The sequence below is a fragment of the Arvicola amphibius genome, chromosome 10 (assembly GCF_903992535.2).
Source record: "Arvicola amphibius chromosome 10, mArvAmp1.2, whole genome shotgun sequence".
In the NCBI taxonomy this organism is placed as follows: domain Eukaryota; kingdom Metazoa; phylum Chordata; class Mammalia; order Rodentia; family Cricetidae; genus Arvicola; species Arvicola amphibius.
This window is the reverse complement of record NC_052056.1, coordinates 80,490,581-80,594,497: the sequence shown is the minus strand read 5'-3', so window position 1 is coordinate 80,594,497 and position 103,917 is coordinate 80,490,581. Positions and strand designations below refer to the sequence as shown.

Below are 103,917 nucleotides of genomic sequence, written 5' to 3'. Positions count from 1 at the left end.
CTGATGTCCTCTGGTTAATAAGCAGCTCAAATAAAGACACCAAGGACTGTTTGGAGATGCAGAGAAAGCGTGTGGTTCCCTGAGTGCAGGCCAGGAAGCCCTGGATTCAGCCCTGGATCTCGGGGGCCCTTTTGTGTTCTCTGCCCTTTCTTGCCTTCCTTGTGGGCTACAGAGGATCCCCACCCAAAAGCCGCGGAAGACAGCTAGGTGAGGCAGTGAGGTAGTTATTAATCACGGGAGGCATGCTCAAGCCTGAGATCCCTTCCTGGAAGAGCCTTAATTCTCCTTTCCGAGAGACCAGATCCGCGAGGTCCCTGCACTTCAAGCCCTAACCTCACTCCTTCCTCCTCCCCAGGCCCTGGAAACTGTCCTGGTAGCTGTCCTACCTCCTCCTTCTTCTTCTTCTTCTTCTTCTTCTTCTTCTTCTTCTTCTTCTTCTTCTTCTTCTTCTTCTTCTTCTTCTTCTTCTTCTTCTTCTTCTTCTTCTAGACAGGGGAACTAGCTCTTATAAACAAGGCTGGCCTCGAACTCACAGAAATCAGCCTGCCCCTGCCTCCCGAGTGCTGGGATTAAAGGCGTGCGCCACCACCGCCCGGCTCCAACCATCTTCTGCACTGGGTAACCCCAGGACTTTTAGATATGACCTTGAGATGTCCCTATAGAAGGAAACCCTGGGAAATGTGTGTCAGACAGCCTCCTCATTGCCACTTGGTCCAAATCCAAATCCAACCACGAGGGGAGCTGGAGCCCCTCCTAGGACTTGCCCAAGGTCTTGTTTACCTTTGACACCTCCTGCCAGCAGAACTGTTTTCTGTGGGTTTTTTTTTTTTTTCCCAGCAACATGACAGTTTGAACTTGAGATCACTGGACAAATGTTTCTCACTTAATCCTCCCTGAGTTGGCCTCAGGTTGCTTAGCCAAATTTATCAGACACCACTAGTGCCTGCAGGAAACATTGCCTTTGTTCCAGGCTTTGTGTTTGGAGGGGGATGTCCAGGGTAAACAAGGTAAAGTCCCTGTCCTTGAGGACTGACTGTTCGAGAAAGTGTGGGAAAGCACTCCTCTCCTCTGCCCTTTGCCCTGCTGCCCACCCCTCCTCTCACTCCACGGCGGTAACTCAGGCCTGGAAATCCAGCACTGTGGAGGTCGAGAAAGGAAGACCATGAGTTCAAGCCCAGCCTGAGAAGCATAGACAATGAATCCTTACTGCAAACGGAATAGAAAGAGGCTGGCGAGATGCTCCACAGGCAGACACTTGCTGCCAAGCCTGATGACCCGAGTTTGACTCCCCCAGCCCATGCTGGAAGGAGAGAACTGACTACCGAAAGCTGTCTTCTCATCTCCATCCACGCACTGTGTATATCCAAACACATCCACAAGAAAAACTGGGCTGGGGAGATGGCTCAGTGGTTAAGAGCACTGGCTGTTCTTCCAGAGGATCCAGGTTGGATTCCCAGCACCCACATGGTGGCTCACAACCATCTGTAACTTCAGTAACTAAGGGATCCAATGCCCTCTTCTGGCCTCTCCCAGCAGTGTGCACACATTTAGGCATGCAGAGCATCCATATACATAACATAAAAATAAGCTAAAAAAAAAAAAGGAAGGAAGGAAGGAAGAGAAAAGAAATGGGGCTGGAGAGATGGCTCAAAGTGGTACCTGCCACTAGGCATGATGGTCTGAGTTCAATACCAGGACCTGTACAGTGGGAGAAGAGAACCAACACCTGACATAAAGTTGTCTTTCAACCTCCACACATGCACATGGCACCTGCATGGACATAAACATGTGCCCAAGTGGAAGGAATAAGAAAAAACTTAAAAGCCTGGGTTTGAAACCCACACTGCATAAACTGGATGTGGTAGCCCATACCTATAATCCCAGCACTCAGAAGATAAAGGCAGGGAAATTGAGAGTTCAAGGTCATTCTCAGCTTCCTATCAAGGTGGAGGCCAACTTGGGATATTTAAGACACTGTCTATAAATAAGTAAATAAATAAAATGTTATGAGAATAAGGTTGTAGCTCAGTAGTAGAGCACTGACCTATACTGCATAAGGCTGGGAATCCCATTCCAGCACCACAGACAGACAGACAGACAGACAGACAGACAGATGAGTTGATAGCCATTAAAGCTCCCAGACTCAAAACAAGAGATCAGAATGTGCAGCCTACGGGAAGCCTTGAAGCCTGAAGACTCTGAAGCTCCCAGAAGGCAGAGAGAGCTGGGAAAGAGGCAGGCATGCCCTTTATTACTAAGGACCCCTGCTCTCTCAGTTAATCCTTGAAGCTTGACCTCCCTGGTTTGGTTCACATTCTCCTGGAGAAGAGCATACCCTGATAAAATGTTCCGTCCCTCGGTCCTCTGTGCCTCTTTATGGAGTGCCAGGAGGCACTGGTGCTGTCCACACTTAAGCCTCACCTGCCTGAGATGGGCATTCCGCTCCCTAATCACTGCACAGCTCAGCCACCCCATCCCGACCCCCTCCCACCTCCCCCATCTCGGGTTCTGTTCCCTCAGCTCCTTAATCAAATTAAGGGATAGGAGAGGGTTTAGATAGGGTTGCTAAATATATTTCTGTTTAGGGGATAGAAAAAGAGAAGAGCTGGGAGGAAGGAGAGTGTGAAATTCCTTAATGGAATGTGTCCTGAACCTCCTTTCCCTAGAGTGAGCCTGCCCGGATCACCTCTCCGTGGTAAAGAGCTTGGACATCGTTATCTCCTGAAGATAGGCTGGTGGCATTGCGCCCACCCAGGGAAAGGTCTGCTGAGGCCATCAGCCCCTGTGAGCTGGGCTGACCCTGTCTATATAGTTCACAGGACACTCTGGCCCCACAGGCTGAGTGGGCTTTCTGTAGAGTGTGACACAGCAGAGAGACTGTTCACAGCTGGAGGGCACAGGTCACTGGGAGCCCTCTCCCCACACCACATCTTCTGTAACCTTCTTTTCAAGGCTGGAACTTTACCTCTCTGTGAAATGCCTGTACATGCTTATGGACTGTGTATTTCTTTTATATTTCCCTATGACGTTAGTGTTTCAGTTCATCAACATTTCTTCAGAAATATCTCTTTCTAACTCTAATTTCTTTTTGCATTGATTTGGGGACGGGTGGGTACAGGAGTCTCAGTGAATGTGTAGACGTCAGGGGACAGTCTGAGGGAGTCAGTTCTCTCTTTCCACTGTGAGGGTCCAGGGTATCAGACTCAAGCTCGGTAGCAAGTGTCCTCACCTGCTGATCCGCTTTGCCAGGCCCCCAAAATCACTCTTTGTTTGTTTGTTGGTTGGTTTGTTTGTTTGTTTTATGTGCATTGGTGTTCTGCCATGGCTGTCAGGTCCCCTGGAACGGAGTTACAGACAGTTGTGAGCTGCCGTGTGAGTGCTGGAAATTGAACCTGGGTCCTTTGGAAGAGCAGTCAGTGCTCTCAACCATTTCTCCAGCCCCTGGAAATCATTTCTAAAATAACACATAACTTGGATTTATCGCTTATTTTAAAAGATGTATCCATACTGAGATAACTATTGCTCACACAATCTAGTCTCAGAAACCAGGAACTCTAAGAATGTCAGGTGTCATGTAATATTAAATCTTTTGTTGTTGTTGGTGGTGGTGGTGGTTTGGTTTGAGACAGGTTTCTCTGTAGCTTAGAGCCTGTCCTGGAACTCACTCTGTAGACCAGGCTGGCCTCGAGCCCACAGAGATCACCTGCCTCTGTCTCCTGAGTGCAGGGATTAAAAGCATGTGTCGTCACTGTCTGTTCTGTGACATTAATTCTTATAGTGACTCATGTTAAAGGTAAGGATGGTGAATTCCAGTGAGGTGAAAGAACTTTGTCCTCCGTCCCTAAGATCCTGCAACAGGGACACAAACATTTGTTTTGTTTTGCTTCCCCCACCCCCAATCCTGTGCTAGGAATGAAACTCATGCATGTCAGATAAGAATTGTACCATGGCTTTTGGTGGCCTTTTTTAACATCTAAGTAAAATTCTCCATGAATTTAATCATGATGAGTAACTCTTTTTTTTTTTTTTTTTTTTTTTTTTTTTTTTTTCGAGACAGGGTTTCTCTGTAGCTTTGGAGCCTGTCCTGGAACTAGCTCTTCTAGACCAGGCTGGTCTCGAACTCACAGAGATCCGCCGGCCTCTGCCTCCCAAGTGCTGGGATTAAAGGCGTGCGCCACCACCGCCCGGCTGATGAGTAACTCTTTTGTTGGCCATCCAAGGCCCACCTTCACATGCTCCTCCCACCGTTATGGTTATCTTCGCTCCGAGACACCTCAGTTCACATCTCTTGCTGTTACTTCAGAATCATTTCCTAGAAGGGAAATGACTGAATCATCCCTTCAACAGCCTTGTTACATATTACCAAGTGACTTTCCAGAATGCCAGCCTGCACTCCCACGCCTGCTTGCGGAGGAGAGGGCCCTCTTTCAAAGCAATCCCATTTGGTAGGTGGCAGTTCTCTCTCCTGATATGATTTGCATTTCCTTGATCCCTGGTGAAGCTGAGCTTAGTCAGTCTCTCATCCACTAGTCTGTGCCATAGGGCAGCTTTGCCACTCCTGGCCTGCCTCTCCCTCCTCTCAGCCGGCACCCAGTGGCTCCAGGGAGGCCTCTGGGAGGAGAATCTGTTTGCACGTGGGATATACCCTGCAGAACTTTGGTGGTAATGTGTCACTCTGTAGACTCCTGTTCCCCCCACTCCCCGCAGCCACACCTACCTCACTTGGGGCTCCTGCACACTGCCACACCTCAGAGACCGAAAGGTCAGAGTGCAGCTTTTCCCTTCAACCTAATCTACATCTCAGGCCATTCTAGAGGGAGGATCTCTCCACAGGAAGTAACCAGGCTAGAGCCAACAGGCCCATGCCCTTGGCTTTCTCTTCCCAGGAAACTTAAATTCCTCTTGCTCTCTGGGGAGGTGAGAGAGCAACGGGGCCAAGGAAAGGACCTCAGTTTCTCATGAGCCTATGGCCTCAGCTGCCCGGCATCCCTGCTGAGATTCTGATGGGCTCTCCTGATCTTTGAAGAAGCCTGTCATCGTTGGCACTTGAAGGGTATGGGCCCTCATCTCCCTTGGGTGTGCGAGCCCCTTCCTCTGGCTGGAGCACAGCGGGTATAGAAGATGCCATCCCGAGCTGGGTGAGGCAGGCACTGGCATTCTTGGGGTCCGGGGTCCAGAAGAACAGATGCAGGAATCCCCCCTCCAGGCTCCAGCTGCATGTCCCTGTGGGTATCACAGTCACCCAATTCTGCCTGCTGCACCTGGGATTGCTAGCTTCAATGTTGGACAACATGGCCTCCTCAACCTCTGTGGGCTACCTGATATATCATCCCCTCAGTTCCTCCTGAATTGCCCGAGTTCAGCAGCAATAGCCTCAAACATCTGAGTCTGTTCTCTAGCAAAGCAGCAGTTACACATTAAGGACACAAAGGCTTAGAAGCCACATTCTGACCTCAGAGAGCCACACAGGGCAAAGTCGGGATGAAGGGAAAACGAGAGGTCCCAGAGCACCATGGGATGCAGACCACAGACTCTGTCTGACCCAAGGTGGCCGAGAGGCTTCACAGAGGTGGCTACTGTCGCAGTAGTCTGCAGGCAGGGATGTAAGACAGGAAGGGAACTTACGGGATCAACTGTCCTCACGTGGCCGAGATCAGAGTCCCAAAGTTCGAAATGTGGCAGGGATTGCTGGACTATTTGAGTTACTAAAGGTGGTCACGTGTATAAGGGGGCAGAGATGGGCAGAAGCTGACAAGACAGAGGACCAGATGGAGATGGGAGGTCTAGAGTTCCAGCGTTCATTGGTTTTATGCAATCACGGCTGGGAAAGTCGAATCTACAGGCTAGCCTGGAAGCTCCCAGAAACTGTATCACAGGTGAAATCTCTTCCACAGGGAAGCCTCAGCTTGGTGTCAGATTATCTAGAATAAACTTAAAGTCAAGTGCTTCTAGACATTAATCACCTACAAAATAACTGCATAGATGGGATTCTGGGTATTTGTGATTTTTGACTCAACTAAAATTATGTGTAATTTCTCTAGGCAGTGGTGGTGCATGCCTCTAAACCCAGCACTTGGGAAGCAGAGTCAGGAGGATCTCTGTGAGTTAAGGCCAGCCTGGTCTACAAGAACTGGTTCCAGGACTGCCTCCAAAGCTACAGGAAAAAAAAAAAAAAAGGAAGGCACTTGGTAGTAGGACACAGCAGGTGGGAGAGCACAGTTCCAGCCAGAGGCAGGAGGACAGGACACAGTCGGTGGAAGAGAGCCACACAGGACAAAGCCACATAATAGTAAATGGAGGTCATTTTAGTATTTGTTCCCACTTTGGTTAAATGTGTTCTCACATTAATATTTAACCAAATGCTTCTATGACAGACACCGTTGTTGTTGTTGTTGTTGTTGTTGTTGTTGTGTTTTTAATATAGGTGAAGCTGGTAGGCTGTGACTAGGATAAATCAAAGGAAGAAACCCAGTCTGTGTGTTAGAACCACACAGTGTGGTCGCCCTCCTGGTATCTTCTGTATTCCTACAGTCCCCAGCTGGGGCTGGAGCTGGGGCCGTAACTCAGAGCAGTGGAGAGCTTGCCCACCTGGCATACACAGAGCCAGGTTTGATATTCCCACCCCCTTGCACACCGGCATATAACTGTCATCCCAACGATCTGGAGGTACAGGCTGGAGAATCGGAAGTTCAAGGTCATCCTGAGCACTGTAAGATGTGTCTTTAAAATATTAGAGTGCACCAAACTCTCCAACCAAATGTCTCTTTGTTTTAACCTTGGGGGAGCCAGGGAGGAAAATAGGTTTGTCATAAATTTCTTTTGGGGCAACATCTCATTTTCCCAAGACTGATTCAGGAGAGGTCAGTTCATTGACAGGTCCCTGCCTGCCCTGGTTTCCAGCAGACACAGCATCAACCAGCCTGAGAATTCTTGGGCTGAGAGAAAGGCTGGGATTTCTAGAACTTCTCTTCCCCTTCTCCTACCTAATTCTGTCTATCACTGAAACTACAAGGGAAAGTTCCAGAGGGAGAAGAATGGCTGATGGTCTCTGTGGCTCCTTCCATGTCTGCAACTATTCCAGTAAGGCCCAGTGGACCCCTGGATTAATGGGATGGACCTGGAAGAGACTGGAGAGGCTACAGGCGCTGGCCTGACCCTAGTAGAAGATGAGTCAGGAGCACCAGGTCAGGATAGCCATGAACCATCTGGCCTATCTGTGGGCACACTGGAAAGCAAAGGGTCTGATGGGACACAAAGGGAAGGCCTGACCCTTCCTGGGCCTTGGAGCCTTGTGTGACACTGCTTAGACCCTTCCTTGGAAGAGTGAGACACTGACCAACTAACTCAGAGTCACAGGCGACCCCAAGGCTAGAAAAGCAACAACAACAAAATACCAAGAGGAAGTTTCCACAGAAGATCTAGATTCTGCACACCTGCTCCCGGCGGAGCCAGTCTCATCCCTTCAGTGGCCCCAAGAACACAATGACAGAATGAGGTCGCTGACTCCTCCTGACAGTCAAATCTCCCTCTCCTCCTGAGGAGAAAGAGGAGGGAAAAAAGTGGCAATTGCTCAGTTTTAGGGAGTTGAAAACAGCCAGCTTAGGATTGGAGATGGTTCAAACAAAGAATTCCACCCCGAGCCTGAGCCTGACTCTATCCAGAACACCTGAGAAGGCTACAAGGGGATGAGCAGGGTGGGGCTGCCAGGCCCAGAATACCCTAAGGAGTTAGGGCTGAATTGCAGGAAAGATAGGCTCGCCCAGGTGATGCGGGTAAAGGTTGGGGGCAAGGGTCATAGCAAAGGGTGGAGTGTCATGGTAGAAATTAAGAAAGAAGTATTGGCCTGGTGGCTCAGGCATGTAATCCTAGCAACTTAGAGACTGGGATGGGAGGATCACAAGTTCAGGGTTAGCCTGGGCAACTTTGCAAAGCCCTGTCCCAAAACATTAAAAGACAGGGTTGGGCTATAGCTCAATAGTAGAGCACTTGTCTAACATGCATGAGAACTAAGGCTCAATATCCAGTAGTGAAAGTTAAAAAAATTAAATATATACACACATACATGGACCATCTGATCTAGCAACCCATTACCGCATGCCTGAACAGAGAACCCAAAAGAATTGTAAGCTCTCTTGGAGATGAGTCTGCACTACTACGTTCATTAGTAGTTCATCCGTGGTGAAGCAATATAAATGCCCAGCAACAGATGAACGGCCAAAGAATAAACCCAGGAGCTTCCCTTAGGCACCCCAGGAAAATGTGAAGCTGATTCTGTTAGCCACTTTTGGGAGAAAGGTGATGAGAGTGGAACCCAGAGTCATACTCACTGCTTTTCATTATCTTACGTTTTGATTTATGTGTGTGTATATATATATATATATATGTTTTTATTTTATTTTATTTATTTATTTATTTTGAGGCAGTGTCTCTCTACGTAGCACAGGCTGTCCTTGAACTCCCTGTATAGACCGGGCTAGCTCCAAAGCCATAAAGGCCCGCCTGCCTCTGCCTGCCTAGCACTGGAACTCAAGGTATGCGCCGCCATCCCTGGCTTACAAGATTTATTTTAATCCTTTGTTCTGTGTGTAGGCGTGACGCACGTGGAAGCCAGAGGCCAACTTCTCACGAGTCAGCTCTCCACACTGCTTGTGGGGCAGGATCTCCTGTTATTTCTGCTGTTAGACTGAATACTCCAGCTTTCTCATCCTCCTGTCTCTGTCTCCTAGCTCACTTTAGGAGTGTTGGTATTGCATGGGCTCTAAAGACACAAGGTACCTACCACAGCTGGCCCTTTGTGTGGACTCTGGGCCTGGCTCGAGCTCAGGTGCGCCCCAGAGTTGCTCCTCCCACAGGTGCTTTTGGCTGTTTTTTTTTAATCTGCTGATCTATCTTTTGACAAGGGAGTGTGAACATGGTTTAAGTAGCTTCCCTGGAGTTGGTACAGTCAAGATCCGACGGTTATAACTGTCTCACTTTGTGTCTCTAGTTCCCAAAAGGTGACAGCTTGACATTAGGCCACACAGCTGAGGAATAGACAAATCACAAGATCACACAGCCCTTTGTATATGGGGGTGGCCTCTTGTGAGGCTCTCCTTAGCCTGTTCTTGTTCTGATGCACAAAGCCTTTCCTGGCTTCACACTTGCCTTCTGGTTGACATATAGCTGTCTGCAGCTGTATTTCTTCTGATCCCTTATTCTTAGGGCCTGGAGGAGGTGGGGCTCTCCTTTCTTGGATTTTTACCAGTTTCTCATTAAGATATTGTTCCTAGGTACAATGGACCCCGCGATTACACCTTGATGTACTTTCCCTTTTCGTGTGCACACAGAGCTAGCTGGACATTCATCATGCCTCTTTTCCATTGTCCCTGGAGAGGGAGGTAATCAAATGCTCTACTCTAAACCCTGGGTGAGCCCAGGTCAGCAAGATATGTGGCATTGAGATGCCACCCCACGAAGGAAAAACGACTCCGTGGCGGCTCACCTTGTTTGGGGCCTTGTTTGCGTTGCTGTGCTGTTGCAATGGAAAATGAATAAAAATAAAAACCCCAGGGCCCTTTTTGGCCAGCACTTGGGAAGCTAATCCCATTGTCCTGGCCAAATGCCAGCTCAGGTCCCTGCATTCTGTTGGCTTCTTCTTGCAGTTCGCTGGGGATGTCACTTTGCCCCTTTCCCACCCCCACCTCAAGCTGTGACTGGAACAGCTGTCTCTGCCCCACCCTGCAAGAGGCTGCTGTGTTTCAGCAGGACTGGAAGGGGCCCTCTCTCCCTTGGCCAGCTCAGGGAGGAGCGATGGACCTGGGACCTGGGACCGGGAAATTGCTGTTTGCTGCAGAGATGTGTGCCAGCCTGTCTGAGCAACTTCCACACACCACAGAGTCACTGGCTTCTGTCGTGAAAATGGCTTTCAGAAATTGCTAATATCTTCCCAGAACTCGGCATAGAATCCTTCCATTTGTTTTAGGCAGATTTAAAATGTTTTTGTATCTAAAGTACTTCAAATTTATCTCCCTTCCACACCAGCATGCCGCTGTTGCTTCTTCTAATTGCTTCCCCTAAAGCTTCGCTCTCTTTCTGCTACGAGATTTAGTGTATTTGGTGATAAGAGGAATGGGTCTGTACAAATTCCATCCAAATAATCATCACGTGTTCCCAGCAATGGGACAGCCCTGGATGAATCGTGAATAGAGAAATATTTTCCTCTCTAAAACACATTTATTTATTTATTTTTTTTTTGTTTGATGTGTATGAGTTTTTGCTTGCACGTATGCCTGAGTACCAAACACTTGCTTGGTGCCTGCAGAGGCCAGAAGAGGGCATGGGATTCCCCTGTAACTGAATTAAAGGTGAACATAAGTCATCAAGTGGGTGCTGGGAAGGGAACCCAGATCCTTGGCAGGAGCAATAAGTGCTCTTAGCCACTGATCCATCTCTATAACACCAGCCCTCCTCCCAATTTTCAAACAGGCTCTCATTCTGTAGCCCAGGATGGCTCAGAGCTCAATGAGTAGCCTAGGCTGGCCTTAAGCTCATTCCAGCCATCCTGCCTCATCCTTTTGAATGCCGTGGTGTGTTCCACACCACCACCCAGGCTCTCGAATAGTAGTTTAAGTGTGTGACTTCATCAAAAGGCAACCTCTCTGAGAACTAGTTACAAGATTCCGGGGGAGGGGATGGGGGAGATTGAACTGAGAGTGACACCTGACAGATAGGCTTGTCCTAAGGATGGAAGGAGGTGACCCATGACCACCATGCATGCTCACTGCATGCATGGCAAATTTGTCAAAGACAGCTTCTGTCCTGTCTTCCATTTCTCCTTCTTCTTTTTGATCTGAATTAGCCTGATTTTGTGTGTGTGTGTGTGTGTGTGTGTGTGTGTGTGTGCATTGATGGTTTCCTGAACCGCGTTAGGTGCCATCGAAATCCTTGCTGAACTGCTCCCATGGTTCCCAGCTCAGGTTTTATGTTAAGATGCTGGTAACTTTAAAGGATGAGTTTGGGGTTGGGGATCCAGCTGAGGAAGTGCTTGTGGAGCATGGGAAGGCCTTGGCTCAGGTCCCAGTGCTGTATAAACTGGGCATGGTGGTGCATGCCTGTAATCCCATCACTGGGGAGATGGAAGCTGGGGGGACCAGAAGTTAAAGGTTATCCTCAACTACACAGCAAATTCAAGGCCAGCCTGGGCTACTTGAAATCTTGTCTCAAAAAAGGAAACAATAAATACACAAAGCCGGGCGGTGGTGGCGCACGCCTTTAATCCCAGCACTCGGGAGGCAGAGGCAGGCAGATCTCTGAGTTCGAGGCCAGCCTGGTCTACAAGAGCTAGTTCCAGGACAGGCTCTAGAAACTACAGGGAAACCCTGTCTCGAAAAACCAAAAAAAAAAATAAATAAATAAATAAATAAATAAATAAATACACAAATAAAATAGGGTTGGGGAAGAGAGAAGGGGAGCAATTATTTTTCTGGAAAACACATACTTGTGAATGCTTGGCTGTGCCTCCAGCCTCCTCTTGCCATTCCTTGGGTCAGAGAAGCCTCTTTCTGGCTGTCTGTGGCCTCGAAAACGTCCCCTCCCTTAGGCTGTCATGACTGATTTTGGGGTGATATCTGAGTCTTGAAGGGAAAGCTCTATGTGAGGGCTGTTTACTTTTTGGGGTGGAAGGGTTGTAGCTGGCTTTGCGCTTACTGCCTTCCAGGAAGAAGGAGGGACTCTGCTCTCTTCTGATGAGTCATGGGGAGAGAAACTTCCAATGTTTGCAAACATCTTAGGCCAAGTCTTAGCTTCCTGGGGCTCTGCCCAGCCCCTACCAGGGCTCGTGGGACCACCTGAGAAGACTTCCGGGGAGGGGAGGAAGGTCATCTGGATGAGAGGTTCTGCCACCACCTGGATGGAGAGCAGCCAAGAGAAGGACAGTTGTGTATCTTGGGACCCCAGCAAGTAAGGCACGGGAGAGAACCTTCTGCAGGGAGCTCTGCTTACAAACCAGGCCCTGCTCTGGTGATATAAAAAGGTCAGGGACAGGAAGTAGGCTTTTGAAGCTGCAAGGCAGCTCAGTTGGTGAAGTACCCGCTATGCTCCGAGTTGGATCCCCATCACCATAAATCAGAATCACAAATTACCTTGTACTTTCCCTAGAGGCCTGCCCTCTGAAGAGGGTCTCCCGTGAACCCGGTCCCAAGGTGGATGTCCAGACCCATGAGTGAAGGGTGTTATAGGAAAACAGGCAGGACCTAGGTGAGGAGAAGTTTGCAGGGGTCTTCCTGTCTAGAGGAGGTGAAGGAAGAGCGGGCTGGAGAGGGTTGGAGCTGGGGGTTTGCTGGGATCTGCAGCTCCTCAGCTCAGACTGCTGGAGCCAGATGGGACTCATGATGCTCCCAGATGGAACGGATCAGGCATGTCAGACACACTTCTCTCAGGATACACAGTGTTCCCCTCCTTCCCCCTCGCCAAAGTGAGGAATCACAAGGTGACTCAGGCGGGCAGCCAGACCCTGGGGATCTGTGGAGAGCTATCGGGTAGCTAGCACGGGATCACAATAGACATCTAACTGTGCTCACGGGTCTGCCAATCACCCCTTCCGCTATTGTGGAACATCAAGGGAGCGTTTCTGTTCTAGGAATTTGTCCACAGCAACCCTATCTGCTGCTTGCTCTGTCTGTCCTTGGATTCCTGCCAGCGTGAAACTCTACCTGTTCACTGCTGCTGCCCCTACTGGGGAGCAGGGCCTTGGCATTAGTGCGACCCTGAGCCTCTAGCCTGCTGGGGAGAGTCTCATCATTCACTAGTGAGCAAGAGTCTTCCATCTCTCACTTTTTGGTTGGGCTAGGAGACTGAGTCCTCTCTGCGCTTAGGAGAGTCACCGTTTAAGGTCTAACCACCTAGGGGAGCTGATGGGGAAGAACCGAGCAGAGAAATGTGTCCGCTGGAAGAGGGGGGGAATCACTGCTGTATTTAAAGTGCATTTTCCCCATCAGGAGGCCACAGCTTTGAAAGCCCCTATGATACTTTGTTTTGCACTGCTATATGGCTCGCTTGCTCTCTTTCCTTTTTTCTTGCTTCCTGAAGATGGTGGTTTCCCCACCCAGAGCAACAATGGCAGAGAAAGAAAAGGGTTTCCTTAATTAGTGTGTTTGATATGTGCTGGCGCCTGCAGCATGCTGGGCACTCAGCTGGGGGCACGGGGAGGGAGGGCTAAAGGGTCTCAGAGAAAATGATTATGACACATTTATCTGGTCACTTGTGATTTCCTGAAGATCCCCAAACTCCTGGGGCTTATACTTTGTTGTAAGAAGGTAGGCGACCGTGAGAGCTAGGCCATGTTGTTATCCCAGGTGAGTTTGCCCACCTGTCACTCCTTCCGCCCTGAGCCTGAACTGCTTGGCTCTGGGTAGGCTGTATTATTTATGGCTCCCTTCTCAAAAGGACAGGACCGCTCGCTGACCCTCCTCTTGTTACTCACACACAGGAACCCACGGCTTGGATGGGCGGGAGATGTGGGCTGGCGGCTGAGTTTGTTAGTCTGCTTGTGGAAATGTGTGTGTCATAAGTGTGTGGGCGGGGTTAAAGCAATGGGTGAAAGGAGAGATTGGAAATAGAGAAGAGTGGCAAGCCTTAGGACTCCCCAGATCCAGAGTTATGTAGAAAGAGGTGCATAGGAAGCTGTTTAAAAAGGAATAGAAGGGAGGCTGACAGAGTTCCTGTGGCAGCGTAAGGGCTTCTAGAGGCACCAAGCCACGGCACCTAGTACTGTAGGGGAGGACCTCTGTGAGTTCCAGGACAGCCAGGGATACCTAGGGAGACCCTGCCTCAAAAATCAGTAGATAAATAAATAAAACCAGCCTGCTAAACTGGTGAGTTACAGACGGGAGTGGCTAGGAACTGCGTCTGCCATCACCTGGGACAGTCGGGAGGCGGAGGTAACTTTGCTCAAGTAGCTGGTCAGCCATTGTTATTACGGAGCTCGCAGGTGTTGGAGTTTGACACAGTCAGCCATGAAGAGGACACTTGCTGATGCGGGGGGAGGGGGTGAGGAAGATTCTAGAAAAGATGCTCTGTTGAGCTGTTTGGGTTTCGAGGATGTTAGTTGTGAGGCACACAGAAACACCGATGGCGACAAAGTGCTAGTGTGTGCCCAGGCCACGAGTTCCGCCCAAGTGAACTTGTCTTCACACAAAGGCCGACAGCACAGAGATTTGGGGCCTGTTGTGGGCAAGGACTCCAGAACACAGCTCTCCCAAGAATATGTGGGGCACACCTATAATTTCTGGGGCAGAAGGATCTCGAATATGCGGCCAGCATTTCAATAGTGCGGCCCTTTCAGCCATCATTCCACTCAACAAGCACGTGTCCAGAGCAAGCAAAAGGCGGCAGATGGGATCTTGTCAGAGGTCTTGGCGCCTTCTGGCCTCTCAGTGTAAGCATTTCATGATGCCAGATCTGGTCCTGTTGCTTAAATGGGTGTTTCTCATGGTATATGACCTTCAAGTCAGCTGACTACACCCATCAAAGGAAGGGTGATTCCAACACCAAATGACAAACTGTAAGGGGTAAGTAGGTGGGAACACCTTTAGGAGCTTTACTATCTTTGGAACCTCTGGTCAAAAGATCTATAACAGGGGCTGGAGAGATGGCTCAGCAGTTATGATCTCTGGCTGCTCTTCCAGAGGACCTGAGTTCGATTCCCAGCAACCACATAGTAGCTCACAGCCATCTCTAGTGGGAGCTGAGGCCCTCTTCTGGCATAAAGGCATATGTGCAGATTGAGCATTCCTACATAAAATAAACAAATCTTGAAAAAAGAAAAGATTTATAACAACTGAGGAATGACATCCAGCCAATTAGTGTTTTAACCCAGATGAGTCGCTAGAAGGCCTGTTGGACAGCAACTTAAACTTTCTGCTTGTTAGACTGTGTGTCAGCCAGATCTGGAAGGGACCACTTAAGCACTCTTTGGGGACAGGGCTAGAGAGATGGCTCAGTGCTAAACAGCATTTGTTGCAGAGGATCTGGGTTCAGTTCCCAGCACCCACATGGCAGAACCATCTGTAACTCCAGTTCCAGGATGTCTGATGCCTTCTTTTGGCCTCCAAGGCACTAGGGACACATGTAGTGCACATACATGCAAGGCAGGACACTCCTACCCATAAATAAATCTACATTTTTTTCGCTTATTGAAAATAGAGTCTTTTCTCATACAATATCACTTGATTATAGTTTCTCCTCTCTCTTTGCAGTTCCCCCACCTCTTCTTCCCTCCAGATCCACTCCCTTTCTGTCTCTCAAGAATGGGCTTCTAAGAGATAACAACCAAAAATGACAAAATAAATTATAATAAGATGAAGCAAAAAAATGATCAGAATATAGAATGCTTCACATATTTATTTGCATATCATCTTTTCACAGGGGCAACCTAGTCTTCTCTGTATTGTTCCAGTTTTAGTATATTTAGTATATGTGCTGTCAAAGTGAGCACCATCCTAAATGTTTTTAAAGAGAGGAGAACTTAATGTTCTTGCAGAGGACTGAAGTTCTTTTCCCAGTACCCATGTTGGATAGCTCACAAGGAGCTATAACTCCAGCTTCAGGGGATCTGTGCCCTCTTCTGGCCTCCTCAGGCACCTGCACTCATGTGCACATACTCTCTCCACAGATACACACACAAATATACAGTTAAAATAAAATAACTCTGGGGTCTGAAGATAGCTCAGTGGTTAAGAGCACTGGCTGCTCTTCCAGAGGAGTCAGGCTCTATTCTCAGCAACTACATAGTGGCTCACAATTATTTGTCCCTCCAGTTCCAAGGGATCTGATGCCTTCTTCTGGCCTCCAAGGGCACCAGATACACAGTGGTGCATAGGCACACATGCAAGCAGAACACTCATTCACATAGAAAAAAATTTTAAAATGACTGCTTAAAGATGAAGACTCAAAAAGATCACAATAAGCCCAAAACCATTCCATTACAGGCAGGCTCGATGCCTGGGATACACATAATTCAACAAGCTAAGTATACCATAAATAGATTTAACAGGACTGTGGTTTGCATGGAAAGCATTTGGTTTGAGTTCGCTAATACTACAACGTGAAGTGGAAGGATTCAGGGCAGAGGTGGGCCATGCTCAGCGTGGTGTGCTCAGGACTGGGCGTGTCCAGAGATGCTGAGGGGCTGAGACCTGCACTATAGGAAGACAGTGCCGGTGCCCCGCTACTCTTTATAGTTAGGAAAGGAGACATTAATGCACAAAAGATCTTGACATACTTAAAAGGATCACGTACTCGAGGGATTAAGCTTGCTCAGGGTGGTTTTGGAGAGCTAAATAAGAGTGGATGTAGCTAAGAGAAGGTGGATTCTTCCCAGAATGGGGCTGCTTTAGTGATTAGAGCTGTCCAAATACGGAGCAGACTGCCTCTTGTGGCCTCCACCACTTCACAGGAGGCCTGCCGAGGGCTGAGAACTGGCCTTTTGCAAGTCTTCTCTTGGCTTTTCTATCCGAACAGCTTTTTAAACTAATCTGCCTTTTATTAGCTAATGTCCTCTTTTATTGATGCTTCTGAAGGTCTTTGGTCACACTGCATCGGTCTGCATCGCAGTCTCTTCTCTCTGCTTTCTTCTCTGTCCTCAAGTGGTGGCGTGTGTGGCTGCGAGCCGTGCTGGAAGACAGTGTAACCTTTCTTACTTTGCAAGCAACCTTGCAAACAAGAAGAGAATACAGAACTGTGCATGAAACAAACTGACCCCCAAATTTTTATTAAAAAAAAAAAAGGCAGGTTCTTGGCTGACCTGGAATTCACTGTGTGGACCACCTGCCTCTGCCGCCTGAGTGCTGAAGTCACGCCCTTTCTATTCCTTCTTTTTGACTGAGATAAATCCTTTAATTATTTATGTTTCTCCCAATCTTATTTCTAAATAAGAGTAAAGAGGGATTCTGCCTTTGGGAGTCTGGGTTCCTGATCAATTTTGCCAACCTCTAAACTAGGGGTCTCAGAGATAACAATAGGCAGGGGAAACAAAGGCCTATTGGATATGATAAACCGCCTGGGGCCCAAGCTGAGATAAAACAAAATTCAAACTGTTAGTTTAAGGGAGCATTCCAGCCTTCAATGAAAACAAACAAACAAAACCTTGCAAAGAACATTCCAGTAGAGCACTGCGGATTGTGGTAGCAGTGCCTATGAGAATATAGACCATTCTCATCTCTGACAGCCCTATACTGTAGTTTTGCCTTCTTTTTGTTTTAAACCTGTTTCAATGCCATTCTCATAAGGCAAGTTGTTTAGAGGTCTTGCTCATGAATGGAAAGCAATGACCTAGAGTCCTGCAGACATTTGCTGAGGCCTTCACGCTGGCACAGCCCTCTGCAGGCTACTAATGGGTTGAGAAAGGTGGGACTCTCATTCACTTAAACTGTAGGTTCTCAATAAATGATGAGGGGATGCCGAAGACTGACAAGACAGACAAGCTGTGTTCTCATGGAGCTCATGTCTGGGGGGTCCCACTTAGGAGAAAAGCAGTAAACAGCTAAACAAAAAAATTCGGGGTTCTGGGGGAAGGGGGACTCTGAATAATGTGGTAGAGGGTGCACTGGGGAGGGGAGCTGCTTTAGACAAGGAAAGCATTTTTCAGGAGGGGGCAAAAATGAAGAAGATGGCCTGAGGGAAGTACCAGGGACGGAGCGATCGGCTCAGACAACTCCCAAACACTACCTTCCCGCCCTCAGTGCCTCCTGCTGTTGGTGTGAAACAACACGAAGCCAGGCAGAACTGGAACACAGGTAGGCCAAAGACCCACCAGCTCTCCTCACCACACCCCCACCTTGCCGGCTGTCACCTAATCCTCCTGAAGAGGCTGTGACCTAACCAGTTTCCATCTTGCTTCTAGGGAGTGCATTGCTATACACTAGAATTTTTATTTGTTTGTTTCGTGTAGGGCTCTGTTGGTCGTTTTCCAAGTATCAATCAGAACTGCATGCCAGCCTCCACTCCTTGGAAATAATTAAATGAAATGACGTACTTCGTTTTTTTCAGTCGGGTAAAGCACTGTGATTTGCATCTGTTGAAGGAATCTATCTTAAGTCTTGAGGCGGAGCCCTGTGGGACGACTCAAGTGATGGGGTGGGAGCGAGCGTTGCTAAAATACTTGAGTGGACAAAATGCTTTATTTTGCAACCGATTCCCTTCAGGAAGCTGCTTTGTGAAAATATTCGTGAATTCAATGCAAAGGTTCCCTTCCCCCTTGTTTAGTATGGCTTCCCACCTTCCTCTGCTTTTTAAATTTATTTTTTATTTATTTTTTTTTTTTTTTTTTTTTTTTTTTTGGTTTTTCGAGACAGGGTTTCTCTGTAGCTTTGAAGCCTATCCTGGAACTAGCTCTTGTAGACCAGGCTGGTCTCGAACTCACAGAGATCCGCCTGCCTCTGCCTCCCGAGTGCTGGGATTAAAGGCTATTTTTTATTTTTTTAGAAACAGTCCAACACTGCCGGCTGGTTCTAAACTCAAGTGTCCGAGAATGACCTTGAACTCTTGATCCTATTGCTTCTTCCACCTCTGCGTGCTGAAACCGCAGGCTGGACGCCACACTTGACTCAGTACGATCTCTTTATATTTGCAAAATTACATTTCATGCTAGGCTCTGAACAGACCTCATCGACAGAGCAGATGATTTGTGGTTTAAGAATAGGTTTGAGATTGAAGACTCCTACTCTCTCATTGGGGAAAGTGGAAGTCTATATAGCAACCTTCATTTTAAAGCCAAAGCCAAGCACCTAGCAAACGCGTAGCTGCTACAGCATAACCTGTGACTTCTATGCAGACGTATGTCAAAGGCTGTGTGGGTTACTAAAACGAAATAAAACTTCCTCCTTCCTCCCTCAAGAGTGGGATTCCCTGTCGGGGTACAGAACCCGCAGGGGAAGGAAGGGCTGGTGTTGGCGTGCGATGGAGATGGGGCTCTCGGCTGGGGGTGTGGGATGCGGTGTTCCCGAGGCGACAGATGAGCCACTTTGGCTGTGTGGGAAGGGAACTGCGGAATTCCTCCCCTTGGTGGCTGATGGGGGTGGGGGTGGGGTGCGCTCTGAAGGAGACATTAGGATGCAGAGCACGGCTCGGGCTGTCCAGGGCGCGGAGTCGAGCCAAGGACACCCGTCCGAGCGCGCCTGGTCGCCCGCGTTCCGGCACCTCCCTGCCACCGCGCGCCCCAGACAGTCCCCCAGCGGCGGGGCAGCTAGCGCTGAGCGCCCACCCGTGAGATCCGCGCCCTACTCCCTCGCTCGGACGACACGAGAAAGCCACGGCCGAGAAAAGCCGAGCTCGCCCTCCGCTCGCCCTGGCCGCAGCCAGCAAAGCCCTGCTGCGAAGGCGGCCTGCGCGCACACGCGCGCACGCGCGCGGTCTCGATCCGGGTTACTGGGGGCGGCGCGCGGGAGGGGGCGGGGCCTGCCGGCGGCGTGGGCGCGCGGCGCGCGCGCGGGAGGGCGCCGGGGGAGGGGGCGGGGCTGCGCCGCCCGCGCCGCGCTGGGCGCTCTCGGCCAATGAGCGGCGTCCACATGCCGCGGCGGCGGCGAGAGGGGAGGCAGCGGCGGATAAATGCTATTAGAGCAGCCGCCGCGGAGCCGTCCCCGACGCCACCTCCCGTCTCCTCCGCCGCAGTTTCCTCCGCCGCTGTCGGGGGTGCAGAGCTGAGGGGCTCGTGCAGGCGCGCCGCGCAGCTCCTCTCCGGCCGCCCGCCTTGCTCTCCTCCGCGCCGAGGGCTCGGCCGGGCGCCCCTCCTCAGCCGCACCGGGTCTCCTTGCCGCGGCCTGTGCTGCCCGCGGCCGGCTGGCAGCTGAGGCGGCGCACGGTCGCGGCGCGGCGGGAGACTCGCAGCCCCTCGGGTGGGCTCGGCGAGGCCGGGCCGCGTGCGGCGGTTTCTGGGGGAGGGGGCTCGGGTGATTCAGCGCCCGGTCAGGCGGAAGCGGCCGCAGCCGCGGAGGACGAGAAAGAGGAGGGGACAGCTGTCTGCGCCCGGGCGCCTGCGGTGGCACGAGCCCGCGGCCCGAGTGCGAGGCGGAGGCGAGGAGGCCGCGGGGACGCGAGGCGAGGCCGGCCGGGGCCCCCGCAGCCATGGAGAACGCTCACACAAAGACGGTGGAGGAGGTGCTGGGCCACTTTGGCGTCAACGAGAGCACGGGGCTGAGCCTGGAGCAGGTCAAGAAGCTCAAGGAGAGATGGGGCTCCAACGGTAGGTGCGGGGCGCTGCAGCGGGCGGCGCGGGCCCGAGCGCCAAGGAAGATGGCTGACCCGGCTCCACCTCGTGGGGCTCGGCTCGGCGCCCGACGGCTGCGAGAGGCCGGGCTGTCCGCACGCGGGTCCGGGCCTCTCCCGACCTCCAGGGGTCTCGAGCCGGTGACCTTCCCGGACTGAGCGCAGCGGGGTGGGGAGGGGGGCGCTCCTGCGGCTGGCCCGAGTCCCCGGGGATTTATGAGGCGTCGATGTAGTTGAGAAAGCCTCCGACCGTTTCTTGTACTCCCCAAAGTTACACATCTGGCAGAAGTGATGACCCAGCTGAAACGACTGCATGGTCCTGGAGGCCCGAGTGAGCTGACGGGCAGGACCGTGACCATTGATTCCAGGGACCGTGTAGTTTTCTCGGGGTATCAGAGTGGAGAGAGAGAGGTTAAATGTTCATAGACCCATATCTGCCTTTCAGACAACGATGGTGATGTATTTAGCAGTTTTTATAAAAGCGCTAATCAGATGTCTGTATTTTTTCTTTCCTCCCTTGACACGTTGGCTGGCGAATTTCGGCATTCTAGAATTACCGGCTGAAGAAGGTAAATCTTAATGTTACTTTGGAGAGACGGTCTGTGTGCGGTCACGGATTGATTGATGTGGACAATTGTAACAAATACTTTTTTTCCTTAACAGGAAAAACCTTGCTGGAACTTGTGATTGAGCAGTTTGAAGACTTACTAGTTAGGATTTTATTGCTGGCAGCATGTATATCTTTCGTAAGTACTAAAAAAATATTTTATCTGCCCGTACAAGCAGAAAGTATTTCACTGATACATCAGAAAAAAAAAATAATAGCCTTCGAGTTTCTGTGTTTAAAAAAAAAAAACGGGGAGGAGGAGGGGAGGAGATGGCAATTTTTAATAAAAAATAAATAAACTGGAAAAAAAACACTCCAAGTGTTAGAGATAAAAAAAAGTGCTAGAAGGTGTTTTGTTCAGAATATAGATGTCTAGCTTTTACAGTGGAGTGAGAGATGGCTCCTGACTGCAGGGTCTTACCAGTTTTTAGTACCAGTCAGTTTCTTGCTGCGAGGCCTTTTCTGTTAGGTTCCTCCATTTGTTGTCATGCTGTAAGGTCATACGAAGATGGTGTTGGGCACTTTGTAAATAGAATGGACAAAGGGAATATTGCAGTTGCTTTGCCTTCCTGGTAGTGGCAAGGTGACAGTTGTTTCTGACAGTGACAAGAATGATGACAGCAGTGATGGCACCACTGTTGACCAAATTTGGTCACTGACCTTTAGGATGGCATCTAACCTGGACCCCTGTCTTGAGTGATTCCTAGATTGAGAGAACAAAGTTCAGTACTCTTGGTTCTAAATATTAGAAGAGAGAATGAAGGTAGACGTGATCTTTTTTTTTTTTTTTTGCCCCCCCTTCTGTGTGTGCTTTTGAGCCCTGTGTGGTTGCTAAGAAACTAGTGAAATGCAGAGACCCATCTAAGAAAAACTAAGAAGTGGCAAGGTTATTTCTAGGTTATTATCATTTTTCTCTGGCCAATGGATTTCTTTACAGTTTCTTAAAATAGTGGTAGTGGTGCACACTGGTCTTAATTAGCCATAGCGCACACTGCTCTTTGTTCTTCCAACCTTGTATTCATACACTGTAATAGGAAGTGAGAATCGTATACTTGTTTCAGGTCTCACAAAGCTGACAGCTGCAAGGTTTCAACTATGTATATTCACATATAAATCTGACCTAGGGGTCAAGTGGTAATGGCCTCTATGAAAACACTAGCATAGAGGATTGTTTAGGGAACTTAGAGTTCAGGTAAAGGAAAGGGTTTTTTTTAAGCTATTTTTAAAATAAATTTTGGTGGCAGAGTTGGCCTTTAGGAGCAGTTGTGCACATGGATTTTGCTGTGAAACTTTAGTATGCCATGTTTGTTAAGTGTTGTGTGGCCATTGCTAGTTCAGTTCTCAAGAATCTCATCTGTGGTTTTCATTGAATAAAATTTAGACACCAATATCAAGCCATTCAGCATACTACCGAGTCACTCACTCTATACCACTTTTATATCTTGTGACTAGTTTTTAAACATTTTGCCCTATAAATGGTTGCGTCATTGGTAAACAAGATAAATGAATAGAGTTGTTTGATTATAGTTTAAGCATGTTGACATGAGGTAAAATAAATTATACATTTGGGGAGTTGGTCAGGGTTTGTATTAATGCAGGCTACATAATTCTGAGTCTCTGCTGTGGCAGTTAAATGCTGGCCTTCATTAAGGTCATCAGGGACTTAGGAATTAACTAACTGATGTGTACTAGCTGTAGGCAAAATGCATTCCTGCTGGTTCCTTCTGTGTTATAATTTGAAGAAATCTCGGAAACAGTGCCCCTTGTCAGTGAACAAGTTACTGGCTATTGGATCTCAGGGTTTTAAAATCGTGTCAGTTTGGTGTTTTAGAAAGTAAGATTAATGATTGTAGATGTATTTTATGATGGAATAATTAGGAATTTATTTGTAATCATTTTCAAATTTTAAGTGCTTAACTTTGTAATAGAGGATGTTGCTTATTAGTGTTTGTAGTTGAAATGTGAATTCATTTTCAATAACTATTTGGAATTCTTGTTCAGGAAATGAACTGTTATATTTTTATGTTATGGTTTGTTAAATAACTAGAGAATAAGTGTTCAGGAAGTGCTTTTTAGAGTTCACTCAGTTTGCTTTGGTTTATTTGGTCAGGACTGTGGATAGATTACGATAGTCTTCAGAGGCTGCTCTAAGTCTGTACCCACTCTAGAATGTTACTTACTGTTAGTGTCCATGCTTAAGTGTGTGTTCATACTTTTAAAAATGATCTGCAAGGTTGCTTTATTTCAGAAGGAAAGGTTCAGGAAGCTGAGGCATCAGGACAGCCTGGACTAGAGTAAGACCCTTTCTCAAAAGCTATAAAAATGGAAAAAAGAAATTGTGGTTTGTTGATGGTGCTGTGTGCTCCTTGATCCTTATTTCTTTTTATTTCTGTTCCTGCTTATGTATGTGTGTACAGTGTAGGTATGTGTGTGCTTGTTCAGGTATGTGGGTATACTTGTGTGAATGTGTGTGCAATGGCCATTGGGTGTCTTGCTTAATGACTTTCTTTACATACTGAGGCAGGGTTTCTGGATTAAACCCAGAGCTCACTGATTCAGCTAGTTTAGCTAGCCAGCTTGCCCTAGCCTCCCAAGTGTTGCAAATACGGGCAAGCTATGCGGCGGTGGTGGCACACATCCTTAATCCTAGCACTCGGGAGGCAGAGGCAGGCAGATCTCTGTGAGTTCGAGGCCAGCCTGGTCTACAAGAGCTAGTTCCAGGACAGGCTCCAAAGCTACAGAGAAACCCTGTTTCAAAAACCAATAAATAATATGTGAATGCCTGTGGTCTGAATTCAGGTCCTTAAGCTTAATGTGGTAAGAGGGCCTGCTCAGCCATCTTTCAGGCCCTTTTGATTTGGTTTTGTATGTTTTTGTTTTTTTTGAGACAGGTCTTACTGTATCTTAGACAGTCTCAAACTCACTCTGAATAGCCCAGTCTTATGAGATCCTCTTGCCTTACTTAGCCTCTTAGGTGCCAGGGTTACAGGCTTGTGACACGAACTTCAGCTTTTATTTATTTTCATAGTTTCCAAATAATAGCACTGACTTACTTGTGGTAGTCAGTATATTCTTACTGGCTTAACAGGAAAAACATAGGTCTCTGAATATTCATTCTCCTGCAGAAGTGAATAGGCAGTTGTCATAAATCATCAGATTTCTTCTTGGGTTAGAAAGATACTAGTGATTTATTTCAAATATTAGACTAGTAAAATGTTAACTACAGTTAATATTTTCTCTGGCAGAAAATAGGAAGCTGCATTAATGTTTTACACTGGCTAGTGGGGACAGTTTAATCTGTAGTGTTTTCTGGAGTTGTTTCTTTTAAAAAGATCAAATGTGCATGCCTGTAATGTTAGTTTTTGGTAGCTGACTAGGTTAGGAATCCAGGCCATCCTTGGCTCTACAGTGAGTTTGATAAGGTTAGCCTGAGATATGTAAGACTGTCTCAGCAAAATGCATCTCCCTTTGCATGTGGACATCAAATTTCTTTAATATGACATCATTTACTGTTTTTTATTTGGGTTGTTCCCATTCTGTTAGGTTACTAACTTTACCCTAAGTATCCTGCATCATTTGGTTGCCTAACTGAAATGCCTGCCCATTCTTCCCCTCTCCCAAGCGAGCACTTGACACAGACACAAAGGATATAATAGGGAATATGGTACCTGTTAACTTGAATAGTCCTGTTGAGAAAGTAAAGGGGCTGAGATAAGGGGGTTTGTCCATAGGGAAGAGGCGCACAGGCTTTTTAAAAGGGAACCTTTGAGTAATCTGAAGGAGAGATGAGTATATTTAGGGCTTTAATGGCATTAGCTGATCTGTCCAGATCATGGGTGGTACTGAGATGGAGATCAGCATAGGTCATAACTCTTTGCCCCGTTTCCTGTTTTACACTAAAATACTGTTTTGTTGTTTTGTGCACACGCGCGTTGTGTGTGTGGTATTTGTTTTTATTTGTTTTTGAGACGGAGTCTCCTTGTAGTCCTGGTTATCCTGGAGACCAGGATTATGCAGACCATAGAACTCATTAAGATCTTCTTGCCACCATGCTGGGCCCCTATTTTTTTTTTCAGTGTCTCAATATAGGACTAAGTTTGTTTCTAGCATTTTGAGACATTGATAAAATGTGATTTGTTTTTGCTTTGCTTGTTTCAATGATGATTAAGAAGCATTTAATAGTGCATTTTATGGTGGTTTAAATTTTTTGTTTGATTTATTTCTTAAAATACAATTTAAAAGTTGATTTGAAGGGAAACATTAATTGTCTTTATCTCCTTTCCCTACTGTGGGGATAGAATCCAGGGCCTTGAGCACACTGGGGAAGTGTTCTGCTACTGATTTTTATCTTCAGTCATACTGTGTATTTTTGTTGTTGTCGTTATTATTTTGTGTGTGGGGTGATTGGTTTTGTTTGTTTGCTTGTTTATGGGGGAGACAATCTCACTGTTTAGCCTTGACTAGCCTGGACCTACTGGTGTGGACTTGAGAGCTACCGGCTTCTACCTTTGAGTGCTAACATTAAAGATATGTTGGTTTTTAAGGCATTGTGTTACTATATGGCCAAGACTGCCCTTGAACTCTTATTAATTTCTTGCCCCAGCCTCATGTGTCCTGTAATTACAGATGTATAGTATTGCCATTCCTACTTCTGGTATAAGGGTTTTTTTAGTTTTTTTTTTTTTTTTAAGTTTTGGTTTTTGGTGTTTCAAGACAGGATTTCTCTGTGTAACATTCCTGGCTGTCCTGTAACTCTATAGACCAGTCTGACCTCAGTTCATCCTGCCTCTACTTCTTGATTGCTGCCATTAAAGGTGTGTGCCGCTGCTGCCACCGCCACCTTTTACTGGAGAGAATGAATTCTGATGCATATTAGGTTTGCTTTTCTGACTGAAGGAATTTTTGTTTGCCACCCAAGATATTTAGCATATCATTTACTGATAATCTTGGGTTGTTTTGGATGAGTGCTTAATTTCCTTTTTTTTTTAGAATTCTTAATGTAAATTTTGTTTATTGATCTAGTGTTTAAATGTCAAAGGCACAGTGTAAGTTTCTGATGATACAAGGAAGATGAAAATAGCACTCATGATCTTTTTTCTTTTTTTTTTTTTTTGTTTTTTCAGGACAGGTTTTCTCTGTGCAACAGCCCTAGCTGTCCTGGAGCTTGAGTTGTAGGCCAGACTGGCCTTGAACTCAGAGATCCTCTTGCCTCTGCCTCCCGAATTCTGACCTTTTTTTTTTTTTTAACCTCTATTGGGCAGATGGTCCTGGCATTGAATCTGGGCCCCTCACATGCTATGTAGTTACTCTCCCTCTATACTTTAACTTTCTTGCTTTCTGAATGGTCTTGAGAGTTCAGTCCTCTGGGTATAGTGGCACACAACTTTAATCCCAAAACTCAGAAGGCAGAGGTAGATGGATCTCTGTGAGTTCACGGCCAACCTGGTCTATATAGGGAATACCAGGCCAACTAGCCAGGGATACATAGTGAAACTCTGGGGGTGGGGAGCAAGCAAGCTAGAGCTCAGCCCAAAATCCCAATGCCATAATATGACAACCCTCCCTTCCAGTGTATAGCAGAACATGCCTTTTTGCCTAAGAGCAAATTTTTGCTTTATTCGTTATTCCTGTTAGAAGTTAATAGTGCCAGATTAAGTGTGGGGTATACACCTGTAATACCAGCCATGAGAAGACTTAAGGCAGGAAAACTGCTACGAGTTGGAGGTCAGCCTGGCCAGAGTAAGACCCAGGAAAAGCAGGAAAGTTAGGGGACTGAAGAGATGGCTCGATGGTTTACTTGCTACACTTGCAGAAGACCTGGATTTGGTTCTCAGCACCTGTATCAGGAGGCTCAAGAGATCTGTAACTCCAATTCTGGGGTCTCCAACACCCTTTTCTGGATTCCGTGGGCACTAACATGCATGATTTTAATATACATACTCTCGGGCACATACAGAAATTTTTTTTTAAATTTCTTTAAGGGTATTAGCAGTGCTGTAATGCCATTTCTTGTGCATTTGGATCAAATCCCAGAGCTTTATACCCTTTTAGTTAAGTGCTCTACCTCTGAGTTCCACCCTAATCCAGAGATTAATCCTTTGACTATCAATAGAAAGATCCCTGTCCTACACTACTTCATCTTAAAATTTAGTGAATGGTGACTTGGAACAGGGTTGGCAAATTTGAAACTTTGAACTTTGAATAATTGCAGTTGTAGTGGAAGGGGTGCTGTTATTGTAACAGTACAGAGTTTAGAGGAAAGAAGAAACGCTTTGCCTGAAATTACATTGCAGCTAACCTTTCCTCCTTTTCCTCCAGTTCCGATGGAGCCGATGGAATGCTGTACTTCCTTGTAGAACTTTTACTCCTTGATTCTCACTTGGCTTCATTTGAGCACTTGTTTCTTTCTTCCTCTGCTTGTCCAGTAGTAAATACTGAGTACCATCCTTGTACCAGAGCCCCTTCTGAGCTCCCCTAGGGATGCAGCTGTAAACAAAGGCAATACAAAGAGAATCAACCTAGTTGATCAAGATTGTTTTTACAGACATATTTCTCCTTTTGAATAGATAGATTTTGTGTAAGTTAGGAAAAACCGTAATTAGTAACTAAACTGACCATGTACCCTGAGACAGTATCTGTCCAGTTTCTTCTTAGGCTTTCTTACCGTGAGTCATTTGTCAGCAGTTTTCCCATTTGTATAACCTAATAGGATTTCTTACCAATAGAACAAACCGTGAAGAACCATAAAACACAAATCTGAGCATAGATTGGTTTTTATCAGTTAATATGATTCTTCAATTTGAGGTATAGGATTTGAGTCTTTGGGTTATTTATTGTTTTGAGGTAGATTTTATCTTTATTTTAAAACTTTTTAGATTATTTTATGTGTATATAGGTGTGTGTGTGACTGTATACCACATGTGTGTGGGTACCACTAGAGGCAAGAAGGGGGTGTCTGACCCCCTGAAACTAAAGTTACAGGCTATTGTAAGCTGTCAGATATGGCTGCTGGGAACTGAACTCCAGTCCTAGAAGAGCAGCAGTTGGCTCTTAGCCTAATAAGAACTGTCTCCTTAGTCTCAGACTTTTTTAAAAAAAAAAATATATATATATATATATATATTTATTTATTTATTTATTTATTATGTATACAGTATTCTGTCTGTGTGTATGCCTATAGGCCAGAAGAGGGTACCAGACCCCATTACAAATGGTTGTGAGCAACCATGTGGTTGCTGGGAATTGAACTCAGAACCTTTGGAAGAGCAGGCAGTGCTCTTAACCTCTGAGCCATCTCTCCAGCCCTCAGACTTTTTTTTTTTTTTTTTTTTTTTTTTTTTTTTTTTTTTTTTTTTTTTAAGTACTCAAAAAACTGCTGTGGAATTTCCCCTCACTCCATGTACTGAGAAATGAGTCCAGGGTCTGGCTGGCATATGCTAAGCAAGGGCTGTAGCCACTGAACTGTCTTCCAGCCCTAACTGGGTGGTTCCTAAATTTTAGATAGGTGTGGATGCCATTCTCCATCTTAGTAAATTTGTCCAATAGTTGCTCATTCCATAGTAATTAGTGCATCTGTAGAACTTTCAAGTGTTGGTAGCCTGTGTTTTCTATCCAACGGGTCTCATGGAAGGCAAACTTAGTATACTGGTCAAATAAGAATTCTTACATTTGATAAATAGTAGTCATGAGAACAATGTGTATCTCTTGACCAGTAGAGATGTGTTTTACTCTAGTAATTCTGACACTGCTCACCCTTCCCTTTGCTCCATCTGTTGAGGGATGTTGCCCTAAGTTGTCTCCAGGCTTGACTGCCAAGAAGGAAATTCATACCCACTTAAACAAGGTGTGAAGCTTATCTTAGAGTCGCTAATGCCTCACTGACCTTTTGAAAAGGTCTCTGGTCACTTGTGAAGTCGAGCAATTTTTCTTCTTTAAGAGCTAATTAAATTTCTTATTTCTGATATGTTCTCCTTGCTAAGTATTTGGAAGGCTGTATCAGCAGTTGCGATCCTGCATCTATCAAAATTTAACTTCGTAGAGAAGTTTTTTCATTCTGGCTGAGATCCTGGCCTTAGTACTAGGAATGCCCTGTGGAAAGCTTGCTGTCATATTTATTCACATTTATTCTGGTTTTCTCCTGCCCTGCTTGTCAGTGTTAATTGGCATGCTTCAGAGCCTGGGCACTTTCTGTTTGGCTTTTCTTTGATCTGATTCTTTGCTAATTCAATGCTAATCTTCTTTTAGAGTTTCATATTGCCTAATTATCGTCTGGTCATTGGCTGTGTTTAAAAAACAAAACCAAAAAGAATCTCATGTGGGTTCATTATTTTTAACTATATTAATTTTACTTATAAAATTGTGTATGTGACCGGGCGATGGTGGCGCACGCCTTTAATCCCAGCACTCGGGAGGCAGAGGCAGGCGGATCTCTGTGAGTTCGAGACCAGCCTGGTCTACAAGAGCTAGTTCCAGGACAGGCTCTAAAGCCACCGAGAAACCCTGTCTCGAAAAACCAAAAAAAAAAAAAAATTGTGTATGTGTATACACGCATGTATTCATGATTGTTTTGAGACAGGGTCTCTATGTAGCTCTAACTGTTGTGGAACTAATCATGTAGACCAGGCTAACTCACAGAGATCCACCTGCCTCTGCTTCCTGGAAGCTAGGCGCGCGTGCACGCACACTCACACACACACACACACACACACACACACACACACACACACACACACACGGGGGAGGAGGGAGATCAGATAACTCTTTGGGTTGGTTCTCTCGTTTTTATATGGATTCCAGGGATTAAATTCAGGTTGTCAGGCTCGTAGGGTAGTGTCTTTACATAAGCCATCTTGCTAACTCCTAGATAATCTTTTAAAGTAAAGGTCTTTGTTGTGAAATGTGTTCATTTCATTTTATTTTATTTTATTTTATTTTATTTATTTATTTATTTATTTATTTTTTGGTTTTTTGAGACAGGGTTTCTCTGTGGCTTTGGAGCCTGTCCTGGAACTAGCTCTTGTAGACCAGGCTGGTCTCGAACTCACAGAGATCCGCCTGCCTCTGCCTCCCGAGTGCTGGGATTAAAGGCGTGCGCCACCACCGCCCGGCCGAAATGTGTTCATTTTAAGCAACATCGCAAAACACCTACCCACCCACACATGAAGCAAAGCCCACTTCCTGGACCCAATCATTCAGGTTGGCAGGTTTCTGGTAAAATTGGCACTGACATTTGTCAGGACCTGGCCCTGGATAGTGGGGGGGAGCTTGTGTGCATATGTGACTTGGACCGTGCATGGAGGTCAGAGGACAACTTTGAGGAGTCAGTTGTCAGTCCTTCCACGATGAGTTCAGAATTGTACTAAGGTCAGCAAGCTTGCACAGCAAGAGCTTTTACCCACTCGCCCATCTCACGTGTCCTCCTGGTTAACTTCTAACTGCTTAGATCACCAGTTCTCAACCTGTGGGTCGCAGCCCTTTTCGGGGTGAATGACCCTTTCACAGGGTCACATTGCCTAGAACCATCAAAAAAACACAGATATTTGAGCCGGGCGGTGGTGGCGCACGCCTTTAATCCCAGCACTCAGGAGGCAGAGGCAGGCGGATCTCTGTGAGTTCGAGGCCAGCCTGGTCTACAAGAGCTAGTTCCAGGACAGGCTCTAAAAAAAGAAAAGCTGCAGAGAAACCCTGTCTCGAAAAACCAAAAAAAGAAAAAAAGAAAAAAAAAACACAGATATTTACATTACAACTCATAAAAGTAGCAAAATTACAGTTATGAAGTAGAAACAAATAAATTTATGGTTGGGTCACCACAACATGAGAATTGTATTAGGGTCACAGCATTAGGAAGATGAGAACCACTGCTTTTAATGCTCTTTTTTATTAACTCACTATCTTTTTGTCACTTTCATAGTATCTTGGCTGTTAACTTGTAGTTGATTGGAATCAGGGCCATGTTGTCTCAAACTGGCAGTCATCCTGCCTTACCCTCCTAGCATAGATTAGGTCAGGTTTTTGGGGTTTTTTTATGATTACATTTTGATGTAATACACATTACATCTGTGGGGTGTGTGTATCCATGCATGTGCCCTTTGAGTGTAGTTTCTTTCCTTAGACTGTGATTGAATTTAGATTATCAGGTTTGGCAGCAGGCATTTTTACCATATATGCCATCTCCTTGGCCCACTTTATTTCATTTATCTGGAGGGGGAATTTTGTGATTTTTGAAGTGCTATATTGCAGTACTAAGTGCCATGTGGTGGAATTCTGAGGTGACTCCACTACCTCTGAGAAGTCAGGGAGCTTAACTTGGTCTGCCTTGAATTTGAGTGAATGGTCAATTTTTTACCTTCAAATATTTTTTGTTTGTGTTTTGGTGTTTTGTTTGGTTGTTTTTAGTTTTTTTGTTTCTTGTTTTCAGTTTTGTAAGCTGTAAATTCAGGCCATGTATGTCTATGGCATGATGTGAATTTTTAAGAAATTATTTGGTGTGTAGGGGTGGTCTGCCCGCATGTGTGTCTGGATATCACGTGTGTTTAGGGCCCTGGACGCTGGAAAAAAAGGCATCAATCCCAACTGCTACTGGAGTTAGAGATGATTAAAAGCCAATGTGTGGGTGTTGGATGGAACCTGGTCCTCTGGACTACCAACCAGTGTCTTAAACCTGAGTCATATCCCCAGGCCTGATGTGAACATCAATGTGCCTATTCATGTTTACCTGTTCATCTTTACTATAATAAAATCAGGAATTTTAAGCTTTTTTATTATCTGACATATATACATACAAATTGAATGAGACTACTTTTTTCTACCCCAAAAAACAAAAAAAAACAAAACAAAACAAAAAAATCCCACTTTATTTGAGCTCCAGGGTGGTATTAAAAATAAAATAGTTTAGCCCCAAGACAGCCAGAGCTGTTACACAGAGAAACCCTATCTCGAAAAACCTGAAAGAAGGAAAAGAAAAGAAAGAACAGAACATAAGACAGTTGTTTCTGTAACTACATTTTTGTCTGTTTCTGGAGATGTAAGAAAAGGTTACTGTAATGTGAGCCCCTTTTGTTAGAAAATGTAGGTAAGTTTAAAAGTACATTAGGAAGTCTAACATGTGCCATTTTTCTTTTAGGTTTTGGCTTGGTTTGAAGAAGGTGAAGAAACGATTACAGCCTTTGTAGAACCTTTTGTAATTCTGCTTATATTAGTAGCCAATGCAATTGTGGGTGTATGGCAGGTAAGCAGAAAAATTTGTGCAGCAGTTAACATTTTAGTAGTTTATGTGATTTTAAAATATCAGTCTGTGGTGGTGTTTTTTTGTTTTTTGGTGTTTTTTTGTTTGTTTGTTTGTTTTGTTTTAAAGACAGGGTCTCCTTACATAGCCTTGACTGAAACTGAAGTTTGAATTTCTAGTCTAGAAATATTAGGAGGCAGGCAGAGTAGTTTATAATGCTTGGTTTTCCTTCATACAGGAAAGGAATGCTGAAAATGCAATAGAAGCCCTTAAGGAGTATGAGCCTGAAATGGGAAAAGTGTACCGACAGGACAGAAAGAGTGTGCAACGAATTAAAGCTAAGGACATCGTTCCCGGGGATATTGTGGAAATTGCTGGTGAGTTGAGATTTTTGTTTTTGTTTTATTTTCTTTTTTCCTAGATTTTTATTTCTAAGGGAGGTCCTTTTCTCTAGATTCAGAATTATATTTAGCTGTTTAAAGTTTTTTGTTTGCTTTTTTAAATTTTATGCATGTGGGTGATTTGCCTATACATGTTCATACACTTGCACATGTGCCTGGTGCCTACAGAGTCCAAGAGGGAATGGGATTTCTTGGAACTAGAGTAAGCCTATATGTGAGTGCTGGGAATTGAACCCAGATCTTCCTGAAGATCAGCTAGTGCTCTTAACCATTAACCACCGAGCCATCTCTCCAGCCCTAGTTTTTTTTTTTCTCATAATTAAAACTATTTATCAGTTATTACACCATTTCAGTGCATGTTTGGAATTGCAATGTCCCTTCATGTTGTCAGTAAGGTATATTTTGAGGTTTGTTTTTTGATGGAGTTTCACTATGTTGCTGAATCTGAGCTCAAATTCCCAGATTGAAGTGATCTTCCTGCCTCAGCCTCCTGAAAGGATCTTGTGTTTTGGCCAAGGTGTTTGATGTTTGTAGTTACCAACTGTAGAACACTACTGCTGAGTGCACTAAAGTTAGCTGTAGTGATTAATTGGTTATAGCTTCTAAGTAGCTGCCTGTTGTTTATTTGGTTTGGTTTGGTTTTTGAAGACTGGGTTTCCCTAGCTTTGGAGCCTATCCTGGAACTCGCTCTGTAGACCAGGCTGGCCTTGAATTCACAGAGGTGCCTCTGCCTCCTGAGTGCTAGGATTAAAGGCGTGTGCCACCACTGCCCAGCTAGCTGCCTGCTTTTTTTAGTGGGTTCTTAACTCATGTCTTCATGCCAGTATAGTGCATGCTCCACTGGCTAACCTATCTCTCCATTTTCCCTTTTCTTTTTCCTGTTTGATTCTGAATTATTTTGTTTGTTTATTTGCTTTGAATATTTGAGTCTCACTGTGTATCCCTGGCTGGCCTGCAGTGTGCTGTGTTTGACCAGGCTGGCCTCAAACTCAGAGATTCTCTTGCCTCTGCCTTTTTTGGTTGCTGGGGTAAAGGCATGCAATACCACCACCCAGCTTAAATGATTTATTTTTATTTGCATTGGTGTTTTGCCTGCGTGTATGTCTATGTGAGGTTGTAAGATCTTGGAGTACAGATAGTTGTTAGTTGCCATGTATGTGCTGGGAATTAACATGGGTCCTCTGGAAAGAGCAGTCACTGTAATCCTAACCTCTGAGCTATCTCTCCAGCTCCTTAAACAAGGTTTTATGTAGCCTGGTTGGCATTTAACTCACTACATAGCCCAGACTCTCTTCAATTCCTGACCCTCCTCCTTCACCTCTTAGGTCCTCGGTGTCACTGTCCTGGTTTTGGCATAAATGAAGTCATCCTGTAACTGTCACTCTGGGTTATTTCATGTTTGGTTGTTCATTGGTAGAGTGAATGGAGAGGAATTACTGCAGAGGATTATTCAGATTGTGGCTTATTACACTGTTTTGAGTCTAGGTTAGATTTGTTTGCTTTCATATAGTGACTCATAATTAATCCTTCTACTGGACTTTATCATTGCCTTATTAATTAAAGTGATTGTTTGTTTGTTCCTGAGATAGTTTTTCTATAACAACCCTGGCTGTCCTTGAACTTATTTTGTAGACCAGGCTAGCTTCAAACTCACAGATCGATTTACCCGCCTCTGCCTCCCGAGAGCTGGGATTAAAGGTGTGCACCACCACACCTAGCTTAATTAAAACAATTTTTAAAACTTTATCTTCCTATTTAAAAAATAGCAAGTTAAATACTCAATTTGGGTTGAATATTCAATAAAAGAAAAAAGATAGTTAAATTTATTCAGTCTTAATTGAATAATTAGTCAGTAGGCAGAATATACATTCAAGTCTATGTCTGTTTGACCTGTTTGTGAATTCTTCCTGGGCAATGCTGACACCCTGCTAGTTGGTCATATCTGCATGTTCATTATGGAAAGCTTAGGCAGTGCTCTGACCTTGTGCTAATTCTTGCTTCCTGGTGTTTGATCATTCTGAGAGGCACAGAACACAGGTAAGGAATAGGTCTTACATAGATACTTTGTTAAAGGCTCTTCTACTCCTTTCTTTCTAAGCATATCCTGAGTGCTCTAATGCTGACCAAACATGAAATCACAAGTATAGGACAGATGCAGCTAATAAATACCCTTATCATAAAATTTGCAGAACAGACTGTGAAACTGTGAAATGTGTTCAGGAGTAGGTACTTAGAATGAGTGGATATTTTGACAACTTTACAAATACTTGGTTAATTGCCACCACCCACTCTAAATATGTGGTTACTTTCACTAGTTGAGGAAAATGAATCACTGTCTTTTCTAGACATATGTACATGATAAACATACATGGTATGTATAGAAGTCATTTCAATTTGTTGATGGCTCAAATCACCACTTTTTAGCATCTTACTGATACATAGTTCACATGCCATATAACCTCTTCCAAATTATAGTTTTAGCCTGTTCATAGACTTGAATGACCATTATTAATTCCAGACTCAGAGAAACCCATCTCCATTAGCAAGTGTTCCTTGTCTGTCGCTATTCTCTAACAGCAGCTTACTTAGATCTTTATGAATTTACTTTAGACATTGCACACCATATGTGATGCTTTGATATCGAGACACATACATACACAAAGTAAAAATTTTTTTAAAAGAAAATAAAATTTTAAGAGAGATTATGTGAACATTACAGATGCTTACGTGAACCTTTGAACTGTCTAGAACACTAGAGTCATGTAAAGTTGCTTGGCAGAAAGAAAGATCTAATAACTCATATTCATCTTCTAAATCCAGAGCAATTTTACATTATTTTTTTATGCCAGGAGTATATTTGTGGATGACTGGAAAGAAAATGTGCATTTTTGAATGCACATTGGTGTTTTGCCTGCATGTCTGTGTGAGGGTGCCAGATCCCCTGGAGCTGCCATGTGGGTCCTTGGAATTGAACCTGGGTCTTCTGGAACAGCAATAAGTGCTCTTAACTGCTGAGCCATCTCTCCAGCCCCTGATTGTGTATACTCTTACAGTAAGGGATTATCGGTGGTTTTGACTTTTCTGTGTTATCTGTTAATCTTACAAATGTGAATTAAACTATAATAGGAAAAAGGTTTCTGCTTTTAGAATTTGGCAGTGGATTTGGTGTATGTCTTGGGACACTATTTTCATTACTGCTTTAAATAGATGTTGTATATCTTGGTAACAGGGTTGATGATAGCACAGGACATAAATATGTTCCTATCCTGTAGCATTCTCTGGATTGAGTCCTATTCTAAGGTTATGCAAGTGATAAAAATGACATGATTCTAACATAAAATTGCTTTATACCTTCTGTAAGGAATAAATTTTATATTTCCTAAAATAAAGACTATTGCTTTATACCTTCTGTAAGGAATAAATTTTATATTTCCTAAAATAAAGACTAACTGTTCAGCAGTAGACAGCATTTTTTATATTTAGTCAATAATAGAGTATAATTCTTAAACTTGATGGCTGTTTAAAGGAAGAATTTATAGTAATGAGATTTAGTAATAGAAAGTTAACCTGGGGTAAGGTGGCACATACCCTTATTTAATCCCAGCACTTGGGAAGCAGGAGTTTACGGCTTTACGGCCAACCTGGTCTAAATAAGTGAGTTCCAGGACAGCCAGAACTATGTAGTAAGGCCCTGTCCTGACCCCCCACCCCCAAATGTATGCACATGCGCGCGCGCGCGCGAGAGAGAGAGAGAGAGAGAGAGAGAGAGAGAGAGAGAGAGACTTTGCCAGGCAGTTTACAAGGCAAGACTGAAATAGGTGACCCAGTTTATTTAAGAACACCAACCTTATTTTCTCTGCCTAAGATTGAACAGAGAAAATTCACCTCTACAGATTTGGGGAGTTAGAGTGAGCTTATTTCTTTGAGATAGTTTTCTGTAGCCCAGGTTAGTAATGGTCTTGCTATATCCAAGGCAGACTTTGAACTTCTTATCTTCCTGCTCATGTGCTAAAATAGAAGTATGCACTACCATTCCCATCTGAGTGTATTCTAAGGAACTTTCTAAATCTAAAATACAGGTATATTGAATTAATTGTGACCATGAGACTTGGCTTTTTATTTTAGAAAGCTGTCAAAGTTGAGTGTCCTAGCTCTGTATAACAAACACCTAATGCTATACCTAATTAGCTTACCAGCTGAAAGAGCAGAGACTAAGGAATTTTTTGGCTTTGGTTTTTGTTTTAGAATAGGTCCTGACTGTGTAGTCCGGGTTGGGCTTGAACTAAAAATCTTCTGCCTGTTCTATCTTCCTGCATGCTAGAATTACATATGTGTATGATTCTGCCAAGTTGGCAGGCATTTTTCTTTTGGTATAAAACCAGGTAGCATCAGTATTCTGGGCTTTGTCATGCACAGCAAAATCTATCATTCCTTTTTAAAGCAGTCATTTACAAAGTGTAAAAATACCATGGAGGCTCAGCTATGTAATCTAGGCGTGCAGAACACTAGAGTTCCTCTCACAACTCAAGTTCAATGGGCTCCTCTTGCCTTCGTGGATACCTGCACGTACATAGTGCATATAAATTCAGACACACATGGGAACACATTTAGAAAAACAGAACTATATTTCTTCAGGATAAGCTCTCAGTGTTTAACCCTGATTGGCCTAGAATACACAGATCACCTGCCTCTTCCAGAGTGCTGGGATTAAAGGTGTGTACTACCATGCAGATTAAATTAAAACTTGAAGTATGCTTAAAATAGTAATTACTGTCTAGTTTAAGCAGTTTACAGAGATTAGGTTTTTATGTGTTCGTAAAATGTCAAACTAGGTTGGGGAGATGTGCAGAAACAGTGAGGACAGAAGTGAAGGTCTCCTGTACCCACACAGAAAGGCAGTACATGGCCACTCACCTCTAATTCCATCACCTTGGGAGGAAGACAAAGAAATCCTTGTGTCACGTTGGCTAGCTACACTAGTTGAGGTGAGCTCTGGGTTCAGCACGGGATTCTCTCTCAGTTAATATAGTGTAGAATAATTGAGGAGACACCTGATGTGTACAACAGGTCTCTACACACGGAAACGTACATAGACAGTTCTCTAAATTTTTTTAAAGTCAAACTTATATTAAGGAAAAAGAAGCAAGAGATATGACCAAATATAGAGTTGTGTGTGTTCAGCTTTCCCCTCTGTCAAGTTGTTTCTCGGGGAGGGATGTGAGAGAACAGGGCTAGCTAGAGATAAGGGCTGGCATCTATATCCAGATAGCACTAGAAATAATTTTGGCTGTTCCTGCAAATCAAGTCAAATTCTTCATGTTAACTTGTATATTAAGCAAGAACTAGAGATTAGTTCAACAGTTAGGAGTGAATACTAACTAGTCTTGCAAAAGACCCAAGTCCATTCCCAGTACCTAGGTTAGGCACCTCACAACTGTTTGTAAGTAACTTCTCCAGGGAGACCCCATATCTATGGCCTCAGTCACCTGTTCCCAACATATACATACAGTTAAAAATCTTACTTAAAAAAAAAGCCACAAAAAACAGAGGGACTCTCCCGGTATTGACTACTCTTACAGAGGACCTAGGTTCACTTCCCGGCAAGTACACAATGACTCGGCAAAGTCGGTAACACCAGTTCCAGGGGATCTGACATCCTCTTGGCCTCTGCAGACAGCAGACAAAAACACCTCTACACACAAAATAAATGCTAATCTCTTAAAAGAGCGAAATATATCTTCATAATGAGTGTAGATGTAACAATGAGTTAAGCAGAGTTTTGAGATCAGGACCCGTTAGCACTCTGAGGATCACTCATAAGACACTGAGAGGTGAGTACTCCGGGAGGTCTCCCCCACCTTCAGACCATGACAGACCAGTTGATCTTGAAGCTTGACCTAGTTACTAGGGCTGGTGTTTCCTGATTTCCTGTAATCACCCCTCCCATGCATGGCTCAGTGGTAGTCGCAGTGTCAGTCTTCCCATTCTTGTCACTGAGATTAAGACTCAAGAGAGACCACTGGAAGGGGGTCACTGTTCTTAAGATACTGCGACTTTTGTAAATTACAGTGTTCAGCTTTGCTTGTGCTGGAATTTTTGGGAAAATGGCAGGGATATAAATGAGAGTAAAATGATAATCCCTGCTTCCATGATTTTGCCTTCCAGAAGTTAAAGATATTTATAGATGTATTTTACTCTGTAACATTATAGTAGAAAAACTAAAAACACCGACATTAATGGGCAGAAAAATGGAGACTGCCTCAGTCTCTTTTTGGTGTTGTTTTTTTTTCTTGAGACAGGGTTTCTCTGCAGCTTTAGAGCCTGTCCTGGAGCTAGCTCTTGTAGACCAGGCTGGCCTCGAACTCACAGAGCCTGCCTCTGCCTCCCGAGTGCTAGGGTTAAAGGCATGTGCCACCATCACCTCCCGGCTTGCCTCAGTCTCTTTATGACTGTGAAGTACTGTGACCTTGAAAAGCACCTCATTTATAAACAGGGAATGAGTGATAATAGCTTGTTCCTTGTGAAGAGTTACAGAGGATAACCTGTAGAGTCCTTGCAACAGTGCCTGGTGTAAAAGCCTTCTTGGGTAGGAAATATGACTCAGCAAATAAAAGACCTTGCTTCCAACTCTGACAACCTGAGTTCTGTTCCTAGGACCACATTGTGAAAGGAGAGACTTCTACAATTCCAGGACAGGCTCCAAAGCTACAGAGAAGCCCTGTCTAGAAAACCCACAGGAAGAGAGAGAGAGAGAGAGAGAGAGAGAGAGAGAGAGAGAGAGAGAGAGAGGAGAGAGGGGATACTCCCCAAAAGTCATAGTGGGAACAAATATATAATGCTATAGTACTTTATAATGTTTCTTCCTGCCCACCCTGAGATCTAGAATAGTTTTAATTAAAGCAAATAGGGTTTTCAAGTAAAGAATTCCATTCAGACTTCATAACCACAAAATTTAATAGATACATTTAAACTCAAACAATAATATGGAGACAGTTTCTGATCTTATTTTTCTTTCTCTGAAAAGACTTGTTAAAGTTAATTTTCTTTAAATGAACATAAACAAAGGCTTAGTGCTTGAGTTAGCTCTTTTGGTGACGGTTCCTGCTGCCAAGCCTGGCGACGACCTAGTTGGATCCCTGGGGCATGATAGAAGGAGAGATCTGATTTCTGCAAGTTGTCCTCTGACCTTCATTCAAGGACTGTGGCATGGCATGAAACTAAATAAAAATGTAATTAAAGTAAAAAAAAAATTATTTTTTGAGACAGGGTTTCTCTGTGTATCTCTGACTATGGTTACCTTGGAACTCACAGGCCAAGCTGTCCTCAAACTCAGAGATCTACCTGTCTCAGCCTCTTGAGTGCTGGAATTACAGGCCTGCACCACCACGCCTGGGGAAAATAAAAAGAATTTTAATTCACGCACATGCACACATTTAAAAAAAACTTTTCTCTTGCATATATTAGTATTTATATTTAACTTAAATAGAAAAAGGTGCTTTAAGTATCATAACTTAAATGTTCCTTCTAAGTTTAAAAAATTTGCATTCAGTTTTAAGATGGCAAAGTAATAATATTTTTTAACTCACTTATAAAATGTATTTTTGGTAGCCTAACTTTTAAATTGTATTTCTGTTCAGAGTGAAAATCAATATTGTGGTGGAAAGGAAAGAGCTAAGAATTGAAGACACCCAGAACTACATGTGAGCCTTGTCAGGTGTTAGGCAGATGGAAGGTGGTTAATAACAGATACTTCCTGCCCCAACCCAAAGAAACAGAAAAAAAATATGCGAAGGAAAAAGTTGCATAGCACTCCCTTGGCAAAAACAAGAACTTTCCACTACCACTTGCCCTCGGGCTCTGACGAGCTCATCCGGAAATAGGACTGGATGTGAACAGCAGTGCCCTTGCCTGCTTCCCAGGCACAGCCCTGTCTGACACCCATAGATGCCTGTGGTGTGAAGGAAGTTGTCATTATGCCTTTGAAAAATTCTAGACAGGTCTTTACGTTCATTTTTTATTTTTTTGTTTATTTATTTTTAGCTCCTTAATAGATCTACTTTTTGATGTGCCCATCAAATAGATTCTTAGGAAAAGAAGTGAAGCACTCAGTCATAGCAAGTTAAAGGAAGTCTTTCATTAATTGAGCTTCCTGAAGCAAAACTCCTTTTACTTCCTGGCCTTTAGTCTGTAAAACAAGGACATTGATTAACTTATGATTTAAAGGTTCTCCTAAGAGAAGGCTACAACATGCTGGGTTATAAAAGCTAACTTGGGTAGGCTTCCTTCATGGCTTTCTAGAAAGAGGTGATCTTGTAATGGGAGCAGAATCATATAACTTTAAGATAGCCACTTCCTAAGTGCTAAACATTTAGGCTTTCATTCTGGAGCTAGTATTTCTGATATGCAAGAAATGTAATAGAAGCTGTCCTAAACATGCCCTTTGTAGAATCTCTGAACTATGATTATGAGTAGTTTCCTAATAGTTTCTTAAAATGTATTTATTTACTGTGTGTGTGTGTGTGTGTGTGTGTGTGTGTGTGTGTGTGTGTTCATACACAAAGGTTAGAAACAAGTTAAAGGAATTCATTGTCTCCTGCAGTGTGGGTCCTGGGGATTTGACTTTGTCAGGCTTGGTGGCAAGTGTGTTTAGCTGCTGAGTCATCTTGGTAGCCTGCCTTGTATTAACTTTTTACACTTGATCTTAGCCAAAAAGACTGAGAAATGAAGTAAGAAATAAGTCAGTAGAGGAAGCTGAAAGAATAGTCAGCCTCAAAACAAGAGTGGACTTTATTAGTCAAGAGGTTGGTACCCCCAAACCCGAGTGAAGGAGTAGGGTCTGAGAATCAGGTTTTGTTGTTTACCACAAGACAGATTCTCTTTGTAGTCCTGGCGTGGCTGTTCTGGAACTAACTCTGCAGACCAGGCTGGCCTTGAACTCAGAGAAATCCACCTGCCTCTGCTTCTTTAAAGGTGTGTGCCACCATTCCTGGCATCAGATGTTCCCTGTGTCTTTGGAGCCTGTCCTGGAACTCACTCTATAGACCAGGTTTACCTCAAACTCAAAAATCACCTGCCTCTGCCTTCCAAGTGTTGGTATTAAAGGTGTGCACCACCACTGCCCAACTCTGATGTATGCTCTTAAACTATTGACAGAAGTTCCTTATGAATCAAATCACTGTCATCACTTGATCCACCACACAACAATACTCCTTTCCTAGTGTGGCGCATACTTTTAATTCCAGCATTGAGAGGCAGAGACAGGCAAATTTTTGTGAGTTCAAAGACAGCCTGGCCTGCATAGTGATACCTAGGATAGCCAGAGCTCATAGAGACCTTGCTTCAAAAACAGCAACAGTGTTCCTCTTAGAGTTACTTCAGACCCCAAATCTTTGAACAATATTCCCTTGCCAGCAGGAAGTAGCCAGACAGAAAACAATATCCCATATCCTTTATATATAAAGGATCTGGGACTAAAGGAAGCCTCTTACCCAAAAACCAGGTCTATAAAACCTGCCCAGGGGTTCAAAATTCCACTGCCCATGGAATTCCAGAAAGTAGCCAACCAATCCCCATCATACACTCTGGAGTCTAGAGTCCAAAACCAGCCAATCTGACTTATTGCCCACATAGCAGCTTACAAAACAGAACAGTTTCTTGGCTTGGTAAAGCCAGCCCCCACACTCCCCACTACAAAAACTAATTCTTGTTGGGCAGCAATGGTGTGTGCCTTTAATTAATCCAAGCACTTGGGAGGCAGAGGCAGGTGGATCTCGGTGAGTTTGAGGCCAACCTGGTCTACAGAGCAAGTTCCATACTACATAGAGAGACCCTGTCTCAAGGAGAGAGTGTGACTATCTAGAAGCTTTTAAGAGGAATCAGTTCATGTCAGCATCTATTGACAGTTTGAAAAAGAACAACCTATTGGATCCTTTTTTATAGCACTGTCTAGCAATGTCCCAAAGATATTTGGGTATTCTGAATAATTTTTCCAAACCTGTAAGTTGGAGGAAGGTATCAGGTAGCTTCCTGTAAATTAGGGAACATGGGTGATTAAGCATATTGGTATTTCAGAAGATAGAATTTTTTTTTTTCAGCTTCAGGTAGTCAATTGAGCCAAAGCTATTTCCTATCTCTCTGTATCTTTCCCTTCCCTTCTCCCTGCCTCCATGCCTTCCTCCCTCCCTCCCTCCCTTCGTGTGCGTGTGTGTGTGTGTGTGTGTGTGTGTGTGTACAACTTTAAAAAACCAAGAAGTGAGAAAAGTTTGTAGAAATAATTTGGTTAAATATAATGTCTGAGGACTGGTCACTAAACATATTTACTGTTTCATTCCCGGGGCTGTTTAAGACCATAGAGGTGAACAAAATTAATCATTTTTTTTTTAAAAAACTGTCAAGGCCAGTTGAAAATGTGGTCCTTGGAATTATTTGGGCCTCAGGAACTTCTGGCTCCTTCAGTCTTTTACCAGGTAGTCCATCTCTGAGAAAAAGTCAAAAGCTTTGGTTGACAACTGTTTCCAGTTGTTGCATAAAGAAGTGTGTAGATTTTCCTGTTGTTGACGCTCTCTTTTTGTAGGCTGGACATTGATTAGAATTCACCATATGAGGTCTCCCTGAACACAATAGGAGACTCCATATGATTACAGAATATTTCAAGGGATGCTCCACAGTACCCTGGGACCTAACTGACTTTGGAGAGCAAGGGTGAAAATACCCTTTTCATCCATCTGACCACATTAGTATAGACCTCCAAAGAGGATTGTTGAACATCCAGAAGGTCAGTTATGCCAGTCTGCTACTAAAACCAGACACTAAACTTATTAGACATTTTAGAGAGTTCTTATAAGTGTTGATCTTTGACGTTAGAAACTTTGATACCATCCATAGTACACCATCATCTCAGTCTCATCCTTATGTACCTTAAATAACTTCTCAGAGTTTCATAACTTGGATAAGCTTTCTAGTCTTCTCTTCCATTCTTGAAACATCCAGCTAAGCTATGTATTGGGGTGACTGCTAAGTGATATCTATTTCTTCCTTACAAGATTCCAGCAACAAACCAGAGTTTGAATTCATCAGAGTTCACTCTGGGGAGCCGATGAATTTATTAGGCTTACTTACAGAGAATTGATAAGGGATGCCTAAGAGGAGTGTAGCTGACTCAAAGTAGTCACACTGAAAAGTCTTTACCCAGTATATATCAGGGCTTTCCCATAGCCACATAGGTCTCCCTTTCTCTGTCTTACCCAACCTAGTATCCTAGATCCTCCATAAGATCTTGAGGCCTCATGTAATTGAGGTCTAATTATAAAATCATCTGGGATGGACCTGTCCATCTCCCATTTCTGTGAAACATTTAACCTGTCCCACTGTAATCATGAACAGGAAGATGGAAGTTGTTTAACTTAGAGCAGAACCCTTGCATTCTAAGAAATAGACATCATTTTGCCTTAACCTTATCTGTAGGACATGTAAAGGTGAGAAGCACCCTAATGGTTTAGGATTGCATTGTTTGACAGTAATGCAAATCAAAGTAACCTCATCTCCTGAAGGAGGGTAGTAGGTGCTCAGTGCATCCCAAATAGTACCTGAAAGGGTGGTACCTAATGAGAAAGTACCGTTGGCCTAAGAGATGTTCTGAAAGTACCCTGCAGGTTGAGGGGTGGGCCTAAGGAGGAGACACAGTGCTCCCGGTGAAAGTTGCTGGGTGGTGGTGTTGCACACCTTTAATCCCAGCACTTGGGTGGTAGAGGCAGGCAGATTTCTGTGAGTTCCAGGACATCCAGGATTACACAGAGAAACCCTGTCTCAAACAAAAAGAGTTAAAGATGTGTACTGTCATATTTAGTTTGGTTGTGATATGTGTATAATAAGTGTGCATGTGGTGGTTCAGTATGCTACAGAGTATGGAGGTTCGTTCTCTCTTTCTACCATGAGATCCAGGGATTAAACTCGGGTTCTCAGGCTTGCTCAGAGAGCCTTACCCAGTAAACTGTCTTGCTAGCATTAGACAAAATAATTATCTGTATGGGTGTTTGAGCTCTCTCTCCAACTCCCCAGGGAGTAAATACAATTGTGTCCTCTACCAGTTATAGTGCAGGAGCCTGACAGCAGTCGTAGATTGCAAGCACCTCTGTGCCACATTGGACAGAATCCTGTCTGAAGCTCCCGTAGGGTCATTATTACATAAGTAATCTCAAATATCAAAGGAGCATTTGAAATTTTCCATTTAGAGTTAACAACGCTTCCCCTTGACCTTGTACTCATTTCACAATGTTGAAAAGCACAGGGAACCAGATTAATTTATAGCATGCAGAAATAATACAGTTAAGACAGTGCAGTGTGGTGGATTGTCACAAGTTCAATGCTAGTGAAAACCTTTTTTAAAAATCTGGCAGGCCACAGTCCCATCCCACTGTCACCACCCGCTGGTCTCGAACTCCCAGCGATCCATCCGCCTGGCCTGCCTCTGCCTCCCGAGTGCTGGGATTAAAGGCAGGCAGAGCCCTGTGAGTTCGAGGCTAGCCTGGTCTACAGGAGCTAGTTCCAGGACAGGCTCCAAGGCTACAAAGAAACCCTGTCTTGAAAAAAACAAAACAAAACAAAAAAAGTCTGTGCCACCATCACCCGGCTTTCATGGGATTTTTAAATTTCATTTTGTTTTCTTTGGGTATTTTTTTTTTATCTTTTGCTTTTGTTTTTATTTTGTGAGGAAGTTTATTTTTGTTTTTTGAAAAACAAAAGTTGGGTGGGTAGGGAGCTGAGGAGGCTCTGGGAGAAGAAAGCATTATCAAAATGTGTGAAAAAATTGTTTAATCAAAAATTTAATCAAAAAACAAAATTAGGACCACCAAGAACTCTGCTGCCAGTCCTGATGACCTGAATTCAATACCTGGGACCCACATGATAGGAGACAACGGACTTCCCAATAGATAACCTCTGACCTTCATTCACACTGATGTGTCCACACATACACAAATAAGCAAAAATAGAATAAAAATTTTTAAATCTAAAACAATAGTGCAGTTAAATTTTTATTAGTTTTTTTAATTTATTTATTTTTTTAAATTTTTTTGAGACAGGGTTTCACTACTTAGCCCTAACCTAACTGAAAATCAGTGGTCTTGTTTCTGCCTCCAGAATGATTTGGATATATTCCCTTAGGTATACTGTTAACAGTTAAAGTGGAAGGTTCATTTTATTCAGTTGGAATATTGCTGTTGGTTGCATAAGCATTTCCAGCAGGAATTCTACCTTCATGTATGTGTCCCTTTAGTCAAATACAAAGATGATCTTTGTCCCTAAAGATTTTGGACCTTCTACCTCTTTCTGTGTCGCTCTTCTTTCTTAGGTGTAAGCTTGTTTTGTGCACTAAAGCAGCGGTTCTCAGCCTGTGGTTCAAAACCCCTCCATAAGGGATATCAGATATTCTGCTTATCGGATATTTACATTATGATTCATAGCAGCAAAATTACAGCTATGAAGTAGCAACGAAAATAATTTTATGGTTGGGGGGGGTCACCACAACATGAGGAAGTCTATTAAAGGGTCATAGTATTAGGGAGGTTGAAGACCACTGTACTAAACTGTTCTTGTTGTTGTTGTTATTGTTGTTTTTGTTTTGTTTTAAAGTTAGAGGGCCCAGAGATGGTGGTGCAAGCCTTTAATTCCAGCACTTACTTGGGAAGCAGAGGCAGGTGGTTCTCTGTGAGTTCGAGGCCAGCATGGTCCACAGAGTAAGTTCCAGGACAGGCTCCAAAGCTACACAGAGAAACCCTGTCTCAAAACACTAGTAAAAAAGAGTAAACTACATTCTCTTTGAGTAAAACTCTGGGAAATAGAGAAGTGAACTAAATTGAAGGATTAACAAGTACAGGGTTTACTTCTTGGGTAGGATGGTTAGTTTGCCATTTTCTTTTCCAAACCACTTTGGTTGCCTTTGAGAACATCATGATTTCACACTTTGAGGCTGGAGGCAGTCCCAGGCGCTGCTAAGCAAGCTGTCTGCTGAGCACACCCAGTTCCCATCCTCTTTAAAGGTCTAATTCTAATGCAGATGTGCATTTTGGACAGTATTTGAAGACTACAATGTTCTGGGTACTGCTCTCAGGAAGTACATTTACTTTTCTTTTGTCTGTTACTGGGTTATATCGTTTTGCATTTTACACACCAAGGGCTCATCCTGGAGCCCTTTAGGGTTATTAAAGAAGCTTTACCCAGGAAAGAAAACTGTTGACTGAAGATCTTCAGGTTATGAAAGAGATTGTTTTTCACTTACTTGATCATTTAAAAGACCAGCGGTTATAAGGTAAAATGTCTCCCCGCTGACCTGGAAAGCCATCGATGCTCGTTTGTTAAACCTCATACCACTATCGGGTCTGTGTATGTGGTTGATACCATGTGACATCCCATGTAATACACAGGTATCTTTGGAAATCTCATCGTAGTATAAAGTTGTCACAGCTTTCGTTGTTTGCAAAATGTTTGAGCAAAGTCATAAAAATAAACTCTGTAAAGTCTATATAAAATAAGAGTTGGTGGATCAGAGCAGTGTATGCTGCAGCTTCTAGACAATAGAAGTCCTGTCCCTGTGTGACTCTCCTGTGTCTTGTATTTTACAGTATCTGGACAGACAGGTGAACTATGATAGTGAATAAGCTAGCCATACATGCAGAGAATATTGGGTAACATTTTATGCATCTTGTTCTTTTCTTCCATTGTGGGGATCCCAGGAAGCAAACTCAAGGTCCCCAGTTTTGGCTTCACATGCCTTTACCCACTGAACAATCTCCCAGGCCCACTTCTTGTTTTTTTACTTAATTTTTTAAGGTTTATGTTGTTACTGTGTATGTGTCTGTGTGAAGGGGAACAACCTTGTGGAGTTGATTCTTTTCATCTTTTCATAGGTTCTGAGAACTGAATTTAGGTTTCTAGGCTTGCATGGCAAGCTTTAACAACCTGTCTCTCCTTTTGGGGGGGTAGAGGGTTCGAGACAGGTTTCTCTGTAACTTTGGAGTCTTTCCTAGAACTTGCTCTGTAAACCAAGCTGTCCTCCAACTCACAGACGTTTGGGAGGCAGAGGTAGGTGGATCTCTGTGAGTTTAAGGCCAGCCTGGTCTACAGACCTCGTTCCAGGACAGGCTCCAAAGCTACAGAAAAACCCTATCTCGAAAAATAAATAAAAAGGTATACTTTTAATTGTATGCAAGGTATTTGTTTTTAAAAATTGTTTGATTTGGAAGCAATTTCATCTTTCTGTAACTGCAAAAGTTATTTACGTTAGCTGCCTTTTTCCTTTTTTAAACCTGTTAGTTGGTGATAAAGTTCCTGCCGATATAAGATTAACTTCCATCAAATCTACAACTCTAAGAGTCGACCAGTCAATTCTCACAGGTAAGTAGTACATGTTGGAAAATCAAGTTTTGAAGCCTTTTATCTCCCACTGTATGGCACCCTACCATAACCCTCTCAAAGATAATTAATTTCTTAGAGAAGTTTTAAAATTAGTTTTGGGCTGGAGCAATGCCTTAATAGGTAAAGGTACTTGCTGTTCTTACAGAGCACACAAGTTTCCCCTGAACCCACGTGGTGGCATGCAGCTGTCCATGTCCTGCCTCAACTTCCTATGTGTTGGGACTATAGTTGTGTGCCACCACAACTGCCCACATTGGCATTGGTAAAAAGTGGGAATGTGTTGGTGTGGGTAAGTTACCAAAATTGGGTATGCTTCAAACAGCTGACCATCCTGTCTCATAACCTGCTTAGGTGAATCTGTTTCCGTCATCAAGCACACTGATCCTGTCCCTGACCCACGAGCTGTCAATCAAGATAAAAAGAACATGCTCTTTTCTGTGAGTGTTATCAGATGTTGGGGGTAGGGATGATGGGAGTTGAACCCAGGGTCTCACACTTGATAGGTCCTAGTTTGTCTAAACTTTTACCAAGCTTCTCAATCTAAGAATGTTCTTTTGTTTGGAAACAGTCCTTGTCTCAGCATGGAGGGACGTGGAGGCATGCAGGCAGACATGGTGCTGGAGAAGGAGTTCTGCATCTGGATCCCCAGGCAGCAGGAATAGACAGTGAGCTAGTAGGCCTGGCCTAAGCTTCTGAAACCTCAATGCCATGTCTCCAATAATTGCCACTCCCTGGGTCTATGGGGGCTGTTTTTATTCAGACCACCATAGTCCCAGTGTGGCCGGCCATCTTCAGTGGTCAGACTTCAGAAGATAATTGGTTATTCTAAAAGATAATTACTCTTTACTGTGTGTCTCAGCTGTCAAGATCTAAGATAGCTGGGGATGAAGCAGTGACCCTACCTGGTTCAGTCTTTAGCAGTAAAGCAAAGAAACAAGAATAGAGACCATGTACGATAGTGACATATGCGACGTAAGTGGCTTTGTTTTGGTTGCCAGCTAATGAAAAGACTAGGGTAGAAGTGTTTAGAGTCTGTAACAGCTGAAAAGGTAACCTTGTCAAGGAAAGTCTTCAAGCCTAGAAAGGATCCTTTCAAATACGTGGACATTGCTGCTATGCCTGTGATAAAAAGTATGTATTTGGAAAGAGCAAACATGGCACACCATTTGGTGAGCCTAGGTGAAAAATAAATACATGTTTGTTGTTGTTGTTTCAAGTACTACAGAAATGCCTATGTTTGTATTTAGAAACTAGAGTAGTATTTCAAGGGACGGACTTCCCTACTGATGGCAGGTGCAGTGCAGTGAGAAGGCTGTGGCCCTGTCACTCCAACACTCAGGCCACATGAGTTCACCTGACACTGGTGCTGGGGTGGAGATTCTGAAACAGCCCACGGGGCTGACTACTCATCTTAATAGATGAGGTCAACTTTTGGAGCCAGAAACAAAGATAAAAGAATGTATAGTGCTGAGAGCTGCATGGAGCTTGAGATTATAGACGTTGGAGTACTGCTAAACCCAGAGTGGGTCTGTAGACCAGGTTCCATGTTGCGGAGAGCTGTCTTGTCCCATTGGGTGAACAGGTACTATGTGGAATTCAGTCAGTATACTAGTCAGTATTTAAGTTGGTGTTAATCTTAGGACCAGTTTTCCTCTGCTTCTCCCTAGGGTACAAACATCGCTGCTGGGAAAGCTATGGGAGTGGTGGTGGCAACTGGAGTTAATACTGAAATTGGCAAGATCCGAGATGAAATGGTTGCAACTGAACAAGAGAGAACACCCCTGCAGCAGAAACTGGATGAGTTTGGGGAGCAGCTTTCCAAAGTTATCTCCCTCATCTGCATTGCAGTCTGGATCATAAACATTGGGCATTTCAATGACCCAGTTCACGGGGGCTCCTGGATCAGAGGTGCCATCTACTACTTTAAGATTGCCGTAGCCCTGGCTGTTGCTGCCATCCCCGAGGGTCTGCCTGCTGTCATCACCACCTGCTTGGCTCTTGGAACTCGTAGGATGGCAAAGAAAAATGCTATTGTTCGAAGTTTGCCTTCTGTGGAAACCCTTGGTTGTACTTCTGTTATCTGCTCAGACAAGACAGGCACGCTTACCACAAACCAGATGTCAGTCTGCAGGGTAAGTAAGGAGTGTCCTTTATGACTCTTGGGTGTTTCTAGGCTCCTCATTAGACTGTGCTTTTATGGTCTGTCAGCCCCTGGATGGGGAAGGAGCACTGATTCATTCTTCCCACAGCTTATTTTGCTCAAGTATTTATTTGACTCTAAAATAATTAGTCTCTTTTACTTGAGCTTTTCTGCCTGGTTCTAAAGCAAGACTGTGTAATGGAAAAAGTAACCAGAGTCTTTAGCCTAATCTTTTACTGACTTCTGAGTCCCTGTATCTTTCGTTGGGTTGTCTTAGACTGCATCACTGATGGTTATGTTGAAAGTCATCTGAGCAATAAGGAAAGAGTAGTGCTGGGGGACTGGGCCTTGGCGAGCATCACTAAAAGTGCCAATTTAAATGACAGGGTTGTCACTCTAGACAGGAGTGGTTGTTGAGATATATATATATATATATATATATATATATATATATATATATATATATATAATCTTGTAAGGAATTGTATTCTGTATTTCTTTATAGATGTTCATTCTGGACAAAGTTGAAGGAGACACTTGTTCCCTTAATGAGTTTACCATAACTGGATCAACATACGCACCGATTGGGGAAGTGTGAGTAACCGTATCCTCTGCGCACTGCGCTGTGTCACTGTAGCCATTGGTTGTTTCGGTCCATCACAAAGGATGGGTCTAGAAAATCTCGATGTGGGCAGGCCTGCGACTTAGTGGTAGAGCCAACGTTTGCCCAGCATACCTGGAGCCTTGCTTTGACCCTTTGGAGCATGGTGATGAACACTGTAGCAGAACAGAAGATAACAGCCAGCCTGGGCTACATGCACACAAAAGGAACTATAGCTAAGATGGCTGACTGTGGCTCAGATTTTTATGAGCAGAGTACTTTTTGAAGCCTGTTTTCTGGTGAGGGCTCTGTTTTGTTCTTCACTTACTCATGGTGGAGTTCCAGTAAGAATTTCTGGTCTCATTGAATTTCAAAAGAACTGTCATTCAAATTCTTTTGAATCTCTCCCAATCTGTTCTCCCTCAACCTTACATACTTTTCGTCATTGGGAGGCTGGGTCAGTGCTGTTACGTGCCTGTCATCCCATCAATTGTGGGTTCAGGCAGGAGAAACAGAAATTCTATCCTGGAACATGAAGGTTGAGATCTTGTTTCATATGGGAGGCAGAGTATAAAAGCCTGTAGGTATGGCAGTGGGGATTCCATCTCAGGAACCAACATGGAGGAAGGAGAAAATCTTCCACTATTTGTCCTCTTATCTTCTCTACACACACACACACACACAACCACAGCCCCACACACAAAGAAGTGCTTTGGGATTTTTGTTATCTTAAGTTGAAGCAAGCTGTGATCCAGAAATGTTTTCTTTTTTGATAGGCATAAAGATGATAAGCCAGTGAAATGCCATCAGTATGACGGACTTGTAGAGTTAGCAACTATCTGTGCTCTGTGTAATGATTCTGCTTTGGATTATAATGAGGTAAGACTCCTAGTGGGAAAGTGGCCTGTCCCTAGCTCAAGAGAAGGGTGAGTGGAATAAAAAAGGCCATCTTCTTTCCTCCCTTTGAAAAACAAGTTCCTGATTTTATTTCCCATTTCTATTCAGTGTGGCCTAGCTGAAAAAAACCCAGTGTCTTTCCTAGATCTGAGGCTGGGCACTGCAGTTATTTTATAAGATAAATAGTTGTCGTGATGTTCTGACCACAGATGCACCCTTACTTTAAAGGACCAGAGCTCAGAAGTCTTTCTGACAGTGGGGGTAATGATTGTACTTTAAATATGGATTACCAAACAACCTTGAGGACCGCATGAAGCTTATGGGGATATTTTGGTGGTGAAAGAATTGTAACCAAGAGAAAACTTAAATAATGGGGTTAATCATTTGCTTTCTTTCTCAAAGGTTAGGCCTTCCCTATCAGGGGATATGAACTCATCAGACAATGGCCTGAAATGACCTAATACTTTAAATGAGAAAGCACATGGTAGTGTCTCATGGTTGTACCTTGAGTGTCTTTTCTCACATGGAACAGGCTGTCCTACTGACAGTGACTTCTTTCAACACTGTAGGCAAAGGGTGTGTATGAGAAAGTTGGAGAAGCTACAGAGACTGCTCTCACTTGCCTGGTAGAGAAGATGAATGTATTTGATACCGAACTGAAGGGACTATCTAAAATAGAGCGTGCAAATGCCTGCAACTCGGTCAGTATTTGAGCTTGGTGTACTATTTCTTACTCAGCCTTACCATATACATTCACTTTTCTTTCCTTTCCTGCCTCCTTGACCTTTGCGCTTCTGTTTATACCTTTGGTTTTTCCCGTTTATTTCCTGACAGTTATAGTCAGGTAAAGTACTCTCAAGCCTATAATCCTAGCTCTTAGGAATCTATAATAAGTCCAGGAGGATTGCCATAGATTGTAGAGTAAGACTCTCATTAGACAAACATATTCAAATCACACCAAAACAAAAATCAAATCCCAGCAAATATTAGTAAATTGTCACAGGTATGTCACAAGGGTTACCTTCTCCAAGGAAGCTATGAGCAAGCTATCCTTGGTCCTGGCAAAACCCAGCCTCTCCTGCCTGCATTTCAGTTTCTGTCTCTGCTAGCTCCTCATCAGTGTAGAGAAAATAATTGTATGCTTTTCAAACTTAGAACTGTCCTTTGCCCTAAGTTTTCATTTGACATCACACTTGTTTACCTCGATGAAAAGAACTGTTGTTATGTGCCATCCTTTTCACTCCTGTGTTCTCAAACCCATCCCAATCAAGCTCTTACTCTATCTGTCCAGCAAAACCTCCTTTGAGTCCCTTATAACCTTGTGCTAAATCCAGGGGTTACGTTGTTTATATTTGTTAAATGTAATAAACAAGTCAACAATTACAGGTGTGGATTTTCAAGCTGAAGAGATAGCTCCTTGGTTAAGAGTACTGTCCGATCTTTTAGAGGGCCTGGATTTGATTCCCATCACCCACAGAGCAACTAAGGACTGTTTGTACCTCCTGTTCCAGAGGATCAGAGGTCCTCTTCTGGTCTGCATACACACGTGTGGTACACAGACATACATATAGGCAAAGCACTCACATATAAAATTAAATTGGGGGTAGGGGGATGTTGGAGAGATGTGGTTTAAGAGATCACTGACTTTTTCCAGAGGACCTGGGTTCAGTCAGTACCCAGCACCCATGCGGTAGCTCACAGCTACTGTAACTCCATTTCCAGGGCATCCATCCTTTTCTTTCATACAGACATGCATGGAGGCAAAACACCAATGTACATAAAATCATTTTTATTTTTATTTTTTTTTCAAAATATTTATTTATTTATTATGTATACAATATTCTGTCTGTGTGTATGCCTGCAGGTCAGAAGAGAGCACCAGACCCCATTACAGATGGTTGTGAGCCACCATGTGGTTGCTGGGAATTGAACTCAGGACCTTTGGAAGAACAGGCAATGCTCTTAACCTCTGAGCCATCTCTCCAGCCCATAAAATCATTTTTAAAAATTAAAAAACTAGAAATGTAGATTTCAACACATTATCGACCTAATGACTACTCAGATGGAAAAAATCAGTAATGATTTGAAACATATTTGTTGCTACTTGTTATCTTTCTTTTTTCTATTTTTTTTTTTTGTAGTTGTTTTGTTTTGTGAGGCATTGTTTGTCTATGTAGCCCTGTTGTCCTGAAAGTAGACCTGCCTGCTTCCACTTTTCTGCTGAGATTAAAGGCATGTGCTACCATTCAAGAATAGAAAATACTGCTGGTCTATGAAGCAGGGCTCAATAACTTAAATATAAACCCTCGAAATCATGAAGACTACAAAAAAAAAATCTTGTCAACTAACTCTGAGATTAAAATGGGCATTGGCAGCTATCGAGACCTCCCAGTATTATTTAGAATATTTAATTCATGGGTGGAAAAAAATAGCATGCCTGTTGTGGTTAACTTTACATGATATAACCTGCAGTCACTTGGTAAGGTGTTGTCAATGCAGAGTTGTCTAGATTAGCATTTAGGAGATCCTTAAGATAGGGTTTCTCTGTGTAACACCCCTGACTGTCCTAGAACTCACTCTGTAGACCAGGCTGGAACTCACTCTGCAGACCAGACTGGCCTCGAACTCATAGAAATCCATCTGCCTGCCTCTGCCTTCTGAGTGCTGGAATTAAAGGTGTGTGCCACCACCGCCCAGCATTCAGACAGTTCTTAATAGCCAGGGTTTAGCGCCCAACAGTGTCTTCCTGCACAGTTTTCTCTGTGGCATTCAGTATATAGTAGTGTTATGTTCTGCTCTGTTCCCATTTTATGAGGGTACGGACTTGCAGTTTTGTTCACTACTGTTTGTTCTGCCACAATCCCAAAGACCCACCACGATAAAGATATTTAAACAGGACTAGAGTTGTCATATGATGAGTGCCTAACGGGTGGAATGTCTAGAAATAGTGATCCAACAGTGATCCATCTCTGATCTTCTGCAGGTCATAAAACAGCTGATGAAGAAGGAATTTACTCTAGAGTTTTCACGTGATAGAAAATCAATGTCTGTCTATTGTACACCAAATAAACCAAGCCGGACATCCATGAGCAAGATGTTTGTGAAGGCAAGTACCATACAGACTGAGGCTTTCTCACCAGGTAAACAGGCAGATGCAGTTACTTACCTGAATCTCATATTCTCAGGGTGCTCCTGAAGGTGTCATTGACAGATGTACCCACATCCGAGTTGGAAGTACCAAGGTCCCCATGACTCCTGGTGTCAAACAGAAGATTATGTCTGTCGTTCGGGAGTGGGGCAGTGGCAGCGACACGCTGCGGTGCCTGGCTCTAGCCACTCATGACAACCCACTGAGGAGAGAGGAGATGCACCTGGAAGACTCAGCCAACTTCATCAAGTATGAGGTACCTGCACCAGCACAGTCACTGCCTAGCCTGTGCTGCCTCCAGGGGCAGATGTCCTGGGGAGGCTGTCTTTAGATTGTTGCTTCAGACAGAAAAAGGACTTATTTATTTATCTGCTTTCAGAGTAGACTAGTCAAGACAAGTTCAGGACAAGCCTATAAAGCTTAGTATCCATTAACAACTTATTTTACATTTTAAAAATATTTGTTAGGTATTGGTAAAAATACACAGGCTGAGATTTATTTCCACTTCCTCCATAGATCATAATTTTTGTCAGGGTTTGTAACAGTGAGAGTTTTGCTATGGCCCTGACACTGCCACTTCAACATATTGTTTTGGGTTTTTTTCCCTGGATACATTTCTTACAGAATGTGAGAGTTTAGACTAGAATAATTTGGTGACAAGGGTGAACTCTCTCAAAAATAATCGAGTGATGGTGTGTGTGGCTCAGTGGTAGAACACTGCTGAGCATGAGCAAACCCATGTTCAGTCCCGAGTTCTATCATGGAGGCGAACAGGTGGCAGACTGAGGTAGGAAGACTGCTGCAAGTGTCTATAGCACTAGATAGAGTGAGGCCTTGCTTCAGTCAAGGGCAAGCAGAAAGTTGTAGCAAGGGCAGCCAGGACTCTAAAGGTGGGATAAGCTGTTTGAACTCACAGTGTCTCTCTCACTTTAGACCAATCTGACTTTTGTTGGCTGTGTGGGCATGCTGGACCCTCCCAGGATCGAAGTGGCCTCTTCTGTGAAGCTGTGCCGGCAAGCAGGCATCCGTGTCATCATGATCACTGGGGACAACAAGGGCACTGCTGTGGCCATCTGTCGCCGCATTGGTATCTTTGGGCAGGATGAGGATGTGACATCAAAGGCTTTTACAGGACGGGAGTTTGATGAGCTCAGCCCCTCAGCCCAGAGAGATGCCTGCTTGAATGCCCGCTGTTTTGCTCGAGTTGAACCTTCCCACAAGTCTAAGATTGTTGAGTTCCTTCAGTCCTTTGATGAGATCACAGCTATGGTAAGATTTCAGACACGAGCAGTGGTTCACATGGCACAGAGAGAGTAGATCCATCTAGTGATGGTGCCTGTAATTCTGGCGCTAGGAGACTGAAACAAGCTAGGCTACCGAATGAAATCCAGTCTCTAAAAATAGAAGGTGTTTTGGGGTTTTTTGTTTGTTTGTGGGTTGGTTTTTTTTTTTGGTTTTTCAAGACAGGGTTTCTCTGCAGCTTTTTTTTTTTTTTATTTTTAAGATCCTGTCCTGGAACTAGCTCTTGTAGACCAGGCTGGCCTTGAACTCACAGAGATCCGCCTGCCTCTGCCTCCCGAGTGCTGGGATTAAAGGCACGCACCACCACCGCCCGGCTTGTTTGTTTGTGGTTTTAATCTATAAACAATATTTAGTATTTGAGTATGTTTCTGAAGTGTGTAAATGACCTTAAATTATGCGGCCATACCACAGATAGCTCTTGGGTTTTGAGTGTTGGTGTAAGACATTCCAAGCAGATATGCAATCCTCTTGGTTCTGCCTCTCTGGTGAGCTTACTGAACTGCTTTTACGTGTTCCTAGTAAAGGGTTTCGACACCAGCTACTGCTCTGTCCCATTTCCTTTTGCTGTCTGCCTCTGCCCAGCGGTGTGCCACATGGTGATGTCTGAATCAGTTGTGGCTTCCCTTTCAGACTGGTGATGGTGTGAATGACGCCCCTGCTCTGAAGAAATCTGAAATTGGCATTGCCATGGGTTCGGGTACTGCAGTGGCCAAGACTGCCTCTGAGATGGTCCTGGCAGATGACAACTTCTCCACCATCGTGGCTGCTGTAGAGGAGGGTCGCGCCATCTACAACAACATGAAGCAGTTCATCCGCTACCTCATCTCCTCCAACGTTGGGGAAGTGGTCTGGTGGGTGCCTGACTGGGACTGTGCTGTCTTTGAAGGCCAGGGCTGGGGTGTTGGGCTTTCTCAGTTTGCTGCTTCTGTTGTGGCAACTTTGGTTGTTAGCCTTAAGTGGAGAAAGGTCTCATGGTGCTTGTCTACAGCTGCTCAGTGTCTAGAGAATATTCCTTAACACAGGTATTAATCTGGGCATGGTGGCACACGCACTCTGGAGGCAGAGACGAGAAATAGAATTCCAGGCCAGCCTAGTCTACACAGAGAAACCCTGTCTTGCGGCGGGGGTGGGGTGGGTGGACTTAGTTTACCTCGGTAGTTTACAATCACAAAAGTCTTGGTCCTCTTTAGGTTTTAGAGTGAATGTTGATACATATGTTATATGTGTTGTTTGTGGTTTGGGGAGAGAGGAGGCTTCCATCGTTTCCCCCACGTCACTGAGTTCCTTCTCTTCTTCCCTTGGATGGAAATAGTATTTTCCTGACTGCGGCCCTTGGGTTTCCCGAGGCTTTGATTCCTGTCCAGCTCCTCTGGGTCAATCTGGTGACAGATGGTCTGCCTGCCACTGCGCTGGGGTTCAACCCTCCAGACCTAGACATCATGAACAAGCCACCCCGGAACCCAAAAGAACCGTTGATCAGTGGGTGGCTCTTTTTCCGTTACCTGGCTATTGGCTGTAAGTATAGTTGTTTGTTGTTCCTGTTGGGGGTGCCCTTTGGCAGTGCAGGTCACTGCAAAGCCTCCTCAGTCCTTTTTGAGCATCAAGACAGGTCAGGGCCCTTCCCTCTTTAGAGCTCCAGTCTGATATGAATGGATAATTACCACCAAGGGAACAAGTGGAGTCCACTAGCAGAGGCTAGTTCTGTGTTCAGTCACAGGGAAGCCAAGCTAGAGAAGTGAAACCACTGCCCTGGGATCCACAGGAAGACATTTTGTTTGCATAATGCATACACTGCTTTCGATTCAAAGAACACAGTGGTCTTGAGCAGCTTGTTTGCCAGTCTTCTGGCCTTGGTCTCATGAACCAGGTGACCTTTGGAGATCAGTTAGATTTTGGCTTTTGCAAAAACCTTCCTCCGTAGCTGGGTGGTGGCCCATGTCTGTAATCCCAGCACTCAGAAGACAGAGACAGGAGGATCGCTGAGTTTGAGGACAACGAGAGCTATTACACAGAGAAGTCCTGTCTTGAAAAAGCCAACACTACCCCAACCCCTGTCTGTAAAGGAGTTCCCCATCTATTGTCTTTTAACCAGCGCCCTGGGCACCCTTGTAATTTCCAGGTTAGCAAATATGTGTCTACAATTGGGTGATTGTGATCACAGGAGGTGGACACATTCTCACCTTTGCAATAGACTTTCTGAATTATAGTCTATGAGAAATGGCCTCTGCCTTAGACCAGTAGTTCCTTTGAAGGGTTCTGCTAGGCCAGGAATGAAACAAAGCAGCTACATAGGATCCAACAAGATCACATCAATTTACCTACAAATAGTGGTGTGTCCCCTCATGCTGAGTGTCCTAATAGGGAGTACCTGTACACCTGTGTCTTGGAGCTTGCTTTTTAGCTCTTGACATACTGTGCAGAGCCTGGCTTGAATTCAGCTTGAACTTTCCTTCACAAGCTCCAGAGATGCCTGGTTGCTTTAGAGCAGAAACACCCTGTCTGTGGTCAGCTGCTCTGGCCTCTGTGTTAACCTGCAGTGTACAGTGCTGTCCACAGCCTCTCGTGTGTAAGCACCGTCATGTTTCTTTCCAGGTTATGTAGGCGCTGCAACTGTAGGTGCTGCTGCATGGTGGTTCATCGCCGCTGATGGTGGTCCAAGAGTGTCCTTCTACCAGCTGGTATTAGCCAAATTTCTTTTTTTTTTTCTTTTCTGTGTAGTAGAGTGAATTCTTATAAGCCTTTGGTCTTTCTGTGGTGTGGGACCATCTTAGGGCTAAACAGGTAAACAGTTACCTCAGGCGGCTCTGAGACCCAGGCCTTTGCTGAGCTGTCCTCATGTTGGTGCTGGGGTATAGAACTGGGTATCTGGGTTAGGGAAGTTTATTGGCTGATGGAATGTGTTTGAACTTCTGTTTGCAGAGTCATTTTCTACAGTGTAAAGAGGACAACCCAGACTTCGATGGAGTGGATTGTGCAATCTTTGAGTCCCCATACCCAATGACAATGGCACTTTCTGTTCTAGTAACCATAGAGATGTGTAATGCCCTCAACAGGTCAGTAAGTCTTGTAGGCTGAGGGTTTATGGGTGGTCATGGCTGGTAAAGCTCTTCCTCCCAGAAAAGGATGGGGTTTTTTGTTTGTTTGTTTAATTTCTATTTTATGTGCATTGGTGTTTTGCCATGGGTGTCAGGACCCCTGGAACTGGAGTTACACACAGTTGTTACTTGCCATGTGGCTACTGGGAATTTACCCTGGTCTCTGGAAGAGCAGCCAGTGCTTGTAACCCCTCAGCCATCTGTAGCCCGAAAAGGACAGCTTTAAGCAAGTTCTTGCCACCACAAGCTCCTGCTATGGCAGGGTCTAAGAAAGGGACCAGTAGTCTCCGCTGTGCCTGTACCTCTGAGAAAACAAGAGGTTCCATCCAGCTGAGCCCACTGACAAAGTTTCCAAATGACTGTCTTTGACCATTGCTAGCAGCTTTGAGCCAGCTGAGATAGACCTGCTGCACTGAAGCCTACAGTTCTCCCCACTGCGGGGAATCCAGGTCTTAGAGTTCGGTTAGCGTGAGTTGCCAAAGCTGCCGTACTAACGAGCCCCCTTTGTGTCCCTGACATGAGCCTTGCATCTGGTAAAGTCATCTGTCTCCTGTCTTGTAGCTTGTCTGAAAACCAGTCCTTGCTGAGGATGCCCCCCTGGGAGAACATTTGGCTCGTGGGCTCCATCTGCTTGTCCATGTCACTTCACTTCCTGATCCTCTACGTGGAGCCTTTGCCAGTGAGTCGTCGTGGGCCCCAGGCTGGGTCTGGGCGGCTCCTCTGGCTCCAGAGACCTGACAGGCCTTCTTTGTCTCAGCTCATCTTCCAGATCACACCGCTGAACCTGACCCAGTGGCTGATGGTGCTGAAAATCTCCTTGCCTGTGATCCTCATGGACGAGACTCTCAAGTTTGTGGCCCGAAACTACCTGGAACCCGGTAAAGAGTGTGTGCAGCCTGCCACCAAATCCTCCTGCTCGCTGTCGGCATGCACCGATGGCATTTCGTGGCCGTTTGTGCTGCTCATTATGCCCCTGGTGGTCTGGGTCTACAGCACAGACACTAACTTTAGTGATATGTTCTGGTCTTGACTGACAGCGCTACATACAGAAGATGTTTAACTTAATCAATTAATTTTTTTTTATTGTTTAAAGCAACTGTCTATTTCTGCTGAATTTTCACATGAACATATTGGCTGGTGAAGGAGGTTTCATATTCTAGATTTTGTTTTGCTTTTTCTGACTCCAGTGGGACAAGATTTTCCTTTTTTTATACACATAATTAAAGTGTCCATTGACATGTACAGAGAACTAACACTATTTTATGCAGATATTTTTTTGTAGATGAAAAAGCATGTACAGTGTTGTGTTTAATACTCATACTTGTACAAAGACAGTTGAGCCAGCAGACATTGTCAGCAAATTAATTGGCAGCAGACTCTAGGAAATGAATGTGTGTGGTTTTTAAAAGAAAAAAAAAACTAAATAGCATGTATTGTGTCTTTTGCATGATTCTCTGGATTTAATTTGATATCACAGTCTAATTTTTATTCATAAGCCAATTTTTCTGCACTGAGCAGAGTCCTGCTACCTCAGTCAGTATTTTTGGTTTGCCACTTCCTGCACCCTCAGCCTCTGTCACCCCCAGCCCACCCCAGCCCGCTCGGCTTCTTCTGTAGGTCTGATGGTTCTGTTTACATCCGTCTTCACGAGAGGTTTGCCTGTTCTCGCTTGTGCAGAAAACATTGCTCCAGATTCAATCGACTGGGTTTCTGTCCTTTTGCCTAGTTTTTAAGGTTATTTATTTAAATGTCTAATGTATTTTATTGTAACAGACATTGTTTTTGCCAACATTGCCTATTCAGTGGCACTTCACAATCTAGTTTAAAAGAAAAATAAAACATTTTAAATGGACAGAGAAAAATAACTGTCTTGTTCTTAATGGCCTGCCTTGAACTATCTATAATCAGTTCAAATTTCTCAGCTTAGAGCCTTAGTTTTCCTGTTCCTGAGGGGAAGGATCCTGTTCTGCTGCATAGTAGGATTTTATTTATAATGTATAGGCACGATCTGTCATGTGATATACATTTATGCAAGTTTCTGCTGGCCTGTTGTATGTAGCCTGGTGTAAGGGCAAGTGTGTGTGTGTGTGTGTGTGTGTGTGTGTATGTTTTGTAAAAATCTGTAAATAGCACATGACCAAATGAACATATTGTATAGAACTATTTTTATTTGAATGTGGCACTAACCACCACCACGACTCTGATGAACGTTTGCGCATGTTCAAGGTCAGTCTTAACGGCAGTGTGAGTCATTAACAGTCCTAACTGTGGTGTTTTCCTCCAATGCCTTCCAACATCCATCAACTAACGTGAGTATCTTCTCTATGGGATTGGGGTGCTGTGGCCTGTGTACAGGTGATGCCACTGAATGAGATGGCCCCTGTTGCTAGTGGGCTGCATGGCTCCTGTGCCCACCAGGCAGCCACTTCGTAAGGAAATAGGGATGCTAGCTGCTCACTACACAGACTCCAGCATAAACACTACCCAGGACAATGATTTTTGTGAGTTGTGGGTAAGAGGCTCTTGTGACTGGGCTGACCTCAAGCTGAAGGAGCTGTGCCACCTCTAGTGCCAAACAGACCTTACACAAAAATGTCCCAAAGCTTTGGATTTTCACTGGTTGCAGATAGATAACTGATTATATAGGAAATTTTGTCACCTTTATAGGATATGTCTTAGTGAGAGTGGCCATTAAAACAGCCTCCTGGTATGAACTAGCTCTTAGTTGCACGTGGCAGAGAGGCAAGCAAGAGAAAGTGCCTGGCTCTAAAGGAACACAGCAACTGACCCTTGAGTTCAAGTGATACCTCTGGGTGCTGCAGGAAGTAATGATTCTCAGGAAAAAGGCAACTTTTTTTTTTTTTTTTGCCATTTTTGGATGTCATAAGTGTTATAATGATTGAGTGGATCAAACACAGAAGTGCAGCTGAGCAGGACAGATGGTTAGAGCCCTGAGAGACCGAGTCAGTCAGCTCATCCTCCCGTGGTTCCTTGGATCCTCGGTTAGATGACGTCTACAAATATGTTCGCGTCCTTGATGGTACTGTGGGTCCTTAACATCCACAGAGACTATTTGGGCAACCAGTTCATCACTAACAGATGAACAGTTTAGATCACTGCTGCCCTGAGTCAGGAATACTTGGTACCAGGGCCAACAGCATAGTCCCAGCCCACAGACAGCCTTACTCTCAGCCAGCACCTTCAAGAAGGGACAGCAGTACGTGGATGGGCAATGCTGCCCTCAACCCAACAGAACAGTCTAGCATGGAACTCAGCTTTGAGGTTTTCTTGAGTAACCTCTTGGTACAGCTGTATCAAAGGTTCAGCCCTGCAGCCCACTCAGCAAAATGCAGGTGATGCATTCCCCAGAAGCTAGGGCGCTGCCAGGGCTGGGGAAGGCCCGCCACCTCACAGCAACTGTACCATAGATAGATAGCATCCTTAAACTCGGGTCTCAGCCCACAGTGTCACAGACCTCAGGAACATCTAAGACCAGCACTGGCTCAGTGCCTACAGTGCCCATAAGCCAAGAGGCAGAGGCATGGTTGCCCTTTGCCATGCATGAGCTCCCAAAATTCCTCAAGAGCAACCTTTGCAGTTGAAAAAGCCTTCCAACCTTTCAACTGAGCCTGCAGCCCAGGACTGCTGTCCTGGAGAACAGGGAGGGAGCAGGAAGGCCTTCCCCCACCTGGTGCCATGCACTCACTCTGCTCCACCTGCCTCACTCTGCATGGCTACTGAGATCTCCGCTCCCACTGCCCTCATACCTGACACGCCTTACAGTTTCTGCCTTGTGGGGCTTTGTTAGGAGCTGGCGGCAGCAGGAAGCACAAGGGCAGTCACCAAGCCACTGCTAGATATGGCGGGCAGCACCTCAGGACACTTAGTTAGAAATGCTGGTCTTGCATCTAGACCAAATGCAGTGTTCTTTCTGTCTGTCCCTGTTGGTGTGTCTTGGGAAGTTGTTCTAACATTGCTCTATATTTTAAGAAGCTGATTTCCTCTCTCTTTCCTTTTCAGCAATACTGGAGTAACCGCTTCCTAAACCATTTGCAGAAATGTAAGGGTGTTCGGGTGCGTGCATGTGCGTTGTTAGCAACACATCTACCAGCCCTCTGCATGACTGATGTTGGGGAAAAGAAAACTAGAAACAGTTCCCAACTCACTGTGTGATGTGGAGGAAATGTGTATTACCAGTGGGGTTTTAGCTGTTTAATCAAAATAATAACGTGTACAATTTAGCATAAAGAATCAGAGAGCCTCTCCAGAGAAGTTTGGTTTCTTTGCTGAAAGAAGAATGAGGTTCTGAAACCTTATCCAAGAATAGAAGCCATCAGCCAAGTCTCCATATTTCTCTACAGAATGTCATAGCCTCTATAGCTGTATGATAATTGTAATGCATGCCTTCAGTTGTAAGCAGCCAGATTGCTCTACAGTGACATTGAAACATGCTTTCTAATTGGCCCTGTACAGTTTGCTTATTTATAAATTCAATTAAAACACTACCGCTGTTGAATGGTTACAAACATAGGCCTCCGGTCCTAACTTCAGTTGTTTTTTGGGTGTGCAGCCAGCTGTTTCACACTGTATTAATGTAATTTATTTAATGAACTCAGAAGCAGTAGACAGATGTTGGTGCGATACAAGTATTGTGTGCATTTATTGTAATAAAGTGCTCAGCGTCAGCTCACAGCTTCTCACGGCGCATGTTTGACTGTAGACTGGAAATAGAGTTCAGTTTCTCTCTGTGCTAGTAACAGACATGATTTCAGGTAAATAAATCTATTCTACGATAAACCCTCAGCGCAGCAGTGGCTGTTTTTATAGGAGGGTGGGGATGGGCGCCAAGGTCCCTCCTGTCAGACTAGTACTCAACCAGGAGGGAAGCAGAGTGTATGTCACTCAGCAGAAAACGGGCCTCATTGTTTCTCAGAGTAGGAAGAGGAGACTGCACACATGACCAGCCTCACCTGCCTGACTGCAAAGCAACCATGCAGTCACCTTCTGAGACAGCAGTCAAGTAGACCTGAACGGATCCAGAATTCATCCCTTTTTTAAAAGCTTGGAGTGAGCCCATTCCCTAAAATGGTCTTTACTCATTCCTTGATGTCACCTAGCAGAAAACTTAGCTCCTGAAACACAGGAGAACCCCTTGACAACAATGAATACCAAAGGCCAGCAAGATGGTTCAGCAGGTAAAGCATTTGCCACGTAAGCCTGAAGTTTGATTCCCAGAACCAGTGGTAGAAAGAACTGACTCCATCACGAAGTTGTCCCCTAATCTCCACACATGCCCACATTCAGGATAATGAACCTGGAAGTATTTGTGACTAAAGCTTCAGAACAACAATATTACTGTCACCACCAAATAAGACTCAAGAAATTTCTCCAAATGAGCAAAGACAGTCTTGCTATGCAGTCTAAGGTGACTTGGAACTCTACCTGCCTCTGCCTCCTGAGTGCTAGGTGTGTGCATCATGGCTGCCAGCACAAACAGCCATCCTGTTCTAGTAACATTTAATAACTTCAAATTACAGATGTTGAGGATAATGAGTTTTGTTTGTTTTTCGAGACCGGGTGAGGATAATGGTTTTTATTCTAATAGGTTCATTCTAACATGGGAGCAAATGAGGAAGTGTGTCAATAAGTTAGTGTACTGTCTTGTGGGGCCACTTAAGCTCAGTGTGTTGTTGGCCAAAAGAAACTCTCATATCCTTAGACTCAATCTAGTGCAAATGTATTGGAAGATTGTAAAGCCCAAACTACATTCTGGGAGAAAAATGCTATACCCATACCCTTTTAACTGTTCCCTGTCAGATCTGTCCGCTGTGTACCTCCATAGTTTGTGGAAAGCAGTGTCCCTTGGAGAAGAACTGGACCCAGCAGGTACACTCTAGGCCCCCAGGAAAGCCTCACAGAAAGAGCTACAACACTGTCTGTAGGACAGAAGTAAAGCTGCAAGAAGCTTGGAGCAGACAAACCAGATTGAGTCAGAGCTCAGGGTCAACCCAGACCCAATGCCCAAAGCTCTAGGGCTCGACACAAAGCCTCTCACCACCTTAAAGTTTTCTAAATACAAAGAGGAAACTTGGCCTTTCTTGGCATGACCTGGACCCCTGGGAGAGAGACAAAATCTGTACATTTCATCCTAGATTAGATTAGAATCTACACTCCAGAGTCAAGAAAACAGGTTTCTCATACACTGAACAGAGAACCAGCCTCTATACTGGTGTAACAAGTATGTGCCACATCTGACCAATCTTTTGGGGGTTTCTCTTTATCTCTGCACCCCAGTTCTTTTGTTTCATTTTGTTTTTCAGTCTCAGACTGTGGCTCAGGTTAGCCTGGAACTCTATAGAATCCAGGCTGCCCCTGCCTGGATTCAGAACTCAGATCTGTCTGCCCATCACCTGGCCCCAGTTTTCTCTTTTTTAATCTTTATGTATGTATGTATGTATGTATGTATGTATGTATGTATGTATGTATACAGTGTTCTGCCTGCACATGTCTCTGCAGGCCAGAAGAGGGCACCAGATCTCATTATAGATGGTTGTGAGCCACCGTGTGGGTCCTGGGAATTGAACTCAGGTCCTCTGAGCCATCTCTCCAGGCCTCTCAGACCACTTTCCATGGCAGGTTCCAAACAGGAAGCTGCCTACAGTAAGGCAGTGCTCAGCGCCATACAGACAGGTATATCAAAGGACACGGGACCAACCGCACTGTAGAGTGCTGAAGCCTCAGGTTGGCATTGGTGTGAACAAAGGGCTAAAGGGGGCAGGGTCTGAGAGCTGCAGAGCTCAGGTCCTCCCCTCAACAGGCTCAGCAGTGAAGACTGTCCCTCCCAAAGGAGACTGGACAGTGTGGATGGAGCACACACCAGGCAAGCAGGTTGAACACAGTGCTGGTGGCATCCTGAGGCAGGCACCTTTGATCCCCTAGAATGCTTCACACCTCAGACCAGTTACTAGAAGCACACCTGACAAGACTCGAGAATCCTGATGAGCACCCTGGAACTTTGGATGAACTTTGAATGTCCAAAATTCAACGAATGTGTAATAGAAAGGTGGTCACCCAAACCACAGACTTGACAGTGGGGGTGACATCAGAGACAGATCAGCAACAAATCAACCAGGATGCAGCAGGGGCCACAGGGACAGATGGGTGCATGTGGAGATGTGTCCTTTGAAGAAACTCAGTGCTGAGACTCAATAAACTGCAGAGTACAGGGAATCTGGGTTACATATGGCTGGGAGGGCGTTTTGCAGGAATGACAGTGAAGCCGCCAGGGAAGACTGCACAGAGCTTATAAAGAATTGAGGTGACAAGGCATTTCACACAGACCTGAAATGGGTAACTCCATTTGGGACAGGACGAGATGGACTTGAGGTAGACCTGACACCTGTCATCCAGGTCAGTCCTGGACATACGAGTGTGTTGCTGTCCTAAGGAGCTGCTGAGATCAGAAGCAGCTGCAGCAAGGGATGAAACAGCAGGAAAGATGTAGTGGAAATTTGCCTCTGAACTCCCGGACAAGCCAGGTGTCACTAAAACCTACCTGCCCACTGTTTCTGTGCAGAGCCCCCAGCACTGCTTCCAGAAAGGCCAACCATGCTCCAGAGGAGAAGAATGATTGTTTCTCCATGATAATTAGAACCAGCTATAACGTGTAAGAGGAAACATGCTCAACTTCTCAATCTGTAGCCACTATTAGTCCAGCTAAGTGTAGTGGACTTAGGTAGAGGTGGTACGGCTCTACCACTATACTTCTTTTCTACGTACAAATGACAGTTAGGGATCGATGTTGGCAGCCAGGCATAGTGGCTCACACCTTTAATCCCACCACTCAAGAGGCACAGGCAGGAGGATCTCAGTGAGTAAGGCCAGCCTAATCTACATGGTAAGTTCCAGAACAACCAAGGCTATGTAGAAAGACCTGAGAACACGAGTGTTCCCAGCCAGAGTCACAGAAGATACCCAAGTGGGTCTCGGGGTTTTTGTATTCCAGGTTGGCCTCAAATTTGCTATATAACTGACGATGATCTCGAACTTCTCCTTCCCAAATGCTGAGAATCACAGGACTCACCCAACAACATTTTCACTTCACTGCTTGTGTGGGCGGTGGTGGCGCAGCCTTTAACCCCAGCACTCAGGAGGCAGAGGCGACTCTACAGAGTGAGATCCTGTATCTAAAAATAAATCAACTGGAGGACCAAGAAGGCTGAGTCTGATGAAGCAAGACTTTGCTGATACACTCCTCCTAGACAAAAGGGTGGAGAGAACAGCCCTTACTGGAGAAAACCACAGGCTGACAGTACTACCCAACATTAAAAAAATAAATAAATAAAAATAAATCAAGAGAGAAAGAAAACACTGTGAACTCCCCAGGAAGTGCTAGGCCTGGACTCACTGGCAGGGTGCTCTATGGCCTTGACCTGGGAAGTAGCAGGTCCATTGTGCCCTCTGATGATATAAGAGCAATGGGTCAGGGAGATGGCTCAGAGGTTAAGAGCACTGACTGCTCTTCCAGAGGACCTGGGTTCAATTCCCAGCACCCACATGGCCGTTCACAACCATCTATAACTTCAGTTTCATGAGACCCAACATCCATGGCAAAACACCAAAGTAAATAAAAATAAATTTAAAAAGGAGTGATGCCCACTGTCTGGCACCATCCTCTCGACTCCATCAGGGCGGATTCTTGCTCTCTGGTTCCCAGCTAGCTCCTGAGGTAAATCCAAGCTGTCTGTGGGATGACAGAGGCAGTACTTTGTGCTGAGAGATTGGTGGAGTAGATGGAAACTCGGTTTCTACAGGCCTTGGTCTGGCTAAACCAGACAGCACCAATCATACAAGAGAAATCTGAGCCTGTCTGAAAGCAGGAGGGTAATCATGTCCGCCGGAGCCTGAGCCTCAAAGGACCAGCCACAATGCTCTAGCTGGGGGCTCCAGGATGTACTGACTGGGATGTCTGGGACAGGCCAAGGCCCTGAAGCCTCATCCCACATGCAGAGTCAGTCCAGGAGTCACCCCTCAACCTTCAACAAAGTGGTCTATTTAGCAAAGGGAAGGAGCTCCCCCAAGGCAGAGCTGGGCACAAGGAATTTTCCTGAGCCCCCAGGCCTGAGAGAACAGTTGTCACTCCCAGCTGGCATTTAAGGCTGGGTCCTGGTTCACCCCTAATCTAATGCTCAAGAACGAGTATTAGAGAATGAGGGGACAGCTGGGAGGGGGCACGAATGGGAAAGGGCCAGCCTGGGCTACAGATTATTACAGTCTGAACAGTTGGCCAGCCTCCCTGGAAAGTTCCAAGGATTACTCCACTCCACTCTGCGACATCCTGCTAGGAATTTACCCAAAGAAGGAAAAGCTGGGAGCTAAGAGAAGCCGCCAGAGGGGTGTTTATAGACAGACTCGGAAGACCTAAGTGGCAGGAGCACCAGTCTCAGGATGACAGCCCCATGGCCAGGAGGGCTGGCAGCCTGAATGCAGCAAGACTGAGCATGAGGGCTGCTCAGAGGACAGGGCTAGAGCACCTGGGGGTGGGGGGAGCTGCATCAGCTGGAGGATGGCAGCCATGAGCCAGTGAACATTCTACTCAGGGAGTCACAGCATGTGACCTCAGGGTTGAACAGCAATGTGATGCCAAAGGGAGCTGAACCAGTGCCAGGCCAGAAGCCTACAGAGTTATAGGGCTAACATGACATGGTAGATATGGCCAGACATTGAATGCCTTGTGAACCCCAGGTCAGGGAAGGTTCTAGTCTATCACCTGAGAGCGGATGCCAACATCCACGATGCCCTCATGGCACACTGCAGTCCACAAGAATGTGACCTTCTTGTGCCCTGGGACTATTGGGTCGGGTCAGAAACAGTGTCTGACATCTCAGACACAGACTAGACTCAAGAAAAGCATCCACCAACAGCTAAGGGCATGCAGGGGCTCTGCACACCATGTGATGAATGTGTCCAGCCTATGAGACCCAGGCCCAGCAGAGCCTGAGTTTTCATTTCATACAAAGTGTGCCATACACAGACGGTTCATTTCATAGACTGTGAATAGCTTATACCCATTTTTCAAAGCATTTCACTGGCAGGAACTACATTCTTGTGTACCAGCTATGCATCCCTAGCTGCAGCTCTCGCCCACTCAGCCATGCATTCCCTGCTGCAGCAGTTCTACCCTGCCTAGTGTGAGGAACTTGACTCTTCCAGGTGCTTGAGATGAGTAGAAGCAACTGTCTGCCCTGTGACTGGCGGCTTCTTTCATCTAGCAGAACATTCTTAAAGTGCATTCATGTTTTCAGTTTTGTGGTTGCATGACAATCTTAGCTGGACCACATTCTATGTATGCATTCTTCACTGGAAGCCTGGGTTGTTCCCACCTCTTGTCAATTGTGAACACAGACGTGCAGTCCCTGTCTGGGTGCCCCTTTCATCCTTTGGACATCTCCCAAAAGTAGAATGGTGGAGCAAGGGGCTGCCACAACTCTGGATCTACCAGAACTTTCCACATGGCCACACTTTTTTCTTTTTTAATGATTTATTTTCTTTGTATGTGCATTGGAGTTTTGCCTGCATGTATGCCTGTGTGAGGTTGTCAGATCCTGGAGGTACAGGTTGGAAGTTGTCATGTACATGCTGGGAATTGATCCGGATCCTTAGAGCAGCCAGTGCTCTTAACCTCTGAGCCAACTCTCAGCATGCCCACACTTCTTACATCCCAACAGACTGATACACTTTCTATTGATGGTCACTAAGGCAGGCAATCGGTAGGGTTCTGGAATCTTCCTGGCTTTGTTGATGTGTGCTTTGTAACATAAACTCTCTCCCCTGCTAATGACAAACATTTCCTGTAGTCTAGGAAAACCCCATGCCCTTGCCCTGTCTACTGCTGGTCAGGCCTGGAGGGAGCTTGACAGAAGCCAGCCTTTGTGCCCTTCCTCCTCCCCGAGAGAGGTGGCAGCTGATGCCTCACCTTCTGCCTCAGGGGAGGGAGGCCTCCCTCTGTGTAATGTGGAAAGCCTGAGCAAGGTGCTTACCTCAGCAGCTTCCCCAGAGGCCATGGTGAGCTGTCTGTCCAGTCTGGCCTCAGTATCTGACATCAGCAGCTGATGTGGCCCTTGAGAACTGGTCTCGGCAGTCCTCACAATGAGCACGTTGAGTCTGTGCTGGCAGGAGCAGTGTGATGCTACTGGCCCGGGCCTGTCTTAGGTGAGCCAGGTTTAGGCTGTAAGACCCAGATGCCACAGGTAAGGCCAGTTAAGGCCCATTCTTCCCACTCACAGGTGTCTACAGGGTGGAGCTCCAGGACCTCTCTGAAGTCAGCCTCAAGTCCAACAAGCCTGCCAAAACCAAGAAGTTGGGCAGAACAAAGATGACCACGCCCCAGGTCAGGGTTCCAGATCCCAGTCTACAGCAGAGAACCATGCCCAAGCGTGAGGCTGGCTAGATGGCTGGTTTTGTGTGCCAGAGGAAGGTTCAGAAACAGGTGTGTGGCTGCCATGGGTTCTGTGGGTGGACCACATGTACCAGGCCACTGGGTTCAGCAGGGACTTGGCAATAGAGAGGCCCATGGGCAGGGCAGGGCTACAGTCCCCACCAGGAAGGACTAGTGGCTGACAGCTCCTCAGCACCTGCGGTTTTAATAAGGACCCTCATAGGATCATAGGTTTGAGTGCTCAGTCACCAGGAAGAGGCACCATTTGAAAGGGTCAGAAGGATTAGGAGGTGTGTGGCCTTGGAAGTAGAGTTTCAGAATGGGCAGTGGGTTCTGAGGCTTCAAAAACCCATGCTAGGCCCAAGCTTGCTCTATGGATCAGGATGTTGTTCTCCAGAACTGCTGGTTACACAGCAAGATCTGTCTCAAAAGACACAAGATAATAAAACAGGCCAAGTCTCCTCAAAGTCTCCATGACCTCAGCCTGTGCGTACTACCTGCCCTGAGCCATTTCTGAGGCACAACAGGCTCAGTGCCTGCCTACACGCTACCATGTTCCCCATGATGAGAGTGAACTAAACATCTGAAACTCTAAGCGAGCCCTCAATTAAATGTTTTCTTTCAATAAGAGTTGCCAGTGGTGGCGCATGTCTTTAATTCCAGCACTTGGGAGGCAGAGGTAGGTGGATCTCTGTGCGTTTGATGTCTACAAGAGTTAGTTCCAGGACAGGCTCCAAAGCTACAGAGAAACCCTGTCTCAAAAAAAAAAAAAAAGCAAACAAAAAGAGTTGCTGTAGTCATGGTGTCTCTTCACAGCCAGAAGATAAGATAGCGTTATGCCGGGGTCTCCTGCTTGCTGAATCCTAAGCCTGGGAAGCTGCAGAGGTAAGCACCCAGAGCAACTGCCCCCACACTTGGATGAGGAGTAACAAGAGTTTAGCATAAACACTTCACCCCAGCTATGACATGCTGATGCCACAAGGTCCCTGTGGGGAACCGTGTGTGTTTAAGGCTCATTGCCACTCAGGTTGCTTGGATTCCCAGCAAGCAGTTCAAGTGGACAGTCACAGGGCTCCCAATCCTGATGTTCTGTAGTGAAAGTGTCAGAGTCAACACTCCATCCTTTGAAAGGGCCAAATGTCTTTGTTCCTAGAAGTGCTTCCAAACCATGTGGTGGCTACACTCCTTCCACATCAGCCCAAGGTTGGACCTGAGATGGAGAGTCACACTGGCCCGGAGGCTCCCTGCAGCATGGGAGGCATGTAAGAAGGGAAGAGTTCCAGGACACTGAAGGGAGCTGGAGAACTATCTGACCTGTGCGAATCCAGCCTGACATGAAGACAGGAGGGGGACCGGGCTCAAGTTATGATCAAAGGGTTTTGTCTTCTCTTTCAGCACTGACTGGCCACGCCAGGAAAAGCACCACTCACAGCTGCCTATGAAATGGCTCAGGGCAGGGAGTGAGCACAGGCTGAGGCTCACACTGAGACATTTTCATGAGACTTGGTCCATTTCACTTGCCATGTATCTTGAGTCATGTATCTTGTTGTGTAGGCCAGCATGTGTAGAACTGTCATGCCTCTGCCTCCTAAATGCAAGACTCCAGTATATGTCACCACCAGGCTGCTCTGGCTGCTTTCCACTACTGATGGATGCTCTGAATTTGACTACTGTACATTTACAATGAATCTTCTACTTGGTTTTGTGAGCCAGGGTTTTTCTGTGTAACAGCCCTAGTTGTCCTAGAACTAGCTCTTGTAGACCAGGCTGGCCTGGAATCACAGAGATCCGCCTGCCCCGCTTCCCGAGTGCTGGGATTAAAGGCGTGCGCCACCACTGGCACAATGAATCTTTCATGTGCTCATGCACCTTGGTCTGCACCTTGAAAGGCATCCACCTGCAGAACCAGGAGGGAGGATGAGGCAACTTCTTCCCAGTAGCTGAGTGGCACTTTCGGCTGCTCCAGGACAGATGCTGAAATCAGACCCTGACCTCGGGCCTCTGAGAGCCAGGTGACCCTGTGTGAAGGGTTCAGGGTTCTGGCTCCAAACGCATAGGAGAAGGGGGTGTATTTATGGCAAACTGTTGCAGGGTCTCAGGGCTGACTAGGAGACGGAAGGAGAGTCTGTGAAAGGGTGTCCACTGTGACGCCACTCAACAGTTTTATTAGGTGGACCAGCCCAGTGTGCGGCCACACTCCCATCACGTGGCTTCTCATACCTGCCCAAGCTGAGGCCAAGTGCCGCTCTGCAATCAGTGAAGAACACAGTTACTGAACTGCCAGAGCGCCATTACTAGCAGGGGGTGGGGCGAGCCCAGGACCAGAGCACCTCTGACCATGCATGTGCGTGTCCTGTGAACCCATTCACGGAGAGAAAAAAGCGTCCTCCACCAGCACATCAGAACCACTCAGAGCCTGGTGAGTCTGCAGCTTGGGGCGCTCTCAGTCCTCAGCAAAGCAGGGCAGAGTGAAGTCCTTCTGACAGACTAAAGTCCCGACTACAAGGCGAGGAAATGGGCAAGGACTCCTGTCACAAACACACTCCTCCCACAGCATCCGCCTGTCCAAGAATCCCCAGAAGCTGCCGCTGGGCCTTCACTGCATGCCGAACCACTGCTCCTGGTCAGCCCACTGGGCTGCCTCACTGTCGCTGCCCTCCAGGTCCCCTTCTTCCCCACTCCCTTCCATGTCATCCACATCTTCCTCCTGGGTAGCATCCGTGGGACTCTCCTCCTTCTCCATCTTCTGCATGCCCTCTAGAGACTTCTGGTCATTGGGGTCCAAACTAAGGAACAACAAAACAAAGGAGAAGCCTGAGTCTCTCTCTGTCTTGCTCCATTGGACTGCTCTGTCACCAAGCTGGCCCAGCAGTGAAACACTAGGGTCAGAGATGATGCAAATGATTGTGTCTTCCAAGGCTGGACCCAGGGAGTCCATCAGAAGTGAAAAGGGGCATTGTCCTAAGTTTTAGAAATTTTAACTTGAGGGGGCTAGAGAGGTGGCTCAGCAGTGAAGAGCACTTATTCATTCAGAGGACCTGGGTTCAGTTCCCAGCACCCACATGGTGACTCACGACCACCTGTGACCCAGTACCCAGGTATCTGACGCCCTCTTCTGACCTCTGTGGGAACCAGGCACACATGGCACACAGACATATATGCAGCCAAAGCAACCACACACCACACATAGAGTAAAAATAAATTAATAAACAATAAAATGACTAAAATTGCAATTAAAAATTCTTAATTAGTCAGTGGTGGTGCACAGCTTTAATCCCAGCTCTTGGGAGTGAGTTCTAGGACAGGCTCCAAAGCTACACAGAGAAAAGCCTGTCTCAAAAAAATCAAAACAACAATAAACAAACAAACAAACAAAAGTTTTCTTTTTAAAAAAAAATATGTATTATGTATACAACGTTGTGTGTGTGTGTCTGCCTGCACGCCAGAAGAGGGCACCAGACCCCACAGATGGTTGTGAGCCACCACGTGGTTGCCGGGAATTGAACTCAGGACCTCTGGAAGAGCAGGCAATGCTCTTAACCACTGAGCCATCTCTCCAGCCCCTCCATAAAGTTCTTAAACCATTTCACAACTACCAAGCTCTAGCACTGTGCTAGCAGGAGCAGCCAGACACAGGGAAGCATGCCAGTAATCCCAGCACTTGGGGGAGGAAGAAGAATCAGCCTTAGGTACATAGTGAGTTCATGTGACCTGCCTCTTCTGTGTGTCACTTATGTCCATGTTATCACGTGGAGTGATTTTAAGTCCTGAGAATAGGAACGAGGACCAAGGCATTTTCATTAGTAGCAACCCCACAAAGATGCGAGACCCAGAATCCTCATTTATTTGGTTCCTTAAGCAAGCACTCTCCCTCTGAAGCAAGTCCCCAGCCACAGCAGCCTTTCTCCAGTGATGACCGCCCACGGCAGTTAGTGGGTTGGCAAATACCTTGGTGCTTGACTTTGTTCCAGGCCGTGTTCACAGACACAGGGTAGTTTGTTATATCTCCTCCTTACCCAAACCTTACACCAAACTCTTGTCTACCCAGAGGCTCACACACTTTGGCCCACCCTACATACTGCAGCAAAGAGTTCTGTGTACTGTGAGTGTCACTGAGTGCTCAGAAGTGCTGCCTCAGCTACCTCTGGGACAAGTGAACAGATGAATGTGAGACTTGATGAGGACACCTCCTTGCTATACCTAACACATACTCTCAAGCCAAAAAACAAAACAAAACAAACAAACAAACAAAAAAACCCACTTCTGCACTAATCAGTAAAAATGCCTGCATTTATTATTTACTTCATACTAGGTAAAGTGCTAAGCACTTTTTATTGAATACTCTGAATCCTCATTCAGCCATTTATTTTCAAAAATTAAGTTTATTATTGTTATTAGTGTTATTAACTAGTGTGTGTGTGTGTGTGTGTGTGTGTGTGTGCAATGTAGACATTTATCTGTGCATCATGTATAAGTCACGGCAAGCATGCAGAGGTCAAAGGACAAACTTTGAGGTGGTTCTCTCCTTCCACCTTTATGTGTGGGTTCCAAGAACCGAACTCAGGTCTCCAGGGTTGTGTGGCAAGCACCAATAATGGCTGATCCATCTTGATAGCCCTTAACTCAGTCATTTAATAACCAATGAAGTAAATATAACAAGGAAAATGGTTAGTATTTTGATCAAGATGTCAGGTAAAAGCTGTATTTAAACTTAAGAATTTAAGGTTTTAGTTATTATAGAAGGTAGAAATACAGGAAAACACTTAACACTACTTTGATTTTAAAAAGATACACTAGGTAAAGCCCTATAAAGTCGTGGCGTGGAGCATCTGTACAAACCAGTCTAATGTGATAATGGGGCTGGAGAAGAGGGAAGCATCTCTAACTCTGTTACTATGCTTTCGGAAAACTATGTCAGAAGTCGAGTATTCAAAAAATCTTCTCATTACTATTCTTAGCCTGCCTTCAACTGTGGGCAAAGCAGGTGTCTGCCTCCTCTCCCTTCCTCCCTCCCCATGGGAGGCTGAGCACCCACCTCAGTGCTATACTGTACTGGTCCATTGCTTCCTGGTATTCGTTCACAGCTACTAGGAAGTCCCCCAGGATCCGATGCAGGACACAGTCGCTCTGATTGGCCAGGGCATTCCTCAACAGAGCAATTCCATCTTCATATTTCTGTTCCCTGCCTACAGAGAAAGACAATTTTCACTGCTCAGCCAGTGCACAGTCACACCCACCACAATATGACAACTTCCCCAGAGACATCCTTAAAGGGCACTGCAGTGTGCCTTTTCACTCATGTGCGTGTGGTCTTTATTTCATTGGGAAAATGGTAAAATGAGTACTGAGTCTTTAAAATAACATTTTATTACATCAATTTATGTGAAAGGAGGTGAGCATATCATAGCACGTGCGTGAAGGTCAGAGGACAATTGTGGAGGTTGGTTCTGTCCTATCAAGTGGGTCCTGAGGCCTGAACTGAAGTTGTCAGCCTTGGTGGCATCTTTACCTGAGCCACTGAACCTGTGTTCTGAATCTTTAGATACACTCTTAAACTTAAAAAAAAAAAAAAAAATGAGCACACTAGTGCACACCAGCACTAGGGAGGCAGAGGCAGGAGGATCTCTGTAAGTACGAGGCCAGCCAGTCTACAGAGCAAGTTCCAGGACAGTCAGAGCTGATACACAGAAAAACACTATCTTGAAAACTAAACAAAACAGTCAAATTCAATTTTACTTCCCAAACCAGGAGTTTATCATGAGTCAGAACAAATGGTGTCCTTACTCATGTGATGTCTGTGCTGTCTTTAGAATGTAGATGCCAGCAAGAAGGCCAGCACCAGACCTGCAGAACCACGAGCCAAAACAGCTTCCTCCCAGCATCATGTAAACATGCGGTTATGCCAGAAGCAAGAAGAACAAAGCCCAGAGAACCCAGACAGCTCAAAACAGCTCAAACTGACTAAAACCAGCTGCATTCAGACTAAAGTAGTTCAAAACTAGACCAGAGATGAGCTGAGTGGCTACCAAGTGATTTTAGCTGGTTCACATCAATCTAAGTAGGCCTGAGCCCGTCTGGTTGTTGATATATGTAAAGCATTTCAGGCAGACTCAGACCTGCTCTGTCATCATAAGCTTCAGGGACTGCAGCACCCCCCGGAGATGTGGGTCCCAACAACCAACAAACAACACAGAAGGGTGGTGCACTCACTGAGCAGCTCTGCCTTTTTCACAACAGCCTTGACATAGTCCGGCCTCTGGGCCAGTGCTTTATCTAACAAAGTTTTGGCTTTCTCCTGCGTCACTGGATCTTCCAGACACACGGTGGCTAACAGGGTAAGAGTCTGCGCATTTGCACCTAGAGTTTTGTAAACATTGTTGGCCATCACCATTGCTTCTCGAATGCTATTCGAAGCTAAGTAACATTCTATGAGACCTGAAAAACAAAGCAGAGATGTTGTATCGCAAGCCAGCCCCATCACGCCACTCACCAAGCTCTGCTGCACCCGCCCTTTTGTGCCTTCCCCCATTTTAATGACCCAACGGGACTGCAAATGACCCAGCATAGCCTCTGACTATATAAGCACATTTTTCTTCTTTCCAACTTCAAATTTGAACTCATCTTCCCATTACAAGACAGACTACTGAGCTTATTTTTAAATTCTTATAAAAATGTTTTAGAGGAACAGAATCTTGTAAGAACTATTTTAGTATCGGTGACTCAGTCACCAAATGTTGTTAAACCTGGCACAGCTCTGCTGGGCTACAGCAACATCCTGTCTCAAAAAATATTAATAATAAATTTTTTTAAAAAAATTAATCAATCAATCAATGCTGAAGAGACTCTGTCTGGATTTTAAAGCTGCTCCTCCCCAGCCGCCATGACTCTAACATACAACAGAGCTCTGACCTAACAAAACCTTCCATGTAGTGCAGCTGTCACGTCAGTCACACTGGCAGACTCCTATCTTACCTTCATAACAGTCTAGGCGACAAGGTGCGAGCCTTATGGCCTCCCGAAAATGTATGATAGCTTCCTGGACTCTGCCCATGTTCCTAAGTGCTGCTCCTTTGAGGAGCAGAGCTTGGACACTGTTGCTGTTCAGCTGAATGGCCTTGGCACCCAGGTACAGGGCCCGAGAGTAGCGTTTGCTATAGAAGCTATGGCATCTAGGGAAAAGAACAAGTTATTTGAGAAAAGCCTCAATGCCAGGCTGGGGGTGCAAATTCCTTTAACCTTAGCACTTGAGAAGCTGACAGACTATCTTTAAAAACAAAACAAAAACCAAAAAAGTTGTCCAAATGGCTCACAGGATTAAGGTGCTTACAGCCGAGTCTGAGGACTTGAATTCAGTTCCTGAGACCTACACAGGGAAGGAGAGAACCGCTCTTGCTGTCTTGTGACTTCCACACACATGTTGCAGGTGTTGACACATTCACACACAATAAATAAAATGTAATAAAAATCTTTTGAGGAAGCTTCATCCACAATCAGAGAAATTACAAATTATGCATGCAGCTACAACCCAGATATCAGTAAAGAAGCTAAACAAAACAAATACAAACCAACTAAGTATCACTCCGAGGGCATCGCACACAGGCACAGTCAGGCACTCCAGTAACCCCAGCATGTGGATGGTGGAGTAAAGAGGCTCAGAAGCTGAATTGCAGTGAGTAAGTAACAGAGTGCTCACCCACAAATGGGGTAACTATGTCACCTCCCCTTTCGGAGAGGCCATTGTAGTAGAAGAGGGCAGGGCAGAAAGAGTCTAAGAGGCAGAAGTCTGGGAGTATTGGTGCAGTATCATCAGAACATTACAGTACGCATGTGTTCCTGAATCCACGGAGCTGCGGTGCCCACAAAATCAACAGTCCAGCTTGGAAGTGAACAGGGTCTATGACACCCCGCCCATAAATGAGGACCTATGGATAGTTGGTGGCTCTGGGGAAAGGAGAGTCCATTTTTCTTTAAGTCTGGCTCCTGTGGGTCAACTACACTCCACTGTATTGCCCTATACCCAAAAGAAAATGGAGAGCACAAAATGGTGTTAAAGGTTTATTAAATAAAAAAGAGAATAGCAGGTTGGGGAAGGGGTAGGGAGGATGGATCTGATGGAATTAAGAGGAGGAGTCTGGAGTGAATATGATCAAAATACTGATGTGGGATTCCCCTCTGTATGCTGTGAATACCATGGTTAATAAAGGGACTGCTTTGGGCCCATAGCAGTGCTATAGGGGAACAGAGCTAGGCAGGGAAAACTAAACTGAATGCTGGGAGAAAGGAGGCAAAGTCAGAGAGAAGACAATTTGAAACTTTGCTGGTAGGCCACAACCTTGTGGTGATGCACAGATCATTGGGTTAAATTAAGAGGTAAGAGTTGGCAAATAAGAAGCTAGCACTAATAGGCCAAGCAGTGACTTAAATAATATAGTTTCTGTGTGATTATTTTAGGGCTGAGCAGCCAGGAACAAACTAGCGACCTCCCTACAACTAATTACAATGTACAAAGTTCTCTAGGAATTAAAAAAAAAAAAGGATCAGAAGTCTAAGGCCAGCCTCAGCTACATGGTAGGCCCAGTCTTAGGGTACATGAGAATGAGACTCTCTCAAAAAACAAAGGATAGCCTAGCATGGTGACACAGAAGGAGGATCTCTTTTGAGTTCCAGGCCAGCCTGGTCTACATACTAAGTTATAGGACAGTCAGGATTAAATAGAGAGACTTAGTTTCAAAACAACAGCAGCTCTTTGGTCTCCAGAGCAGAAACAAGATGAGGAAAGATGCCAAACATCATCCTTTGGAAAGTTTTGCAATAAGATGCACAGGTTATATAGCTAACAACATCGTAGCAACATGTTGTGTAGTAACAGCACTGCTGTAGCTCTAAGGCCAACACCTTCAGAAGTCTACCTATGGCAATACCAAGAGAAAGCATAACTAGAGTGCCAAGGCTAAAAGAACACTGCTGAGATTGGGCCAGTGAGGTTACTTAAAAAGTATTTACCACAGATTAGGACATGGGTTCTGTACCAGGCAGTGGTGGTGGGGCACACCTTTAATCCCAGCACTGAGGAGGCAGAACAGACAGATCTCTGTGAGTTCGAGGCCATCCTGGTCTACAGAGCAAGTTCCAGGGCAGCCAGGACTACACAGGAAAACCCCGTCTCGGCATAAAACAAAACAAAACAAAACAAAAAGGCATGGCTTCTGTGAAGGAACAACACCTAACCCCAAGAGGGCGGCTCTTGTAGCATCCAGTTCATCTTGAAGATTAATAGTCAGAAAATAAAATGTCCTGGTTTAAAAACAAAAACAAACAACAAACAAAAAGGTCAAAAAAGACACAAAATGATCCAAAAAAACCTAAAAATAAAAATAAAAAAAAGGACTAAAGAGAAGGCTCAACAGTTTGGTTCCCAATAGCCACACGAGCAGTTCACAACTGTCTATAACTCCAGCTCTAGGAGATTCAACATCCTTTTATGACCTCCACAGGCACCTGCTCATACGTGGCACATACTCACACATTCAGGTTAAGTTTTTTTTAAAAAAAAAAAAAAAAAAAAAAAAACACTACCCTTAAGAAAAAAAAATCTTGCAGTGGTGGTGCACACCTTTAATCCCAGCACTTGGGAGACTGAGGCAAGAGGATCTCTGTGAGTTCAAAACCAGCCTGGTCTACAGAGTGAGTTCCAGGACAGCCAGGGCTACACAGAGAAACTCTATCTTGAAAATAAATAAACGAACAAACAAACAAACAAACGAAAAGAGCTCAAGGGACTGGAGAGATGGCTCAGTACTTCAGAGCACTTGCTGCTCCTGCAGAGAACCAGGGTTTAATCTCCGGCACCATCTGTAACGCCAGTTCCAGGGAATCTGACCACTGCAAGCACCAGCCACTCATGTGGCATACAGAAATACATGTAGGCAAAAACATCCAGATACATAAAATTAAAAAAAAAATTAAAAGACTAGAAGGACATCTAGATATTGTCCTTATAAAAGCCATGTGGTGTAGGAGGTCCTTCTGTTTATGTGTTGCTTTCATTGGTTGAATAAAGAAACTGTCTTGGCCTTTTGATAGGGCAGAACTTAGGTAGGCGGAGTAGACAGAACTAAATGCTGGGAAGAAGGGCAGACAGAGAGCCACCATGGAGCTGCCAGAGACAGACATGCCAAGTCTTTCCCGGTAGGCCACTTCCACGTGGTAATACACAGATTATTAAAAATGGGTTAAATCAAGATGTGAGAGTTAGCCAATAAGAGGCCAGGCAGTGATTTAATTAATACAGTTTTTGTGTGGTTATTTCGGGTGTAAGATAGCAGGCAGCTGGAACGATAAGCAGCCCACTCCTCCTGTTACAGCCACGTTGTCATTACGGTTTTATCTCCGTCAGTGTGAGTGAGGCCGACTACACAACACATCATCTCTGTTCATAATCCTTGAAGTAGGGATCATTATCCTGGTCTCCAAATAAGAAAACATACTCAGAAGAATTAATAAATGCCTGCCCAAAGTCACAGGCACATCCTGGTTTGATTCAGGTTTCAATGACTGTGATTTCAACTTTTTGTTTAAAGACACGGACTTAACTATGGGGCCCTGACTGACTAGAACTTGCTATACAGACCAGGCTAGCCCTGAACGCACAGAGAACAAATACCTGCACCGCTGGCACCGCTATATCTGGTTCAACTCATATTCTCTTAAAGAGAAAAAAGGATCTTTTTTTAAAAATCGACTGAAAATTGAAGAGAAAAGAAAATAAGCCAGCATAGCATACCCAGAGACCACCCAGGGCTCCGCGTGCTGATCTGAAATGTTGAAAAGGCGGCAGCCAAGGTTCTCCACATCCTCCAGCCGCCCTTCTCGTGCCAGGAGGTAGCCATAAACATCCATTCCTGAAAGAAAGAACATAGTAATAAAAGGTTCTTCTACCACAGAGGGAAAGGTCCTCAGAAAAGGCAAAGGAGGCAGGAGAAATGGCTCAGCAGTCAAGAATACTCCTTGCAAAGGCTCGGGTTCAGTTCCCAGCACCAACATAGAGGCTCACAACCACATGTAACTTCAGTTTCCGGGAATCTGACCTCTGAGGGAAACAGGGACGTACATAGTACACATGCATACATGAAGGGAAAACACACAGAGAAATTTTAAAAAGTGAGAAGAACCTGTGAAATGGGTAAAGGAAACTGCCACCGAGCCTGAGAATCAAAGCTCAATCTCCAGGACCCACATGGTAGAGAGCCACTTCCAAAAAGTTGCCCTTAGACCTTCTATGTACGCACATACCATACACACACATACACAAATGATTTAACTTTAAAAATTAAATAAGCCGGGGTGGGAGTGGCATATGCCTTTAGTTCCAGCACCCAGTTCGAGGCAGTCTGGCATACAGAGGGAATTCTAGGATACCAAGGGCTATTTTCCAGAGAAACCCTGTCTCGAGAAAAAAAACAAAACAAAACAAACCCTCTGGAGATGCTGCTCAGTTGGGAGAGAAGTTGTGAGCATGCAAGGGTTCAATCTCCAGCACCACATAAATATGATGGTGGTACAGGTCAATAATCTCAGCATTCGGGAAGCAGGAAAAGCAGATGTTCAAGGTCAACTACAGTTATAAGAAACCTCCTCCTCTCTAAGTGACTGGATGAACGAACAGCAAACTATCCAAAACAAAAAAGGCCCTCTCTTCTGGCCTCTGTGGGCTCCTGCACACACATGCTCAACATAAACTTGCAGGCAAACACCACACACATGAAAGAACAAAAGACAGAGACAGGAAGGCACAGAAGCAACAGATCCTACTTCACAACTTGAAAGCCGTTCATGTCAAGAACTGTCTGTCCCTAAATCTGTAGTGTGGTGAACAACTGCCCAGAAAAAAACCCCAAAAAGGCATCTCATAATTGCTGTTACTCAAGAGCCCTCAGCCATCACCACATGCTTAGTATGCTGAAAAACACCCAGTCTCAAACAAACAAACAAACAAACAAACAAACAAAAACAGCCTCTGGCCTATGCCCCCCAAAGCTGTAGTTTTGTTCTGGAATGTAGTTCACTAGGGAACCCACCTCTCTCATTCTTAACCCTGCCAAGTCCCTTCACTCCTCCCTCATGGTTTATAAAGGCCGTGCTGACTCTCACGAACCTCTTCCTACTGTTCTCCTTCTTTATCATCCCTTCAAATTCCCACTCCTCACAGCAAGATCAAAGCCACACTTCTGCTAGCCTGGGTTTTGAGTGTAAGTATCCAACTCCAAGCTACCAATGCCACCAGGCTCGTATTTCTAAACACTGTATTTTTTTCTCTCTCTCTTTACTTTTTTGTTTTTGTTGGTGTTTTTTTTTTTTTGTTTGTTTTTGTTTTGTTTTGTTCTGTGGTTTTTGCTTTTTCCAGACAGAAGTATCTCTGTGTAGCTCTGGCTGTCCTGGAACTCACTCTGTAGACCATGCTGACCTCAAATTCAGAGATCTGCCTGCCTCTGCCTCCCAAGTGTGTGCACCACTACTGCTGGCTTCTATTCAAGTAGCCCAGAATGGCCAATGAACTTGAACTGCTGACCCTTCTTTTTCTACCTCTCAAGTGCTGGGATTACTAATGTGGTGTAGGTAGATTGAAGAGGAATAAACACCAGACAGGGAAAGATCTTGCATGAACACACTTTCTAGACTGTTCCCACATCTCGATACTTGGGAAGGCCCCTTCATACTCAGTCATCTTTTTTGTTTGGTTGAGTCAGGGTCTCACTGTATAGCTAGCCTTGATCTCACAATCCTGCCTCAGCGTCCTGAGTGTTAGAATTACCGTCCAGTCATTCTTTACTCATCTAAAAGCCTGCTTGCTGTCCCGAGGCAACAGTCTTCTGTTAGCCTCTGTTGAGTCTTTATGATCTCATTTCCCTCTACCCCTGAGCATTCAATTTTTCAAACTGCTGGTCCCTTACCTGCCTCTCAGGCCTCTGTGCCTTGTTCCTTTACCTGAAACTGCTTCTAGACCAACAGCTGCTCTGCCTGCTCTGATGACACTTTAACCACTCTGTCCCTTTCCTAATATCCGTTCCCTACTTCTCCATAACTATACAAAGGACAGAGTAAAACCAAAGTCCCTAAAAGGACATTAGGGTTCTGCAGATGCCATCAGTCAGCCACATCATAAATTTATAATTCACGGGGACGAATGCCATGATACCCCTTAAAAGAAAAAGCTAAGCAATGGTCTGTGAGGAGAAAACACTTATATTCAAGTCAAAACAACCACTCAGAATAGAATTAGCTAAGTGTTAGAGACATACGCCAGGACAAGGGAAAGAACTGCTCCAGTAAGCGAGCCTCACAAAAGCTGTCTTGAAAAACGACAGTAGCAGAGCTGGGCACCATGGCAGCACATGCCTCCTCAGAAGGTAGAAGCAGGAGAATCAAGAATTCAAAGCCAGGTTCAAGGCTAGCCTGGCTACATGAGACCCTCTCTTCAAACAATAAAAACAAGGGGCTGGAGAGATGGCTCAGCAATAAAGAGCATGTACTGCTCTTCATATGACCTGAGTGGATTCTCACATCCAGTCACATGGGTCATAACTCCAACTCCTGGGGAATCCAATACCTCTGGCCTCCAAGGGCACCGTACTCACGTGTACATGCCCCCACACAGACACAGTTACACACAATTAAAATAAGCCTAAAAGCAACAACAACAAAAACCAAGAAACACAAGGTGCCAACGCCACATTCTTTCTGCCTTTTCTCTTAGCTGCCTTTTACAGACACTCTACAGCCCCAGAATTCACCTTTTATCAGATAAGGATCCAACATCTGCGCCTGTTCAAACTTGAGGACGGAGTTCTTACTGTCTCCTGCTCTGAAGTACAGGTCTGCCAAGCTCCCAAGCAGGTCCACGTTGTCTCGCAGTAAGGATTTTTTCTCCAGTGAACTTAAAAGATATTAAATACTAACCCTTAGAATCTGTCATAGAGCTTTAATCACTGCATTTGGGGGGTGGGCATATAGATGACATACTTTTCTGTATGTACAATAGTTTCATAAAAAGGTTTTTGGGGGTTTTGAGGTAGGGTTTACTACTTTATCCAAGTTGGCCTTGAACTCATGATCCTCCATCTCCCAAGTTCTGGTATTTATACACAGGCACAATAACTCCTAGCTATAATATAATTAAGCCAGCAGGATGGCTCAACAAGTAAGGGCAGCACTAAGCCTAATGATCTACGTTTGATCCTTGGGACCTACACAGTGGAAGGAGAGAACGGACTCCTCCAAGTTGTGCCCATGAACAATAAATAAATACAAACGTAATTTTAAAAACTTTTGAAAAGACCTAGGTACAATGGTCATTTTTTTTGCCTAAGGTTCTTTCAAAGATACATAGGGGGCTGGAGTGATGCTTCTGCAGAATACCCATGTTCAATCCCAGCCCTAGCACAGCAGCTTACAACTACCTGTAAGTTCACTCCCAGGGAATCCAATGGCCTCTGTGCACTTAGCACACACATGGGATACAAACATACATGCAGACAGAACAACCATATACATAAAATTAACTAAATAAAATGGTTTAAAGTTATACAATGAAATGGTGTGTGTGTGTGTGTGTGTGTGTGTGTGTGTGTATCAAATATAAACCCTTAAATCTACAAAGAACTTTCTGGTTATGATTTTCCTTAATTTTATTTTTTGAGACAGGGTATCACGATGGAGCATTGGCAAGCCTACCTATGCCTCTTGAGTGTTGAGATTAAAGGTGTGTACCACCACACCTAGCAAGGTTATAGTTTAAAAAAAATACATAATTTTTATATGTCATTCACAAGTGACAACTACTCATGACTGAAAAAGATATATAGCTTTTTGTCCTAGGACTATGAATAGAAAGAAATGCCAATTACAAAGAAGCACCTTATGTAAGGTGTTACAATAAATATATACCAAAAAAAAAAAAAAAGATGAAAACATATGACATCCACAGCACTTTGCTCCCTAAGGGTGGCCATCTTCACATGAACAGAACTCAGTTCAGCTTTTCATTTTTACAGGTTCCAACAGTTTACTACATTTGCAACCATTTAGTGCATTAGAAAACACTGCCTAAAGACTATAATGCCAAGCAGTAAGCATCTACTCTTTCTGTTTTACCAGAAATACATCAGACTGCCAGACAAGCAAAGGGCCTTAAAATCCTTGAATTAAGCCAGGCTTGGTGGCTCATGCCTATAATACCAGCAATAGGGACGCAGAGGCTGGGAGACTGAGGCCAATTCAAGGAAAACCCAGGCCATGTAGTAAGATCTTACATATCTCAGACCGTGCCTCCCACCAAAACAATCTCAGAGTTTATATCCTGGCTCTCACCAGATGGTGTTGATTGCTCTTGAGTTGTCCCCAGTGTGCACAAAAGCATATGCTTTAATCCACACAGACAGCCAATCCAGGTTGGGCACAGTCTGGATCACATTCATCGTCATTGATGCCACTTCTGCGCCTTTTACAGAAAGGGATAACAAACCTAATCCCCCCAAAAGCAAGAGAAAGGTGAGGTATAACATCTTCCTCCCACAGTGCAGCAAACAGCAGGCTGCATAGCTGCCTTTCCTAGTCTAAGCAATGCATACAACACCAAGAGGTCAGAGCCTCAAGGATGGTAAGCACATGCTGCCACTGTGCTATTCCCCTAACCCTAAAAGACAGGCATTACTCTTTATTTCAAAATGACAGTATTTAGAAAGTTTTAGACCTACTCTAGGGGCTGGAAAAATGGCTCAATGGTTAAAAGCACTTGCTGTTCTTGCAAAGGATCTGGGTTTGATTTCCAGAACCCACATGAATTAAAACTATCCACAACTCCAGTTCTTGGAGTTTCAATGTCCTCTTCTATCCTCTACGGGCACCAGGCACACACATGGTTCACATATATACATACGGGCAAAAACTTCATTCATACAAAATAAAATTAAAGTCTAAAAAATGCCCTACTCTATCTAATGCATACTCATAACTGAGACCTATCATCTTTGACTGCAAATACCCCCAGGCAACAGGAAGAAAACTTTCTATACCTAGAATGGCGTCAAGAGCCAAGGGGCACTGCCGCAGGACCTCTTTATAGCTGGTGACTGACGGGCGTTCCTGACCAGCCTTCTTGTACAGGTTTGCCAACATCATGTTTATCTACACACAAAAAACAAAGTACAGTAAAGCAAGTGTATCTGCAAAGGAAGTACTTCACCATGAGCAAGTTCTGATTTTTATTCTCAATTACTAATCTGCTTTCTATTACAAAAAATCTACCCACAGTCCTGTGCAAATATTGATTCCGTTCCTCAAAACAAAGAACAATTATCCTTATTTTTCCTAGTTCTGTAATCCTTCCAAATAAACTATATCTAGCCAAAGATGCTGCCTCTGGGATTAACACAGACTCAAGAAATGCACCAGAATTTTAGTTACTTTGATTTTTGCTGTTAAGATGAATGGCTCCAGAAGTGCTCAAGATGATATATTTTAAAGATTTTTGTTGTTGTTGTTCGTTTTTGTTTTGAGACAGAGTATCACTGTGTAGCCCTGGTTGGCCTGGATCACATAAAAGATCTACCTGCCTCTTTTAAATGCATGCGCCTCCCACTGTGCTTCTGTGTAAGAGTACAGGTGCCCACAGAGGCTGAAGGAGTTAATTACCCTGGAGCTAGAGTTACAGGTGGCTCTGAACCACCCGACATGAGTGCTGAGAACTGAACTTGAGTCCTCTGAAGAGCCGTACACACTCGTAACTGCTGAAGCCACCTTTCCAGCCTAAACTCGTATTTTAAATTTAGTACTAAAGCATAAGAAAGTGAAGAAGCCAGGCATGGTGGCACGTATCTTTAATCCCAGCACTTGGGAGGCAGAGGTAGGCGGATCTCTGTTCCAGGACAGCCAGGGTTGTTACACAGAGAAACCCTGTCTTCCAAGCCAGCTACCACCCAGACCCAGATCTATGAGTTAACCCACCCCAACATCCACAGCATCTATGAACTTGAAGCATGTGAAGGGGACAAACCAACAGGATCTCCAAGGGGAGCCCCAGAAAGAGCCCATTATCAGAGGTATAGCAGAAGCCAGAGGCCTCAAACCAGACAAATGACCCACAGAAGTGAACATCTACAAGATGAATGGACTAAAGGGTGAACTGTGTGACTCAGCAACACACTACTGCTTCCATTAAGAGATTCTTTTTTCTTTTGTTGTTTTTTGTTGTTTTGTTTTTCTTTTAACTTTTGTTTTGTTTTGAGGGGAGGTTGCACGGGCAGAAGGGGGAAGCAAGGGGACAGGGAGATCAGTGCAATCTGGATGCATGATGTGAAACCCACAGAGAATCAGTAAAAGTTGAGAAAAAACTTTATTCAAAAAAGAAAAAAAGTGAAGAAATCTTAATTTTTTTTTCCCTTTAAGACAGGGTTTCTCCATGTAGCCTGTCCTGGAACTTGCTTTGTAGACCAGGCTGGCCTCAAACTCGCAGATATCTGCTGGCTACTACTTGCCAAGTGCTGGGATTAAAGGTGTGCTGTGAGCTACCACCGCATCTTCCCAATTTCTAAAAAGACTTTATTTTTATTTACGTGCACAAATGTGACTGTGTCTGTGAGCATAAGAGTGTGTGGGTGTTGGAGGGGCTTTGGAGATCAGCAGAGGTAGAGCATCCCCTGGAGCTGGAGTTACAGCTGGTTACGAGCTACTGATGTGGGTGCTGGGAAACTAACTCTGGCCCCAGGAAGAACAGCAAACACTTTTAACTGATGAGCCATCCTGAGCTTCAATCTCATTGTGTACCTAAGGAGGACCTTGAATTCCTGATCCTTATGCCTCACCTCCTAAGCACAGGATGACAGACAGGTACCACAACTGGCTGCTAGTTTTTTTTTAAAGTTTCTTATTTAGTAGTTCAGCTTGGCTATTCCACAAATTTACGGCAATCCTCCAGCCTCAGTTTCCTAAATGCTAATTACAGGCATGAGCCACAACACCGAGCTTACAACATTTGACACAGATGTTAAAGAAGGATTAGATAACCACCCCACCCCAAATAAAATAAATGACATAGACCAAGGAAAACAGACAAACAAACTTGGCTTCTGGCAGACCAGTGGCTAGAATATGGTCTAATACTTAATCTAGAACTGTCTATTCACCATATTGAGACAAAAAACAAAACAAAACCTCAAAGTGATCTCCAAAGGTGACATGACTCAAAGACTAACCACATTATTTAAATCCAGTGAGATAAGACATCTACATTTCAGAAAAATTTAAATATGGTACTTAATAAAGCTATTTCAAAAGAATCCTTCATTAAAAACCCTATAATCCTATACCTATAATCCCCAGCACTAGGGAGGCAGATGCAGATGATCACTACAAGTTCAAGGCTAACTTGGGATACATACTGAAAACTTCTCAAAAAAAAAAAAAAAAAAGACCCAAACATGAGAGCTGGAGAGATTGCTCAGTGGTTAAGCACACTTGTTGCTCTTACAGAGGACCCAGGTTTGTTTCCCAGTGCTCACATGGTACTTCACATCCATCTGTAACTCCATTTCCGGGTTGTTTGTTCATTTATTAGGTTGAATGAGTTTTTTTGGTTTTTCAATACAGGGTTTCTCTCTGTAGACCTGGTTGTCCTGGAACTCACTCTGTACATAGGGTGGCCTCCAGCTCAGAGATTTGCCTGCCTATGCCTCCTAAGTACTGGAATTAAAGGCATGTGCCACCACCACCTGGCAATTTCCAGGGGGTCTGCTACCCTCTTCTGACATCCACAGGTACCAAGCACACATATGCTGCACATACATATATGCATGCAAATACATACACAAAATAATGAAGCCGGACGGTGGTGGCACACACCTTTAATCTCAGCACTCGGGAGGCAGAGGCAGCTGGATCTCTGTGAGTTCGAGGCCAGACTGGTCTACAGAATGAGTTCTAAGACAGGCTCCAAAGCTACACAGAGAAACCCTGTCCCGAAAACCCAAAAAGAAATGAATAAACTTATTACAAAAAAACCTAACCAGGGCAACAAGAAGGCTCAGTAGGTGAAAGCACTTGCTGCACATGCCTGGCAACCTGAGTCCAATCCCTGTGGAAGTAGAGAATGGACTCTTTTTAAAGTTGCTCTCTGACCTCCAATGCAGTGCTGTCATACACAAATAATAGTGAAGTAAAAGTAAATAAATAAATAAATCATGAAACCCAAAACAAAACACTCTCACTCCTACCACTACAATTTTAAGAAAAACTAAAAGTACCAAAGAATGTACAAATTACAAAGATGAAGGTTGGGGAGATGGCTCAGTGGGCACAGTGCAGGCAACCACAAGAATCTTGAATTCAAATCCCCAGGATTCTTGTAACAGTTTGGTACTGCAGCTTGCAACTGCAACCTTAGGACTGACAACTCACTGGCCAGCTATTCTAGCCAAAAACATGGATCACTAAGTTCAGTGAGAGACCCTGTCTCAAAAAAAAAAAAAAAAAAAAAAAAAAGATGGAAAGACTAAAAGAAACATTCCAACATTCCAACATTAGTCTCTGGCCTCCTTATAGACCCACAGAGGCAAGTACACTAACACACACACACACACACACACACACACACACACACACACAAACATACAGTGCACATGCTAACATATAAGTGTACACCACATACTAACATACGCGTGCACAGGACACACTTTAACAAAGAGTATACAGCATATTCACTAACGTACAAGTAAACCTCACACAATAACATACAAGTATATACAAACAGACACAGAAATTAAAAGACAGATAATCTTTATGGTACAAAAGAAAACGACCATGCCCCAATTTAAGTTCTAAACAAGATGGTATTTGGTAGATTGTTAACCCGAGTAAAGCAGCGGCTATGAGAGCACAAAAGTTAAAGAATCTTTAAAATTTTCAGTTATCTACAACTTGACATACCAGATATTATGTATACACTCAACACAGTGGCTCTGAAAAGAACATCTGTTCCAATTATAAACCTCAGTATATAAGTCTTATACAAAACTTAATTCACACTGATGCCTACACTGAAATAATAAAATGCTATAAATTAAACTATTTTCTTTGGCTTTAGGTAGTGCATTTTAGAGGTCATTTTGAAAATGCAAAGAGAAGGGGCTGGAAAGATGGCATGGATGTTAAGAGCACTGGCTGCTGGCTGCTCTTCCAGAGGTCCTGAGTTTAATTCCCAGCAACCACGTGGTGGCTCACAACCATCTATAATGAGATCTGGTTCATACATGTAGACAGAACACTGTAAACACAATAATTTAAAAAAATGCAAAGAGAAGGCTAGAGAGAGAGCTCAGCAGTTAAGAGCACTGCTGCTGATCCAGAGGACCTATGTTCAATTCCTAGCACCTACATGACATCTTGCAACCATCAGAACTCCGCTTGCAAGTAATCCAATAGCCTACTTTGACCTCACTGGGCACCAAGCAAGCATGTGATGCATATACATACATACAGGCAAAACATTCACACACATAAAATAATTAAATCTTTAAAAGTTACAAAAAAAAAAAAAGGCATGCAGTGATGGCTTAAGGCTTTAATTCCAGCAGAGGCAAGCACATCTCTACGAGTTCAAGGCCAGCCTGGTCCACAGAGGAAGTTCCAAGACAGAACTTGCTACACAGAGAAACCCTGTTTCAAACAAACAAAAAGCCCCCGACACACACACACACAAGAAAAAGATAGACACCTAAAACACTGTTTACAGCACTTTATTTATTTTTATAGAATAGTATTTTAAAAAGTAATTTTATACCTAGGGGTATTGCTCAGTGGTAACATGCAAACACAGAGCTGTAAGCCCAATTCGCAGTTCAGAAAAAAGAATCAAAGAAAGAAAAAGGTTATTTTTACATTCATGAATTTAATAAGCTTTCAAAAAGATTCACAAAAATACAAAAATGCTATTAGCTATTAAAAAAAATAAAATATTTACAGATTACTAAGTTGTCCTCCCTGCCAGGGCATACATAGTTCAGATGTCTAACCAGTTCCAGTCAAAACACTCTTTTAATACACTGCCAAATTAAACACAAATATATATTTTGCCAGTATGTACCAAGGGATAATGTAGTCTTTTTGTGTATGTGCTCATGTGTAGATGCATGCAAGTGTGTTTGGGTACATACATACACGTATGTGGAGTCCAGAATCAATGCTGTATGTCTACTGAGATACCATTTCCCATTGACATTGGAACTCGGAAATCTACTACACTGGTTGGCCAGCCTGTTGTCACCCCAGCTCTAGGGCTATAGACATGTGTTGCTACAGAGGGCCTTTTACATTGGCGCTGAGCATCCAAATGCTGGTCCTCATGTTTACATAGCAAGCATTCAACCCACTGAGCCACCTCCTCAGTTCAAAGAGTAGCTTGTAGTTTTGATTTTACAAAGGGAAAGATTAATACAATATTCCTGTTATCAAATGACCATACCATTAAATATAAAAAAGAAAGAAGCTTTTTAAAAGTGCTTTTGCACCTGCAGTACTCTTCAGATTCCTGAGATGAAGAAATGTCAAAGAGGGACAGGAGGGAGCACTCAGTGTTAAGAACATGTATCTATTACTCTTCCAGAGGACCTGAATTCAGTTCCCAGCACCCACATCAGGTAGCTTATACAACTGCCTGTAACTCCAGCTCCAGGGGGATCTCACACCCCTAGCCTCTGCAGGTACACACACACACACACACACACACACACACACACTTAAAAATAATAAAAACAGGGGCTGGAGAGGTGGCTCAGTGGTTAAGAGCATTACTGCTCTTCCAGAGGTTCCAGAGAACTTAAATTTGGTTCTCAACACATCAGATGGCTCAAAACTAACGTTAATTCCAGCTCCAGGAGATTCAATGTCTCTGTGAGCATCTGTACTAATATATACATAACCACACATAGACACAAAATAAATCTTTTAAAAAAAAAAAGAGAAAGAGAAAGGAAAAAAAAGAAAGGACAAAAGGAAGGAAGGAAAGAAGGAAGGAAGAAAGGCAGGCAGGCAGGCAGGCAGGCAGGCAGGCTGGCTGGCTAAGGAATAGCTGAGTCTGGTGGTGCAAGCCTGTGATCCCAACTACAAGGCTGGATGGGGTAGGAACAGTGAAAGTCCAAGCCAGTCCTGGTTATACAGTTTAAGGACAGCCTGAGTAACTTAGACTTTGTTTCCAGATTAAAATTTTAGATAAAAAGAAAAGGGTTATGGCTGCAGCTTAGTGATGGGTGCTTGTTGAGCATGCCTGAAACCCTGGGTTGGATCTCCAGGACCTCAAAACCAAGCCAAACATTTTTTCTGTTATTTATTTGTTTTGGAATAGCCTTGAACACCTGGTTTTCCTCTTCCTACATCTCAAGTGCTAGGATTATAGGTGAATGCCACTATACCTAACCGAATTCTCAGGGCTCTTTAACAAAGTCAACCTTCTATCTGTCTGAACCCCAACTCCACTACTACGGAGAAAGTGTAAGAATGAGAGTGATTGCTGGGCTGTGGTGGAACACGCCTTTAATCCTAGCACTTGGGAGGTAGGTGGATCTCTGTGAGTTAGAGGCCGTCTGGCCAGAGCTGTTTCAAAGAGAAACTCTGTCTAGGGAAAAAAAAATGAGAGAGCCATGAGAAGAATGATCAGACAGACTTCCTGAAACATGGAGAACATCCAGGATGAGGCACGGTGAACAGAACTGGGGAAGAGGAAACTTCAGCTTACTTTAGGAGTTCTCTGTCTTGAAGGAATCCCATCGAGCACAGCGATGGCATCTTTGTCTAGTTTCAGCATTGTATAGCACTCAGCCATTTTGTATTTCACTTCAATCTCAGAAGGAAGACACTTCAAGATAACAAAAACATCTCTTCAAAATATGATCTCAACAGTGTGACAGTTCTTCAAAATATTAAACAGAGTAAGCCATTTTATAACCTAGCAATCTGCTCCTAGTATGTAATCATGAAATAAAAACAAGCTCACCCAAAAACCTGGGCACAAACCTTTACAGCCGCATTACTCATGTAGACAGGAATAAGCAACCCAATGTTCATCAATAAATAGATAAACAAAATGCAGCATGCTTGTACCACGGAATATTACATGATAACAAAATGAATGGTTTCAACCCTGTCTCTCAAAAAAAAAACAACAAAACAAACAAACAAAAACAAACAAAAAACACCAGAAAACAATTTGTGTGTGTGTGTGTGTGTGTGTGTGTGTGCGCGCGCACGCGCGCGCACCAAAGACTGGGCAATGGTGGTGCATACATCTTTAATCTCAGCTCTCAGGAAGGAGACGCAGGAGGATCTCTGTGAGTTTGAGACCAATATGGTCTACAGAGTGGGTTCCTATACATTCAAGGCTACCTACACAGAGAAACCCTGTCTTAAAAACCCCAAATAAATAAACAAATCAATTCTTTTAATCACCTGGCTCTGTGGAGTAGACGCAGAATTTCCAGTTGAAGGTCTCACTTTTGAAGTTTTACTCAAGGCTTTCTTCTGCTGTAAAGCCATGGTATACTTACTCACAGCATTACGGTACTCCTTATCGTGAAAGAGAGAATCTGCATGATACACCAAAAGCTGGTACTTTTGAGAGGGGGAAAACAGCTCACTAGAAAACAAAAGAAGCAAATCCAACATAGGTTATTTTGAAGATTAGAAAGAATGCCTGCTGTGGCATATTAGTTTAATGTTACTCTGTCTAAAACACCTGATCGGTTAATAAAAAGCTGAACGGCTGGGGCTAGAGAGATGGCTCAGAGGTTAAGTACGCTGGTTGCTATTCCAGAGTTCAATTGCTCTTCCTGAGTTCAACTCCCAGAAACCACATGGTGGCTCACAGCCATCTGTAATGAGGTCTGGTGCCCTCTTCTGGCCTGAAGGGATACACGCAGGCAGAATACTGTATACATGATAAATAAACAAACCCTTTTTTAAGGAAAAAAAAAAGCTGAATGGCCAATAGTTGCACAGGAGAGCAATAGGTGGGGTTGCCAGGGAGAGAGAATAAATAGGAGAAACCTAGGTTCCAGAGATAAAAGAGCAAGAGCAAGAAAAGGAGGAGAGCAGAAAGCCAGGGACCAGCCTCCCAGCCACACAGCCAGCCATGAAGAAAGAATGGAAGACAAAAAGTCCAGAAGTAAAACATTGTTAAAAAGAAATAGGATAATTTAAGTTAGAAAAGTTGGCTAGAACAAGCCAAGCAAAGACTGGGCATTCATAAGTAAGAATAAGACTCCATGTATTTATTTGGGAGTTGGGTGGTAGGCCCACAAAGTGTTAAAAAAAAAATCACCTACAAACACCTTGGTGTTTACTTAAGTCTAACAAAAAGTATTGTATGTTAGTTTTGAAAAGTTAGTATACTTTAACTGAAAGTAGCTAAATAAGAAGCACAACATTTGAACACCATGCAAATACGGCCCACACATCAAGTACGGTATCTTACTGTATTCTGATCTTGTGCAACTTAGTGTTTTCTTAATACTGAAGCTGAATGATACCTATAAATCAAATCCAATAAAATGATGAAGAAAACATGCTTTCCTTCTCTTTTTAAGGCCCTTCCACCCTCTTCCTGCATTTTGAGACAATGCCTCCCTCTGTAGCCCAGGCAACCTTGAATTTATGGCTGTCCTCCTGCTTCTGCCATGGAAGTGATGGGATTATAAAATGGCCCCCTATGCCTACTCAATAAGGCCTCTCAATTTAGCACTTTTTTTTATATACACCTATGTTACCTTAGGTTAACATCAAATTTTAAGGATAATATTGGCCAAGGATATCAATCTCAACAACTTGACTATTACCAAAGGGCAGAGACTCCAGAAAGAAGAAAATTTACCACTATGAATTCTTTTTAGAAAAACACTGAAAAAGCAAGCACCTGAACTGGGCATGGAGGCATAAGCCTTTAATCACAGCATTAGGGAGGCAGAGATAGGTGGATCTCTGTGAGTTCAAGACTAGCCTACTCTACAGAGTTCCAGGACAACAGAGAAACCCTGACTGGAAAAAACAAAACAAACAAAACAAACACCCAAAAATTTGAAAGCCAGTGTGAGAACAGAATAGGAAAGTCAAAGTGGCAGGATGAAAAGGGATTAGCCTTAAGAAGTCTTTTTAGAAAGTCATTACTATTACTTATATGTATATGTGCACATGAATACACTGTTGCCCATGAAGTCAGAAGAGAATGTTGGATTCCCTGGTAAGTACCTGATATGGGTTCTGGGAACCAAACTCAAGTCCTCTGCAAGAACAGCAACAATTCTTAAAACTATGGAGCCAGATCTCCAGGATCTGAAAGTTTCTTTTTAATTTTACATACAAAAAGCAAACTTTTCAACACTAGAAGCACTATATCATCTTGACTCTCAAGTGTTTAAAAATAATGTAAGGGAATCCATATTTCTCAAATGTTGTTTTTTCAGTTATTTCAGATCAAGCCCAAGGTCTCACAAATGCCAGGCAAGCCTCTATCACAGAACTTCATCCTTTACTCTCAAAAAGAAACCATTTTAACTAGTCCTTCTCAGCAAGGTTAAATGCCTGGACACTGCTTTACTTTTTGTCCTGCATGGGGTATCCATCCAAGGTCTCTGCATGCTAGGCAAGCATTCTATTCACAGCTCTATCTGCAACCCTGGTCAGATAATTCCAGTCCTACTCCTTACAAACTAATTGGGGATTATGCATTTCTAACAGGTAAAGAAGAGACGGAGACAAAGAATTCTATAAGCAGGCATGCATATTAAAAATAGTGGAAGCCATAAGTGATGGCACAGGTCTTTAATTCACTGACACTCAGGAGGCAGAAGCAGGTAGATCTCTATGAGTTTAAGGTCAGCCTGGTCTACATAGCCAGTTCCAGGACAGCCAGAACTACATTTCAAGGAGTAGAAAATGGCTCAGTGGTTAAGAGCACTGGCTGCTCTTCCATAGGTCCTGAGTTAAATTTCCAGCAGCTGGTGCCCTTTTCCAGTGTTTAAGCATATATGCAGACAAAATGTGTACACATAATAAATAAATCTTTTTTTTAATAAAAAAGACCTACGCATTGAGACCATGTCTTAAACAAACAAATGTGATAAGGGAGAGGGGTATTTTAAAACCCCAACAACTAGGTACCACTACCAGGTACGGTCATAATCTCCTGTAGTCCTAGCATTTATTTGGAAGCAGAGGCAGGATGACAAGGCATTCTAAGAACTAACCTTGGCTATATATATAATCAATTCAAAATCAGCCTCGGCTATGACCCTTTCAAAAAGTGGAGTGGGGGTGACTCCACAGTTAAGAGCATCTGGGATTTTGGGGTTTTTTGTTTGTTTGTTTTGGTTTTTCAAGACAAGGTTTCTCTGTAGTTTTGGAGCCTGTCCTGGAACTAGTTCTTGTAGACCAGTCTGGCCTCGAACTCACAGAGATCCACCAGTCTCTGCCTCCTGAGTGCTGGGATTAAAGGTGTGTGCCACTGCCACCTGCGAGCATCTGGGTTTTTATAGAGGATCCAAGTCTAGCTCCCAACACACCTACCAGGCAGCTTACAACTACCTGCAACTCCAGTTCTGACCTCCAAGGAATCTGATGCCCTCTTCTGGTCTCTGAAGGCACCAGGCGCACACATGGGACACGCACATATATGCAGATGCATATACATAAAAAACAAAGAAATTCCAAGTCTATTAGCAATCATTTCCTAATCCTATTTCCCTTGGCAGGCACTAATCTATGGTACCTTCTTAAAAATATATTTTATTATTATTTATGTGTACTCGTATGCTTGTGTACATGCACACACACATACCACAAAACCAAAAATCATTAAAAAAATCAAATGCAATAGAACACATCTATAATCTCAGAACTTGGATGTGGAGGCAGGAGGATGAAGAGTTCAAGGTCAGTCTGAGCTTCACCAAGACCCTGTCTCAAAAAGTAAAACAAAGCTGGGCATAGTGACTCAAGTCTAATCCCAGCATTCTGGAGGCAGAGACAGGTGGATCTGAGTTCAAGCCTAGCCTACTTTATAGTTCCAGGGCAGCCAGAGCTATGCAGAGAAACTAGGTGGGGGGTGGTGTGGTGTGAAACAACCTGCTCTTATACACTGTAAAGATTTGTCACTCACACTGGTTTAACAAACCAGTAGCCAGCAGCCAGACTAAGAGAATTCTGGGAAGAGGAAGGAAGTTGCAAACTAGACACAGAGTAAGCAAGATGAGAATGCCTTACTGAGAAAAAGTACCAAGCAACATGGCTAAACATAGATAAGAATTATGGGTTAAGTTGTAAGAGCTAGTTAATAATAAGCCTGAGCTTACAGGCCAAACAGTTTATAATTAATTTAAGCCTCTGTCTTTCTTTGGGACTGAATGGCTGCAGGACCAGACAGGACAGAAACTTACTTCTACAACAACCAACCAGAGAGCAGAGAATGAATAAATAGATGGGCTGCTTGCTCAGTTTTGAACCTTATTCATCCATCTTCCTTCTCCAAAGGAAACAGGTTTTTCATGTATTATTCCAGAGATACATTATAGACATATTACAACGCAAGTGTGTTACAGCATATACTGACCACTTTGGGGGTAGAGCAGTATCTTAGGTATCAAATGCGTATTTTTCAGTATATACAGGCATTTCAAGAGTCTGCTTGCTTTCAGTGGTACCAGGAAGGCAAATCTGAGTCTTACACATGCTAAGTGGGCTCTCCATGTCTGAGCTACATCTCCAGCCTTAAGAAAGCTATGACAAACCAGACCAACCTTTGATTCCTTAAGTTTATAAACTTAACTTTATATAAAGTATTTAGCCAACTTGACCTCTTTTTTTTTAAATGTATTTTAGGTAGTGCTAATGATGAAACCTAGGGCCTCAAACATTCTACTTAAGTATTGTACCACTTAACTATGTCACCAGTACTGCTTTTTATTATTTTCTTTCTTAATTTATTTATATTTTATGTATGAGTATTCTGTATTATACCTGCATGGCAGAAGAGGGCATCACATCCTATTATAGATACGTGCTACCACCATGTGGTTGCTGGGAATTGAACTCAGGACCTCTCGAAGAGTAGCCAGTGCTCTTAACCCCTAAGCAATCTCTCCAGCCAGCTCCACTAGTCCCATTTTAACTGTTTTTAGTTTGTTTTTTAACAGGTGTACACTGTCTATTAAAAATACTTCAAAATATAAAGGATAAATGTAGGAACTTAAATGCTTCCATAGCTAAAAAAAAACTGCCAATCTAACCTAATGAGAAAAAGCACAGATTAGCTATGTTTAGTCTAGCTAGAGAAGCAAACTGCTTCAAACAATGCTATAACATCAAGACCCAAGAATAAAGATTAGGGCAGCTGGGCAGTGATGGCACACACCTTTAATCTCAGTACTCAGGAGGCAGAGGCAGGTGGATTTCTGTGAGTTCAAAGCCAGCCTGGCTTACAAAGCAGGGCAACACAAAGAAACCTTGTCTAGAAACCCCTCCCCCTAAAAAAGATTAGAGCATTAATCCCCCAAAAAGGAAACTTTCCTACGACCAATCATGCTGATCCAGGAGGAAAGGCTCCTGAATGAACACAGGTTGACAGAGACCAGTGCTCCCCATCTCACTAAGATGACTAAGATGATGATAAAATGATGGATGTGACTGGTAAGGTCCACAGCACACCAATAAGTGAAATGGGGGATACAGGTCCTTCAAAGTCTTTGGCTGTCTGACCTAGACCAGCTTCAGCTAAGCCAAAAGCAAACAGCTGCACAGAGTAGAAGATTCCACTGTAACATCATCTGGAGGCCCTAGTGGTGGATTATAATAAAAATGATCCCCAATCAGAGACAGCTAGAATTCAAATACCCTAGCTCCTCTATGTTCTCTATGACATCGCCTGACACACAGGACCTCCTGCGGTCTGCACAGCTCCTCAGCACTTTCAGGAAGTTGAGGAGTGCTTCTCACAAATGGGAACTGGGCTTTTTCAACAGACAGCAAGGGTGAAGCAGAAAATTTAAAAAGGTCAATTCTGGTGGCGGGCGATGTTTAGGAAGTGACTTGCGCTGAAAGCTGAACCAGGAGGCAGTTCTAAAGTGAAGACTGAGCAGGAGCCGCAGGTGTCAATCAGCGTGTGCACTACAGCAGCTGAAAACACAACCAGGAGGCCGGCCCGCAGGGAGAACGGGAGAAAAGGAAGAGTCGCTTGGCTCGGGGAGCCACGCGGAAGAGTGAGCATGATGGGGAATTTTGAAGCAGGGTCCAACAAGCACCCAAGGAAGGCTTCATCTGAGACTCAGTAAACCCGGCCAGAAATGTCACTCAGTTGGCATTGTTTGCATAACCTTCATGAAGTGCCGAGATCGAGCCCCAGCACCAAAAGAACACGGAGCATGGTGGTGCAAACCCCTGCGACCCCAGCTTCTGGGAGGCGGAGGCAGAAGCGTAGTAAGTTCAAGCCCATCCTCGGCTAGACAAGCCCGTTGCAGGCTAGCCTGGTCTACAAGAGGCCCTGTTTACAAACAAAACCAAATGAGTCGCTACACGGCGGCTGCCTCGGGCCGTACAAAAGGCTGCAGGTAAACTTTTAAAACAGGCGCCACTCGGCGCGCCAAGGATGCGCTCGGCGCCGAGTGCTGCGGCCCCGGTCCTACGCCGCGGCGGGACCTCCAGGTCTGACACTCGGGGGACGGGGTCTCTGGGTGGCCGCCGCCGGCGCCGGAAGAGGCCTCGCCGCCCGCGCAGCCTCGGCGGGGCCACACGGTTTCCTCCACCACCTCAGCCCCGGCTCCCAGACCGCCGCTCCCCGCCTCCACTCACGGGTTGTTATTACTCATGGTCAGCAGCAAGCTGCTGAGGAGCCGCACGTTGGAGTGCAGCCCCGCGGCCGCCATGTCGCGCACATGGTCTATCACGCTCATCCTGCCCGGCGACAGCGCGGCCCAGCAGCAGCTGACAGAACGCCCGAGAGCGGAGCCGAGCCGAGCCTCGGGGAAGGTTCCAAAATGGCGGCGGCACTGGGGTCCTTCGGGTCCAGACGCGGCTCCACCCCCGAGGATATAGGTAGCTATTGAGGTGCCTGAGTAAAAAGAAGCGCCCGTGGAGCGGAAGGGTTTTGCCAACGCTGCTTCACCATCTTAAGGGGTAAACTTTATTGAGGGCTGACATCGCAATAGAAGGTAGCCCAGTAGGAATACCGACTATGTTTGAAATAAAGTCAGCCCGAGGAATGGATGCATCTTCAAGGCTAGTAACATTGTACAGGCAAAGAAGGTAAATATAGCAGAGGTGGAAAACTGACAGTTAAAATTGAATTTTTGAATCAGGCGCCCAAGGGCCGACTTTTTTACAACTACGCGTGCGCACCAGGTGTAGGTGCCACGCCCCCTCCTCCGGTGGCTTGTAACCTGTCACCCTAAGATTCCTTGGTGCAAGGCATGGTTTACCAGGTAAAGTGACCCGGTAGATCGGGGGGCGGGGAGAGGACGTAATAAAGGATAGATACAGGAATGAGCAAGGGTCGCTGATAACGCCGCAGTTAACATCTCGAGCCTTTACGAACTCGTTATTAGGTTGCGTGTTCAGAGAAACCATAACGCTTAAGCCATTCCCTTAAGGCTATGAGAGCCGACTCAGCGGTTTAAAAACAAAACAAAAACCTGCTTGTTCCTTTTGCAAAGGACACGAATTCGGTTCCCAGTACTTTCCTGGCGGTCCACAACCGTCGTGTCTAAGACATCCGACTTCTTTCCCCCTGATTCCATGGTCACCTACATGCATGTGCTACGCAGGCACTCAGGTATGCACGACACTCATAAAAATAAGCTTTAAAAATTTAAAAATTTTAATTCCCTCTTTGCCAACGAAGAAGCCAAAATTTTAAAATGTTGAAACCGAAGTGGGGCGGCCTGAGAGTAAGTAAGGCACTTACTGCCTTTAAGCCTGGCCATGCGAGTTCAATCCCCCGTGTCCAACATGGTGGAAGGAGAGAAGTGACGCCTTCAAATTGTCCTCTGACCTCCACACGGGCACAACAGCCATATGCCTCTCACCCCACAAAGGAAATAAGTAAATGCAAATAACAAAATTTTAAACTGAAGCTGTTTGCTTAAATTTGAGACTCAAGGTCTTTTTAAAAAGGTTTATTTTTGTTATTTTATTTAGGGTTGTGTGTGCTCATGTTCATGCACATGTCTCTACCTTCCCAATGCTGGGATCACAAGCCTGAGCCATTATTCCTTGCTTACTTACATGGATGCGGGGTTAGAACTCACATTCTCAAGCTTGCATGGTGTGGTGGTTTGAACTGGCATGGCCCCACAGACTCCCATATTTGAATGTTTAGTTCCCAGTGAGTGGACTGTTAAAGAATGATTAGGAACTGCGGCCATACTGGAGAAGGTGTGGGGTGGACTTGGAGTTTTCAAGAGCCCACATCAGGTCCAGTCTCACTTGCTGTCTGCCTCCATCTTTCAGATCAGGTGGAAGCGCTCAGCCATGCCTGCCGTGACCCTGCTTCCCATCAGGATGATCATGGACTAATCCTCTGAAACTGTAAGCAAACTCCCAATTAAATGCTTTATTTTAGAAGTTGCCTTGGTCCATGGTTCCCCTCACAGCCATAGAGCAGTAACTAAGACACAGCAAGCTCTTTACCAGCTGCTGAGTCCTGGTCACTTTTGTTTTTTGGTTTTTTTTCTTCAGTTTTTCGAGACAGGGTTTCTCTGTGAAACTTACCAGGCTGGCCTCGAGCTCACAGAGAGCCACCTCCCTCTGCCTCCCAAGTGCAGGGGATTAAAGGTGTGCACCACCACCACCTGGCATATAACACATTCAACAGTAACCAGAGAATGGAAATGAGTATTGAGCAATTCATGAAGAATCAGATGGATATACTCATACAGCGTAATGCTGCTGAGGAAAAAGGACGGGAAAAAAACTGATCATGAAATAAGAAAAACAGATCTCAAAAATATCATGCTAAAAATAAAATTCCCCTAGGTGAAGGAACCCAGATGGAAAGTGCTGGCTAACTCCAACTCCACTTATGTCAAGTATCAAGACACAAACAAACCCAGAGAGCCAGGAAGTCATCAATAACAACGGCTGTCCTGCCCGGACCTGGCCCAAGGATGTGAGGGCTGTGGGAATTGCGGAAATGGGGGAAGCCAGACCCGAGAATAAGAAAGGGTGGCCAGTGAAGTGGGCGGGAGGGGGGCATAAGAGAGGGTGCTGCTGTGGAGCTGGAGAAAGACTGAATCCTAGGTGAGAACAAGCAATCAAAGAAAGAGGTCAAGGGAGATGGAAGCAGCCAGTGGCAGTTTGGGTGAGGCGGTGAAGGCTCAGAGCTGGAAACGGGCATGAAGCGGGATGGATAGGTCTCTCCGTCACCAGTGGCGAGGGCTGGGAGGCTCTCAGAGACCAAACTGCGACCTTTAGCCAATCCCTAGGATCTTCGACATCAGAAAGAATTCAGAACAAAGTATGGCGTTGAAACTTTGGCACAGGCTATCCTGTAACTCATGATGGAGCTGAAGCTGGCTATAAACTCCTCTTCCACCTCTCCATGGCTTACAGGCCTGCACCAAGTTTTCAGGTGGACTGTGGCATTAGTGCATGATGGGGTCAGGGAAATTTGCCAGGTTCAAGGCATGGAAAAGTCTTTCATAAGTAGAGGACGGCTACTGGAGTCTTGGTCCACTGTGTGGGGTTCAGCTGGCTTGAAGCGGTTTTCAACACCACAGTTGTTAGCCATTGGGCTGCTCTTCCCTACCACACTGAGCCTCACATTCAGCTGTCCCACTGCAGAGTGCTGGCCCTCCACTTAGGATGGGTTTTGTCCTCTGGGTAACACTGGTAACGTTTTGTTTAAAAAGTTTCAAGAATCTTGGCGATCTATCGGTCAAGGACAAGGTGGCGCAGGCTAATAATCCCAGGACTGCCTCTGATCAACACCAGTCTAAATATCTACGTGAAACACTGTATCATTGTTTTGGTGGTGGTGGTGGGGGTTGTTTTGTTTTGTATTTGTTTTTCCAGACAGGGTTTCTCTGTAGCTTTGGTACCTGTCCTGGAAATGAGCTCTTGGCCTCGAACTCACAAAAATCTTGCCTCTGCCTTGAGTGCTGGACTTAAAGGTGTGCGCGCCAGGCTCACTGTTTTTAAAAATAGTGGCTGGAGAAATGTCTTAGTGGTTAAGAGTCTTTGCTGCTCTTCCAGAGGGGAGATTTTATTTTGGAGACAAGGTTTCTTGAAGGTCTGGTTGTCCTGGAACTCACTGAGATCCTCTGCCTCGCAAGTGCTGGTACTAAAGGTGTCAGCCACCATCCCTTGCAAAACTAAAATTTTAAAAAATTAGT

General features: G+C 44.6%; 2 protein-coding genes, 1 long non-coding RNA gene and 2 other non-coding genes across 6 annotated transcripts; 3 read left to right on the top strand and 2 right to left on the bottom strand.

Moving 5' to 3' along the window:
• Positions 1–15,355: 15,355 nt before the first annotated feature.
• Positions 15,356–15,464, bottom strand: LOC119825802. Its single transcript, XR_005287272.1, has one exon. It is a non-coding gene; the product is annotated as a U6 spliceosomal RNA (small nuclear RNA).
• Positions 15,465–19,642: 4,178 nt separating this feature from the next.
• Positions 19,643–63,867, top strand: Atp2a2 (ATPase sarcoplasmic/endoplasmic reticulum Ca2+ transporting 2). The gene is made up of 20 exons (XM_038344736.2): positions 19,643–20,215; positions 20,790–20,807; positions 20,902–20,984; positions 31,968–32,072; positions 32,308–32,446; positions 47,780–47,860; positions 48,233–48,318; positions 49,549–50,013; positions 50,527–50,615; positions 51,399–51,501; positions 52,089–52,220; positions 54,503–54,625; positions 54,705–54,923; positions 55,601–55,936; positions 56,600–56,820; positions 57,282–57,484; positions 58,562–58,647; positions 58,889–59,022; positions 59,626–59,743; positions 59,822–63,867. Exons 1-20 carry the CDS (start codon positions 20,098–20,100, stop codon positions 60,092–60,094), a joined length of 3,132 nt encoding a protein of 1,043 aa, XP_038200664.1. The 5' UTR covers positions 19,643–20,097; the 3' UTR covers positions 60,095–63,867.
• A 3,397-nt stretch (positions 63,868–67,264) lies between these two features.
• On the top strand, positions 67,265–67,391 carry LOC119825828. Its single transcript, XR_005287294.1, has one exon.
• A 5,248-nt stretch (positions 67,392–72,639) lies between these two features.
• On the bottom strand, positions 72,640–100,562 carry Anapc7 (anaphase promoting complex subunit 7). Its single transcript, XM_038345777.1, has 11 exons — positions 100,379–100,562; positions 93,992–94,178; positions 93,282–93,401; positions 86,572–86,683; positions 85,868–86,021; positions 84,292–84,434; positions 81,285–81,402; positions 77,474–77,670; positions 76,712–76,936; positions 75,537–75,687; positions 72,640–73,287 (listed from the first exon to the last, which is right to left on the bottom strand). Exons 1-11 carry the CDS (start codon positions 100,477–100,479, stop codon positions 73,098–73,100), a joined length of 1,698 nt encoding a protein of 565 aa, XP_038201705.1. The 5' UTR covers positions 100,480–100,562; the 3' UTR covers positions 72,640–73,097.
• Positions 100,563–100,946: 384 nt separating this feature from the next.
• On the top strand, positions 100,947–103,113 carry LOC119825425. Of its 2 annotated transcripts, none has more exons than XR_005287216.1 (3): positions 100,947–101,007; positions 101,239–101,357; positions 102,035–102,145. It is a non-coding gene; the product is annotated as an uncharacterized LOC119825425 (long non-coding RNA). The 2 variants fall into 2 exon arrangements; XR_005287217.1 differs by lacking the exon at positions 101,239–101,357 and adding an exon at positions 102,560–103,113 and having other exon boundaries at positions 100,949–101,007; positions 102,035–102,112.
• Positions 103,114–103,917: the final 804 nt, after the last annotated feature.

Coding starts and splice junctions, on each gene's coding strand:
- Atp2a2 (XM_038344736.2), top strand. CDS start 20,098: ATGGAGAACGCTCACACAAAGACGGTGGAGGAGGTGCTGGGCCACTTT. Junction 52,221..54,502: donor GTGCAAATGCCTGCAACTCG/GTCAGTATTTGA, acceptor GATCTTCTGCAG/GTCATAAAACAGCTGATGAA. Junction 55,937..56,599: donor TTGATGAGATCACAGCTATG/GTAAGATTTCAG, acceptor CTTCCCTTTCAG/ACTGGTGATGGTGTGAATGA.
- Anapc7 (XM_038345777.1), bottom strand. CDS start 100,479: ATGAGCGTGATAGACCATGTGCGCGACATGGCGGCCGCGGGGCTGCAC. Junction 94,179..100,378: donor ACCATGAGTAATAACAACCC/GTGAGTGGAGGC, acceptor TTTGTTTTCTAG/TGAGCTGTTTTCCCCCTCTC. Junction 93,402..93,991: donor CGTCTACTCCACAGAGCCAG/GTGATTAAAAGA, acceptor GTTATCTTGAAG/TGTCTTCCTTCTGAGATTGA.